This window comes from Urocitellus parryii, chromosome 14 (assembly GCF_045843805.1).
Source record: "Urocitellus parryii isolate mUroPar1 chromosome 14, mUroPar1.hap1, whole genome shotgun sequence".
Classification (NCBI taxonomy): Eukaryota; Metazoa; Chordata; class Mammalia; order Rodentia; family Sciuridae; genus Urocitellus; species Urocitellus parryii.
In genome coordinates this window covers 35900638-36044816 of record NC_135544.1, presented here as the reverse complement: position 1 = coordinate 36044816, position 144179 = coordinate 35900638, and the positions used below count along the sequence as shown (strand labels likewise).

The following is a 144179-nucleotide window of genomic DNA, read 5'->3' as shown; positions in this document are numbered from 1 at the left end:
AGGAAAAGGTCTAAAGTAAGGATTTTCTTTGGTCAACTCAGTCAAACATTTTTTGAGATTTGATATTTCTGTTCAGTGGTGAGACTATTTTACATAAAGAATATAGCCTATTATGTTGGAAGGCAAATTGAAAATAGGCGTTGCATTTATGAGGGAATAAAATTAAATGTAATGCTTATTACCTTGAAATGTAAGTGTCAGCTACCAGTTTCTCAACTTTACAAGATATGTGGAAGAGACACAGATGTTCTATTACCTACTCCAGCTAATTTTTCTTTCCTTAGACTTTTCTTTCATTAGCTGCTTCTCAGAATTACAGTCTGCATCTTGGGAGGGATAAGACAAGCGTAGTCATTTCCATTGAAAGCTTTCCTATTCATTTCCCAAGGTGATGGAAATATTGAGAACATGAGTGTTAAATATTTTAAAGATTTTTTAAAGGATGATTTTATAAAAGTATTAGGAATGTGATGAGAACTTAATGTAATCTGATGAGCACCGAGAGGTTGCTGGTGCTAGTTGTGTGACCTTAGGAATAGTTCTTTTTTTTTTTAACCTTTATTTTATTTATTTTTATGTTGTGCTGAGGATCGAACTCAATGCCTCACACATGCCAGGCAAGCACTCTACCACTGAGTCACATCCCTAGCCCCAGGAATTGTTCTTAAACCATAGGTTTTCAATCTTCTTATCCAAAACTCTGGCAAAATTATACCATCTCATGGCAACATTTAAGTGTGAATGGGCTAATATACAAGTGTACTATGCAAATGACAAAATACTATTCTGTCTTATCGATAATCGTTATTCAAGTATCAACTGTGGGATGGTGATCTCATTCAAATTACTAGATATAAAACTGATAGGGGCTTTTCAGCATTCTCATTTCATAGTTGAGAAAGCAGAGTCCCAAAGATATAGCCTCCTTTCACAGCCCACTGAAAAGCTTGGTTTCATATTCTTCGCACTGCACCAGGCCTAGGCTTGCTCCTATATTGTCTGTTGCTATGAATAGCTTTCAATTTTTGAAGTGGGGGAAAAAAGCATAACACTTCATGATATGTGAAAATGTTTAAAATTCAATTTCTGTGTCTATAAAGTTTTATTAGAACACAGTTGTGCTTATTGTGTGCGGCCTATGTCTGGGCAACAATGAGAGAGTTGAGTAAATGTGGCAGAGACAGTATGTTCTAGAAGCCTAAAATATTTGCTACGTGTCCCTTTACAGAAAAAGTTTGCTGACCCCTACAGTACACCTCTGAGTCTTTATTTTGGTATACCTACCACTCAGGATCACGACCCTGTTAATTTCAAATTTAAAAAAAACTAAGAGAATATTACATGCTTTTAAAGTCTTGTGTTAATCTTTTGAAATAAATGGTAATAATTAAATCTATTTTAGACAAAAACCTGTTTAAATTGTTTTGTTAGAATGAAAACAAAACTACATATGATTCATGATATGTTAATTTATGATGTTTGTTTCTTTCTTGCCCATTTGCTTCAACCATGTTTGTTTCTGTATGTATACACACATACACACACACACACACACACACACACATACACACACATATACAAATCAGCCTTAGCATTATTTGCTGCTGTAATGTATCTAGCCCAACCTGTGCAAAAAAATAAATAAATAAGTAAGTAAATAAAAAAACAAATACAAAAACACACAGAGCAGTGTGTGTGTGGCCTGCCTGTAACATTTTCCCAACGGAAAAGAAAGGGACAGACATAAGATTTTTGAGATGACATTACTAGAGAATGTTAGTTTCTGAAATACTTTTTAGGAATTAGTCAGTTTAATGTGTCCTCAGTGGATACAGATATTCTGCAATTACTTTAAAAAATACTTTCCTTTATACAGTGTTGTGGCATGCGACTGAATCAGTCAGGGTCACTCCAGGTGAACTGGGGTGGCTACTAAATAACCACACAGAGACAGAAAATACCTTTTTTGGGGGGGTTCAGTGATGGTTCCTCGACCTCAGCTCTCACAAAGGGGGCAAGAGAGGCAGGCAAAAGAGAGAGAGAGCATGCTGGAAACCCTCCTATTTATTGGAGGAAAAGACATTTGAGAAAGTTCCACTCAAATAAGGCAAAAGATTGGGCTTCAGGGGGTTGCTTGGTGATGTCTGGTGGTTAGCAGATTGACTGACATCTTGGAAAGCCACACCCATCTCAGGTGCTGTGTGGGGATCATCAGCAGAGCAAGTGAAAAGGACACATACATAGCACAGCCCAGTCAGAGCAGCAACGTCAGTCCAGTCCCCTTGTGTACTCAAATGCCCATGGCTCACACACACAGCCCATGGCTGGCTCTTGACAATACAGTTTCCATGTAAATGACACTTTTGTACAGAACTGAATTAAGTAATGATGCAACTAATTAAGCTCATCGAAATTATTAATACTATGGGGATGATAACTACATGGTTAATTTTTAAAGACAGTGTTTGCCATAAATTATTGTTTCCAACTTTACCTAAATCATAACATCATAGAGATTCTGACAAAATTTTATCTGTAAAATCTGTGTTCTTAAATATCTTTAACAATGGGCTGAAATAAGGAAATGAATATCACTAACATCATGGGTGCTTTCTGATGGCAGATTATTAGAATTTAATGTAACTGGCATTTTTGTCTTTGTACCAGGGATTGAACCTGAGCTGCATCCCCAGTCTTGTTTATCTTTTATTTTGAGACAAGGTCTTGCTAAGTTGCTTTAGGTCTTACTAATTTGCTGAGGCTGGCCTTGGAATTTCCATCCTCAGCCACAGGCTCCAGAGGCCCTGGGATTACAGACTGTTAATGAGGGCCACTATTAGTCATACTGCTGTTAAATATGTTGCTCTCCCCCATATCCACTCTTACCAAAATAAATTCTTTAGTTTATTCTGTTTTTGTCCTGAAATAAAATAATAGAGTTTTGTACCTAAGGACATTAGACAATTAATTTTAATTCATTAAATTGTTCCAAATGTGAAGTCCTTTTTTCTCAAATTTTGGTAACAGAAAAATGTACCATAATATCTCAAGAGTATATAAAGAAATACAAATAACTAAAATGTTAAGAAATAATTAACTAAATGTTAAGAAATACTTAACTAAAATGCCTCATTTTGAAATTATTTCTGTGGGTTTAGAAACTTAAAGAGGTTGATAAACACTGGCTCGTATACATATAATTGTTTGACATGATTTTCATGAAAAGAATCAAACCAGATTCAAGCAAACATTGAGAGAGTTCATGTTCTAGATACAGGTAAACTTCCTAGATTGAATATTTGGAGAAATTGTTCCAAGTTTGTTTAAAAGTTTTAAAGGATTTTCTAGAAATTTGAAAGTGCTTTGTTTACTGGTAATCTTGAAGAGAATGTAGGTAAGGATTTTGGGTATGAGAACTGTAAGGATACTGCAAAGGTCTTGCCTCTACAAAACCTTAAATTTTTTTTTCTTAGAAATTATTTCTTTAACTAGACAAAAATAATTTTCCAAGACCTTTTAAATGATTGGCTTTTAGTAAAATATAAACTCAAAAATTAAGATGTAAAGTTGAGCTGCTTACTCATTTTGGATTTCAAGAACCAATTCTGGGTTTCCAGAGTAGAATCTCTACTCTTGGTGTCCGCCTGCAGATGAAGTTGTATTCTGTTCAATCCTGACATTAGAAGTTGACTTCTCTTTCCTCCAAAAGAAATTTTTTTCTGGGACCACATGAATAGTCATAGCCATTTTTCTGTTGGCTTGAAAAAAATGAGAAAGTTAAAATATACTCATGGAGAAGTGACAGGCAAATTAACAACCAGATTTAATGACTGCTGCTGCTGATAGGCAGTTCCTGAGGGAACTGAACACTTCCTGAACAGTTCTCAGCTGTCGAGGAGGAGTTCAGGGAAAGAGTGGGGAGCAGTGTGTGGCCTGCCCGTAACACCAGTAGTATGAATGGAACTGGTGTCAAAAGTACTTAACATAAGTGTCCTTAGAGTTTATCAAAAATTCTTTAGCAGCAGATAAATAATTCTCAAAGCAAGCTCGGGGTAATATCTTCCTGTAATGACCCATCAAGGCTTTTGGGTTTTGTCACTTCTTTGGGTCTTAACTCCCTTATGAGGACTCCCATGTCATGTTAAACTTAAATATTTAAGTACCGATAAAAATGAACTGCTCTGTCTCCTGGAGTATGTCAATGTTTTCAAAGATAACACTTTAAAGAGATTATTCTTAGTATAGAAATTGTCACAATTTAATTGAAGTTAGAGCCAGGAAGGGAAATTGCCTAAGTTAAGAAAGCTTTTTGAAAATCCAGATTTGGAAAAAAGAATGATTTAAAACTATGTTTTTTTTTTTTTTTTCTTTCGAAGGATTTTCTCTTCTAAGTGGATAAAGCTGAATAAGACAACTCTCTCCTATCGGGGAAATAGAATTTCCCAAATTACACTTAGTGAAGTATCTGAAATTGGTGCTATAGATTAGCTTTTCTTTAGTAAAGATGGTTGGCATTCAAATTGATGTTCCAAAAGAACAACAAAAGTTAAAATAACAATCCACTTAGAAGAACGGTATTAAAATTAAGGCAATATGTCACAGTAAAACCAAACAGAACCACCAGAAGTTAGAAGTGGAGGGTAGCACAATATGCCTCCCCAAACATATCACTTTCACAAAAAGGTTATTTTTAGCTAAAGGCACTTGCAAAAGTGAAGCAAGAATGGCATGATAATCTCCCCTTTTCTTCCTACAAATAGGAGACAAAATCTTCCATGTGAAGCATCCCTCGCTACCCCAGGAGGAAAGAAACATTCTTCAGCCGGGAGTTACAGCTGAGGGAATTTTGTATAAACACATCTTTTAAATATAATTCTTATTTTCTTTACCTCCTCTCCCTAAACCTTAATTACAATTTTACAATGACTTCTCTTTGTTCCATGTCAGGCAACATGTAAATTTGTATGATTTCCCCCTTCCCACCCGTGCATATGGGGAATAATACCAATAGTTTTATATTCTTCACCCTGTTACATATCAAATAAGAAAATATACTCCTCCTTCTCCTTCCTCAACTCCACCCCAGCCTATGGATTTTGACAGGGTTTCAATAGTAAAATGGTAATATTTTCACCCTAGCTCAATTCCAAATCTAGTAGACATCTCTCTCTCTCTCTCTCTCTCTCATACCTCTACAAAGTAGTCCCATTCTCCCAAGGGCCTCCCACTTGCTCTCCTGTATGTCATCTGACTCTCCTGCTCCTCTTAGTGATTGTGTGAGTCACTGATGGCATCCACAGGAAGTCGTGATTGATACAGCGCCTGGGTGGATGTGATTCTATGGAACTCCTTTGCATTCATAAGCCCAAACTTCAAAAGAGCCTTACCATCACGGCACCAACATCTCCACATGTGCACTTCACATTATTTCGAAATGAACACGTTCCAAACTCAATTCCCTGATTTCTACATGCAATCCTGCTTACCTATATCCTTCCTCCACCTAGTAAATGGCAACTCCATCCTTCAATTGTCCAAGACAAAACACGTTCCAAACTCAATTCCCTGATTTCTACATGCAATCCTGCTTACCTATATCCTTCCTCCACCTAGTAAATGGCAACTCCATCCTTCAATTGTCCAAGACAAAGCTTTGGATTCATTCTTTAATTTTCCCTTTCTGTGATATCCCATCCTTCTAAAAAATCATGTGATATCCCATCCTCCTAAAAAATCTGCTTACAAAACCAGAATGCTTCTTACCACCTCTACTGCTGGAACCTCAAAAAGAAACAATCATTTCTCATCTTGGTTTGAGTTTTGCCAAAGAATGGAGAAGCCTCCTGCTATTACTATTACTATTACTATTATTATTATTATTATTATTATTATTAATGCTGAGGATTAAACCCAGAGGTGTTTTACCACTGGTCTATCTCCCCAGCCCTTTTTATTTATTATTTTGGGATAAGGTCCTGCTAAATTGCCTAGATTGGCAGCAAAATTGCAATCCTCTTGCCTTCACCTCTGTAGTCACTTGGATTACAGGATTGGACTACAGCGTCAGGCAGCTGCCTGCTTTTAAATTACTTTCTTGTGGTTTATTCTCCATAGAACAACCAATGTCCATGTTTAAAATAACATTCAGGTCCTGACACTAATTTACTTAAAACCACCCATTAATTTTCTGTGTTATTCAGTCCTGGACTTACCTTAACTTGTGAAAGGCCTTACACATTGGGACTACCTGCTGCTTGACTTACCTTGTCTCTCTTTGTGTTTCTGCCACATGGGCCCATTTGCTGTCTCTCAGGCAGGCTGTGCACACTTCTATTAGATCACTTGCACTTGACCTGTTTGTTGCCTGGAATACTGTGCCTTTAGTTCGGCTTGATCTTTTGCTTCCTTCAGACCTACTCAAATGCCGTATTAAAACAGTTACTTATTGCCACAATAATGCTGCATACAAAGCAGTGACAAAACATCAGTTCCATTCCAACCATTAATACTGATTTATCTCATTAGTTTCAGCTAATCTGGGTTGGGCTTGACTGATCCTACGTGGGCTCACCCATGTGTCTGTCTTCAGCTTCAGGTCAGCTAGCCATTTCTTTCTGATCTTGGATGGAGGCAGCTGCTATTAGCTGATCTAGTATGGCCTCAGCTGGGATAATTGGAGCTACCACGGCTTTCAACCTTCAAGTAGCCCTGTCAAACCTTTATGGCTATGGCCAAATAAAAAGAGGCACGTGAAACTCTGACAGGTCTTTCACAAGTTTCTGCTTTAACCTTTGTTCTTATTCTACTGGCCTCTGAAAGTCACGGTCCGTCAGCTTCAATGGTTGGGAAAACAGATCTTGCATTTTAGTGAAAGGTACTGTAAAGTCTCATGGTAAAAAGCCCTGGATAAAGGAGGAATGAAGGATTAGCCCAATGATGCAATCCATCAAACAGAACATCTTATCAGTGAGTCTCTCCTGACCACCCCACATAACATAGCAACATCTTTCCCTGGCTCACACTCTCTATCACTCCATCCGGCTTTGTTTTTGTATCCGTATCTGGCATCCTGTATGTATCAGTCATGGTTTAATCTGAGAAACAGAACCTTTAGGAGACATGTTTTACAAAGAATTACATGATTGTGGAAGCTGATTAGGCAAATCAGAAATCCACAGGACTGGCTACCAGAAAGGACAGGCTGAAACTCTCAGTCTGCAGTCTACAGGTGGAATTTCTTTTTTCTTAAGAGAGAGTCAGTTCTGCTCTTTAGGCCTTTGGAATGATTGAATCGGTTCCAGACAGATTACTCAGAATAACGTTCCCTAACTCAGTTAATGACTATGAACTTTAATCCACCTAAGAAATACCTTGACCTAAAATTAATGTTTAAATTAAAAGTGGGGGAACTATAGGCTAGCAAAGTAGACACATAAAACCAACCATCACACTGTACATTTAATATTGCATGTGTCTCCCAACATGAAAGATAACTCTACGTGAGTTTGGACTTTTCCTCTTGTTCCTTGGAGAAAGTCACCTATAAAGAAATATTTGTAAAATTGTACCTAGTCGAGTTTGTGAACAATAAGCCTAAGCTGCTATTTCTTTTGAAAGTTGGATCTTTTGTTGATTTTCTGCCGTGGAGCATGATACAGTCTCTTAGGCCTTTTCTCTCCACTGCATATTATATTTACATTTTATGCCCACCCATAATCTCATTTTAGTAATGAAACAGTTTATGTTTAATGAATATTCCTCTTTCACATTATTCTGAGTCTATAAATACTCTTCATAGCAGAGACCTGCAATGTACAGTGATTACATTTCAGTCTAGGATATAAATTTTTTTCTCCTATAACTAATTGTCTACTTGTTAAGTTTTGAAAATACATATCTCAAACCTTCTACAAATACTTTAAATTATACATTTCTCCCAAATATGATCATATATATTCAGTGAGGTATCGGACTCATATTTTGTTCCCTCTTCTTCCATTTTATTAGCTTTCAGGTCTCTGCATCTTTATCATTCTGGGACTCTATATCTCACTATCATCTTTTTTACTCTTCTGGATTTAATATCTGAGCTCCTGAATTCCAATTTTTTTTCTTGGTTTATTCCCTCACATTTTAAAAATCATATCATTTTTGTGAATTATAGCCTTAAACATTAAAATATATACGTTCTCATTTGTCTTTCATAAGTTATCCTCCTCAATACTTGCTATCTTTCATCTTTTTCACAATAGCCATACCAGCTGGTGTCTCATTGTGGTTCTGATTCGAAGTTCCCTGAGATTAGTTATGTTGTAGATTTTTATTACCTGTTGACTAGATGAGCGTCTTCTTTGAAAAAAAAATGTTTATTCAGGTTTTTTGCCCATTTTAAAATAATTTTTTTGGTGTGTGTCACTATTCATACACACACATATATGATATTAACCAGTTATATTTATGTATGGTTAGGGTTAGGGAGATCCCTCTGAAGGTTTCTTTACTTTCTCGCCTTCATGTTGAAGTGATCCACTGTATTATCTATGTATTATATTTACATTCATTGAAAAGTCAATCAGATAATGTTACAGGTTTTGCTTTCTATCTTCATATACATTTTAAGGAACTTAAAAAGAGAAAAATAGTCTTACATGATTGCAGATATTTACCATTTTCGTGGCTCTCTCTCGCCATTCTTGCCAGTAGTCTGCATGTTTTTGTCCCTCTAAAATTTATATATTGAAACACAATGACAAATGCTTTAGTATTAGTAGTTATTTAAAAGTTGACAAGCTTATGAGGTTAGAATCCTCATTAATGAGTGTCGTCATATAAGAGTCCCCAGAGAGCTGCCCTGTCCCTTCTTCCAGGTGAGGTTACAGTGAGAAGACATCTGTGCACCAGAAATTGAGCCTTTCTCTGCAGCTGAGAATGTCAACATCTTGATCCTGGACTTTCCAGCCTCCAGAACTGGTGAGAAATAAATTTTTGTTGTTTATAAGCCACTCAGTCTATGATAGTTTGTGATAGCAACCCAGACACACTGAAGCAATCTGGGAAGTCTGAGTTTTCCTTTGCTATCATTTTTGTATGTCTGGAAAAAACCTCCTTTATCATTTCTTTGATAGCAGTTCTGTTGGTGGTAATTTCTAGGTGTTTCTTCATCTGAGAATATCTGAAGGATATTTTTTCTTAATTTTAGGATATCAGACCTACCCTTCTATTTGTTCAGTCTTCAGAAATGTTATTTTCTTTGCATGTTTGTCTTCTTAGCTATTGCAGATTGGAATGGCTGGCGAGATGTAAGATCTTCTAAAAAAGTGAAACTATTGGAAGAAAGCTTAAAACTTAGAAGAAAACTTGCCACATTTGTCTCTTGTCCTTTTCTCTGTGTAGAACTCATGTTAGAGCATTAACTTCAGCAGAAAATCAGTGACTTTAGGGCTGGAAGGGCGACACAGAAAGAGCCTGGGCTGTGGATGATTATTTTGCATTCTGTGACAGCTTTGTCAAGACTACTTCTGAACTACTTTTACATGAGATTGCAAACTGCATTTTGGTGTCTTATTATGTGCTGAAATGAATATGTAATAGTGGTAGGAATCACGGCTCATCTTTGTCTTCTTCCCTGGAGGAATCTCCTTATTACAGAATAAATTCTCCATGTATGTTTACTCTTTAAACGGAATACATTCTTTATATACATTTTAAATTTTGTTAGTGTGGGTGGCAAGGTGGAAGAAATTCTCCTGTATAGAGATAGCTCCCTCCTCTTTAATTTCATGAGATGTGTATTACATATCACCACATGACTTGTAGATACTCAAAAAGCTTCTTTCTAACTTGCATTATTTATATTTTCATATACGGTAGTCTTCTCTTCTCCATGGCGTGGCTTTCCAGTTTCACTTCTTTGTAGTCAATCTAATTTCAAAAATATTAAATGAAAATTCCAGGAATAAACAATTCATAAGTTTTAAATTGCACACTGTCCTGAATGATGTGATGAAATCTTGTGCAGTTCACCCAATCCAGCATGGGACAGGAATCTTTCCTCTGTTCAACATGTCTATATTATGAATACTACCTGCCCTTTAGTCACTTAGTACCCATTTCATTTGTCAGATCAACTGTCACAGTTTTCTGTGTTTGTATTCCCAAGCACAAGAGTAGTGATGCTGGCAATTCAGATGCAGGTAATTCTCTGTGAGAGAGTAATGATGTGCATATTTATTCTACTTAAATTGGCTCATTTAAAAAAAATATCTCTTCTATTATTCTGGATAAGGTTTGACTCAGTTGCCCAAGGATTCTTATGTTGAAATTTAGTATCTACTGTGAGGTATTAGATAAAACAGAGGAAACTTATCCAGCTACACAGTGTTTAGAGGTGGGACTTTAGGGAGGTCATTGTGATTAGATAAAGTCATCAGGGTGGAGTCTCTGTGACTGAATGAATACCAGTGGTCCTACAAGAAAAATGAGAGACACCAAGAGACATATATGCCTGCACTCCGTTCCTTGCCATATGATGCCCTGCATAGTCTTAGGACTCCACCAACAAGAAAGTCATCACCAGATGTGGGCCTTCCACCTTGAGCTATGAGCCAAAGTAAACCTTCCTTTATAAATCAGGTATTTCATCATCATCGTTACAAAAAATGGACTAATACAGTCCCTCTATTGCTACTTTGTTTCAGGCAAAGTATTTGATTACCTCCACTATGTTTTCTAACAGGCCTCATAGCTAGGTTAAACCATTACTAATACTTTTTTTTTAAGAATTATCTTTCCAGATGTAGATGTGATCATCCTTATTTCATACTTACATCCTTTTAATGACCTCATTGTTCCAATGACAAAAATTCATACCTTATCCATGCTATGGTTTAGACCTGGTTTCAGTGTCCTCCAAGACTTGGTATGCTGAAATTTAATCCTTTTCCTGAGATATTGAGACAGTGGAAGTTTAATCTGACTGTGACTTTCAGGTGTGGGGGCTTTGGGAAATGATTAGGATTAGGTAAATTCATTAGGTTTGGGTACTGGTGGCTTTAAAGATAGAGGAAGAGAGACCAGAAGACACATACCTACACCTAAGTGCTTCCTGTGTCTTGTTATGTGATGTTCTGTGTGCCTCAGGACTCTGCAAGCAAGAAGGCCATCACCAAGGGAAGTGTCTAGAATTTGCATGTCCAGAATCATGATCCAAAATAAGCATCTTTTCTTTATAAAGAAGCCTGCCTCAGATATTTTATTATAGTAATCAGGAATGGACTAATACACCCTATATAACATTCAAGACTGATTGATATGGATCTCATAATACTACTACAGTATTTTTTTATCACCCTTCACCCTAATTCTGCCTACCTAAAGTACATACACACACATAGTTTGATTCATATCAAACTACTTTTAGTTTTACAACCTCTTTTTAAATTTAAATTAATTTTATACACAAAACATAAAAATTATACAATGGGGTATCATGTGACTTTATAATACATGTATAGATTGTGTAATGTTTAAATAAGTTTAAATATATCCATTTCCTCAAACATTGAACTTTTCTTTTTGGTGAAACATCCAAAACCATTTCTTCTGGCTTTTTGAAATACATGGTACATAATTATTATCTACAGTTGTCCTACTATGCAATAATACATGAGCACTTCCTGCTCCATGCTAACTATTAATTTAGTACCCATTTACTCCTAGCTCCCTTTACTCTCCCCAGCCTCTGGTAACCAATTTTCTACTCTCAACTTCTATGAGATCTAAATATGAATGGGATCATGTGGTGCTTATCATTTTGTGCCTGGATTGTCTCACTTAACACAAATATCTTCAGTCCCAACCATGTTACTGCAAAGGACAGAATTTAATTCTTTTTATAGCTAAATAGTGTGTATGCATCACATTTTCTTTATCCATTTATTAGTTGATTGACACTTATGTCATTTCCATTTCTTGGCTATTGTGAATAATTCTGCAATAAACTTGCAATTGCAGATGTCTATTCAAAATACAAATTTCATTTCCTTTGGAAATACACCACTAGTGGGATTGCTGGATGATATGGGAGTTCTACTTTTAATATTTTGAAAAATAGTCATACTATTTCCATATAGTTACATTAATTGACCTTCTTACCAACAGTGTTCAAGAGATCACTCTTCTCCACATCCTCACCAACACTTTTTAACTTAAATCTCTATCATAGTAGCCATTCTTACCGGAGTTAGGTGATGCCTCACTGTGGTTTCAATTTGCATTTTCCTCAAGCATTTTTTCATATACCTGTTGGTCAATTGTATGTCTTCTTTGGAGAAAAGTCTATTTAGGTCTACTGTCCATATTTAGGTTATTTGGTCCTTTGCCATTTAGTTTTTGGAGTTACCTATATACTTCAGATATTAACCCCTTGTCAGATTTATAATTTGCAAATATCTTCCCCCATTCAGTAGGCTGTATATTTTCTTTGATGATTGTTTCATTTAAATATTTGATCCATTTGAGTTGCTTTTTGTAATAGTTGAGAGGAATCTAGTTTCAATCTTCTGCATGTGAAAACCTGATTTTCCCAACACTGTTTATTGAAGACTGTCTTTTCACCAATTCATGTTCTTAGCATCTTTGTTGAAAGTTGGTCATTTGTAGATGTAGGTTTACTTCTACATTTTCTAATACGTTTCATTGGTCTATGTATCTGCTTTTATCCCAATACCATGCTATTTTTATTACTACAGCTTTGTAGTATGTTTTGAAGTCAGGTAGTATAATATCTCTTGCTTTGTTCTTTTTGCTCTTTGAATTTGGTTCTTTGAGTTTTGGTTTTATGCATTTTGTTGTTGCTGTTGTTTCAGTTCCATACAAATGGCATGACTTTTTTTTTCTAGTTCTATGAAAATTATTATTGGTATTTTGATGAGAATTACATTGAATCTTTAGGTTGTTTTGGGTAATATGTGCATTTAAACAATATAGGTTCTTTCGACCCATGAACATGAGATGTTTCATGTGTGTGTGCATGTTCTTCAATTTTCCCCCTCAGTGTTTTATAGTTTCCATTGTAGAAATCTTTCACCATTTTAGAAAATTTATCCCTAGGGATTTTTGTCTTTTATTTTTTGATCTATTATAAATGAGTTTGTTTTCTTGTAGATAATTTATATTGGCATGTAACTATTCTACTGATTATTGTGTTGATTTTTGTCTCCTACAGCTCTGTTAAATTTAGTTATTAATTCTAATACTATTTTGATGGAGTTTTTGGGAGATTTATATTTATAAGATCGTGTGATCTGCAAATAGTCATCCTGGACTTTCTCTTTTTCAATTTGGATGCCCTTCATTTCTTTCTCTTAGCTGATGGTTCTGGCTAGGACTTAATAGTAAGTTGAATAAATGTGGTGAAAGTGGGAGTCCTTGTCCCAAATCTCATAAAGCTTTCAACTTTTCTCCATTTAGTATAACATTAGATATTGGCTTATTTCATATTACCCTTATTATGTTAAAGTATGTTCTTTCTATATCTAATTTATTTAGAATTTTTATCATGAAGGGATGTTGAATTTTATCAACTAAATTTTATTACTTGAGATTTTAATTTCATCAAACACAAACACATACAATTCTACCTATAGTTATGTCAAACTACTTTTAGCTCTGTGTTCTCTCTTAGCCTTAATCCTTATCTTATGCATCATTTACCCATAGAATACTCTGCTCCCTTCTCCCACATACCCACTGATTTCCTTTGAACAGGGACAGATAACTTGTTTCTTTTATCAGAATTATCCATTAAATAAAGCCTACATTCCCTTCCTCAGAATCTTACTTTATCTACACATAGTAAAGTCTAGGTTGTTTGAAAGCTGAATTCTACCTTGTTTACTATTAGAGCCACAACACTTAGCAGGAAGACTGTTTGATGACTATATAATCAACACTAGAAGCTTCTCATTACAGATGGGTTTATAATATTCATATAATCTTGTGCAAACCAAGCGAAGTCTATGTGTGTGTAGCAGGGTGGTGGTTGAACATGTAATGTACGTTAATTTTCAGTAGATAAGTGTCCTAATTTTCATGCAGTCTGCTGTGTATCAGGATTACTTGAGGACCTGGCACAGGAACTGTTGTCTTGCTCCTGAGTTGCTCCTGTTATTCCAACTAACAGCAGTGATTATGTTTGAAGTCTGTCTCATATTGTTGCACTTCTGTTTATATTTAATAAAACAGAGAACAGCTTGCAAAAAGCAGTACTCATCCCTGCTGAGAAAAAAAAGGGAAACAAGTGAATCCTCTGCTAAGCAATTTTAAATGTTTCTGCTGTAACCTTAATAGTGTAATTTTAACTTCTTGGCACTCAGTGAGGTCAACATTGGTATACTTTGTACTTACGCATTATACTGGAAAATTGGATCCAGAGGTAAATTGGAGTTTCCTTTTCTCAAAAGTTGTCTGGCCAAGATATACAATCCATGAACAAGAGTACTTTGGTGAGAACACTAGCGAAGTGTATACCTGGACAATAACTTGTTTTCTCCTGTCCTAAAATGCCAAAAGTTTACTTACTTTAAGTTCCCATTTATATTTACTACCGTTTTAATTTCATATTATTTTTGTGTAATTTAAATTGCAGACAAGTCTGGTTTACTTTATTGTAGAATATTTAAAAATGTGGGAAACACCACTGGAAACTAGTATTTCTTGCATGAATAAACTTTTTTTTTAATTGCTTTTGGGAGGAAATATTGGTGCATTTAAAACTTCCACCATTTGAAAGATACTTTGAATTTCTAGTTTTTAGAAAATCATGCCAACTTTTTCCTTTTTAACACTTAGAGATTCTCTGAAAGTCATTAAATTGTTTGCTAATAATTGCATTGGCATTCTGATAACCTTGTGGGATGCAACCAAGGAAAAAACAGTTCCATGAGAGTTATTAATTATACTACCAGCAATTTAGGCAAATTAATGAGTAATATTACATTGGTAAAATGGCAATTACTTTACAATTATTTAACAAGAGCTAATTCCTAACCAAGACGTGTGTGTGTATGTGTGTGTGTGTGTGTGTGTGTGTTTAAAGAAAAATGGGATAGAAGAATGAATGATATAGAGATGGCAGCAAAGAGTTTTCAACTGAAATCTGAATATTAGTAATGGCCTATTTTGAAAGTTCTTTATTTGGGTAAAGGCCAATAATTTAGTATTATTTTTCTTCTGAGTATTATCCAACACATCTCAATCTCTCTGGTATGCAACCTGAGCTGGAAATCTCTCAAGGACCAGCTCTCTTAGGTCTTCCTGGTGTTTCCTGCATGAGTCAAATGGAAACATCCCTAACAGGTTCTGTTTCAGGAGACTTAGCCTTTGCGTCTACAAATTATAGAGAACCAAGAGACAAAAGAAGTAGCAACAGGGAAAAGCAGTCAAGCCATGCTTTTGATTTTTCATGTCTCATTTAAACTAAAGATTTATAGATTATGGACCTTGACTAGCCATATATTTAAAAAACTGTATTTAAAAACCTTTATTGCTTACTAATTTAACACATCATGGACTATAATTCCATTACAAAGTGCTCCAGCCAAGTTTTTGAAGATAACGTCAGATCTGGAGGTTCTTTAGCAGAACAAAGATGGCATAGCATCTTGACTATAAACCTGTGATAAGAAGATGAAGAGCAGCTGGGTGTGCTGGGAAATACTGAGCATCAGGAGACAGGAGACTACTATCTAGGTCTAGATAGTAACTTCTGGTACATCTGGGGCAAGATATTTCACCCTTCAGGGTGGTGAATTTGATCAGAGTGTTTCATACTTTTAATTTTTCTCCTTTGTTTTTTATTTTTTTAAGCAGTGATTCTTTATTCAGTTTTACAAATAATCTAAGATTTTAACAAATATGCATTATTTCATCATTCAACAAATATTTATTGATCACCAACTCCATTCTGGGCACTGTTCAAGGGGTTGGTGTATGAAATATGAATACACTGCAGTAGATGATGATGTGATTGAGGAATAGGAATCCTGTCCTCTTGGACTATACCCTGAAACTGAGAGTTTTAGGGGGAATACAGTTAGAAAGTCACTGAGATCTCCCTTATCTTTCTTATAACCCATGTTCTACCAATAAAGAGTATGTGTGAAATAATTAGCCATTGTAGCTGCCATCACAAATGTACTCAAGATTGTCAAGTTTAGGTTCCTGGTACACAGTATCATCCTATCACACAGATGTTTATTTGCTTTTTAGTTAGTACTATAAGAAGAAATAGGCAAATGCATCACATTCTTTACTTGTGAGGTCTTTGTCTTTCTTGTTTTCAATTTTTCTTCTCTGTGTTCAGGTTCATTTTTATCTCACTAGGGAGGACAACTGCTGCCCCAAGATGCGTTTTTATTTTGCACAATTGTCTAAGGAACTATTATTTGTTCTAATTTTATTTGATAAGTAATGTTGTTAAGTGAAGTAAACATTGCACAATCTATCTGATATCTGAACAAGTTAAGGTAGAACTGAAATAAATTCGAATTCATCTGGGCATGGAAAGTGAGAGAGACACAGAATTCGAGAAAGGTGTGGAGAGAAGAGCAGTTGCCATTCAAGATTTACAAGGAATACTTAGGCTGTGCAGTTAAATTATATAACCACTGATCTTCACTGCCAAAGAAAATTTCCTCTGGTTCCGTGTATTTGAATTCACCAAATAATGTACCAGGTGTTTTGTTTCTCTTTTAAGAAAAAAGATAGTCTCTGAAATTATATGAAGTTTAAATGATTTAAATCCTGTTTAGAAAATTTACCTTGAATCTAATGGTTATCATCGCCTTATATTTCAATAATATTTCATTTCCCACACCTGCCTTCCAGAGCAGTTTCAATCATGAATAACAGTGGGGGAGAAAAACGATAAACATTATGTGTGCAGCAAAGGTCTTGCAGTTTTGAGCCAAGTTGGAAAAGGAGAACAACTATTACTACAGGGCTGAGCCCTACGGGGAGTCTGGAGCTTTGCCCCGACAATACCAAACTCTGCAACTTTATTCTCTTTGTGGTTTTAAAAAGACTTGATCTTTCTAATATTACATTCTGAAAGCCAACTTAATAGATACTCTATTTCTGGAGAGCTTTGTAGGCAGAATTATGGAAAATTCTTGTGGTTGTTGTCATGTTTTTTGATGAAGGAGCAGAGTGCAGAATAAATTTGCCTGATTTGCATGAAGTTTGAATATTCACTGACAGTGATTCCTGAACTGAGTCTTCTTTATGCTGTAGGAGAGGAGAAGCATTACTTCAAGCAGCTGGAAAGTTAGCTTGGGGATTTAAGATATGTTAGGGCTTTGCCAATATGCTTGGCATGAACCTGGGTAAGATGCTATAGAGGGTGGGTAAATGAGATAGGCAGGGTGAGTACGCCCTATTTGGAAAAAGGAGCTGTTGACCTGTTTGATGTGATTTGAGAAGGGGTAACAAGGCCTTTACAGTCAAATACCTCACTTGCAGTGCCTGTCACATTGTAATCTTTCCTCAGAGATAAGATCTTCTGTGCTCCTGTTGAAACAAAAATCTGGAAGGCATATTAGCCATTGCTACCTTAACCATATTCAGGTCACCAGAGAAATATGGAGAAAGCAGAAACCTGTACAAATGGTACTCACAGAGGGCAGTTTTGGTTGAGAAAACAAGGATGGGCAGGATGCAGAGTAAGTGGAAAGATCCAGTGGAGCTAACCATGGGGCCACATGGGAGGACCCAGTGCATGACAGTAGGGTGGATTCAGCATTGACTCAGTTCCTGCTTCCACCATGAAGTCATGAGTGTACAAAAGCATCTTATCATTGGCATATTTCTTATGAAAACTCCCCAGATACCAGACACATCCTGTTTCCCTTGATTTTCTTCCAGTAGATGCACAAAAATTTGAGGGGTGCTAAGTTCGTGATCTCTACATCTTTAATGTTCCTTCATCCAAACTTAATTCTCCTCACTTTATTTTGCAGAAAATTTTAACTTTCTACCTTGTACTTGGTTCCATTGCTACCTTTGTTTTCTGAAGATTCACAAATGGTGTATGCAAAATAATTCACTGTCAGTGGTTAGGCCCACGGGTTAGAGATAAGGAAGGAGAAGGACTTGAAGGTTCAGGGTTTTTTTTCCTAGTTTCTTTTCCCACATGTTTCAGATAGGAGCTGAGAGGAATATAGATACTTAGGAATTTCCCCTCTTAAGCAACCCCTCCAAATCCAACCAGCAGTTTCTGTGTGCTTGGTATCAATATCTCCTCGGTACATAAGTATATTCTTTAATATGATTCAGTTAATCAAAAATCAAACCATCGTGTATTTCTAAATGTCTATTGGTAAGGATCTGTGTTGGATAAGTGTTCTCTCAGGTCATCTTCCTGCCTGACTTTACATTGTACCCAGAAAGGCTAGGGAGTCCTGCAGAATCAGGAAAATACATGTCCTTAAATGTCCTCAAGCATTGAAGGCTACATGTTGAGACTATATAAGCTTTGCTTTCCCAGTGTACTGTACTGTTTTCTACTTCAGAGCTTTTATTGTGATTGTAATGAAAGCAATTGGTTGGATTTTATTTGTTTAACATGTTGCCTTCATTTTATTTTCTTTCATTTTCCCTCTTACATTCCTTGGGAGCAGGGTCCTTGCTGGATTTTGCCTACCAGTGTCCTCCCTCCCCCGACTCGCCCGGAGGAAGGAAGTGAATCCAGAAGTTCAGGGAAGGGAGCAATAGCTGTCATATGTGAGGATTGCCAACGTGCTTCAGGGTCCAGCAGCTGGAAAGTCCAAAGATTATTTTGGATTAGTCATGTCACTCTAAACCTCCGTCTACACCACAAGACTGTAATGACATATTTTATTATCTGGGAATCCCCAGACTGTTAGAATCAGGAAGTAGTGAATGCCTCATATCCCAATGTGGCTTGGATATACTGCCAATATAATCTGGCTTGACCTGTTCCTATGTGTGGCCCAGATTAAATTCAACACAGAATCATTTTTGGCTTCTGTGGGTTTGGCCTTGATGGTAGCCTGGACTCGCAAGCAGCCCCCAAATCCCAGTTGTTATTGTTGTTTAAATAAAGGGCATGGACACTTTGACAGGCATTCCATGCAGCACCTCCTTTCTGGAACCCCTTACTGTCTTCAATGTAATAGGTTTTTGTCTTTCATTCTTGCTTCCAACTCTCCTAGGAGTCAAAAGAATTCAAAAACAGAAAATGGCAACCAACTTTTCTTGGGATCTGTAACTGCATGTGCAATGAGAATGGGAAGAAATCTTTCAAACACAAACAGATAATTTTTTTTTTTTTTTTTAGTTGTAGGTGGACACAATACCTTTATTTTATTTATTTATTTTTATGTGGTGCTGAGGATTGAACCTAGTGCCTCACATGTGCTGGGCAAGTGCTCTATGCTGAGCCACAGCCCCCAGCTGATTTTTTTTTTTTTTTTGTTTTTAACCATCCCTGTTGCTCCTGGTAAAGAAAGGCAGGCAGCTGGTAGAACATTTCTGTGCTGTTCTCAATTAACTTTCCCTTGTTCCCCTCAGTGAGAAGAGAATGAGCCTCCTCCACCCAACTGTGCTGTGACTGGAGTGCATTAAGATGCACAAATAGCAGCCTCACTCAGTGAGTCTTTCTTTTCATATTTTTGTAGACAGCTTCAGTCCAAATAAGGTTCTTACTCCTCCTGAGATAATTCCTAACATTGCTAAACGGGTTTCAAATTCCCCACCAATTCCCTTATCAGTAATGAGCACCACATTTCACAAATGGGCCAGTTAGTGGTACAGATGTATATTTGTAACTGTATTTGGTTTCATTTGACATGTTTTTAAGAACTCTGGAAAAGAAATTAATTAGTATTCATGGGGTGGGGGTGGTAAATACAATCTTATAATTATTATGTGAATATGGAGGATTGAGAAAAATGAAAATCAAAACACCACAACTACCAATCCTAGAAGTATTTAATATTCCTCTCTGCCTTGGAATATGGTGCATTTTATTGCATCTGGGTGATTTTGAAATCCATCTTAAAAATCACTTTCATATTCTTGAATATTTTTGGTGGTGACAGAAGTTTATTCTTTGAGGGTAGGCTTGAAACTTAAAAGAATTGCTCACAGGACAGAAAAAGCCATTGAATAAAGGCTATAGTCATGGCAGGTGATATCAATTTAGTTTAAAAAATAAAGGGAAATGGAAAAGATTTTTCCCTGTGAATCTTTGTGGCCTCTGTGGGCTAATACTGTAACCTCACAAAATGACTCTTTTAAGAGATTAGATTGGCATGTCTTTTCTCTTCTCCTACAGGTTCTATGTAATGTGTTCTTATTTATGCTCTAGTTTTCCTGGAATCAAGTGCCTAAATATTGCAGCTCTTGCTGGGTCTCTCAAGCTTCCTGGAATTTTAGTCCATTCCCAACAAGTGCTTAATTACATCACATTCCATTGAGATAATTAAATTATGCTTTTGCCTTTGCAGAATGCTAAAAGCAAAATAGCTTCTGTATTAACAAATTAAACCTTTAAAATACTTTTGGAAATGTTAAATTATCTTCAGGTGGCAAAATGGATTTTAATAAATTCAATCCCAGGTTGTACCTTAGTTTTTTATTTTTGTTTTTTGGGGTCTCTATCCTAGAGTATGTATTAAATTAAAGTTACCCGACAGTGAAAAAAAAAAATCAGCATATTCTAAACAGGTAGGTAAAGCTTTCCTCCAACCGCTTTGCTGCTTCTTGGCCTTCACCATTGCTATTTTTTTTTTTTTTTGCTTTTTTTTTTTTCAGAGTTCACACTTAAGGCACATCTTAATGCTTGTGTGAGCACCACCTATTTCCTGTTATTGTGTTTCTTATTATAGGCTGCCCTCCTTAGAATTCTTATCTTTTCATCATCTTTTCAGTTCTTTTAGTTGAGGTGACTTTGCCAGAGGCAGGGAACACTAAGTTGAGTCTGTTCATGTTTGAATGGGAACCACACCATAATCTATTAAAATAGAGGATGAATGTCCAGTATGCTTACCACTTTTGTTGTGGTTTTGCTGTTGCTGTTTTAACTGCAAGCCAGAATGGAACTTTCTGAATTTTCAAAATACTTGTATTTTTTTTCTTTTCTTTCTTTCTTTCTTTTTTTAAATCTAAGTTTGGGACTTAATGTGTCTACAGATCTTTTTTACATTATTTTTGGCTAAAACGAGAAACAAATTGTGTTGAAAAATATTATGAGAACACCTCTCCTTCTAAGATTTCTAGCTCAATATAGTAAACTCCAGTGGTTTGGATTATTCAGATAAGACTTAAGAAAATATCCACTGTTTTAGATTATCTGCTTAGCCAAATCCCAGTGCTGAGCTGCTAGAGGTTTTCTTATCTAGGATGAATAAGTACATGTTACAGAGCAACCTGAAGGAATAGCTTAATGAGCTACTACTTCAATATGAAGGAAATCCAAAACGCCATGGTTGTGCTTTTAATAGCATGGCTAAGGAAAATCAAGTGTATGTACATTTTTCAGGCCAGTAGATATGTTGCAGGATGCCTGTCTCTAACATGCTCAAACTATGAAATATGTGTGGGAATTAACACAATTATTCCACAATATAAAGAAAACATTTTAAAGATCAAAACTCTAGTCATTTTAAGGTTAATTATTAAAAAAAAAACCTGATTTTACTGATAAAATGGTGGATTCTTAAGTTTGACAGGAATACCACTTTTAAATTTTCTTAGCTTATGAACACTGGTGGCAATTAATTAACTTAATAAAAACTTCCTGAAAAAATCTTCTCTGTATTGGGTATGATGAAAAATATTGGTGACAATGAAAGAAAAAGAAAATAATTGTTCTCAGAGTTCTAATTAAAGAGACAGTCAGGTAAACACACATTTTCAATTTAACTGTGCTCTGAGCTTTAATACAATTATGTAGAAGTTTCTGTGGGAATAAAGAGGTTGGCACATCTAATGTTACAGGTGATACTGGAGAGAAACTTTATAGTGGTTGTCAGATGTGCACCAAATCCTGAATGAAGAGTGTGAGTTTCCTCAAAGATAGAAGGGTCAAAGGAAGTAGAAGCAATGAATTTTAGGAACTGCTCTATGTTCTAGATGATGTTAGAAAGCTGGGAGCTGTCATTTTATATAACTTAACATGATATTGTACCTCTGTTGTTGCTCTACCATGCACCATAAGTTCCCAGTGTTGTTCTTTCTTTTCCTTGTGTAAGTTTGGGATAGTGATGGGTTTTCCTGAGGATTAAATATATTAACAAACAAGAATAGTTAGAACAGTGCTCAGAATACAGTAAACTAATAATACATTTTAACCATTATATTAGCCATTATTTTCACATCTATCCATTCCCCCTGATAACATTCCAAGAAAAATCACAGGGTAGCTGATCAATTCATTTATTTATTCACAAATATTTATTAAGCACTTAGGATGTGCCAGACACTAGAAATTCAAAAATAAAATGGTCAAGTATCAGCCTTCATGGACCTGAAAATATCAGGCTTAGCTAAAAGAAAAACAAGTAAATCATCAAACAAACAACAAATGACATTAAATTCAAAGACTCATACGCACTGGAATAGCATGGATATGCTTGGGAGTGGGGCAGGAGACATTTCACATCTTGTTACTCCTGGAAGATGTAACTGAAGGCTAACATGGAGCCAGCCCTGTAAAGGCCTGAGGTAGAAATAAGTTTGGCACGTTCCAGAAACAATCAGAAGGACTTAGGGTTTGGAACATGTAGTAAGAAGAAAACTAGGAGGGGTGAGATCACATAGGGCTAAGTAATGATGGTAAGAATCTTGACATTTATCCCATGGGTAATAGAAAGTCTCTTTGGAATGAGTAAAGAACTAAGGGCCACAATCAGCCAGGCCTCCAAACACTCCTTCACCTCACCTCATTGTGTCACCAACTCTACTCAGTATAGCTCTTCTGAAAACCATTGAGTCCTTGATGCTCAACAATTCCCCTTCTAAGGACAAAGCCATCTTGCTACTAGAAGCCATGAGGAATTTGTCTTTATTCTTCTTTCCCACCTGGTCTACCTTTGCCTTGATCACATCGTTTTAATATTTTTTTTCCTATTAATTTTTAATACTATCACCTTTTTTCTCAAAAGCACTGTGTGTGAAACTCATTTTCTGTCCTAGGCACTGAATTAGGTTCCTTGGCTAAAAGGGTAAAAAAAGACACAATTGTTGCTTCAGGAACCTCATCATCAAGAGGAGCAAACTGTCATAGTAAGAGACAAGAAGCCATGAACAGTGATCGTGGTGACAAACAAGCACAGAGAGGGTACAGGCAAGAACCACATTACGTGGGGGACACTGACCTAGGCCTTCTAAAGGCAGTGATGAGTGTAAATTAACAGGCAAAGGGCTTGAAAGAAAGTGCCAAGGTGAAGGAGTTTTTCTCAGGCAGGGTGAATAATCCTGAGGAAGAGGCCAGAGGCCAGAGAACACATTGCTTTCCTGAGAAGGAAAGGATAAGTGTGACCTGAGTTGGAACCACGCTTCTTAATTTAATTTAAATACTTCCATTGCTTCTACTACTTCAACCTTCTCTTAGTCATCTTCCCTTGGGACCCACACTTCTTTAATTGGTCATTACCACCATTGTTGTGAATCAAGTCTTTAATAACCCTGTGACTTTTAACAACATACTGACCCTGAATATTGGTTTCCCAATTACAAAATTGGGGTGAAAATTAGTATGTCAAGATAAGCTCATGAAAACTGCTCCTTGTGTTGTGGGATGGATATAGCGAGAAGAGCTGCTGGTATCTGGAAAGAAATCAACAAATATTAGTCTAGTTCTATTCCTCCATTATTTTTAAGAGAATCTATTTATTGCTTAAATTCCTGACAATGCTAATATTGCTTTTTATTTTATTACTTTCCAAAGAGCTCATGATTTCTCAGTTTTCTTTAAGCTCTCTCTACTCAACCATATTACTATTCTCATCCATACCTTGTCTGTCCCTCTTCCATCAAAATTGATTCATTGGCTCCTGTTTGAAAACACCCTCCTTCTATATTTAAGTCTTCTCTCAGGCTTACAAAATCTATTTCGCCATATTTGCAAAGTCCCTTTCTTCCTTCACTGTCCTTCACAGGTAGTTTTCTATGATATATCATGGGAAGAGAAATTATGACTTCTCCCAGCTTCTTTCAATATGACACTTCATAAATCAACTCTGATAAGCCTTTTCTGAAAAAAAAGATATTGAGATACATTTGTATTTTTTCCTTTTTTCTCTATTAAAATGATTAATAGTCCTAGAGAATTTTCCCTGTTCCCATTCATTTTCCATCAAATTATTGAGAAAATAAAAAACAGAATGGGGCTAGCTTGTGTCTAAATTTACTCAATTAACTATGAGTGACTCTTATGTTAACACCCTGTTCTTTGTGGTTGAGGGCTTAGTGTTGAATTTCCTGACTTTTGCAAAGCTTGAGGCAGATGTGGTACAAACTATAGGTGAGGATCATCAGAGCACCAACTAGCTGGCTTCTGTATCATAAATTTAAGCTAAGGTTTTAATCAGTTTAATAACACACCCCCAGCAAGTTCTATGCTAATGACCTCATTTTGCCAGCAAATCTGTCCCTCTATCCTCTTGGACAAAAGGATTTTTTTAAAGACTCATTTTGTTCCAAAACTTAAAGAATAACTGCTGGCAGAAAGTCTCTCATTATAGAACTCTCTTGGCCAGTTGAAAGAGTTGTTCATTGTTGAGCTGTTTTACTGCAAATGTGAATGGAAGATATTTGAATTTACATGTAAATGGCACATAGTCTTTTCCTGTATTTTACTTTCGGAAGGAGAATCTATTATCAAACAAGAGGAGAAAATTAACATACTGTCAGAGGTACTGGTGAATCATTTAGCAGTAGCACACATTATATCTTACCCCTTTTGGTTCTTTGGTATCTAAAGTTTCATTTTTACCTCATTTTAGGGAGCTGGTTTGGATTAAAGTCACATACAAACTGAACTGTCTCCAACATCTACATCAGGAAGTAACTCTAGCTCAAGATAAAGGTCACTGGTGGGACAACAGGTTTGTATTGCTTATTCTGGCTTCTCTTTTCCTGTCCTGGAGATCATTTGGAAGAACTACCAATTACTGATCCTTAAGCCTTAAATGTTGAAATAAAAGCTATTGCATGTTGATTAACACTTCCCTTGATGAAGTATTCAAGTGTGGTGTAAAACAAAGTGATTCTGCGGTTCATGATGGATTGGAATGGACATTCTCTTAAAGTGTTTTAACCAAGCCCACAATGCTTTGGCTCCAGTAGCTCATGGAAACTTCTAATTGGTTGTTTCATAACACTTGCCAATGGCTCTCAAGAAGAGTTCTTGGAGGTAGCAGTTAGATGGGTTTATGTATTTCCAATGCTGATATTGGCTAAAACTCTGAGGTTACTCATTGAATTACTTGGAAACATTATAGATTGTTTAATGGGAAATTACTATATTTGAAGAGCTACTAGCGTTATATAAAAATCTAAGTAATTCGTTTTTTTACAAAATGATTATTTTTTAAAAATGATGTGCCTTTTGACAGACATTAGAATGCAATATTAATACAAAGTATATTTTTCAGACTTAGTATGTATAACTGTCTTAAGTGAATTACAAAATATATATGTTGACATTTATACTGATTTGAAGCTAAATTGGTGAAAAGTTTTAAAGCAGAGCAATTTCCGTAGGTATCAAAACCCTAATGATAATTATCTTCATATCTTGTATGGTAATATTTTCAATTAGCCACATTTTGAAGGATAAAAATAGACAAAAGGGTTTACATTGGCCAAAGATATAAGAAATACTAATTTTCAGTTTATTATGATTTTTAAAGCTTAGTTCAACTGGCCATGTCTTCCTGAAATCTCAAAGAAGTAATTTAAAAGTTTTCTGTGTTTTCGTGGCTTGGTAGCTTAGCAATGCTATTTAATAAATGTTCATGAGAACTTAAAAATACCAATTATTGTGAGAGACCAATCTGACTAAATTCTTCCCGGTTTAAACTAAATCAGAGGTTTTATTTTTTGGGGGTAACACCAAGTAATTCTATATAATATTTTCTAAAACTTATTTAAGTAGTAACATTCTGTATTTTTTATCATATTTATAAACAAAATATGACATATAAATTGCTGAATGAAAAGTTGAAGATATTTCAGTTTTCAAAGTACTCCAAATGTGTTTATGAATGAAGAACAAAGAAATAATTATAGCAAATGAGAAAATACACTTTTCATGTCTTTATCTATATCCATTCACTGACTAAATCAATTTTTAAATAGGAAACACACATAGGAATGTAAACCAACAGTTAAAAGGCAATCCAGAAAAACTCACAAATGTTTGATCTATTGTTCTCAAATTCAAGTTTGCTTTAAAAGCTAATTTAATGTTTTTTTCTTAGAATTTATATCATAGAAATTTTAAACAATACATGTAAAGAAGAAAATATCAGTACCTTTTACCACTGTCAACATTATGGCATGTAGATTTTCAGTCTTTAGACCTAGCTTTTGTCTTTAAGTGTTCTTTGCTGTAGCTTAAAAGTTATTTCTTAGCCTTTCCTTGTTTAATTGGGTCTGGTCTGTTATATGATTACCTGATTATGCATCATTTGTAATTTTAAGGTTGTGTACTTTGAAACTTTTGTCTTTCCATCTACAAATTTAAACTCCTTTAGAGTTTGGACTGTATTGTTTTGTTCATTTTATTCACAGTATCTTCCAAAATATTTCACATAGATATGTTTTGATTATGTTTTCTGTATGAATTATCAAGCTCTTTAAATTGGAATTATTAATGCCCCCCCCTGCAAAAAAAAAAAAAAAAACCTCCTCAGTTTGCTATTTGACTGATGCTGACTTACAATTCCAGAGGTGTGGGGATAGGAGAAAGAATGTGCATTTTCATACTACTGAGTATTTTCATTCATAAACTTGATCTTTTTATAAAATTTTAATTTACTCAATGGCTTTTTTGGAGGAGTCTCTCTATAAAGTTATTATTCTTCACCTAAGTTCTACACATTTATACTTAGTATTTCTTGTTTCTTGTTGCTACTTGCTATGATCTCAATATTTGCAATTGCAATGTTGAATTGTAATCTCCCATGTGTTAGTATTTAGAGGTGAGGCTTTGGGAGGTGGGTACGTCATGAGTGCAGAGGCTTGTGAATGGGATTAGTACCCTTATCAAAGAGGTCTGAGTTGCTTGTATGTCCTTTACACCTTCCATAGGAGGTGCCATATATGAGGAACAGACCCCTTACCAAACTGAATCTACTGCACCTTGAACTTGGACTTCCCAGTCTCTAGAACTATAAGAAATGAATTTCTGGTGTTTTTAAATTACCCTAAGGTATTTTCTTATAGCAGTCCATGGACTAACACTACTTTTATGGGGATCCTGTTATGTTTTGCAAACATTTTTTTTTCTGAAAATTAGCATTAAACTACTCACTTCATTGTCATTTTAAAACATCTTTGTTATGATTTACATGAGATGTCCCCCAAACCTCTTGTGTGAGCAATGCAAGAATTTTCAGAGGTGGAATGATTAGGTTATAAGAACTTTAACCATCAATGGATTAATCCACTAATATGGATGAACTGTGCAGTTATAAACAAAATTTGGCATTTCTGATAAGATTTTGCTTCAAAATTTTAAAGTTAATGGAAGTTAAGCACACTAACGACACAGTTGCAGTTAACAGTTCAAATTGTTAATTCCTACACTTGACCTTAAATGATAAAGTTGATGCTAGAAACTACACATTCTAAATGACTCTTTTTTTTTTACCATTACTATTTCTGAAGTTGTAAATGGGCATCTTTGTTCATAAATCTTTAATACTACAAAGATTATCTCTATTTTTAATTTTTTTAAATTTTTTATTTGTTTTAATTAGTTACAGATGACAGTCCAATGACCTTGACATATCATACATTTGAATCAGATGGGATATAATTTCTCATTTTTCTGAGTGAAAATTTTATAAAATAGATCAATATCAAGTTGTATTATTAATCTATGTTTTATTGCATTTTTGACACAAATTTTTAGGTATATCGACTGCTAACTTCTGATTTTATTGCCATCAACCAGTGTTCTTATTTCTTTTATAATTTTTTTTCTAAAAGTTATAATTACAGTCAGCAGTATGGTCATACTCATTTTTAATAGAGATGTGCATTGCAACCAAACTACATTTTAGTTTGATAAATGACATACAAGATAGTAGAAAAATTTTTTTTGTAACTATCACTTGGAAAAATAGAGTTAAAAACCTAAAATCTTGCCTTACTAAAAGTAAGAACTATCAGAAATTTCCAGAAGTAAAATCACCAAATGTCGGTATGTATTCACCCACATACATACAAAAATCTAGATCAATGTATTTCCATATTCAATTTTAATTCAATTTTGTTTTTCAATTTTTGTTGAAGTGAAATTTTTTATTTTTCTTTAAATACTTTTGAAATCTAACAAGTGTCACATATAGAAATAAACTAATGTTTTGAAAGATATATAAAAAGATTTACAAACTTTGGGTTTCCTATGATGAAAGACTCTGCTTAATTCTCTTCTATGAACAATTTGCTCATTTGTTCCCTAATTGCACTTATTTGGAAAATCAGGCCCAAGAAATACCCTGTATCTCCTACCTCTCCTTCTATAGCAATGATCTTATAAATATAGTATCTTTTCTAAATGCTTATATGTTCATTCTTTTTTTTTTTTTTTTTTTTTTTTTTTTTTTTACTTAGTGTGATTTAATACTTTTGAGCTCTGGGAAATTTGACCTTTCTCTGGCACTTTACATTTTCAAAGGTTTGGGATTGAGGCTTCACAAAAACCTGAATACATAGACTCTTTTATTATTTCCTGATCAAAGCGTCATCTCAGAATTAACTACCATTGCCCAAAAGGAAGTAGAAAACTAAAGAGGACTTTACAAAGCAGGCATAATTAAAAATTAAGTTCTGTATTCTCTATTCTGCCTAGTAATTACTCTTTTGGCAATGTACCTTCTACTGTTTATTTTAGCATATGAGGTTCTCTCTCTTAAGAGTTATTTTTTTTCCTAATTCATTTTTTTCCTTGTCATACATGGCTTAGATTCTTCAGCTGCTTCCCTCTCTTTATCCCAGTGCCTTTCTGTACCGCACAATAATGAACTTGGATAATTTATAAATCACAACATAGAAGAAAGGCATCAAATGTGAATCTTTTATGTGATGATTTATTTTATAACACTCTCTCATCCAGCCTCCTGTTTTACCTACATGACTTATTCCCGTACATGAGTCACATTACTTTTACTGAACTCTACTGCTTCAGGATAGATTAATCATACACTTTATTACAAAAAATATTTCCATTTAGGATGCACCTGTACAAATGTGAGCAAATATTCCTGCATTCCACAGTTCATTAGTGTTTTGATTCATTTAGGTGCTAAAATTTTAATCCACATGAAGTATTTCTAAGTAATCAGTTCCAAAATGTTAATTTTGATTTGTTTCTTTCTACCCAATTTAACTGAAATAGAGAGGACCAAACAGTAAATCCTACTGAATCCATCAGCAATGGAAAGGACAGTAGGGTCTTGGTTACATTTATGCTGTCATGTTGATGGATTAGCTTATGTTATACATGGGTTATGTGCCAAATGATGTCTTTTGATTCAGATTCAAGGAAAACAGCAGGAATCTTGAGTGCTGAAAGTCCTAAAGGAGTTGTTATTTTTGGCCCTTTTGATGGAAGTAAAGCAAGACTCCTAGCTAAAGAAGATCAAAGAGTCAAAAGCAACTTCAAGTAGACTTTACCCATCTGATGAGACAAAACATGAGGCGTTAATACTAGAAAGAAGCAGTGGAGTTTGATAAAGGTTCTCTCTGCCCAATTAGCTAAAAGCCATCTTTGCCCATATCCTAGGTACTTAGATGTCTATGCAGTCAGGACGGCAGGCAGCTTCACAGAGTCTCCAGCACCTTCCTGTGGCATTGGGAAAACCATTCCTGAGCACCCACAGAAGTGTACAGAAGTAGCTGAGGAGGCACACAGAAGTACTGACACAGAGGCTGGCGCAGGACCTAAAAACTTAGGGAAGTCAATATCAGCAGAAGATTTAGTAAGACAGGGGCCAGTGTTCAAGGCCAGAGGGATAGGTCTGCAGAGGCCAGGAAGACCAGTAGTGAGCATACAAGACCATCTCCTATTCTTTTGTAACAAGGCAATATATGAACCACATCAGCAACCTAGACTATACTCAGGGAGAAGAGAATTAAAAATATGATGTGGGAGGCATCCTGCATTAACAGAATAGACACCCTGGAGTGTCAAATCAGAGTTGATTGAATTACCCTGAGTGTCTAAGAGCAAAGCATTTCATTACCAAGCAGTGATGAAGTCTTATGGGCTAAGTTTAAGTATAGAGAATTAAAAGTGCATTTTTACACACTTTGGTATGTGGACAATGTAAAATGTCCATGTTCTACTTCACAGTGTGCTATTCCATATAGAAGACAGAGTATGCAACCTGTATTTTTCCGATTCCGTGGAAATGGTGGAAATTATTCCTATTATAAACTACAAACAGGCTGTAAGTTTATAGTGAGAAATGATTTTTGTACTCTGATGTTTTTTAAAGAAAAGTATAGCATTTATAACACAACCCTTCTCTGTTGATATACTCAATCTGTGGTCTTTTAGCTAGATTTGCCTGAAAGCAAAATAAGTTAGGTCTCAAAGAACGTGTTAACTCTACATTTTTGAGTATTTTCTTTCTCAGTGTAATTCTAACTTTCATTAGTGATATTAACATGAAGGTCAGATTTACTGAGAGGTAACATCCAGCCTTTGAAGCCTCATCCCAATGTGTATGTAAGAGCTTTGTCCACTAATGAGCATTCTTTCATGTTACTGGTTTTGTAAAGCCTTGTGCTGTGAATGGACCGTCAATCAACTCACAGCTGCACTGAGGCCTTCAGATGGCTGTATCCATGGCAACATGCCAAAAATGGCGACACAAATTAATCCATTTGTGTGGAATTCTCAGTGAGAGTCCACTTTCATCTTTCAGAGACTACTGTTAGGAAGTCTGATGATAATGTAAAATACTGAGCAACAGCAAAATAGTGACAGACTAGCCCCAGGATCTTCTCCCTGTAAACAGTGGGGCTTCTTTTCCTTTTTATCTGTTAAAGATGACAGGAAAGAGGTGGGGATTTTCTAATGCCACCGAAATGTTCTCTTAATAAAAAAAAAGTTACATTAATTTAATGCTCTCATATAGGCTCCTGTTCACCTTCACTCACCAATACCATCTGATCAGTCTTGAAAATGAGTGCAAGGGTTTACACAGCATTACAAATCTGAAAAATAATTTTTATCTTGATGCTTTATCATTAATGATATTCATATAACATATAGCATGAGAGATACTTCCACCATCACAGTGAGAGTTAGGTAGCATACTCTGTTACATGAACAGATGAAGCTAATTCCTTGTCTCTTAGAAAAGAACAATCCTTGAATGTGTTTTTGTTAGAATCTTACATTAGTCCTGCATCTAAACAAGTCTGCTCTTCAATGACTATACTCTAAAACAACAAATTCTGTGTTGGATTTAGATGAATTTATTTAATACCAAATTGCAAATTGGATTGTCATAATATTTTGATGATTATGAAAGCAAACTAAACATGAAGGACAGATACTGCCTTATAATTTATAATTTACAGTCATCATTCAAAGATATTCAAATGAAAGGAAATGTGATGTATTTTATGTCTTTTTCTTACCCCTATCTTGAGGATTTCATTTGTTTTTTTAACATACAGAAATTTTTCTATCATGTAGTTCTTAGCTTTCTCAAGGCATGAAAATTTTGAGAATCTAACAAAAGCTCTAGACACCCGTGAAAATACAGATAAATATGCTGCCAAAATACACATGTATTTTTGGTTAATTATGAATCACAGGTTAAAAAGATGGAGTTTGACAAAGGTTCTCCCTGCCCAATTAGATAAAAGCCATCTTTGCCCATATCTCAGGTGCTTAGATGTCTATGCAGTCAGGATGACAGAGCTTCACAGAGTCTCCCGCACCTTCCTGTGGCACTGGGAAAACCACCCACAGAAGTGCACAGAAGTAGCTGAGGAGATGCACAGAAGTGCTGACACAGAGGCTGGTGCAGGACCTAAAAACTTAGGGAAGTCGATATCAGCAGAAGATATTGGTTAAATTGATATTTTAAATTTCCTTTTAAACATTTGATGGAGATTTCTGGTTTCAGTCTTGACATTTAAAGAGGGTTGAAAGCCATAACTCCCAAACTTGCAATATGAAAGAGGTGAACAAAATGAAAATTAATGACCTTTTTCAGACCTCTTGAGAACTCAGTTTTCAGGGCAAACTTCCATTCTGAAATCCAGGTAGGTGTATATAGAGTCAGAACAGAGATCTATTTACCTGGAACAGGAGTGCTTAGGACCACTGAAATGGTACAAATGTCTTGCTAGAGGCTGAGAATAGGCTAGCTTGAGAATGAGAATCTTTTGGGACTGCAGTCTTAGGAGAATCCTAAACTTTCATGGGTTTACTTCTAGAAACTTCATGAGGTTCTCATGGAGAAGAATAAAGTTCTTTTCATTGTTTGGCAAAGGAGAGGAGTAGTAATCATTGTGAATACCATTGTAGCATTTTGTATAACAAAGACCCATTTTGTATGGGATAAGACTTAATAGAGCCACCTCCCAGTTGGGGAAGCATGTTTCCCCTACACTAAATGCTCCCCTGCCCACATGAACTTCTTGTACATCTAAGGTGGGAAAAGAGGGGTGTCACTGGAAAAATAGTTGTGAAGGTCACAGCACAGAGGTATATACAGTAGACTAAAACACTGAGACTTGGTCATAAGACTCTAGGACTCTAACCTCCCACACCTGACCTCTACCTCAACATAATGTAATAACAGTGAAAAATAACAGTGAACTGCAGCTGAAAGAGTTGTAAGACACAAGTTGTCTTTGAGGAACAGTTTTTAAAGCAGCAGAAAGCCAAGAAGAGAGATAAAAACAAGGATAACAGCTATACCTCTGGCTCCTACAAGTCCAGCAAAGATTAAAACAACTCCTAACCAGATTACAATAAATCCTCACGTGAAAGGATGGCTGACCTTAGTTATTTTTTTATTATTATTTTTCTAAAAATATTTTTGTTTTTATTAATAGACTTTTATTTTTTTTATTTATTTTTCTTTAATTTTTATTGTTGGTTGTTCAAAACATTACATAGTTCTTGACATATCATATTTCACACTTTGATTCAAGTGGGTTATGAACTCCCATTTTTACCCCGTATACAGATTGCAGCATGATATCGGTTACACATCCACTGTTTTACATATTGCTATACTAGTGTCTGTTGTATTCTGCTGCCTTTCCTATCCTCTACTATCCCCCATCCCCTCCCCTCCCATCTTCTCTCTCTACCCTATCTACTGTAATTAATTTCTCCCCCTTGTTTTTTTTCCCTTTCCCCTCACTTCCTCTTGTATGTAATTTTGTATAACCATGAGGGTCACCTTCCATTTCCATGCAATTTCCCTTATCTTTCCTTTTCCCTCCCACCTCTCACCCCTGTTAAATGTTAATCTTCTTCTCATGCTCTTCCTCCCAACTCTTTTCTTAGTTACTCTCCTTATATCAAATAAAACATTTGGCATTTGTTTTTTAGGGATTGGCTAGCTTCACTTAGTATAATCTGCTCTAATGCCATCCATTTCCCTGCAAATTCTATGATTTTGTCATTTTTTAATGCAGGGTAATACTCCATTGTGTATAAATGCCACATTTTTTTTTTATTCATTCGTCTATTGAAGGGCATCTAGGTTGGTTCCACAGTCTTGCTATTGTGAATTGTGCTGGTATAGTGAATTGTGCTACATTGATGTAGCAGTGTCCTTGTAGCATGCTCTTTTTAGGTCTTTAGGGAATAGACCAAGAAGGGGAATAGCTGGGTCAAATGGTGGTTCCATTCCCAGCTTTCCAAGAAATCTCCATACTGCTTTCCAAATTGGCTGCACCAATTTGCAGTCCCACCAGCAATGTACAAGTGTACCCTTTTCCCCACATCCTCGCCAGCACTTGTTGTTGTTTGACTTCATAATGGCTGCCAATCTTACTGGAGTGAGATGGTATCTTAGGGTGGTTTTGATTTGCATTTCTCTGACTGCTAGAGATGGTGAGCATTTTTTCATGTACTTGTTGATTGATTGTATGTCCTCCTCTGAGAAGCGTCTGTTCAGGTCCTTGGCCCATTTGTTGATTGGGTTATTCGTTTTCTTATTGTTTAATTTTTTGTGTTCTTTGTATACTCTGGATATTAGGGCTGTATCTGAAGTGTGAGGAGTAAAGATTTGTTCCCAGGATGTAGGCTCCCTGTTTATCTCTCTTATTGTTTCTCTTGCTGAGAAAAAACTTTTTAGTTTGAGTAAGTCCCATTTGTTAATTCTTGTTATTAACTCTTGTGCTATGGGTGTCCTATTGAGGAATTTGGAGCCCGACCCCACAGTATGTAGATCGTAGCCAACTTTTTCTTGTATCAGATGCCGTGTCTCTGATTTGATATCCAGCTCCTTGATCCATTTTGAGTTAACTTTTGTGCATGGCGAGAGAAAGGGATTCAGTTTCATTTTGTTGCATATGGATTTCCAGTTTTCCCAGCACCATTTGTTGAAGATGCTATCCTTTCTCCATTTCATGCTTTTAGCCACTTTATCAAATATAAGATAGTTGTAGTTTTGTGGATTAGTTTCTGTGTCCTCTATTCTGTACCATTGGTCCACCCGCCTGTTTTGATACCAGTACCATGCTGTTTTTGTTACTATTGCTCTGTAGTATAGTTTGAAGTCTGGTATTGCTATACTGCCTGATTCACAATTCCTGCTTAGAGTTGTTTTTGCTATTCTGGGTCTTTTATTTTTCCATAAGAATTTCATGATTGCTTTATCTATTTCTACAAGAAATGCCATTGGGATTTTGATTGGGATTGCATTAAACCTATAGAGAACTTTTGGTAGTATCACCATTTTGATGATGTTAGTTCTGCCTATCCATGAACAGGGTATATTTTTCCATCTTCTAAGATCTTCTTCTATTTCTCTCTAGGGTTCTGTAGTTTTCATTGTATAAGTCTTTCACCTCTTTTGTTAGGTTGATTCCCAAGTATTTTTTTTTTTTTTGAGGATATTGTGAATGGAGTGGTTGTCCTCATTTCCATTTCAGAGGATTTGTTGCTGATATACAGGAATGCCTTTGATTTATGTGTGTTGATTTTATATCCTGCCACTTTGCTGAATTCATTTATTAGCTCTAATAGTTTCTTTGTAGACCCTTTTGGGTCTGCTAGGTATAGAATCATGTCACCTGCAAATAGTGATAATTTAAGTTCTTCTTTTCCTATTTTTGTGCCTTTAATTTCTTTCTAGACCTTTATTTTTAAGCAGTGCTGAGAATCAAATCCAGTGCCTCACACATGCCAGGCAAGTGTGCTACCACTGAGCCACAGCCCCAGTCCCTGACCTTAGTTATGATCACCCCAAATAACAAATTATTAGCACAATAAAAGAAAGGAAGATACACTCTGAAGAAGTCAGATTCAGAAAGAGCCCAGGTGTTAGAATTATCAGGCAAGAATTTTTATATGACTATAGTTAATAAGTTAAGAAAAAGCATACAATAATCAAGATCAACTAGATAATGTAAGAAGAGGTGAAAATTAATAATGAAAGTGAAGGAAATACTAGAAATAAAAAGTCACTAAGAATTGAAGAATATCTTCAATAGGTTAATTGGTATGTTGGACACAGCAGAGGAAAGAATTTGAAGAATCAATAGATGACAGATTAAGAGAAACTGATCTGTCTCTAAACTGAAATGAAAAGTGAAAAATAATTTAAAACAATGGAGGAGAACTCTGAGACAACTAAAAAACCTGTAATACAGATATAAATAGAATACTGGAAGGGGAAGAAAAAAATTAGCAGCAAAAATATTTAAAATAATGATGGCTAAGAATTTTCCAAAATTAATGACAGACATCAAGCTATGGATCCAGGAAGCTAAGAGCACAAAGGATAAAAAACAAAAAGGAATGAATTACACCTAGACATATCATATCCAAACTGTGAAAAAACAGAGGTTGGGGGGTTGGGGGGAGTGGGGAGGGAGGGAAGGAGAACATCTTAAGCCAGATACAAGGGGAAAAATTCACCTTATCTCTTTAGAAATAAATATAACATTTACAGGGAAATTCTTATCAGAAACCATGCAAGGAAGAGGAGAGTGAAGAGAAAGTGTTGAAAGAATAAACTCACTAAACTAAAATTCAGTTTCTAATGAACATGTCCTTCAAAAGTAGAGGAGAATAAAGACTTTCTTAGACAAACCTGAGAAACTTCATCAGCAGAGTCACCCTGAAAGAAATGTTAAAAGAATGTCTTCAGAAAAAGGATATGTCAGAAGCCCAGGCCTACATGAAGAGCAATAGAGAAGTAAAAATCAAGATAGAATAAAATATTTCATTGTTCTTAATTATTAATTAGTTTAAAAGGAAATGTTTATGTAATATAATGGTAACAATGTAATGCATGTTTGTGACTTATGGACAAACCAAATAAATGACAGAAATGTAATAAGGCACAGGGTGAAAGAATTGGAAATATTTTGTTATGTGACTAGCCCTATAATTGAAGCGGTGTATGGTTATTTTTTTGAAGGATGACAGTTTCAAAAATATATTGGAAACTGCACAATAACCACTAAAATTATTTAACAAAAGAAAAATAATTGATATGATAAGAGATGATGTAAAATGAAATCTTATGAAATATTCCATTAAAATCCCAGAAAGCAGAATAAAAAGGAACAAAGAAAATGCAAGGAATAAGAAATATAAGAAATAGTTAAAAACATGGAAAATATTAAGCCAACATTTTAATTATCACTTTCAATGGGAATGATACAAATATGCCAATTAAAAGACTGAGATTGCAGAGGGAATTAAAAGCAAAACAAAACAAAAACAAGACCCAAGTATTTGTTGTCTACTGAAAACCCACTTGTTGTACAATGACTCAGAGAGGTTAAAAGGTAAGATAAAAAAATATATACCATGCTAACATTAATTGAAAGAAAAATGAAGTCATTATATTAATTTCTGACAAAATGGGCTTTAAAAGAGGAAATACTGTCAAGGGATAAAGAGGAGCATTATATGGTGGTAGAGGGGTTAAATTTCCCTAAAGACATAATCAGTACTTAAAAGTGTATTCCTGTAACAATAGAGTATCAAGAGACATAAGAAAAAAACTGATAGAAATGAAAGAATAAAAGAAAAATCCATGTTTGTGGTTGGAGACTTCAACACCCTCCTTTCAGGAATTAATTCATCAAGGGAAAATTTAGTGAGGACATAGCTGCCCTCAACTTCTATGTGACTAGCATTTCCTTAACATCAAAAACAGATAAAGAAATATGAGAAAGGACAAATAAAGACATATAACTGGTAAACACAGATGCAAACACTTCAACAAACTATCAGCAAAACAAATCTATCGATGCATAATAATAGTTATATACTGAAACCAAGTAGGATTTATTGCAGGTATGCAAGGCTCATTCAAAATTTGAGATCAATCATATAACCAACCAACCATACCAACAGGCTAAAGAAGAAAAAGTGTATGATTATGTCTCACAAAGTAGAAAATACATTTGAAAAATTCCAGCATTCATTCATTTAAAATCTCTCAGAAAACTAGAAAGAGAGAACTTTATCAATATCTATAAAACATCTACAACTACTTATGTTGAAAATTACTCTCCACTGAGGTTAGAAATAAGATAATGCTACCTATTTTTCTCACTAGTTATGATAAAAATCATACTGGTAGATCCAGCTAATGCAATAAAACAAGGAAAGGAAATTTAGGTAGATTCAAAATCAGGAATGAAGCTGTTTTTATTCATAGATGATATAATTTTCTTTGTAGGCAATCCTAAAGAATTGATAAATAAAAATATATGGAAATCAACTCTTTTCATATATACCAATAGTGAACAATTGGTATTTGAAATTAAATTGGTATTTAAAAACTTAAAGATTTTAATTGGTATAAAAAAGTCAAACACACTTTAAAATAGCACTTTCCAACCTGAACTACTTGGAAATAAATCTGGCAAAATCTATGTAGCATCTATTGGAAAACTATAAAAGATTGATAAAAGAAATCAAAGAACATCTAAATAAATAGAATTACATCTTTAGACATTAAGAGTAAAATTGTTAGCATGCAGATCTCCTTCAATTAAAGATATTCAATGCACTCCCAAATACAGTCCCAGCAGATGATTTTATAGCTATTGACAAATTAATTCTAAACTTCATACAAAAAGTCAATAGACCTAGAATACCCAACACAATTCTGAAGAAAAAAAAAAGTTGGAAGACTGACATTACACAATTTCAAGACCTAATATAAAGTAACAGTAATCAAGAAAGTGTAGTACAATCCAAAGTTCCTTCATTCTTCCCTACCCACCCACCCCTCCATGGATCAGCATCTGCTTATCAGAGAAAACATTCAGCCTTTAGTTTTGAGGGATTGGCTTATTTCACTTAGCATGATGTTCTCTGGTTCCACCCATTTACCTACAAATGCCAAATTTTCATTTTTCTTTAAGGCTGAGTAATATTCCATTGTGAATAAAGGAATTTTGGATTGTGCAGATGGAAATGGGGGAGAGTTGGAGATGTGGGGATGGAAAGGACAGTAGAATGAGACATACTGTATATTACCCTATATACACTATGACTACATTACTGGAGTGTCTCTGCAACATATACAGCCAAAAAAATGAGAAGTTGTGCTCCATTTGTGTACAATTTGTCAAAATGCATTCTACTGTCATATATAACTAATTAGAACTACTTAAAACAGAAACATAGAAGGGAGACCAGTAGAATAGAAGGGGATCAGGGGGAGGGAGGGAAGGGAAAGGGGAGGTATGGGGAATGAAATTAATCAAATTATACTATTTTATTGTGTGTACGTATGAATGTATTCTAACAAATCCCACTGTTAGGTATCATTATAATGTGCCAATTAAAAAAAAGAATTGCAGTGAAATAATAATTGATAAATAAAACAGAACCAATGATCTCTGACCAATGGGCAAAGGCAATTCAATGGAGAATAGAATTTTCAACAAATGGTGTGGGAAAAATTGATTGTTCAACAAAAAATAAACATAGTTGTAAATCATACATATTTTCTGAAAATATATCTTAATGTAAAACACAAGACTACAAAATTCCTATAATAAAACATAGGAAAAATTTTATGTGACATTGATTCTGGTGATAAATTTTAGACATGGCACCAAAAATATGATACATGAAAGAAAAATTGTTGTGTTGAATTTCATTAAAATTAAAAACAAATCAAAAAACTATTTCTCTGTGAAAGAAACTGTGAAGAGGATAAAAAGACAAGCCAGAGATTGGGAGAAAATATTTGCAAAACACATATTTGATAAAGGACTTGCATCCAAAATATACAAAGAACTCTTAAAACTGAACAAAAAGAAAATAAACAACCCAATTAATAAATGGGCAAAGCATCTGAAACGACACCTCATCAAAAAAGTATAGATGGAAAATAAGCATCTAAAAAGACGCTAAACATCATTTCTCAATAGAGAATTATAAATGGAAACAATGAGCTACTACATATTATTAGTAGGGCTGAAATTAAAACAACAACAACAACAACAAAACCCAAAAAATAACCAACTGCTGTAAGAGTGTGAAACAGCAAAAAATTATTATTCATTGTTGGTAGAAATGTAAAGTGGTACAAAGTCTCTGAAAGCCAGGTAATTATAATCTTACCATATATCCGTAGATCATATTGTTAGGTATTTGTCCAACAGATGTGAAATGCATCTTCTTAAAAAATCTGCATGCAGGGTGTGTATAACAGCTTAATTCATAACTGCTCAAAACTGGGAACCAACATATCCCTTAAAAAGTGAACAAATTTTGGCACACTCCTATAAAAGAATATTAATCATTAATAAAATAAATGAACTTATGACTCATAAAAAGACATGAATAAGTCTTAAGTGCACATTAGTAAGTGGAAGAAGCCAATCTGAAAATGTTACATGTTATATGACTAATTATATGACATTGTGCAAAAGGCAAAACTATGAAACTATAGAGATGTTAAATAATCAGAGGTTGCTAGAGGTTCATGGGGAGGGTTGTTCCTTTTTAAATGGTAAAAATTCTGATACTTTAATTGTGGGTGCATGACACTAGGTATTTTTCAGAACTCATAAAACCTTACAATACATAAAATGAACTTTAGTGTATACATTTTTAAAAAAATCCTTTTGAAGTTGGTGAAAATTCAGAATGAAATGCAGAGTATGACAAAACAATCTGACAGTATTACAAATGTGTGAAACAATGAAAACTGTAGTAGCACAACCTTACTGAAGTGATGGTGGTAGAAGTGCTGACCTATGTAACTTTGGAAATGAGTCTATAAAATCAAAGGCAAAGCAACACCATATAAACACTTCACTCTAGTAGATAAAGTTTTTTCCCATGAGAAAGGGTAGCAATGCTGACACTGAGATACATATGTTCTGGGAATGAACAATTAAGTAAAATAATGGAGAATGATGGAAAACAGATTTCTCACTTTTGGAGTGGAAAGTTACAGATAAGCAAGAAAAGCAGGCTAGAATGATCCACCTGTGAATGGGTTAGTAATTGTGATGATCGATCTTGATTGTCAACTTGATTGGATTGAGAGATGACTAGGAAATTAATAAAGCACGTTCTGGGTATGTCTGAGAGCCTGTTTCCAGACATGATCAGCCCGTGGCATGAAAAACTGATAGGGGAAGACCCTCCCAGAATATGTAGGCTCATTTAATAGGCTCAGGGAAGCAGAAAGAGAAATCTTGCCAGTATATGTAAGCTCAATTCTTCTTGAGCAGGTGTGTCCATTGTTGCTGCCATTGCCCTTGGACATCAAGCTCTAACTTCTTTTGTCTTCAACGTGGACTTTTATCAAGAAACTCTCCAGAGGGCTTCTATGTCTTCAGCCTTGGGCTGGTGCTGCATCATTGGTCCCTCTTGTTATTAGGCTGCAGCTTCTTGGACTGAGCAGCTCCTAGTTCCTCTAGCTCTCCAGTGTGCAGATGGCCATTGTGGGACCATCCAACTTCCGATCCTGTAAGGTAATCTAATAAATCTCCTTTTATAAACAAACAAACAAACAAACAAATAATTGTGTTCCTCTAGAGAATCTTGAATAATATAGCATTGTAGAAGTCATCAGAAACTCATTTTTAACTTAATATGGATTCAGAAATTTAACTATAGAAATATTATTTAGCTATGTAAACACATAAATCAGTATCCATGCAAATATTTGTTTGCTCTTTAAATTGACAGGGCCTAGAAACAATGAAAACTGTAGTAGCACAAACACATCTATTACCTAGATCTTTTTTTGATTTATTGATTCTAATTTTTTATACATGACACTAAAATGCATTTCAATTCATAGTATACATATAGATCACAGTTTTTCATGTCTCTGATTGTACACAAAGTAGAGTCACACCATTCATGTCTTCACACATATACTTAGAGTAATGATGTCCATCTCATTCCACCATCTTTTCTACCCCCATTCCCCTTTCCTTCACCTCCCTCCCCTTTCCCCCATCTAAAGTTCCTCCATTCCTTCCATGGTTTCCCCCAACCCCATATGGATCAGCATCCACATATCAGAGTAAACATTTGACATTTGGTTTTTGGGGATTGGCTTATTTCACTTAGCATTATATTCTCCAATTCCATCCATTTACTGCAAGTGCCATGATTTTATTCTCTTTTAATGCTGAGTAATATTCTATTGTGTATATATACCACATTTTCTTTATACATTCATCTACTGAAGGGCATCTAGGTTGGTTCTACAGTTTAGCTATTGTGAATTGTGTTGCTATAAGTATTGATGTGGCTGTGTCCTTGTAGTGTGCTATTTTTAAGTCCTTTGAGTATAAACTAAGAAGTGGGTTAGCTGGATCAAATGGCAGTTCCATTTCCAGTTTTCCAAGGAATCTCCATACTGCTTTCCATATTGGTTGCATCAATTTGTAGTCCTACCAGAAATGTATGAGTGTGCCTTTTCCCCCACATCCTCCTTAACACATATTATTGTTTGTATTATTAATAGCTGCCATTTTGAGGGGAGTGAGATGAAATCTTAGAGTAGTTTTGATTTGAATCTCTCTAATTGCTAGAGATGTTGAACATTTTTTCATATATTTGTTGATTGATTGTATATCACCTCTGAGAATTGTCTGTTCAGTTCCTTGGCCCATTTATGGATTGGTTATTTGTTTTTTTTTTTGGTGTTAAGATTGTTGAGTTCTTTATATATCCTGGAGATTAGTGTTCTATCTGATGTGCATGTGGTAAAAATTTTCTGCCATTCTGTAGGCTCTCTGTTCACCTCACAGATTGTTTCTTTTGCTGAGAAGAAACTTTTTGGTTTGAATCCATCCCATTTATTGATTCTTGATTTTATTTCTTGTGCTATACAAATCTTATTAAGGAAGTCAGGGTCTAATTCTACATGATGAAGATTTGGGCCTACTTTTTCTTCTATTAGGTACAGGGTCTCTGGTTTAATTCCAAGGTCCTTGATCCACTTTGAGTTGAGTTTTGTGCATAGTGAGAGATAGGGGTTTAATTTAATTTTACCGCATATGGATTTCCAGTTTTCCTAGCACCATTTGTTGAAGAGGCCATCTTTTCTCCCATGTTATGTTTTTGGTGTCTTTGTCTAAGATAAAGGATTTGTCTATGTGTCTTCTATTCTATACCATTGTCTACAAGTCTATTTTGGTGCCAATTCCATGCTATTTTTGTTACTATTGCTCTGTAGTGTAGTTTAAGGTCTGGTATTGTGATGCTAATAGCTTCACTCTTCTTGCTAGGGATTGCTTTGGCTATTCTGGGTCTCTCATTTTTTTCAGATGAATTTCATGATTGCTTTTTCTATTTCTATAAAGATTGTCATTGGGATTTTGATTAGAATTGTATTAAATATGTATAGTACTTTTGGTAGTATGATCATTTTGACAATATTAATTCTGCCTGTCCAAGAGCAAGGAAGATCTTTCCATCTTCTAAGGTCTTCTTTAATTTCTTTCTTTAGCATTCTGTAGTTTTTATTGTAGAGGTCTTTCACCTTTTTTGTTAAGTTGATTTGATTCCCAAGGTGTTTTTTCTTTTTTTTTTTTTTTTTTTTGAGGCTAATGTAAATGGTGTAGTTTCCCTAATTTCTCTTTCAGAGGATTTGTCACTGATGTACAGAAATGCCTTTGATTTATGGGTGTTGATTTTATATCCTACTGCTTTGCTGAATTCATTTAGTAGTTCTAGAAGTTTTCTGGTGGAAGTTTTTGGATCATCTAGGTATAGAATCATGTTGTTGGCAAATAGTGATAGTTCTGAGTTCTTCTTTTCCTATCTGTATCCCTTTAATTTTTTTCATCTGTGTAGTTGCTATGGCTAGAGTTTCAAGAACTATGTTAGATAGAAGTGTTGAAAGACAGCATCCATGTCTTGTTCCAGTTTTTAGAGTGAATGCTTTCAATTTTTCTCCATTTAAATGATGTTAACCTGGGGCTTAGCATTGATAGCTTTTATAATGTTAGGATATGTTCCTGTTAGTTTTTCTAGTATTTTGAACATGAAGGTGTGCTGTGTTTTGTCAAATGCTTTTTCTGTATCTACTGAGGTGATCATATGATTCTTATCTTTAAGTCTCTTGATGTGATGAATTATCTTTATTGATTTCCATATGTTGAACCAACCTTACATCCCTGGGGTGAACCTCACTTGATTGTGGTGCAGTGTCTTTTTGATATGTTTTTGCATTCGATTTGCCAGAATTTTATTGAGAATTTTTGCATCTATGTTTATTAGATTTGTTGGTCTGAAGTTTACTTTCTTTGATGTGTCTTTGTTTAGTTGTGGAATCAGGGTGATATTGGCCTCATAGAATGAGTTTGGAAGTATTTCCTCTTTTTCTATTTCATGAAATAATTTGAAGAGTATCGGTAATGGTAATAGTTATTCTTTGAAGGTCTTGTAGAACTCAGCTGTGTATCCATCTGGTAGTGACTTTTCTTGGTTGGTAGGCTTCTGATGGTGTCTTTTCTTTCGTTGCTTGAAATTGATCTGTTTAACTTGTGTATATCATTCTGATTTGGTCTGAGCAAATCATTTGACTCTAGAAATTTGTTGATGCCTTCAATATTTTCTATTTTATTGGAGTACAAATTTATTTCTAACATTTTTCTCTAGAAAGAACCAGAATTTCTTGTAAAATGGCTGATTCTAGGGCTGTGGCTCAGTGATTGAGAGCTTGCCTCACATGTGTGAGACACTGGGTTTGATCCTCAGCATCACATATAAATAAGTGAATACGTTAAAGGTCCATCAACAACTAAAAATACGTTAAAAATGGCTGATTCTAGAACTGAGGTAGGAAATAGATATGATGAGCCTGGAGCATATTGTAGTACCAAAAAGTAAGGACAAACTTAAAACTCACAAAAAATAAAACATACAATGATGTAGTATGTCTAAGGGCCAAAGAGATAAGACCTAATGGCAATGAGGAACAGCAAATCAATAAATTAGTGTTGAATTATAAACCAATATAAAATAAATATTCACAAATCTATACTGGTATAAATGATTAAGTAAATGCATAAATGGTGGAGAATGGATAATTATCTTTTGCAGAGGAATTTTTGTAGTTACCCAACCATCTGAAAAGTGGAATATAAGTTCATACTCTTTTATTCTTGGATTAAAAAGAGTGACTTCCATTGAAATATTACAGTGTAGAAATGGGGGAGAAATCTGACAAACACTGCCACAGTCAAGTGACCTTGGTTCCCATTGGAAGTGGTAAGTTATGTTGATAAGTATGTACCATTGACATGAGCTGTTGAAAATGACACCTTGGTTCTAGTGTCTTCCTAACACCCATAATCCTGCCTAATCATGAGAAAGATTTCAAACAAATCCTAGTTGAGGAGCATTCCACAAAATACCTTATCAGTACTCCTCAAACTGTCAAGATCATCAGAAACAAGGAAAGATAGGAAACTGGCACGACCCAGTTATCTATGACATAACAACTAAATGTCCTGTGGTTTCTTCAATGAGCTCATTTAATAGAAAAAGAAGATTAGGTAAAAGCTAAGGAAGTGTGAATTTAGTTAATTAAAATTTCAATGGTAAAGTGCTTCTCTCTACATGCAATAATTTCTTTTTGGAGTTCCCAATAATTCCTTCACATCCTAGAGGGTTCATGAAAATTAGATATGGGAGCTTTGTAGGTTAAAGCTGTGCTCTTCATAAATATGAATAAATATGGCTGTGTAATGTTCTTAATACTTGTCCAGACAAGATTTAATTAATTGAGCATTTTCATAATTCCTAAAAATGTGCTAGGTTACTTCTGGATTTCTGTGAGTTGCAACTGAAAGAGCAGGGGCTGTTTGACTGCCAGAGTGGAGCAAGGCCTAAATCAGGAACGTGTTTCTTCAAGTTCCTTTTTTTCAGATAGTGATTCTGACTGTGAAATTAAAAAACAAAAACAAACAAACAAACAAAAAAACCAGAAAGCTGTACTAAATTGAGAGGGCAAACGAAGGCAAAGTGTAAAAGTTTCCGCCCTAAGTTCAAAGTCTTACGACTAAGTAGCTGTGAAGGATCTGGTAATGTGGTTTTGGTTTCCATATCTTATGGGAAGACATAACAACTATATATTTTTTAGTGGCATTTGCTTAAAGATATTGGAATACAAAAACACTTCAGTATGTTTCATCTTAAAACAAAACAAAAATCACGTCTCAAGATTTCAAATTCCTTTCTGTTCTCTTCCTCTTTCCTCTGTACCTTCTTGTATTCATACAGCAAAGAGTTGTCTACAGATGTTGATGTTCTTATAATTAATTTATTCACCAAATTTCATCCATCTTACTTTTACTCACATCACTTATTCAAAATCACTGTTGTTAAAGGGCAAAAGTAATAGTCACACTTTAAACTGTGAATTTATTCTGTTTTGATTTTGCTCATCTTTGTCAACCATAAAGTAAAATTTTTCCCACTTTCTCTTGATAATACTTTATGCTATGCTGGCTACTCCTTAGCCTTGTTTTCCTAGCAACTCCTCTCTGGCCTCATATTTAACTTCAGTTAGTATTTAATCCTTGGGATTTCTTCCTTTCTTCTCTCCCTGGATGATTTTATTTGCTTGATAAATTTATAGTGTATCTTATGCTATTGATCTCCAAGTCAAGTTCAGATTAGTATTTTTGCCTGCCCACTTGATCTTCCCTTTGGTATTTTACAAACTTCAGACTAAACTTACCTCAAGCTGAAAGCTTTTCTGTCATCTCAGTCTTCTCTGTTTCCAGTGAATGGCACTGTCTACCAAAAAGTCCCATCAGGAAGAGAGGGAATTTTTAAGTTGAATAATTTTAAAAGTTGCTAATGAAATTATCTAGTGATAAATTTTAAGTATGAGTAGCTAAGATTTTTGAGAAAATTTATAATTATTTATTACAAATTATCATACACATAAGATTTATGAGACGAGAACTATCTAAGTTCCAAGTTTTTTAGTTTGAATTATATAAGTATGAATTTTTATTTAAAAGTAAATGACTTTAGTATATCATTTTATAAGAATTTGTTTAAATATTTATTTGTTTTGATGTTATGGCATCTTTCCTCAATAAACTTAGGTGATTTGTATTACTTTTTAGATGACAAAACCAAAACACAAAACTCTCCTTAAAATAGCACAGCTGGGCTCAGTGGTGCATGCCTGTAATCCCAGTGGCTTGGAGAATGAAGCAGGAGGATTGTGAGTTCAAAGCCAGCCTCAGCAAAAGTAAGGCACTAAACAACTCAGTGAGACTCTGTCTCCAAATGAAATAAATACAAAATAGGGCTAGGAATGTGGCTAGCAGTTGAGTACTCCTGGGTTCAATCCCTGGTACCAAAAAGGGAAAAAAAAAAAAAAAAAGCACAGCTGAGATGTATCAGAGCCAGAAGTCAAAACAAAAAATGGGGTTCTAGAACTTTTCTGTCAGCAATGACTTACATAATTGAATGTTCTGAAAACTCCAGGAACATTATCTTCTTGGTTTTTAAATAAATCTTGTGGTTTGTATTACTCGTATGTATTTGTTAACTAGGTGATTCTTCCCAAGTAAATTAAATAGAATATGAGAAAACTCATTGTGAAAAGTATACCATCTATATGATATTTACTGTAACTTTTAGGAATGAAGATAAACAACAGTGTTATTAATTAGCAACACCTTAGTTTTATAAAGCAATGAAGAATTATTATGTTTTCAAAATTAGTTTTACTTTCAGTTATCTGATAAACAAGTCCTGGGGAACCAATACTCACACACATACACACACACTCACACACACATACTTACACACACACACACACTCACACACACACAACATGATCATTGTAGTTAATGATTCTGTATTGTTTATTCAAAATCTGATGAGAGAAGATTTATTTTAAGTGTCCTTACCACACATTCATACACACATAGATGTGTACAAAAACACATACACACACACACAAGGCACCTATGGGTAGTGATTTGGTGTGTTAATTTGATTGTGGTAATCATTACACAATGCATACATATATCAAATCCTCACATTTGTATGTATACCTACAATGTATACATACGACGTTTTAGTAACATTTCAACAAAGATATAGGAATGGAGAAAATAAAAAATAAAAGTAGTTTAAAAGTCATCAAACAGCATAGTCTGAGTACTAAACAGCTTTTTAAATGGTTCTTAACTGCAAGAGCAATCCATTATTAACTGTCCTTTTACCCCTACCAACAGTGGTCTGCAGCGTGACATTTCACATGACAAGTCACTTGAGTATAAATCATTCCTCAGTGTTTTTGCCGGATTTAGTAAAATGTGTTTTTCCCTTATTTAATAACAAAAGCTTTAGGTTTTGAGTTACTTCATGTTTTGACTCTGGTCATGGTATAGAATTTGAGCCTGGGATGATTGCCAGGGAACATACTCTGGTTCATGCAACATCAATGCTATTTTTACTACTCTGGCCCACATAGTGATAATCTTTGGCTTTTGAGGTCATGCATGACATTCTTCTTGCCTGCTATATTTATAACATTTTGGAATTCACTTTCAAGAAAGAATGTTCATTAACAAAGCATCTGTCATGATCTGGTAGGACCACTTTATGATGAATTCTCAAATGCCTGGAAATGAAACCAAACAACTAGGCAATTAGAGAGAATTAAATACATTTCTATTCATTTATTTATTTTCTTATTTGATCTTTTGCCAAATTTAATGCTACAGTTATGAAGGTTGCTTTGCATTAAATTATAAATACTTAAATAATTTTAATTTAAAGATAGAGTACATGTTCACCAAGCCTCTGATGATATGGATCAGAAAGAGAAAAAGTCATTATTCCTCGGGGTCAAATTTAAAAACTGTAGTTTTTATTTATTTTATTTTTTATTTTTTTAGCTTTTATGCATTCTTCTATCCCTTGCTCCCATTGCTAAGCAGATTTGTTCTCTATTAAGAAAACTCAGCAACTGATGAAAAATCAGTGGAGACATCAGGTTTTGATATTGGAGGAAGCCATAACAGGTTATTCGTGTTTAGGGAGTGATTAATACAGCACTTTTTAAATTTCCATGAGGGTTATCAGGAGAAACTACCTCATGGCTGGAATATGTATGGAAATCAATCATGTAAATTGCATCTAAAATTTCTATGCAATTATAGATGTTGGAATATTGATGTATGTTTCACTTAAGGAATTTTCTTAAAATTGACTGAATATGGTGGATTAGATGACATCTAATTCTCACCCAGTAAGATGTCCAGCTTACCTTAATAAATTTAGAAGTCCTTAATGAGAATTTAAAGAAATTAGAATAATATTCCTTACTAGATGAAAAATACAACATAATAAAATAAATTTCATGTATCTAGAAATTATAGAATAGGAATGTTTACATTTTTATATTGCTGTGATTTTACTTTTTATGTTTCCTGAATACACAGGAGAAATAAAAATAACATTACTGTTCATTTTTTAAAAAAGCTTTCATAAAGCATTATAGGAAGCATAGATTTAAACTTAGTTGCCTATATTTCCTACATATAGCTTGTCTGTAAGGATTTTCAATGCATTATATGCCATTTAATAGTTTTGAGTGTCTACTGTTTTCTAGACACTTCCCTTCTAGGTTAAAAAGGAAGGGGTCAGGGGATCTGTCCTCCCTGCTGTGTAGTGACACAGACAGATGATGCACAGGCCCACTGGTAAGTGCCATAGGAGACAGAAAGAACTGCAAGATGTGGAAGCAAAGAGGACATAATCAGAGGAAATCAGGACAAACTCACAGTGAACTTACATTGTGAGCTTCTGAATGTGTTGGGTACCTGTGTAAAGTGTAGTAATGGAAAGAAGGATTTTTTAAATGTTACTTTACACTTTCAATGAATGACCTTGAGAAGAGAAGGACTCTCAATCTTAAAAGATTTGATGTGCTTGGGAACGATGATAGGAACTTTTCTGTAATCAGAGAAGAAAATGATCAAAGACTGGGGCAGAAAATAATAATAATCCTGGAAGCCTAACTGGGTGCTGGGCTGTCATGCGAAGAGACAATAAAAAGAATCTTTTTTCTTTTTAAATCTGCTATTCAATTTTAATAAACATCAACATATTTGCCTTAGTTATTTGCACATTACAGATAGATTTGAAGATCCTGTGTGCCTATGCCTCATCCATTTCTGGAGGTAACCATGGCATTGGATTAAGTGTTTATCATCTCCATTTTCCCCTCCCTTTGGGATTTATTTATTTATTTTAATTTTTAAAATATTTTAATTTGTTATATATGACAACAGAATGTTGAATTCAGCTGTTTTCAAAGTTTGTCACAGGGTTGTTGTTGTTTTTTTTAACTTTTTGAGGACTGGTCGGTCCTCTAATAACCCAGGAGCAGTTGTGGAAAATATTTTATTGTCTTCTAACTGTTCTTCAATGATATTTTTCAAAATTCAGGGATTATGAATTTAGACGTCTGTAAGGAACAGACACATAATGAAAATGGGTGGAATAGGCCAAGCGAAATATGCAGTCTTTTTCTTTGGTGTAAGAGAAAATTGCACGTAGCTCTAATGTCCTTTCTGTGTAGCCAGTACTGCTTCACTTGCTCCAAAGAGCCAGCAGCGACTCAATTCTGCCAGTCCTGCTCTGTGGGACTGTGCCTCCAAGTCACCAGGTCTCCTGTTTTTGAGTTGTGAGAGAAACCAGAAATTAGGATATTTTGAAATGTCTCCCAATTTTTAAATGTTGTTAAATTCTTCCCATTAAAAAATACTTTGTGTGCCAAGTTTACGGCATGGCCATACTAAATAAGCTGGAGTCCTGGTCAGGCTGTGGGCTACCCCTTACCATCGCTGTTTTCCTTTGTTAAGATCATACAATATACTCAACATCCTGCTTTATTCCGTTAAGTTTAAAGCACAATGGAATTGTTATAAATTCAACATCCCCTCTTTTTTTCAGTATGAGAATTTAAAAATACACAAAAATGAAAGAATATATATATATATATATATATATATATATATATATATATATAAAATTAACCACCCATATACAGCAATTGTGAGTCTCTTGCTTGTTTTAAATCTTTCAAAAATAATCCTTAGCTAACACCTTAGATAAATAAAATTTTCTTTGCTCTCCTCTTTAATTACATTTTAATCTCTTCCTCATCAGAAATTACTATTCTGAAGCTAATACTCTTTGTATTTACGTTTTAGTATTGTTAATACCTTATATTCACAAGCAAGAACTATTTGTAGATTTTTAAAAAATTAAATAAGGAATATTACCCTATATTTTATGTATCATGTTGTCATTTTTTACTCAATAATACTCTGTGAGATTTAGCCAATTTTATTTGTAAAAATCAGTGTTTTAATTTTTGTAACTATAGAGAGCAGTAATATATATATATATATATATATATATATATATATATATATATATTTTTTTTTTTTTTTTTTTTCATGGGCATTTATCCATATTCTTGTTGATGGGTATTTAATTTTTCCTTTTAAATTATGCTATAAGGAACATTTTCATATGTGTTTACTTGGGCACATATACCTAAGTTTCTCCAGAGTATATATTAGTGGGTTTCTGTGTCTATGTCACAATTCATTCCACTTTTATATGTAACTAGAATGTATGAATCAATCCATAAAAAAACATAAGGAAGAGAAGAGAAGGTGGTGAGAGGGAGGACGGGAGTGAAAGAAGAAGAACTGAGGATTGAAATGGAGAAAGTGATATTACATGCATATAGGAATATGTCAAAATGAACTCTACTACTCTGTATAACTGTAATGCACTAAAAGTTTTAAAAATTAGAAATTAGTTAAGGGGAAAAACATTATCTATCTTAGCTTAGCATTTTGTTCAATTAGGAAATGTTGCAATGCAGTTATCTTTATTTTTCCAAATTCTAATGATGCCAGTACTCTTCATTCCATTTTAGGGTTTTTTTTTCTCTCTTTCTCAATGATTTGTAAATTACTGTCTGCTCCATCTACTTCTGGTCAATCAATACCCTGATGACCCTTGTCTTTCATCCTTTCAGAGAAATGATAGAGCTCAGACTAGTCTTTCTCATCTGAATTATTTTCTCATTTTCCAGTTATTAAAGCACATATAAAGCCAATTGAACTCTGCTCAACTGAACTTAGATTCTCATTTCCAATTAGCATTAAGTAGATGTGTCCATTCTTCTGTGTTTTAATCATTTGATCAATAAACTGAAAATGCTTAAATGTTTTAATTATCTCTTCCCCCAAGTATGTGTAATGTCAGTCTGTGCTTCTCAAAACTCACATTAACAACTTTACTGTGGTCTTAACAAAATATATAATGAACAAGAAAACTGCATGCAATCTGCATAGAGGCAGAAAAAGTGTTGACATCCATCCACTATTAAAACACTCAGCAGGAGAGATATAGAAAGAACTTACCTCAATACAATGAAGACCACACATGATAAACCCATAGTTAGCATAATGCCTAATGGGAAAAATGGAAAACTTTTGGATATGACAACAGAGGCAAAAACAGACAAATGGAATTGCATCATACCAAAGAGCTTTTGCACAGCAAAGAAATAAGAGAATTAAAAGGTGACCTATGGAATGGGTAAAAAGTTTTGCAAACTACACATCTAATACTGGGTTAATATGTAAAGTATGCAAGAAATTCCTGCAACTCTGTAATAAAAAACAAATAGCCCCATTTAACAAAAATTAAATTTAGCAATTTAGCATAAGTCAAAGAAGACATACCAATGGCCAACAGCTATATGAAAAGTTCCTCAATTTCACTAATCATCAGTGAAATGAAAATCAGTACCAGAGTGAGATATGCTCACACCTGTTAGGATGTTTATTGTCTGAAAGACAAAAGGTAACAAGTGTGATCAAGGATGTGAAAGAAAAAGGAGACCTTTTATGCTGTTGGTAAAATATAAGCCCTTATAGCCATTATGAAAAGCAATAAGAAACTAAAAACTATTCTTTAAAAATAGAACTAAAAGAACTACACATGATCCACTCCCTTCTGAGTATATGTACAATGGAAATGAAATCTGTATCTTAAAAAGATATCTGCATTCCCATGTTCAGTTCAGCACTATTTATAATACAAAATATGGAAACAAGCTACATGCATGTCAATAGATGAAGCAGAAATTATGGCATTATGCCACAAAATATTCTATGGAATATCATTCAACCCTAAAAAGGAAAGAATTTTTATTATTTGAGATAGCTTGGATGAACTAACGGGCCTTATGCTGAATGAAATAAGCAAGACATAGAGAGATATGTACTGCAAGGTCTCAAATGTGAAATCTGAAAATGTCAAACTCATAGAAAAAGAGTAGAACGGTAGTTATTGGTGTCTGCTGGAAGGTGGTATGGGGCAATGTTAGCCAAAGAGTAGAAAATGTTAATAATGGAAGATAAATAAGCTCTGGAGGTCCAATGTTCAACAATGTGCCTAGTTAATAATATTGTATACTTTAAATTTGCTGAGGGTTGGGCTGGGGATGTGGCTCAAGCGGTAGTGCACTTGCCTGGCATGCGTGCGGCCCGGATTCGATCCTCAGCACCACATACCAACAAAGATGTTGTGTCCGCGAACTAAAAAATAAATATTAAAAATTCTCTCTCTCACTCTCTCTTTAAAAAAAAATTGCTGAGGGTAGATTTTAAGTGTTCACTCACACAGAGTTGATTATAACAGGTGTTAGGTAGGTTAATTAGCTTGATTGTGTCAACCATATATACAATATATACACATATCAAACCAAACTTATGCAATTTTTTGTGTGTGGGGGTACTGGGGATTATGCCAAGAAGTACTTCACCACAAATCTATATCCCCAGACCTTTAAAAATTTTTTATTTTTAGAAAGGATTTCACTAAGTTTCTGAGGGTCCCACTAAGTTGCAAAGGTTGGCCTCTGATTTTTGATCCTCCTGTCTCAGCCTCCTTAGTTTCTAGGATTACAGATGTGTGCCATTGAGCCCAGTTATATACCAATTTTTAATTGACAACTGTATCTCCATACAGTTAGTGAGGAAAGAGAATTAGTCTCTTCATTGTTTTTGCTTCTCTCCTGAAGTTCTCTTCTCACTTCCTTCAGGCAACAGCCTGGAACATTTTCAAGAAACACTTTCCCACGAGAGGTGACAAAGATATTTTGGCATCCTTTCTTTCCACGGTCTGCTCTGCTTCTCTAAGCAATAAGTTTCAGAGCAATAGACACTGAGTAAACTTGCAGCATTTGGAGGGGTATATGCCATTCAGGAAACTGATCAGATTTCCTGCATTTGGAGCAGGAGACCTCAACAAAGAGATGGGAGGAGATATGGAGAGCAAAGTTGCCCTGGGCTTTAGTCTGGCTCCTGTGCTTTCACTCTGGCTCCTTACTGAAGTGCATTCTGCTGCAGTACAACTTTGTATCTGTCCTCCTGTGGTGGCTCCTTATGTAGACTGAGACCTGCCTGGATGCTTTTAATTCTGAAGCCATGTAAAGTTTTGATCTTGGCAAGTGATTATAGCTTATGAGATCTTTGTCCATAGGAGAGTGGCTGTTTTCGCAGACACAGGACTACAGAAACCAGACCATCAGGGAACAGAGGCTTAGTGAGGTTTTTGTTTTCAATATCTAGTGCCAGGCGTAGGTAAGCAGTGCCAGATTTGCTGTAATAGGATCCATTCTGCATGCAGGGTCAGTGAGGGGGCTGTGAAGAAGAAAACATTAGCCTCTCGTGGCTGTACAGTAGCTGTAGAGTACGGCCTCATGGTGTGCTCTCAAGTTAAATATGGAGGGTGAACTGCATTTTAAGGAGCAATCATTCCTAAAACAGCTTTCTTAGACCTGAGCAATAACAGCAAGAGGCAGTGAAGGCAGCAGCTCTAGTATGCATCTGGAAAATTTTGCAATGAGTGTGGTGTGGGGTTGCTAATACCATTGGGGTGCCTGGAACATTGGACTCTGAAGGAAATAGAAATTAAGCCATGTTTAATGTTATGGATTGAAAAAGCAAAGCGCCACAGATGAGAACTGGTGACTAGACCGCCTCCTTTGGGAACTTCTAAACTTTCAACATGGCAATAATGCCTTCCTTCTCTCTGGGAGGGAAGGTAGTAAGTCGATGCAGATTTTTCACCTGGGAAATAGTAAAAGTACACTGCCAAAATCTGCCTCTTTCTCAGAGTCTTCCTAATAAAATGGGAAGTTCATACATCATGGATTCTGGGCAGCTGACTTTGAAGGATGGCTTCCTGGAAAAACAAAAACTGAAAGTTTTCTCCATATACTTTCCTCTAGGCAGGTCCCAAAGAAAAGTCTTGGCCCCAACCTTGGGATACTGCTATGATGCTTACGAACACAATATCCTGGGTTCTGGGAAGATGATTTTGCTTTGGATAATTATTTATGAGGTTGATTTTCTAAATTTTTTGGATGCAAGGTGATGGTCACAATAATTTTATGGATAGAATCATGTGAATCCTGATAAACCTGGAGTTCTTTACAAGTGGGCCTCGGGTGAGGCTTGGGAATACACTAACTCCATGGCTTGTGAAGCCCTGAAGGAAGACAGTTTATGCCAAGAAGAGGCTGCCCCGGCTCTACAAATAGTTGATGTTGTTCTCTTACATTTCCATTTCAATCTCCTTTTTTTTTCTTTTAAGTTGTGAATTCTTTTTTTAAAAATTTATATATGACAGTGGAATGCATTACAATTCTTATTACATATATAGAGCACTCCTTTCGGATTACTTTGAGTTGAAATTTTCTATTTCTTCTTTTAATTCTTCAATATTAAAAAAACTATTTTCACAAATACATTCACTTTAGCTGGACTTTAAAATTCACTGATGTTTAGTTATACGCAATAACTTTCTAAAGTTCTAAAAATACTATTACATGTTATTAATTATTTCATTGTATTTTGCATCTTTCCCCTTGTTTTGTTTAACTGTTTTGCTAGACATTTATTTATCTTCTTAATGTTTTTAAAGATCAAGCTCTTTGTTTTGCCAAAATTTTTAGGTTCTTTCAATCTCATTCCTTATTGCTCTCTCTTCCTCCCTTTCCTTCCTTCTTGAAACCTCAGTGGAAGGAGTTAATCTTGTGTCTCACGTCAATACTCGTGTGAGCATTGAGCTTCACAAGTCTCTTTAGCTTGTCTACCTGTCTTTGTCAGTTTCCACAAAAAACAGGGACTGAGGAAAAAGTATTTTCACAGAAATGTCATTAGGGTATGCAATCTCAGGGAACACAAGAGAGAATAAAGGAAAATTGAACAGAGGAACAAGAAAAGCCAATATGAGGTATTTGAACTTGTAGAATGTATATTTAATTATTTCTCAGGACATCCTATTCTAAGGAGAAAAGAAAGAATATCTGCTAGTCTACATTTTCCACTGGTTAAAGGTTTATCCCTTGTGGTGGTAAACTCTTGCTTGGGTTTTGTGCCATTTTGTATAAATATGTGTTAAGGAGTTGAGCTCCATCAGGTTGTATCCATGTGAAACACTTTTCCTCTATTAATTAGGATGCTTACTGAAATTTTGGGTTTGCATCATTTATCAGTCTCTGTGGCAGAATAGACTTGATGATAGCTAATCTAAAGTGAAGGTTCAGTGTAACATACAGCTTGGATATTGCATAATCAGGAATAAGTCACAAGTAGGAAACATCTAATCATTCTGCAGTACTGTCTGGTGGAACAACATAGTGGTGCTGCCTGCCACTCTGGACCCATATCTTTGGGGAACACATGCTCTGACCTCTGATCCAACTTCCCCTGAAGAACCGGATCTTCATTACCATAAGAGAGATTCCCTACTATTCTACCTGCAAGTCTCATATATGTCTGGATGGCAAAAGTCAGGTTCCACACAGGATCCTTCCCATAGAAGACATAACTTTTAGCCCTATGACCCTAAGGAGGTAGAATTTAAGAATTCGACTGGAAAGGCTTTGAATGGGTGCTAACAGAGCCAATTTACTACTGGTTTAGCTGCAACAAGTCTAGAATTGTCCATTTAAGCAAGTTCATTTTATTATTCTTAATTTGTTAGTGTTTTAAAATTTTTAAATGCCTACAGAAACTTTTCAAATAAATTTTATGCACCACAGCCTTAAGATTTATTGTATGATTTTATTATTTGCCAAGGCTTCCTGCAAGAGAAATAAGTATGGGTACACATAAGAAGAGGTTGGACCATGGCCCATAAGCCTCAGTTTAGGTCCCAAAGAGAGGGAAATGATGAGGTCATTCACTTTCTATATGATATGTAAGTCACAAATTAAGTTAACCAGAATAAAATACTTAAGAATGTTGAAATATTCTATCATGGTAATATGGTTAATCTCTAATATTATGAGTTATATTGAATGAGTATTTCTAATGCTAAGGCATCTTTACACTCTCAGGACAAACTACTTAATCATTATGCATTATTTGGGTGAGTGTATTTTTAAATTCATTATCTTCTTCATTGTTTTTTTCAGATATGTTATTGTCTAGTTCTTTGCATATTTTAATGAAATCTTCATAAACAACATTTTCAATAGTTACGCTGTGATTATTTTAATTTTTTGCTTTTATAAGTAATCAATGTATTTTTTTTTAATTCTAATGACTCATCTTTATTGATAAAATGGGCTTCTATCCACTATATGCTCTCAGACACAAATTTAAGGTTCTTAAAAATAAGACAATGGAAAACCCATTAGAAATAAAGTAAATGTCTTTCAACACCTAACACCTTAAAATTATATCCAAGCAAAAAGAACAAGAATAAATTAACTCAGTGTTATTTGTTTATAAAAATATTTGTCAAGTAATATTTAATAATTAGACTGCCTAATGAATTGCTTCAGATATTATTTCAAATGGGTAGCTTATTTTCTTTCTTTAATTCTTCCTTGGAATAAAAACTATTGTTTTTTTGGAGTGGGGGGAACCAGGGATTGAACTCAAGAGCACTACTTAATGTTATGGAGCCACATCCCTAGCCCTATTTTGTATTTTATTAGAGACAGGGTCTCACTGAGTTGCTTAGGGCCTCACTAAATTGCTTAGACTGGCTTTGAACTCATGATCCTCCTGCCTCAGCCTCTGGAGCTGATGGGATTACAGGTATGCTCTAACTTGCCCAACCAGATAAAAACTATTTGAATGAATAAATGCACCTGTTGAGAGCCACAACCAAGTCAAGATGGCATCTGGCATTTTGCCAAAAGGAGTGGTTGAGGGGGTAGTGCCAGCGAGCCATTAAGATGATGATAATTAAGTTAAGCTGTATATAATTATTAAAATAATGACTGATTGCTGTAACTGGATGATGCTAAATTGAAACAAGCTGTGTATTCAGTTGTGTATATGGACCTCTGCTGTCCCGCAATAGGGCGGCTCCTGCTACCTCGGGTGCCTGCTACTTTTGAGTTCTCGAGGAGTTCCCATTAAGTTCTGATTGAGTTCCCGTGAAGTTCTCGAATAAAGTAGTTCCTGTTTGAACCTACAAGTAGCTCCTGACCCTCCGGTTATTTGTGCCCAGCCAGACTTCGGCATGCACCATTGAATTAAGAGCTATTTTCCTAAAAACCAACAGAAAAGTTTAAAAATAAAAAGCTGCCATTTACTCATAAAATATCAATTAAGATCTCTGAATGACAAAAGGAAACTATTTGATGTTTTGGGCCATTAGTCCTTTTCTAATAAATCAGCCCTATCTATCCTTCTCACCTCAAACTTAAGATAGAACATTTCTGAAGTGAAAAGTAGTTTTGAATTTTAGCAATATATGAAATTATAAAGATCACCACATGTAAAGATCTTTGACAAATATACCTAAAGGTAGAATTTGCTACTTGTGGAAATTTTAATATATAAATGAATATTATAAATTTAGTCATATTTGATACCATTATTTTATTTTATAATCACAAAAAATAAGAAAAAAACAGTTTTTAATTATTGTTAAAGCAAATTTCTGTATTGGTGGCCTTTAAAAATATTTATATACTATTTGATTTTTTTAACCCCATTTAAAAATGGAAGGTGATAAGAAAAATGTCACAGGTTATGAGAAAAGATGGAATTTTAAAATAGATACAGAATTTTTTCTTTGAAATTTGAACCTACTTTTCTCTAAATCAAGAGCAATTATTTAAAAAATGGCTACATGAGCCAGAGGAATTCTGAATTTACTTTGAAATTACTATATCTATCTTAATACATCAAGCATTTCAACTCTGTCATTTAAACGAACTATAAAATGTCCTTCAGTATCAACCAGAAAAAGAAAACTCTTGTTTTCATTATTTACTGAAAACCAAAAGCTATTCTTTCAGAGGAGTAGTTTAACCTTAATAAGATCTTCCTTAGAAAGTAACATTCCTATTCTTTTATTGCTGAAATGACATTTCATACACTTTAGCATATTATGGACAATTTTTAGCTAAGTATCAGTTATGGTACATTAGCTATAAAATTAAATTGCCTCTTTTATTAGTGATGCATGCCAAACATCTACAGCATTTAAAATTGAATTTTCTTTGACAAAAATATCAATTAATGGGAAAGGAGACAATCAATAAAGCTGAAGACTCATGGTCCATAAGCTATTTGCTAACTGTGACACCAAACAACAAGGACAAAATTTAGAATGAGGATCTTCCATTCATAAAACCATGTTAAAATCTTAAATTTTTAAATTGGTATAATTCTATGAATTCCCAAACATTTTCAGGTAATATTCAAATTTAAGTACATTCAGAAAGCCAACAGCCTGGCTGAATGCCCTTGATCTATTAAGAAGTCACTGTGAAAACCCTTCCTCTGTTCACCAATTAACAATGGTGTTTTGGAATAGAGTTTATGACCATTACCTATACATTTTTTTTTCTGTTGTTGTTATTGCTTTGAGAGTTGAACTGTACATATTTTAGAGGGGAAAAACAAGGTTGGCTGAATTGAGTCTTCTTTAATTGACTAGTTTTGATGACCATTTGAAGCCATGCATAAAGTTCCCAGACTTGGAAGCCCTTTAGCTCTTCCTTAGACTCAGTTCAGTATTGATCACTAATGCTGACAAAGACATACTTTCTGAAGCACTGCCCTATGAGTCATAAGTGATTTTCAAATTATTCCAAGAATCTCTCTCAATCCTTTGTTTTCTTGTTCAAGTTGGAATATTCTTTCCTGTTCTTTGCAGCCCTGTTGCTCACCCATTTCAATGGCCCTCCTCATTCCTGTTGCCTTTTCAGTGATCCGATCAGCATGTGCTTCTAACACATTCTGATGTGCTTCCAAGTGCCTCCCCTCCAGTCCATGTTGAGATGCTTCCAGGATGTGTTGAGATGCATCAAGGAAGAATCCTTTGGCTTTATTATGATGTACCATGTCAGTCTTGGAGTGTTGCTCCTTTAACTTCATTATCATAGCTGGATCATCTTTTTTTGGTAGCCATGAGCAATCTAAACATTTTTTTCTTAGTTGCTCATTGTAAGTTCCAAGACAGACTCATGTTCTTCGGGGATGTATGCAATTTTTTGTTCTCTTGTTGCAATTCTCGGATTTGTTTGTTTTCTTGCTGAATTCCCATAACCAATGTGGACTGTAGCTGATGTCTTGGGACTTAAGTTCTTGAACTTCTTCCTGTCACTGTGCCCTTGCTTCTACTTGTTGAGAACTGTGGTTTGCTCAGGATATCATTTTGATCTCTCAATCTTCCAACAAGGGCTCTAGTGTCAGCCTTGTTGGTGCAACTCAGTTCTAGAATACTTAGCTCTTAGTCTCTCCAGTCATCAGCTGTGTCAACTAACTAGGTTACAAAGATTCTGCCAACCCTAACTTAAGCACCCAAGGCAAGAGCCCTTGTTCTGCCTCTTCAGCTAGAAGACGAAGAACCTGACAGAGAGAGCCGGGGCAGCTGGAGAACCCAGGGGCTCAGACTGGGAGGCAATTTGCATGAGAGATAGTGGTCTAAAAGTAACCAAAGTATATTTTTGTAGCAGAATTAAAATTGTTGAGTGACAAGTTTTGTTTTTTTTTTTTTTTTAAGAGTTATATCAAACTGCTTTCACCAGAAAGTGGGAGTGTGACTGTTGGGCTGCTCCCCTCTAGCAGCATTGAATATTCTCATTAAAAAAAATTAAAATTCTTGGGCCACATAAAAAAATAAAATAAAGGTGTTGTGTCCATCAAAGACTAAAAAATAAGTATTAAAAAATTCTCTCTCTCTCTCTCTCAAAAAAATTCTTGCTCATTAAAATGCAAGAAAAGTTGTCTGTTCATTTTGATTACTGATAAAAGATATTTTCTTCCCTTCAAATTTTAGCATACCTGCATCATTTCTTCTTCTTTTTTTCTTATAAGAAATTTTTGATTAAAATTTTTATTAAATTCCATCACACATTCAGAGAAATACTGTAAGACATGGTAGAACTCGGCACCTAACAAAAGCAGAGTGAATATTCTTCTTGATTGCACATAAAGCATTTTGTCAGTATTATTATGTAGACAATAAACGTTTCCAAAAATTTTTCAGAGATTAAAATATGAAGTATATTCTGACTACAATGGAATGAAATTAGAAATCTTTCAGAGAAAGAAATTTAGTAAATTAAAAAATTGTGGAAATTAAACAATACACTCCTAAATAATTAGCAGTGTCAAAGAAGAAGTCATAATGCTAATTAGAAATGCTTTCATATAAAAAACTAGAAACACAAAATATCAAAACTTATAGAACTCAGCGAAAGCAGTATTTAAAGAAATATTGATATGTGTGAATAGCTGTATATAGTTGTTACATAGCTGTATTATTATAATCCGGAATCAGAAAGGGGACATTATTACTGATTTTACAGAAACAAAAAGGAATTACTATAAACAAAAGTGTAGATATGCCAAAAGTTTAGATAATTCAAATGACATGGATAAATTCTTTTAGAAATACACAAACTCCCCAAACTGATTCAAGAACAAAGGTATGAACTGGCATCCCTTATGAATATCAAGATAATCATCCTTCTCAAAATACTATCAATTTGATTCCAAAAACAACACAAAGTATTATATACCATGACCAAGTGGCTTTTATCCCAGGAATGCAATCTTGGATCATCATATGAGAATCAATCAATGTAACACACCACTATCTGTAGACTAAAGGACAAAAACCACAAATAATAAAATTATTTGACAGAAGTTAACACTTTTCATGCTAAAAGCACTCAGCAAACTAGGAATAAAAGGGAATTTCCTCAAACTAAAGAATGTTAAAGGGATAAAGGACGTCTAAAATAAATCTATAGGAAACATCATATTTAATGGTAAAGGACAAAATGCTTTCCTCCTAAGACCAGGGAAATGACAAAGATGTCCATTCTGATCACATATTCAACATTATGCTGGAGCTCCTATTCAGGAAATTTAGCAAGGAAAAGAACATAAAATGCATTCATATTGGACATAAAATTGGTAAAGTTTTCTCTATTTTGGATGACAGTATTTTGTACAATCCTGAGGAATTTACATAAAATCCGAAATATATGAGTTTTCAGTAAGGTTGCAGGATACAAGATCAATCTAAAAAATAACGTGTATCTCTGTTCTCTTTCAGTGAAAAGTCCAAAAATAAAATGAGGCAAACTTTTCTCTTTGTGACACTACCAAAAAGGAAAATAAGAACAAATGTAGCAAAAGAAGTGCAAGATTTATACACTGAAACATACAAAGCCTCCTTGAAAGCAATTAAAGCCCTAAATAAATAGGAGACATTCTGTGTTCATTGATCACAAGATTTGATATTGTTAGAAGAGTAACATTTTCCACATTGATTTCATATTCAGTATAATCCATATCAAGATTCCAGCTGCCTTCTATGCATGAATTGACAAACTGTTTCTAAACTTCATATCAGAATGCATCTATAATTGCTAAGGCAATTTGAAAAAGGAAGCACAAAGTTGGGGGGATTACCCTTCTTGATTTGAAACTGACTACCAGACCAAATAAATCAATTGGAACATGACATGCATCAGTACAAATTATTCTTTAAATAGATGAATAACATTGCATTGTGTAATTATACCACATATTGTTGATCACTAAAAAGTTATGCTACCACTTATAAATAGGCCCATCTTTTCTTTTTTTCTTTTTAGTTGCATTTTGGGGTTGTACCACAGCCCTTTGCATTTGTTAGGCAAATGCTCTACCACTGAGCTACATTCCTAGCCCCATGGGTACCATTTTTAAGAAGTTGACACTGTTTAATTTTGTCAGGTGGCAAAAAAGTCATTGCTATTTTAGGAAAACAAATATATATTTGAACTTTCTCTGATCTTCTAGTTTTTTATTTATTTATTTTTGATTTTGAAGTGGAATCATCTGTTCTTTTTAACCTTTAATCATCATTTCATTTTAACCTTTCATCAAATGAACAAGTATCTAAGATTGAAGACATTTAAGGAATATTTTGTGACTCTTCAGAGAAGCAAAACTATGGAGTTTTATGTTTAGGAAATGAAACTTGTATCATTTATTCTTTAAAATTGATTTTCTTCACTACCACTAGCACACTTATTTGTGCTATGAAAGCAAATTCTGTTCTACTGCAAAATTACCTTTTATCTGATTTTAAAAGCAAAATTCCAGGGCTGGGGTTGTAGCTCAATGGTAGAGCGCTTGCATGGCATGTGTGAGGCACTGGGTTCGATCCTTAGTACCACATATAAATAAATAAAGAACAAAAGTTAAAAAAAAAGCAAAGTTTCAGTTTAATGACAATATCCTCTAGCTTAGAATACTAAAATTCAGCTTGGTTCTTTGAAAATAATTTTATTAATTTATTTTTGGTTATGAGCAATCAGGAGCCATTTTAAATGCTATTTATTCATTAGCATAATTGCTTGTCAATGAAGTAAGACCAAATGTGCATTCTGAGAACTGTATTATTATAATATTTGGGAATTGTTTAGGAAACATCCTTGTCTTATATCCTGAGTGTCTGTGAATGTCATCCAGTTTAGAAGGCACACCTAAAACCAAGAAACAATCAAATGACTGACTTTTCCCCCCATGCACTGTGACTAAGAGGGAGGGTTTTCATCTTCACAATAAGAGGAAATCTCATTTCTTTGCAACGGATTTCCAACATTATCTCTACTCTCGTCCTTGCTTAAGGAGAAACTATAATAGCAAATTTTGTTTTAAAAATAAGTGATGATTTGATGTTATGAAGAATCGCCGCGCATGGATGTTTTCCTTTTCTTTTCGTTTTAGACCAGTGTTTGTTAGTCAGTGTTAAAGGGAAATTTATTTTAAATAGCAATGTGACCAGCAAAGCTTTAAAAGTTCTCAGCAGTGTGTCCATGGGGTGTTTGGAAAGGCCATTTCAGGTCTCATCTTCATGCCCCATTACAGAGTTAAAATTTGTAGCTAATTACTTTCACTAACCTCTGAATCTACTGACATGGCTTTCTTTTTCTTTTATGAAACTCAAAGTGATTTGTTTACTTTTGTCTTTGTCCAGACTTGAAAGAAAAAAATTTGTTCAGATGTTGGATGTTTTATAAGCAGGATGTGTTCTTATAATGAAGAGAATTAATAGGTTGAGGAAACACAAGGGAAGCAATTTTTTCAGTTGGACGACTATTATGTCAGAGTGATAATGCCTGACAGTTCCTTCTGAGTAGTATGATTGCTTTTCACCACAGATCATAGACAGACATTAAATATGGGCACGTTTTATTCACAAATAAATATTTTTACTTGATTTGGCCCCAGCAAAACTTTTGAAATAGAAGCCATTCTATTTATTGTTATAAATAGAATTATATTGGGGAGGAATAATTTAAAACAGAAAGACAATGTATGTAGCTAAGTAAAGATAAAGTAAGCCTCAGAGAGAATAACAAAATCAAAGAAGGAATTTAACATTTTAAAGTAAAGACAGCTTATTATGTGTATGTGCAGAGAAATATAAATTTCAGAGGTTATATTAAAAATAACATTCAGACGATTTATTTGTGTTCTATTAATGACATAATTGAAACATTCATTTCATCAATTTGTGTTAACACTGTACAATATAGAAAGCCTCCTGTGCTTGACTGGTAAAGGAAATGGGCACAAGTAAATTTACAAATATATTCTATTTTCTCTTCATTGTTAAATCCTTTCCCTTTTCATTTTAGTTTTCTTGCTTCATGAGTATCACACATAAAAGGGGAGATGTCAAAAGGATGTGAATCTCAGGAACATAGAAGAAAGAGAAAGAGGAACGAAGAATGTAATCCTTATAAAGGATTTCCTAAATTACTAAATTTAAGTCTTTAATTTTTTTTTTTGCAAAGTTCTTTTGTTTTTTCCCCCCCTACAAAGAGAGTTAGGAATGTCATACTTGGTAACAATGTAATCTGCCTCTTGGGATTCTTTTCCCCCAATGATAAAACCTGCTGAAACCAATGTATTTTTTTATTGGTAAAGGCTCAGAAGTTCAATTAACTTTTGTTTGCTAGATAATTATTTATGTAAATGCTACATAAAAGGCAGCACAGGTTTAATGAGGAAATGAGAAATGAGAAAATCTGAGTTTTGAGCTATTCCTTTGGTATATGATAGAATTTCCAAGATGCCTGTCTTGAGTTTTCCTTTGTACATCTAAGTGGAGGTAATATGGCCAGACTGACTGACCCTACAGGGTTATTAATGGGGCAAAATTAGATAATATCTGTTTGGACATGTGCTCAAAAAAAAACTAAAAGAAATCATTAAAAGGCAGAGTTAATATTACTGATAAACAAAAATTCTGAAAATCTGTTATTTTAAGTTTTCCAAGTTGTCCTTTCTTCTTTTTTTGCAGACTGCTCAATACTGATATCATGTTTAGTTATGTGTATGAATTATTGTCAAGTCCAGTGAGACAGAACTTTAATTTAAAAAAGTATCCAAAAGCATAAAAGCAACAGAAAATACTAACTCTTCAGCAAAATGTTATACCATGTTTTGCCTTCCTTCTATCCATTCAGCTGAATATATTTGCTGTGAAATATTAAAATTTAAATTAAAATAATTAAAATTATTTTTTGTCACTCAATACTTTATGTGCCAGATATTTTCTGTGGACCTTACATGTATATCTTATGTAATTCTCACACTAGTCCCATGAGGTCATTACTCTTTATGATCCTAGAATGTCATGAGCTGTATTATTTTAATCTGGAATCATCTCTGCCAAAAAAAAAAATCAAAAAACAAAACCTTACTTCCTTGAGCATGCTACAAATCCAATTTATGAAACAACAGGCATGGTTGTTGTTTATATTTTTTGGCAATTACAGAATACTATTAGTTTACTTGACAGAGCTAGTTTACTAAGGATATTCCCCCAATAGGAAATAACAATTAGTAAGTGTGGGAAGTTAAAAATGCAATTTTAAATTATGTTTATAGAACCAGAACTTTCAGATGGTAATCCTATATTCCAACTAACATAACTAAAGTAATGTAATGTAAAAGACAATTAGTCAAACACCATCAATGGTTTTAAAATTTAGAAGCAGATACATTTGCTAATTTTTTCCCCCTTCTGAAAGTGGTATCAGAAATGAATCCAATATAGTTGGGATCTAATAACACTGAATTCTTTAAACCTAAAGTTAAAATTTCCTCAAGAAAATTGATATATTAGTATTTTTATTTTATGAACTGCTTTATTGATGTATCTTGAAATACACAGACCTTCACATACTTTTTTTTTAAAGAGAGAGAGAATTTTTTAATATTTATTTATTAGTTTTCGGTGGACACAACATCTTTATTATTTTATTTTATTTTTTATGTGGTGCTGAGGATCGAACCCAGCGCCCCGCGCATACCAGGCGAGCGCACTACCGCTTGAGCCACACCCCCAGCCCAACCTTCACATACTTAATGTGTGACAATTGATGAGTTTGAACACATGCAGAAGTCATGATACCATCAGAAAAATTGAGATAATAGACATATCCAACACTTCCAAAAGTTTCCTTGTGTCTCCCTGTTTTTTTGCATGTGTGTGATAACCCCACATGAGATTTACCCTCTCAACCAGTTTTGCAGTGCACAATACTATCTTGTTCACTATAAGCAATATGTTGTTTGGCAGATCTCTAGAACTTATTCATCTAGTTTAACTGCAACTTTATACCCATTGAGTAGCTTCTCATTTTTCCCACCCACTATCAGTCCCTGGCAACCATTATCATATTCGCTGCCTCTATGAGTTTGATACCTCATGTAAATGGAACCATCCAGTCTTTGTCCTTCTGCAACTGGCTTATTTCAGTTGGTTTAATGTCTTCCAGCTTCATCCATGTTGTTACAAATGGCAGGATTTCCTTCTTTCGTAAGGACAAGTAATATTTCATTGTATATATGTACAATATATTCTTTATTCATTCATCTATCCACAGACATTTAGGTTGTTTTCATACCTTATCTATTATGAATAGTGCTGCAATGAATGCTGGAGTGCAGATATCTTTTTGAGATACTGATTTCAATGATTTTGGATATATACTCAGAAGTGGGATTGCTGGATCATGTGGTAGTTTTATTTTTAAAATATTGAGGAACCTCCATACTGTTTTCCAAAACTGTTACACCATTTTACATTTCTATCAGCAGGGTACAAAGGCACAAGTTTTTCCAGATCCTCACCAACACTTACCTTTAAAACTTTTTAAAACAATAATCATCCTAACAGTCATGATATGATTAGATCTCATTGTAGTTTTGTTTTGCATTTCCCTAATAATTAAAGATGTTGAAGTGTTTCTATATAACTTTTAGCCATTTGTGCAACTTTTGGGGGGAAACATTTGTTCAAGTCCTTTACCACACACAAAAATCAACTGAAAGTAGAATAAAAACTTAAATAAAAAACCCAAATCTGTCAAACTTCTGGAAGAAAAAGTAAGGGAAATGCTTCTTGACACTGGCCTTGACAATGCTTTCTTGGCTATGGCACTAAACACAGGCAACGAAAGCAAAAATAGAAAAGTAGAATTATTTCAAATCAAAAAATATTTGCACAACAGAGGAAACAATCAACAGAATGAAAAACAGCCTATGGAATGGGGGAACATGATTGCAAATCATGTTATCTGGTAAGGGGTTGTTTTTCAAAAATTATATAAGGAACTCCAGAATCTCAATTCCTCTAGTTCTTTTGAAACTTGACATTTTGCTAGTGGACAGATGAAAATGATGTGCATGATTTTGGAGTAACTATTTGGAGTAACAAAACTATTGAGGAAAATGTTTTTCAGGGTCATTAGCATTCACATGAAAATTTATAAATTTATAAATAAAATAAATAGTTCTCTTTAGCCATGGAGTATTCTTACATGGTATTCCATTTACATTATTATAAACTTTGGTTCCAGATATAAGACAATTTTAAATATTTAACTCTACTCCACAACTTTGAAGTACTTTTTTAAAGCTTAAAATATTTTTCACTTCCTGCCAAAGTAGGAAATATAAAGAACTCTTTTAATTTTTTACTTTCTTTGCTTTCCAGCCAATATTCTCTGCAATTGCTCATAGAATATTTATCATAAATCAAGCATTTGTAACATGAGAGATATTGCCATTATGCACAATTATTCTTTTTTTTCCTGGAGAAAATCTGTTTATGGCACCAAATATAGATAAATCACACCATAATATAGTCAGTTATCTTCATCAGTTCTCAGAGGACCAGAAAATGAAGCAACTGAATGTAATTTGGGTTTTAGAATATTATTTATGTTGAAAAAGAGATTTCTGATATTTGGTTGGAACGAGATGGCTCTCCAGATACTGTTATTTCTCACTTATTATAAAAACATTACACAATTTCTTTCATTCTTCAACTTCAATGGAAGGGAAACTGATGTGATACAGCAATTTGTATACGGGGTAAAAGGGGGAGTTCATAATCCACGTGAATCAAACTGTGTAATATGATGTATTAAGAACTATGTAATGTTATGAACGACCAATTAAAAAAAAAAATAGATTGTTCAGAAGGACTCACAATTTAGGGTGCAAAGCAATGATGAGCACTTTCGTTGCCATCTATAGATGAACTGAGGCAGGGAGTAATACACTGTTTAGCACATTGGAAGGATATTTATATAGGAGTCAGACCATAGATTCTAAGTATTTGAAATGAAAGGACTTGGTATATCATCATTTGTCATGCTAAGCAGAAATAAATCTTTTTTTAAAAAACTCTTATGGTATAAAGATTGCTGCTTATCTGAGAGATTGTCCATTAAAATTTGACCAAATTTTGAGATTATGACACAAATATCTACCTCTAGATATACCAGGAGTGTCTCTTTAAGTCAGAACATTATAAAGGTAGAAAGACCTGATAGAGGGGATTCTAGTCCTAGCTATGGTACAAATTACCTTTGTGCTTTACATAAATTACTTGGACTTTTAGTTTAGCTTCTCTTTTCATGAGACCTTATTCCTATGAGCAAAAATGATGCACTTGGTTCTACCATTTGATGAAATCCACTGCATGCCTCTAGAGGCCATTGAATAGCATTAGAGAATTGAATTATGGAAAGGAATGGGCCTGGTAATCTCTCATGTATGGGTTTTAGTCCATGTTCCACAGCTAGCTGTGGAAAGTTGGGCTTATATTCTAGGTCTTGATTCTCTTTAATAGTTTAACTAAACACTATGGAAACTTGAAAGGCAACTAAGACACATTTCATTAATCTGTAAAATGATGTGATCAGACAGGCTGGTATCTGATTCCTCTCTCCTTTCTAAAATGCCTATGCTACTTTATCATCTTCTGAATCTCATATAACACCCATTAGAATTACAACAAGAGTCTTTAAATATTTTTTTTTTGAGATGTCAGGAAGCTAGACATATACTTATTTGTGGAATAGAACCAGATGGGAATGTTTTATTCTTGAAATTTGAAAATCATACCTTCCACCCATCATAAAGAACAAGCAAAGCTATGGTCTTTAATTAAGGAGGGCCTCTTGCAAAACTTTGGTTCATGGGGACCTTGGGAGAAAGGCAGTTACTTTATAGTGAGAAGGTAGGTTAGATATTCTATATCCTTCTTCAATAGACGCCCATCTGTTAGACCTCAGGATGGAGAAAAAATAAATAAACACAGTTCCCAATGAATGGGATATTTGAGGAACAATCCATTAGTGCCAGAGGCTGTGAAACAACCATCATCATGGTGAAGACAAAGGTGGATTGATAACTCTCTGGTCCCTTGCTCCTGCAACAGCAGGCATTCATTGGCCAAGTTTCTTCTGTTTTTGATATTGCATGATTAGATAGTAATACCACAGAGGAGTCATCTTTTGAAAGTATTACTTCCAAAAGCACATGGTATAGCATTTGCTATCTTAATTCCATAGTTTCAAATTCTAGTTTTAAAGTAGAGTTTGCCAAAATATTTCATCCTTCTTTGGGATTTTTGATGCATTCATTTTTTAATATATTATTTCTTGTGAATAGCAGAATGAATTAAGTATGGGTGAGTTGGCCTAGTTGGTAAGGACATGGTACTAAGAAGACCCTCCGGGTTTGGCCTTTACCTCCAATCTGGCAATAGATGGCATTTATTGTTCCATAACCATAGGCTATCATAGGCCCATATGAATGGTTACCTTCCAGATTCTTTGGCCCACAAGTGATGAGGTGAGAAAGTGTGGACTAATTATGAAACTCCATTATCACTCTTGCAAAAGCAGTCAGAATTCCTAGTAGGGGTCAAGACATGTGTAGGAATAAACAATGCATTTGAAATTCCAAAACTGGGGGTACTGTAAGTTCACAGTATTCAAAGTTGCTGATGGAGTCCAGAGTCTGTTAGAACATAAAAAGCATGTGGTTTTTATTTTAAAGATGTAAGACAGTCTGCATATTTGAACATTTTTTTTTTTTTTCCCCCTCAGATATTTTCCCTGTTTCGGGACGTTTGACACGGTATAACAGCATGTGCAGGAAAGGTACATGCGGAACTTTATTGTTTTGAATTAGTTGTCACAAAAGCATGCAGTTTTCTTGAGGTTCCTTCCAAGTTTGAGGTCTGAAAAAGGATAGATTAGCATGAAGACTTCCATCACCTTATCTAACCCAGTCCAGTAAAAAAAAAACTCAGTAACTTTGGCATTTAATAGTTTAACTAGACTATTAACTATGGAAACTTGAAAGGCAACTAAGAGGTATTTCATGATTTCCAGATATTTATATTGTAGTGAAAGAGGTGGATATGAATGAACTAAAGGTAATAGAGTGTAGACTCTGAAAACAATGCAAATTTAGGTACAATAGCAATTGAGTTAATGCCAAAGAGACCAAATGATCAATTTCAACTGAGGAAACCACAGAGGTTTCCTGGTGAAGTTATGAAGCTTTTCAAAGCTGGGAGAACTTAAATATGCTAAGTTACTATATTTTTAAATTTATTTTGTTATTTGTACATTCCTCCACTAGCTAAATAAAAATACTTTGGAATTTTCACTATGTACCAGTTACCTTGGCAAGTTTTACATTAATGTATCATGCAGTCTTATGGTACAGAAATATTTACAATAAATGATCAATTATCACATGACTTAATACAAACTGATGTGTGTTCTCAGGGGTAAAACAGTATAGTGGTTCAAGGAATAAAACTTGACCTGATGTCTAAAAAATGACTAGATATTGACTAGTGATAAAAAAGGATGAGACACATATTTCAGGTAAGGAAAATAACAGAAATATTGATGACTCCAGTATGCAAACTAATGGGAATAATGTAGAGAGAGAATATACTTGTTAGAAGCACTATTTTTGTTTGGATATGAGGTGTCTCCAATAGCTCTTGTGCTATGTTCAGAGATAAAATGATTACATTATGGGAACTGCAATATAATCAGTAGATTGATCCATTTGATGGATCAATAATTTAAAGGGACTATTGTACTGGATGGTAACTGTAGGCAGGTGGTGTGTGACTAGAGGGAGGTCTCTGATGGCTTACCCTTGGGGATGTCTCCAGGGCCTCTCTCCCTCTCTGTTCACCAGGCATCTTGAGCAGAGAAGCTTTCCTCAGCCTCACTCTTACACCATGATTTTCTGCTTCATCTCAGGTCCAGAGCAATGGAATAGGACAATTAAAGACTCTGAAACCATAAACCCAAATAAATTTTCCTTCTCTAAGTTATTCTTGTCAGGTATGTTGGTTATGGCAATGAAAACCTAATTAACTAACACAAGCACATACTGGGGAACCAGATTGCTTGCATTCAAACCCCAACTCTATCACTAACCAGCTGTGTGAATTTGACTACTTATTTTATTTCTCCAGTCTTGTTTTCTTTACCATATATAGGACCTACCTCGGAGTGTTATTTATGGCTAATGTATGTGAAGCAAATGTGAAGATTATCAGAATCAAAACGGAATTGTTTGTGTCCAACATAACAAAAAATAAAATAAGTAAAGCCAGGAAGTTATGAAGAAAGGGATTCTTATGTATGTTGTCTGGTAGTAATAATCATAAAAGACTTACTCAAAACCACAAGATAACACAGGGGCCACTGCAACCTTACACAAAAAGCATAAGGATATTATATAAGGATTTCTGTTGAGCAACCCATCTACAAGGTTATCTGCCCAGCAACTGCTTGTGCAACCTTGGACTGATCTCCCTATCATTATTAGTCATTTTAGCCTAATAATATGGTTTCAAAATATCTGATGTAATCCTTTCATTTTTCTCTTTATAAATATCCTCTTGCCTCAACCTCTTTGAATATGTATATAGAATCAAAATAGTGGATTTGTTTTCTTATTTTTTAAATATTCATTTTTAAATATTTATTCATTTATTTGTGTGTTTTTTTTGTAGTTGTAGATGGACAACATGACTTTATTTTATTTGTTTACTTTTATGTGGTGCTGAGGATCGAACTCAGTACCTCACACATGTGAGGCAAGCACTCTGCCACTGAGCTATGGCCCCAGCCTCCGTTTTCCTATATTGCTCAATACTTTTTAAGGACTAAGTAGGTTTGCCCATCCTCAACTACTAAGTTGTACTACAACATTATATCTGAATGAAATAATAAAATTTTGGGGATAGCAGATTATGTATTTCAAATGAAACCCAGTTATGTGAATTTTGAAAATGGTTTAAATGATTTACAAAGATATATCATGGCGAGATGCTTCACTTTTATAGCAGTTAAGTTTATTAAATGATTATCCTTATAAAAATTTGCCATTTGAAATTATCAGCCTGCCACAGCATTTTCTCAACAGAAAAATGGGCAATATTCTTCATTTCTAAAACCATTACCAGAAGATAAACAACAGAGATTAAAAACTGTCAACCCAACCATTTGGTTTCTTAGTAACTCAGTCTAACAGTTTACTGAAAATTCCTACCAGGAAATCCTAAATGACATCTCTTGAATGTCATTATGAAACTGATGTAGTGATATTATGGTATATACATTTACTTGTCCATCTACATCTCCAGTTGATAAAAAGACTAAATTTAACACGTGAAAAAAATCACTTTACTTTCAAAGAGGCTTAGATTATGCTATAAAATCTAGTTTATGCAACACCATATTTCCAGGTACCAAACTCCTGTTAGTTAAAACCACATGAAATAAAATTTAATAAAAATTGAGTATTGTTGTTTTAGTCAGCTTTTTCATCACTGTGACTAAAAGCTGTGACAGAACAATTTTAGAGAAGAAAAAGTTTATTTGGGGGCTCATGGTTTCAGAGGTCTCAGTCCATAGATGTCTGGCTTCATTTCTTGGGACTTAAGGTGAAGCCGAACATCATGGCAGAAGAGTATGATGGAGGGAAGCGGTTCACATGATGATCAGGAAGCAGAGAGAGACTTCACCCATCAGATTCAAAATATACCTTCCAAAGACATGTCTCCAATGACCCACTTGCTCCAGCCACACCTTCCCTACCCACCTTCAATCAACACTCAGTTATTCCCCACCAGGGAATTAATTCACTGATTAAGTTAAGGATCTCATACCTCAATCATTTCTCCTCTAAACCTTGCATTGTCTCACACATGAGCTTTTGGGGGACACCTAATATATAAATAGTTGTTTGGTTTCCAATTCAGGTGTATGCTAGTACTTTTACCCAACATATTTCTACTTCTTCACTACTTCCACTTCAATTCTTTTCATATATATATATATATATATATATATATATATATATATATATATATATATATCTTTTTACATACATAGAGTGAAACTTCCCATTTTTGTGGTTGTACATAATGTGGAGTTACGTTGGTTGTGTATTCATATATGAACACAGGAAAGTTATGCCTGATTCATTTTACTATCTTTCCCAATCCAATCTCCCCTCCTTCCCTACCCCCTGCCTATTTTGAGTCAGCTTCTGCATATCAGAAGAACATTCAGCCTTTGAATTTGGGGGATTGGCTTATTTCACTTAGCATGATAGTCTCTAGTTCTATTCATTTAGTGGCAAATGCCATAATTTCGTTCTTATTTATGACTGTCCACTTTTACTCTTTTCTTTCTTAGGAAATACATTTTCTCCTTGGTAAAATCCATGCAACTTTTGAGTGAGGGCAAAAATCAGTCCCACAGTAAAAGGAGCCTGACACAGTATGGGGGTTTGAAGTGTTTTGCATGCTTGGAAGAGATAAAAATGTTAAGAATTGTCAGTGAGGAAAAAAAAAGGTATATATGTCATAGTAAAAAAGTCAGACTTTATCTTGTAGGTAATTGGGAGCCAAAGAGAAGTAGAAGTAATTGCATAACTTTAAAATTATTTGATAATGTGTGAATTATTTAAATGTACACATTATAGCTATATGCTTGATGTATCAGTTTTGGTTTTCTAGAACACTTATAAAACTAGGTAACATTTAAATTCTTTTTTTAGGCTATGTTTCTCCCTTTCTCTCTTTTTTGAAAAAATCAGCGAAGATTAAATTCTTTTCCCTTGCAACTTATAAGAAAACATTTTTTGAAAAAAGCATCATGGTGTGTTGAGGTATGCCATGATATAAACCACTGTCTGTCTAAATAAGATGAAACCCCCAAACTTTTGTCTTTCTAAAACCTGGAACGGCACAGAAATTTGGAGCAGGATGTAGCTAGCAAGTGAGCACAGTGAAAACATTAATACTTACTATCTTGCTTCAGTAATCTGTTTTGCCAGGTGTTGTGGTAGGTAAATAAAGGAACTTTTCTTTGATCATGTCAGCAAGACAAATGATACAATGACTATTTCTCACCAGATTCATTTTATTTCAAAATGAGATAATAGATTATTGAATCAAAGCCAGAAAGTCAAACAGGCTAATCTCAATACCAGACCTGAAACAATTAAATGTCTCCATTGTACGGGAGCTCATATTTGGCTGATGAATTAATTTTAATCATTTTCATACTTTATTTATATTAAGGCCTTGATTATGACTACCTTGACAGTAAGAAATGACTTCATTATACAAGTAGCTAATTAAATAACTGCCTAGATACCAATAAACAGCTGAACATAGAAACCAAAGATGTTTAACAGAACTTAAAATAAAGGTACAATTGAACATCATTCTTTCTAGTTTCTTGCCAAGTATTAATTACCTCTTTTACATAAACAACTGAGATTCAGCCCTTTTAAGATTGGGGGGAAATTAACAGAAGTGTCAAATGGTAAACCTATTGGTGCAGTGATCAGAGGTGACTGGCATTTTTACAGAATCTCCATCCCCAAATCATCTTCTGACATTCTCCTTTAACTAGATGGATATCTCACTGTTTGTTATTAACCCATAAACTTGCAATTGTATCCATTGGGCTTGAGTTACCAACATGTTATTTACTATGTTATTAAGAAATGGGATGCCTTGAAAATATATTTTCCTATTAAAACTTTTATTTTTTCCCCCATAAACTCTTTTTCACTAGTTACTTCTGTCTCTGTTTAGTTTCAAGGCTAAATTCTTCGTTTGGTTTCTGCCTCAAGTAGGATGCACATTTATTAATTAATTTAATTACTCAGTCATTAAGTAAATTAACTCATCAATTAATGTATTGAAGTGGTAGTGGAAAAGAAGGAAGTGCAGACTAATAAATTCCATGACATCAAAGAGATTCAAATTTGTGAGAAGCCATTAAAGAGTGAAAATGCAGCATAAGTACAATGTAGGACATAAGTGCTTAAACTCAAATTATATGTGTAAACCTAGTTTAATAGTATTTTCAGGTCTATGTCAGTAAAAAAAAATAGTATCTGAGATTCATTTTGATAGGCATTAATAATCAAACTCTATGAAAGGTTGTAGGTGAGGAAGTTGTTTCTGATATTTGGAGAAGTAATAAGAAATCAGATAATAATAGGATCTTCATGTCTTTTGTGATTTTGTCCTTAAATAGTGAGGAAATTGAAAAGAGTAGTGATCTTTAAAGACTTTTCAATAATGGCAGGATCTAGCTTGAATTTTAGAATGATTTGAAGACCTGTTAAATGAAAATTAATTCTAAGGTTAATTGATTGATTGATTGATCTGACCACTTACTGGTTCCCTGGAGCATGTGTCTGACATTATGATTAGCTGAGTCTCGACAAGCCTCATCAAGGATCCTCTCTGCCAGACTCAACACATCTGTTTCTAGGTCATTACGTTAAGGACCTGAATCCTTGTGATTCTTTTTAATTTCACGAGGATCTATACTTTGTTGATGAAACACATTTTTCACATCCTTCCCTACTCTGATGCTCTCACTTCTCTCCTTGTCCGGTGTTTTTAACATGATCCAGCTGTTCCCTCCCCACTGCTCCATTTGAAGTAATTCCAAACCCGCTTAAGTCCACCTCTCTTGCATCCTGGCTGTTGAAGGAAAACATGCAACTTCACGTTGATGATTCTTTGAGGCGGACTGGCAATTCTACTTCACTTCCTTCCTACTCTACCGCAAAAATAAAAGCAACCAGAAAAGAATGTCTATGGTCCTTTCCATGTCTACCCACCCACTTGCCTGTGCAGCCACCTGCCTGCATTCACTTCTGTTTTGATGGATGAGTTTCTCCTCCTATTTGTGGCCAAGCCCCTTCCTTGCTCACTTCATTCCATCACTTTGTTCATGATCAAATCCATTGCCCCAGAAAATTTTCACGCCCTCTCTACCTAATTATGTTTTCTGTCTGCAGGATCATTTCCTTCAGCTTACAAACATCTCATACTATCCCTCATGTTAAAAAAAAAAAAAAATCTTTGTTAATCTCACATTCAACTCTACCCATTTTCCCATGTTTTATTCTGCTTTGCTGAAAATCATGCCACACACCACCCCCCAAAACAAAACAAAACTGTATTGCCATGTCCCATGGCTCTCCTCCTATTCTCTCTTGGACATATTCCAATTAAAGTTTTATCACCCTCTATGCTATTGAAATAGCTCTTGTCAGGGATCTCTAAATTATCATATCCAATGGTCATTTTTTTTCATCCTTATCCACTCACACCAGATACCTGATTTGGAAGAATTTATCACATCTTCCTGAAATACTTTCATTAGTGGAGAGTTTGGGTGAGAACTGGGAGAGGATGTAATACTGGGGAAATAAGGGCATTACTTTTAAAAAATATTTTAATTAGTTAAAAAATTTTATCATTTTAGAGAAGCTTATTTATTTTAAAGTTACCCAAAGACAACAAGATGCATTCTTGTCTAATCAAAGAGAAAATTTTTACTTCTCTTTTGACCACTTGTATGGATAAGGTAAAGACCTTTGGTGTCTTTGATTTCACTCCTTCCAAATTTTGTGCCTTTTTAAAAAAGGTATTTTAATGGTAGGTGTTGAAAAACCTTTCAACATATTATAATTGTTATTTTGTACAGCAATATTCAGTTACTCGCCACATAATTTTTTCTTACATTGCTCTCTTTTCTTCCAAGTGTTCCTTCTGGAGGGGTTCATGTGAATTGTGCTTTGGTTCTCCAATTCTAGCTTTGACTAATCTTCTATTGAACTCACCTATTGCCTCCTTAATTTTGCTCTCATAGGTCCTTTTTCAATTCTGCTTTATCTTCTTTTATATGTTTTCATTTCTGCCCAACTTTCCAATTCTGTCTTTTATTTGCTGGAACATAAGAAATATGACTGTTTTTAGTTTGGTGCCATAAACCCTATAATTCTGTTAATATTCTCATTTAATTACATTTCTTTAAGAAAAGTTGTCTTCTCAGGAGTCAGGATATTTTTTATTTGTACAAAATGTTATTAAACATTGTAGCATTAAATTGAGAGTCGTCCTAAAAATTGAAAAGATTCCTCAAGGAGCTTCAACATCATTCTCAGAGGGTACTTCATTAGGATGCTGAAATAAACACATAAGGTTTTACTGTGCTTTCATTCTCCTTTGTAGGGCATGGACTTTCAGCATGTGTTTTACCTAAAAATTCTAAGAATTCTTTTATTGAGCTTCCCAACCTTTTAGTCAGATTCCTTAGTATCATCACATATTCCTGGGGTAAAACAAGTCTCAGCTCCTGAAGCCATCATTTGGGATTTTTGTCTCTTCGAGAATCATGGCTCATTCATTTCTTTTACTCCCTTCCTTCCTTCCTTCCTTCCTTCCTTCCTTCCTTCCTTCCTTCCTTCCTTCCTTCCTTCCTTCCTGATTTAAACACTGAGAATTAAAAAGAAGAATACAACTAGGCTCCAAATATAGATTCATATTAAACTGTTATGCTTTACTTTTTAGCTCTCTGATGTCTTCAAAAAGGTAGCTTTTACTTTTTGTCTGACTTTGATAGCTTTTCTCAGCGTTGAGGTTGGTCTGATTTATATATTTCGCCTGCCACCTCTGAATGGTAAGTCCTTGCGGGGGTTTCTTTTGGATACCATAGCAGCCCTTCTACTTTTTGAAGGCTCTTACCTCACCCCACCTGTCCTCTCCCTCCCTGATTCTCCTTGTCTTTGTAGCTTAAGAATACTGATGGGGCCTAAGCTCAGCCCTCATCCTTTTCCTTCTCTATTGCCCTCATTTTTTTTTTTTTTTTTAGTGGAAGGGCAGAATACCAGGGATTGAACCCAGGAGGTGCTTAACCACCCAGCTATATCCCCAGCCCTTTTTATTTTTTATTTAGAGACAGGGTCTCACTTAGTTGCTGAGGCTGGCTTTGAACCTGTGATCCTCCTACCTCAGCATCTGAAGCCATGGGGATAACAGGTATGCGCCAAGGTGTGGGGCTGTATCACACTCACTGTCAGAGGTGTTCACATCTTGCTTTATGGCTTCAGAGAGCTTCTTCATGCTGAATTACAAACCAAATTGACTATTTAGATGTCAAATTAACATTTATACTTAATACATACCAGAATGAGTTTCTACTTCTCTATCTTCAACTAGTCACTTTCCCAGCTGTTTACTGTCACAGGAAGTGGCAACTCCATCCTTATCAAGTGGGTTAAAGAACTTGGTGCCTGTTTTGCCTTCTCAATTTTCTCTTAAACCCCACATACAGACCATCTGTGATGTTCTTGGTGTCATCTTCAAAACAAATAACAAATTTTTCTGAACCTCTTTAATAATATTTTGGTCCAAAATCTTGGATTATTAAAAAAAAAACCATGTCACTGTTTTCCCTATTTCTGCAATTGCAATTACCTGTCCTCTCCACTGTCTACTCAACGTTCAGCAGTAATAATGATCATCTTGAATCCATAAAATGACAAAATTTTATGTAGTACTTACCAGAACTCTTCTAGATTCTTTAAATATATGGACTTTTTTAAATCTCACAGAATCCTATCAAGTAGTACCGTTAAATATCCTTGTGACACATACGAGGAAATGGAGGCACAGAGAGCTACTTAATATAACTTCCCAGACATATACAACTGGAAGTGGCAGAGCTAGGTTTTGAACCTTATGCTTAGACTTTCCATGTCAGAGGAAATTTTAAGAGTAAATTACCATCATCTATCTCTATGGCTCTATAAGATCTGCTGTCTGATCCTTTTCAATCCCCTTATCTACCACTGACTTCCTGGATCACTGTGTTCCAGCCATAAGGATCTCCTTGGATCTCCTTGCTGAATTCTCTGAGCACGCCCTCATCTCAGGGCCTTCCTACTTGCTCTTCCCTATGCCTGCAATCTTTTTCTCCAGACATCCAGATGGATTGCCTTTTGATATTTCTGCTCAAATATTATATCATGACAGAAGCCTTCCCTGACCACTTGGCAGAGTCACAATCCCTTCGTGATTTCTAATCTGATTCTGCAGATTAAAATTTCTCTACAGCACTGTTCATCACTTAGTTTATATGTCTTCGAGGATGGCAGAGACTTACTGTGGAGTGTTCAATCCTCTCCCTCTGAATCCTACAACAGTATCTGTTATGAAGAAAATGTTCAACTAGTTGTTGAGTGCATGGATGAATGGAGAACAAAATTACTTAGATACTTAGTGATGAATTTCTTGTGCAGCCTAGAGTGGGTGATGAAGCATCTTTTTACTGACTACTCTGTAGTGGAGTAAGTGGGAGCAAGGGCAGGTGAACAGAGCATTGCGAAGAGATAAGGTTCATCCTTAGCTTTGTCATCAGTGATGTCAACTTTGTTAATTGAATTCATCTTGGAGCTCCATTCCCTTTTCTGTAGAACCATGTATTGAAAGCAATATTTACTTAAGGGCTTAATAAACCCTATAATATATCAGAATTGGTATGATTATAGACACCCTTAGTAGAAAAATCAACTTGTCATATGGAAGTGAGGTCTCAACCAGACGTGATTTGGGGTGCCATTTCCACTCCTGCCAGCAAACTTTCAGTAATGCCTGGGGACATTTTTGATTGACACAGCTCTGAGTGGGGGCACTACTGGCCTCTAGTTGGTACAGGACAGAAATGCTGCTGAACTTCCAACAGCACATACTACCCCCAGCAAAGAATTATTGACTCAAAATGTCCACAATTCTGGGGTTGAGAAGCCATTGTATATAACAAGTGAAGATGGTCATATTTTAGGATGTGACTGAAGGGGAAAATCCCAAGTAAAACAGACGGGGGCCACCATATAAATGTCATATTTTTGTACTGGAACAAAGACTATCCTCAGGAACACTGATAACAGGAATATCAACACAGTGATGGGTGGCATCTTGTGTGAACTTGGAAGACAATGACCACAGATGGACGGCAGCTTATCTCAGCTGGCCTCACACTAGTTTCCCTGGGGTGTTTTGTGATTACGCACATCCCGGCCCATTTGTCACTGATTGCAGTGAGTATCATGCTGTGAGTTATATCACCGAGGTGAAATATCATCAAGTTTTAGAGGAAACAAATCTACAAGATGCTCCATAAAAGTAATCTCTACGGTTTTGGCACCCACGTCTAGCAAGCATTGATGAGGCAAGCAGGAAACTTAATGAAAATAATACAAGGAAATCTTTTCATCAACACCCATCCCTAATGTCTCAGCTCTCAGGTCATTGTTTTTGCTTCTCTAGGTGAAGTCTGTATCTTCAGCCAACATAGGAAGCTCAGATTTTAAACAAGGCAGGCAGTAATTCTTAGCACATGGCCCCATCAGTTAAATGGTGTCAACTCTGACTCAATTAAGATGTAGTGATTTTTAAATGTGTTTATGTTATAACCTCTCTCTCCCTCATGCACAAGCAGATAGACACATACTCATAGAAAATGAGTATTTAGTGTTTGTGATGTATCTACTTTTCTTCCATAGAAACATGTACTGAATAATTACATGTGATTAAAAATCTTTGTTTTATTGTCCAGGACAGCAAAGGAATTAATTTAGTGTTTTGCATTGACTTCCTTTTTCTTTTGACTTGAATAAAAATGGCAATTTTGCAACATTATAATTATTTTATGTGTAAAGAGAGCAAAAGATAAAAATAATTTTCTACCATGTTCCCTAAATGGTTCTGGTAAAGAAGTTAATAGAACCTTAGGGAAAGGATGAGCCTCAGGAACATAAATCCCACTAGGGTGTATTTATCGAGGTAAGCATTTGCGTGATGGGTGTGTGAAGGCAGGGCTGGGGATAGGGTAGGGCAGGATATCCTCTTCATCAAACATTATACATTGCTTTCCTCATTATTAATGTAGCAGAGTCACACAAAATGTCCTGGCTCAAACTCTTACAGGACCATAAACTGAACCCACCCTTCAATTAGGTTCAAAGTAAAGTGATCATACAAGGAAACTTGTAATGTCCTGTCTAGAGAATGTGGCCAGATAATGAGGATTAAAAAATGGCCTGGTGGCATTGTGAAGAGGTCAAAGTCCTTCTGCAAGGTGCAAAGGAAACATAAATGACCCAAACACTGGAAGAAAACATAGCTTAGTAGCAGAATTGTTTCTATTAGAATAGGCTCATTCTTCTCTAACTCTTAAGTAGTATTTCCTTCTGATTCCTTGAGTAAAAAAGCAAGAGTAGGCAGCAATGATCTCAAAATATGAGCAGGCATTTTACTAGAGCTTAGGTGCTTGGTAAGAGTACAGTAAATAGTTGCTTTTTAAAAATCACCTGGTAGAAGGCTGGGGGCATAACTCAGTGGTAGAGTGCTTGTCTAGCCTGTGTTAGGCTCTGGGTTAAATCCTCAGTATTGCAATAAAAATGAGAATCACTTAGCAAGCACCAAATATATAGCAGGCACTGGAGATACAAAAATACAAAGAAAATGAAGATATGCCATTTGAACTCCAGGAATTTAAAATGGAATTAGAGGTGATAGATAATGCTAATTATGAGTAACAAATGCTTGGCAAATTGTTGCTCATGAAGCAAATCTGGCTCACTACTTGCTTTTGTAATCAAAGTTTTATTGGATTACAGCTGTGCTCATTCATTCTCCTATTGTCTATGCTGCTTTCACACCACCACAGCAGGTTTAATAGTCACAACAGAGATTGTTGGTGGGCAAATCTGAAATATTTACTACCCATATTCCACACAAAAAGTTGGCTAAGCCATAGTTTGCAATGATATCATACACATGGAAGTAAACACTGTATAAACAATTTTGCAACTAATTCTCATTGTTCATTGAGGTAATATATTATTATTCATAGTTTGTAGTTAGAAATGTAACTTAAAAATACCAAATTCTTTAGCTTCTCTATGTCACGTGGGCAGTAAACTGATCTTGATTTTGAAACCAGCCATTCTGATCTTATAGGTCATGCTCTTGGCTTATATACTCTATAGACAGGAGCTAAAATTATTTAATAGGGACAGATATGTCTTTCTTAATATCCAAGTATCCAAGAAACAAGTTTAACTTATTTTCCTATAGCTGAATTAAATTTATCACTTGTGTTTCTTTTTTATTGGTTCTTTTTAGTTATACATAACATTATGATTCATTTTGATATAATTATAGAAATATGGAATATAAAATTTTCTCTAATTCAGTTCTCAGTCTTCTCTCATTCCTTCCCTTCTCCCATTCTTGTTCCCTTCCCTCTACTCTACTATTTATTTATTAGATCTTTCTGCTATTATAGATTTTTTTTATAGTTAGTGTCATGTGGATGTACATGATCGTGAGATTCACTGTGCTGTGTTCATATATGTACATTGGTAAGTTAGGTCAGATTCATTCTGCTGTTATTCCCTTATTCTGTGCCTTCTTCCTCCTCCTCTGTCCCCTTCATCTAGTCCACCAATCTTTCTTCTATTCTGATGGAATCTCCCATCTTTTCCCTTTCTCTCTTTTTTTACCCCTTATTTTAGACTAGCTTCTGCAAATCAGAGAAAACTTTTGACCTTTGGCTTTCTGAGTCTTATTTGGCTTATTTCATTTAGCATGATAGACTCCAGTTCCATCCATTTACCAGCAAATGTCATCCTTCTTTATGAATGAGTAATACTCCATTGCAATACTCCATTGTGTATGTATATATTATACATTCATCAGTTGAAGGGCATATATTGGCTATTGTGGATTGTGCTGCTATAAGTATTGATGAGGCAACATCCCTATAGTATGCTGATTTTAGATCTTTTGTATATATATCATGCGGTGGTTCTATTCCTAGTCTTTTGAGTATTTTTTTTCCTTGTTGGCAGAATTATATTCAAATTTAGACCAATAGCCACTTTAAAGTTTTCCATTTTTCTTTAACTGTTTGATTTTGGTTCTCAGGGCTATGATAGATTAATAGTAATAATGGTTATAATTCTTCACTCTTTATATATTCATGCCCTCCACCATGTAGCTATGCAGTGTATTTCCAACTGTGATGGGGTGCCCTTCTCCCCTTACTTAGTCATGTGACTTGTTTGATCTACAGAGTATTCATATTAGACATCACAGTGAGAGAGAAATACAAAGTCCTCAAGTATCTCTGCTACTGATGAGAGAACATGGCTGGGATAAGCTACTTGGAGATGAGACACACGTAAAACAGAGCCAAGTCATCTCGGTGCTTTCATCTGACAACCAGTTGATTTCCAGACAAGAAGAAACTCCGGGAAAACATGCACATTTCTGTCTATTATTGTATCCCACTGTGATGGTTAATCAGGATTGTTGATTGGATTGAGAGATACCTAGGATTAAGAAACTTCTGGGGGTGTTGATGAGAATGTTTCCAGAGGTGACTGGCATGTGGGACAGCACACAGAAGGTGGGGAGACTCACCCTAAAAGTTGGCAGCATTGTCTAATAGGTTAGGATCCAGGATAGGAAGAAAGGAGTAAGATGAAGGAAATCCTGGGACATAAAATCAATGCTTTTTGAGTAGTCAGCATCTAGCTGCTGCCTTCTCCCAAGGACATTGGATTACAGCTTCTTCACTCTTCCCATGTGAATTCTCACTAGGGTTTCTCCAGGCCACTTCCAGGCCTTCAGCCTTGGACTGGGGTTGCATCATTTGTACCTCCTATGCTAAGGCTCCAGCATCTTGAAATGAGCAGCTACCGGTTCCCGCAGCTCTGCTGTGTGCAACTGGCTATTGTCATACTATCTACTTTGCATTAGAGATTGTTAGAGAAGTTGAACATTCTTCATATATTTGTTGATCATTAGTATGTCTTCTTGTGTGAAGTGCCTGTTCAGACCTTTTGCGCATTTATTAATTGGGTTATTTGTTTTTTTGCTGTTACTTTCTTGAGTTGTTTACATGCCCTGGAGATTAATGCTGTATCTGAGGTGCATGTAGTAAAGATTTTCTCTGATTCTGTAGGCTCTTTCTTCATGCTCTTGATTGTTTCCTTTGCTGTGAAGAAGCTTTTTAGTTTGATACCATTCCATTTATTGATTCTTGATTTTACTTCTGGTGCTTTAGAAGTCTTGTTGAGAAAGTCTTTTCCTAAGCTGACATGATGGAGTCTACTGTTTCTTCTAGTAGGTGGAAAGTTTATGATCCACTTTGAGTTGAGTTTTGTGCAGGGTGAGAGATAAGGGTTAAATTTCATTCTACTACATATGTATTTCCAATTTTCCTTGCACCGTTTGTTGAAGAGGCTCTCTTTTCTTCATTGTGTAGTTTTGATGCCTTTGTGTGTTATGAGATAACTGTATTTAGGTGAATTTGTCTCTGTCTTCTATTTTATTCCATTGGTCTTCCTGCCCGTTTTGGTGCAAATATCATGCTGTTTTGTTCCTATATCTCTGTAGTATAATTTAAGATCTGGCCTCGTGATGTCTCCTGTTTTGCTTTTTCTCACTAAGTATTGCTTTGGCTATTCTGAGCCTCTTATTTTTCCAAATGAATCATGACTATTTTTAATATTGCTATGAAGAATGTCATTGGAAGCTTAATAGGAAGTGCATTAGAATTGTACAGCACTTTTGGTAGTATGACCATTTTTAAAAAATATTTTTTTAGTTGTAGTTGGACACAATGTCTTTATTTATTTATTTATTTATTTATTTATTTATTTATTTATTTATTTTTATGTGGTGCTGAGGATCAAACCCAGTGCCTCACATGTGCGAGGTGGACACTCTACCAATGAGCTACAGCCCCAGCCCAGTATGGCCATTTTGATAATATTAATTCTGCTTATTCAAGAAGATGGAAAATATCTCCAACTTCTAAGGTCTTCTTCAATTTCTTTCATTAGTGTTCTATAATTTTTCTTTTAGAAATCTTTCACCTCTCTTGTTAGATTGATTCCCATGTATGTATTTTTTTAGGTTGTGGTGGATTGGATAGTTTTCCTTATTTCTCTTTCAACTGATTCATCCTTGGTGTATAAGAATGCAATTGATTTATTGGATGTTAATTTTGTATCCTATTTTGCTGAATTTATTTATGAGTTCTAGAAGTTTTCTCGTGTAGTTTTTTGGTCTTCTAAATGTAGGATCATGTCATTGGCAAACAGAATTTGAGCTATTCTTTTCCTATTTGAATCAATTTAATTTCCTTCTTTTGCTTAGTTGCTCTGGTTAGAGTTTCAAGAACTGTGTTGAATAGAAATTGTGAAAGAAGTCATCCATTGCTTGTTCCAGTTTTTAGAGTAAATGATTTCAGTTATTCTTCATTTAAAATGATGTTGGCCTTGGGTTTGTCATATATAGCTTTTACAATGTTGGGGTATGTTCCTACTATCTCTAAGTTTTTCTAGTGTTTCAAACATGAAGGGATGTTGTATTTTGTCAAATGATTTTTCTGCATCTATTGAGGTGATCATGTGATTCTTGTCTATAAGAGCTTTTATGTAGTAAATTACATCTATTGATTTCTGTATGTTGAACCAAACTTGAATCCCTGGAATTAAACCCATACATAAAATATTTCAATCATCAATGACTGAATACACATTTTTCTCAATAGTATGTTTCTAAAATAGACCATATTTTAGGCCACAAAGCAACTCTTGGCAAACACACACACACACACACACACACACACACACAAAAATAGAACTAATACCTTGCATTCTGTCAGATCATAATGGAATGAAATTAAAAAGCAAAGATAAAATTTAAAAAAAAGCAGAAGCTACTCTAACACTTAGAGATTAAATTCTATGCTATGGAATGATGAAGAGATAGCAGGAGAAATCAGAGGTGAAATAAAAAAGTATTTAGAGGTAAATGAGAATAGTGATATATCAGATCTCTGGGACACTATGAAGATAGTTCTAAGAGGAAAGTTTATATCGCTGAGATCGTAAATTAAAAGAAAGACATCAAACAGGTAACATTACATCTCAAGGCCCCAGGAAAAGAAGAATAAAACACTGAAATCAGTAGAAGACAGGAAATAATGAAAATCATAGCCAAGGACCAATGAAATTGAAGATGCTGTCAAAAGCCTACCAGCAAAGAAAAGCCCAGGGCCACATGGATACACAGCTGAATTCTACAAGACCTATAATGAAGAACTAATACCTATACTCTACAAATTATTTTGTGAAATAAAAAAAGAGGGAACACTTCCAAACTCATTCTCTGAGGCCAATATCACCCTGATACCAAAACCAGACAAAGACATATCAAGGAAAGAAAACTTCAGACCAATAACCCTGATGAACACAGATGCAAAAATTCTTAAAACTGGCTGGCAAATTGCATACAAAAACACATTAAAAAGATAGTGCACCATGATCAAGTGGATTTCAATAATCCTCTTTCATGAAATGAAAAGAAAACCAAGAGGGATATAAAAGACAAACAATTCTATCAAATAATTTGATATGTGATATTTGTAGAACAACTCCCTCAACAACAGCAGAATACATCTTCTTTTCAGATTTACATGTTAAATTGACCAACTCTTCATAGTTTTACATTTTAAACATCATAGAATGTGTTCTCTGACCATGGCAAAATTAAATTAGAAATTAATAATATACACTAGTGAAATTCTAAAATCTTTGAAAATTAAGCAACATATTCTTATATGACCACAGACTCAACTAATAATAAGGGAAATCAGCAAATACTTTGAAGTGAATCAACATAAAGATAAGTATGACAAAATTTGAGGGCTTCAGCTAAAATACTGCTTAAAAGGAAATATACAGTTTTAAAAGTGTATTTTAGAAAAGAAGAAATTGCTAACATCACATCAATGATACTATATTCCACATTAAGAAGTGAAATAAACTGGGCATGGTGGCACATACCTGTAATCTTAGCCTCTCAGTAGGTTGAGGCAAGAGAATGGCAAGTTCAAAACCAGCCTCAGCAACTTAGTGAGACCCTCAGCAACTTAGAAAGATCCTGTCTCAAAATACAAATTAAAATAAAAAAGAGCTGGGTATGTGGGTCAATGATTAAATGTCCCTGGGTTCAATCCTAGCAAAACAAACAAAAAACAATCTCATTGGTTTGAACATTATGAAAACCAAAATTAACTACTTTTTCAAAGTTCCACACTACTTGAATTATAACGGATATCTAACATTCTAGATATTTACCCATTGAGCATTGTGATGTGTACCATCTCAACAGTGAGATCAGTTTAGCCAGTGAGGTTACAGGTCCAAATTTTGTATTTTTCACCACATATTTAGTCATTTCTTATCTGCTACCAAGGATATGACATAGGAACTCTCCTCTTGACAGTGCTTGAGTTTAAACAGTCTTCATCTAATGATGAAATATATCTGTAGTAATATATTGCTATATGACAGTAACAGTATATTAAGATATAATTCCTTCAAAACAATTCCATAAGAAAATTTTGAGGATAAAATGTCAAACTGTAAATGCAACTGAAATGAAGAACAAAACAGACAGAATTCAATTGTTATAGTCAGAAGACTTAGTTCTCTGCAGCATTAAATTTATGTGAGTTGATTATTAAATTAATTGCAAAGACATTATTGCACTGGGAGCTGGGGTTGTCTTAACTTCGTGTTCTCATCATGATGGAGGCTAAAATTATTCTTTTATTAACATGAGTGTGATAGCAAAGGGCTTCTCTCAGTATCCCCAGAGAATTAGTCATTATCATATAATATTCATGACTATTATAGTTTAATTACATTATTTCAACAAGATATTTTTTTTAACCTGTTGGGAGAGAGTTAAGATAAGCTGAATTTCTGACTTTGCTTTCTCTACTCTATGTAGAATGATTTGTTAATATTCATATTAACATTTATTTAACTGCTGGCTTTGATTTTCATTAAGAGCATGTTGCTTTAATTGCCTAATGCCTTACATAATCGTAAGCTCATAGGTTGATCAGACACGGGCAGAAGTGGGATGTATTCCATCCTGCCTCCTGACAGGGTTCCTATCAGCCCAGTCAGTGCCTGAGTCCTGCATTAGATACACCTAATGAACTAAGATATTACCCTCAGAAGACCAGGCAAATAGCAAATGTAGAAATTAGACTTAGCCAGTGGGTACAGAGATGCACACCTAAAATCCCAGCAGTTTGAGAGGCTGAGGCAGGATGATCACAAGTTCAAAGCCAGCCTCAGCAAAAACAAGGCACTAAGCAACTCAGTGAGACCCTGTCTCTGAATAATATAAAATAGGTCTGGGGGATGTGGCTCAGTGGTCAAGTGCCCCTGAGTTCAATCCTGGTACTTAAAAAAAAAAAATAGACTTAGAACTCATTAAGCAGTTCTGCCTCATAATTTTCTTGGAGAAGAAAGGAGGGAATGGTTGCACCCACTTGTGATCTGTGGATCCCTGCAAGGTCAGGTGGTTTTGTGCAGGTAAGCATAGGTATTTACAGAGAGAAACTCGAGGGAGGAAAGGGATGATGAAAGTCAAGAGGTATACTGATATCAGGGATTTTCTACACTTACAAATTGGCTGACACCTGAAATTGTATCTTTCTTTCTTTTTCTTTTCTTTCTTTCTTTCTTTTTTTTTTTTTTTTTTTTTTTTTGGTACTGGGGATTGAACCCAGGGGCACTCTATATTTCCAGTTCTTATATTTTTCATTTTGAAACAAGGTCTACCTAAGTTGCCTACGGCTGGCCTTGAACTGAGCAAAATTCAGAATTTGATGCTAAATTCATTTTAAAGAAGATAAAGTCCATTTCCATATTCCTTTCTGAAAACTTATGAAGTTTACATTTTCCAAAAAGACTTCAGGGATTAGAGCTCTGACCACTTTGTTTTCAACAATGCTTATGAACTTGATTCTCCATGGTTTGAGTATCTTTCTGGGAATTGTTTGTATCTAAAGGTTGGCTCTCAACTGGATTAGGAAGTCTCTGAGTGCATCAGTCAAGTTACCTCTTAATGAATTCTCAGCATCTATTATGAATTCTACATACAAGCACAAAATGTTAAATACAATACCTAGATTAATCACTAGCAAATTCCCTTTGATCATTACCATATTTTCTCTTCTTCTCATTAAAACATCATATATTTTCCTTCACCTTCCTTCTAGTCACCTGCTCACTACCTTCTCTTTTTGAGTGTGGAAGACAGTATTTGCAGGGTTTTGTCCTTCATCCTGCTGCTTCTTTATTCCTTGTATTTATCCACAAGGCTATAACTGGCACATTTCCAGTACTTTTTCTCCATATAAGACATAGAAAAATGATGTAAAGCAGGATTATCCTAATAGTATAAGCAACAGGAAGGAGTGAACTGTAATAAAACCCGTTCAATCATGAAGACTAAGGGTTGAACAGAGTCTTCCTGTGAGTGTGTGTGTGTGTGTGCATGTGTGTGTGTGTACTTGTGTGTACTCTAAATTAGCCTCAGGCAGAGGTCTCCTATTACACACAGTTAATTCCAGGGAGTCTTCCATAAATCCCGGTGATAAACTTTCTCCTTCAGGTTCATATAGCTAGTTTAGCATCACTAATGAGATCCCTTATAGGTATAAAGGGCTAATATCACAAAACCTATATGAACTCCATTTTTCACTTTCCTCATCATGTCAGATAGGATAAAGCACTAAAAATAAAACAGTAACTGTTCATGCATGGGCGTTTTGTTTTTGGATAAAAGAAGGAAAGGCCAAGATGAGGCAAAATGGAAACTTCCTGCCTGTTTTGCAGTGGTCTCTCCCACCTTCCTGTCTTCTAGCCCTTCAGTATTTATAGTCTTCATAGTCCCCTGGTTGCCCTTTTGAGTTTTTCTATAGTTCTGAGTTGATTCTATCTTCTTATCCTTCCTATAAAAAAGATTTCCGTTTTGTCTCAAAGTTTACAGAGATACAAAATTTGACAGAAACCATTGCTTGTTAATCTTTAAATCTTGGAGAACTATGCTTTAAGTCAGTTTTGGGGGAAATATATAAGTAAAAAGGTACCCTTTCACACTAATTTGAGAATAAGGTGCCTTGATTTACCATTTTCTCATTTCTCCTCTTGGAAGCTGAAAACAGGCCATCTTCAGGTCACCCTGTGCCTTTAATATTGGACTTGGGGAAGATACAACAGGGAAAAGATTATTGTACCATACATACTCAATGCCTGCTTTGTCTTGATGCTAGCAATCAAGATTAAATGCTTTTGTCTTTCTGGTGTTGAGCACCTCCATCTTCCATAAGGGACAACTCCATTTAGCAGTTAGGAGAAAATTGTCCCCGGCTCTCCTGTGTTTCTGCACATCTTGTGAGAAGAAGTGTTGAGAGCCACAGCCAAAGGGGGCCCCAGCAAACTTCCAGCTGCCAGCAAACTTCCAGCTGCCAGCTGATGATTGGCTCAAAGCGGCCCCAGCAAACTTCTAGCTGCCAGCTGATTGGCTCCTCTGCGGTTATGTTCATTGGGCTGTTTCCCCGCCCTTTCAGACCACGGAGCTGCTCATTGGGGGGCTTTTTTGGCTCCGCCCACACAACCCAGCCAATCAGCCTCAAGAGCAGGAGGAGGGGGGGGTGAGAGGGTTGTGGGAAGCGGGTGGTGGCAGTTGGGCTCTGAGGGAATTCCTGAAGAGCTTGTGTGGTATGGCGTGTGTTCTAAAAATAAAGTTCATTTCTCCTTGATCAGTGGCTCCTGAATTGTGCCCAGCCAGACTGCGGCAAAGAAGCACAAATGGCTTTTGGTTTTGGACTTTCATTCCCAATTATTTGTATGTCTTGGAAGATCAAGATGGTGTCTCCCTCTAGAACACAGAGATTTGTATGCTGACCAAGATAATACAGAGAGTGTCTTCCTGCAGGGCAGAAGATGGGCATATTTTCCTGCACTCTATTCTGAAAGACTGAATTTCCTAAACTCAGGATTTTGAAGCACTCTTTTGCCCCCATGGGATTTGTAGGCATAAGGAACTAGTGCCAACATTAAGGTTATACTACGTGTTCTGTTACATAAGTAATAAGTTCTTGCTTCAACCCAGGAGTTTCTAGTCTTCTGCAAGAATCCATGAAGCTGTAGCAGGCTAGGTTGAGTAAAACTTCAGATATTTCACAATTCTTGATGTCATACAATTGCCTTTAGAGGCTTTTTCAAATGGTAACCAGGAACAACACACTCCATTACCAAACTCTAAGGAATGTAAGGTTCAAGTTTACTCAAGTATTTACTCCATGACAGGACAATTATATAGGCTCATGCAGAAGAGAAAAGTTGGGCCCTTACCTCACAATGTGTACAGAATAATTTCAAAATGTATCCAATACCTAAATGTAAGAACAAAATGGTAAGAAAACAGAGGTCAATCTTGGCAAATATACAGTAGGACAAAGTATTTGCAAGCTATGTATCTAAAAAGGAACTTATATCCAGAATATAAAAATGACACTTAACTGCTCAATAGTAAAAGGATAACTCAGGTGAAAAAATCAGAGTAGATTTTTCAAAGAACATGAACAGACTTTTTCAAATAGGAAACATAAATGGACAATTGGCACATCAACATAAATTAGTCTTCAGGAGAATTCAAATCAAAATTAGATACAACTGTATACCCACTAGGATGGCTATCAATAGAAATTCAGATAACCACAAGTACTGGTTAGGATGTAGAGAAATTAGAACCCTCCTACATTGCTGGTGGGAATGTGAAATGGCACAGCCACTTTGGAAAACCCTGTGGGAGCTACTCAGAAAATTAAACAGACTTACAATATGACCTAGAAAAGGATCCAGTCCTAAGTGTGTACCCAAAATTATAGAAAACAGATATTCAAATATATAATTGTAAAATTAAGTAATAGTACCTATCCTAAAGGCAGGGTATAAATTATGTAACATTTTTTTTTGCTTTTTAATAAAATGTTGTAGATGTCTAACACTCTTTATAAGACTATGCATGCACTCGACACTTGTTATCTTCAGCTATATAATTCTAAGAAACAAAGTCTTGTTCAATATCTTGAGCATCAATATTTCAGAGATCTTGTTTTCTCAGCTTGATATTTCAGTTAAAACCAGACATACTTCAGCAATAGCCACATTATTCAACATTTTTAAACTATGATTTTATGCATAAACTTGTTATTATAGAATTTCACATAATCCTGTTTATTTGCCAAAAAAATACTTAAAGCTTATTTCATCTTTCCTATGATTATTTCTTTTACTTTGCAGTCTGCATAATATATCAACCATAGGAACTCAGCATGAATTCCATATTTTAATATCACTGTAAGAATGATGGTTGATAAGAGGAATTCCCTTAATGCTCTGACAAGAGATTTAATGAAAAAATAGAAGCATTTTCTGTTTCCTCTATTTTACAAACAAACTAATTTTTAGGAACCTTACTTATACTTTTCTGCATGAATGTTCTTGCCACAGAAAATAGAAAATTATGTTGTCCATTATTATGATGCTATGATTTTATCATTCCAAATCCAGACAGGTCACAAAATAAAATTTATAGTACTGTCAAGAAAACTATATCAATATTAAATATTTTATAACTTCAAGTACCTTCTTTCTCATGCTCCAAAATTTAATTGGTTGATATAAAGTCATTTCTCCAACAATGGCCCTTGATAATACGGGGGTAAAGAAAACAAGAGTGAAAAAAATAAATATTCTCCTCTTCATCGATATTGTAATTCAGAGAAGAAAAATAAGGAATAAAAAGAGTATCACCATTGTATTGTTATAAATACAATAAATGCATTGATGGCAAAATATGTAATAGTAAAATTTAAATTACTTTTGTCGAAGGCAGTGTGTAGGAAGATAGAAAATATTTTATCAGAGGATACTTAATTTCACATTTTTGGTTAATTTATGGCAATAGTCTTATTTGAATTTTCTCTTACTTAAAATGATTGTTTTTATAATTTTGTTGCTCAGAATAATTTTGGCCATCTTGCATGTTGGAGAATTTAGTGGACTCTGTAAAACGTTTCTTTTCAATTCATTGATATGTTCAGGTGCCATTTCCTGAGGATATTTTTTACTTTATCTGTAGGCATTCATGTGTCTACCGGAATATGAAAGAGTCTCATTCCCATCATGTTATACTTAAGTTGGGGAGTCATAAAGTTTACAGTTGAACCTATCAACTTCCATTCCATGTGGATATATGCATAAAAATAATTTAGACAACAACATTGCTGAAATTTATTGATCACTGACTACATTCCAGGAACAAATCTTTAAATACTAGCCCATTTTATTACCCCAATAATCATGAGATGGTCACAACTATTATTTCATTCTATAGATGTGGAGAGTAAGGTAGCAAGATGTTAAATAAATTTCTTAAGGTCACTCAAATTGGGAAAGTTTTCACCTTGTAACTTCAGCCATTGTTGTTCCAAAGTCTACACTTATAACTATTCTACTGAACAGCTTCAGAGAAATTATGGGCAGACAGGCATGGTGACACATGCCTGTAATCCCAGTGGTTTAGGAAGTGAGGCCAGAGAATTGCAGGTTCAAGGCCAACATCAGCAACTTTGTGAGACCCTAAGCAACTTAGTGAGATGCTATCTCAAAATAAAAAATAAAAAAGGGATGGGGATGTAGTTAAGTGGTTAAATGCCCCTGATACCAAAAACAAACAAACAAACAAACAAGTAAAGAAAAGAAAAGAAAAGAAAAAAGAATAATGGGCAGATTGGCTCACTTGCAAATTAAATTTAGTTATCATGTTTTCAAAATTTAATTATCATGTTTTCTTTATAGGTCCTCAACTTTTGTAGTATGTTGCCATTTTAACAAAAGTCTGGTTCTCTGAATGAAAAGGCATTAAAAGTAAAGTAAAGCATATGGCATTAAAAGTAAAGTAAACAGGGGCTGGGGATGTGGCTCAAGCGGTAGCGCGCTCGCCTGTTCGATCCTCAGCACCACATACCAACAAAGATGTTGTGTCCGCCGAGAACTAAAAAATAAATATTAAAAAAAAAAGTAAAGTAAACAGGAAAATATAGTGAAAACAATTTATAGTGCTTTCTAATTTTTTTAAAAACAAAGTCATTATTTAATCTCTGTTCCTTAAATATACATCAGGACTAAAAGAAAGTAAGTTACAGAGCAGCAACATGGAAATATCCATGTTCAGGTTATTTTCCTTGAAATACTATTTTATGTTGTGGTGAGTAAAAGTGAAATAAGATAATGAACTGGATCAACTCAAAATCTTCCCTGAAGATCCCTAGATCCTTCCTAGCCATGTTCCCTCAGTCTAGTTTTCATTGCATCTGATGAACCTCAGCTTGTGTCTCCAATGATTGTCATGAGGTGAACAGCTTTTCAGCATTTGTATTGTCATAATTATTACTTAATGTTTATTAGGTTTCTGAGCTTCCAGTGTGCTGTTGATAACACATTTTTTTGTAGCTTTTTTTAAAATTTTTATCCAGTATGGAGTATTATACAGAGTCTTGCTTACTTTTCTGCACTTGGTTTACTATTTCTGCTTTTCTCATTCAGGGTAGACTCCCTGAGGCTTGACAGGAAAGAACTGCAGTGTATCTTGAAATATTCCCACTATTTTTTTAAAGGTGGTTCTCATAGACAATTTTCAAATTTTATGGGTTATATGTGCATGATGGTGTACCCTTTAGAATAAGTTGATTAAAACTGGCAGAAAATTAACAAATATGATTTATGTATAGAGTTTTTCTTACAGCATTATTTGCAATAGCAAAATATAAGGAATATCTCAAATATCCCTATTAGGAGACTCATTGAATGAGTTTTGATGTATCCAGATAGTAGTGCACTATCCAGTTATACAATAGAATAAAGAGTATCTTTATATACTGCTATATATATATATATAATTTCAGGATGCATTAAGTAAAAAATATCAGATTGTATTGTGTTTACAATACAATCAATTTGAGTATGTCTACATACACACAATTTGTGTGTGCATGTGTGCACTTGTTTATATTGTCGGGGAAGAAACAACAGAAGGCTATTCCAAAAGCTAATATAAATACGTATATGGAGCGTGAGAAGACAGGAGAAAAAAGGCAGGACAGGCAGCTGGTATTCTCAAACACTTGTATTTTTTGCTTTGGAGCTACGCATTATCTCACAAACTAATAAGAACAAAAGGAAAAGAAAAATAAACAAAGCTATCTTCCATCCCAAGAAAAAATCTAAAACGAACCAAAATAAATGTTAGCTGATTGCAAACAAATCTGAATAATAATATGGCAATAAAGTGCTAACCAGTGCAGACAGTTAGATAGATGAGACAATTTATTTTTATTGGGAAGTATTATCAAGGAGAAAAAATGTTAGCCTTTTCTCTATGTGTCATTAGATTTTAAATCAATTACTGAGCTTTTGATATTTGCCATGAACGTGATCTAATATTACAAAATGTTTTTGCATCCTCTGGGTATAAGAGAAGCTAAACAGCATATGAAACATGCACCCAAATATTTCCAGAATGATCAAAGTGGAGGAGGGAATGATCCTGGCTCCCATTTGCCTTGCCTCTACTGACTTCTCAAGTTCCTTGCTTGTCAGGGTTATATAATCTGTCATGTTATCAGATTTCGTGGGTTTATAACAAGGATGACCCCAGCAAGTTTCCCCTTTGTCTGATGGCTCATACATTCATCCATGGCTGTCAAACACAAGTAGGTGGAGGTTCCTGCTCACTTCCAGATGTTGTGATAAATATTGCTTGGCTTGCTGATCTTCTTGGGCTTTGAAGAGTTATTCCTGATGGCCCCAAATTTTATTCCAGACTTTTACCTACCTTATAAAAATAATTGTTAGGACTAACATTTTAAAAAGGTTTTGTCCTTTTCTACACTACAAATTGTTCCATTGAGTGACAAAATATAAATGGAGATGAGTCGAAACATTTACTCAAAGCAGAACAAAGGGCAATTACTGTATCACAAATGATAATTTATGGAGTATAATTGATAAACACCTGAGGAATTGCTGGTAATTTAGAAAAGTTTAATTACTCTGAAGACAGTTGAATCAAAAACGAGCATGGTGTGTAAATCGATCTGCCAGTAGTTTGCAACTTGGAGAATCAATCACCTTTGTGGATAAACCCAGCTTCTTTGTACTTGTTTCAACAAATTGAAAAGAAGCACTACAAAAATTCTTTGAAGATTTCTGAATGAAATTAACTGAAAAATGGATTGTTCATTATGAAAATAAAGCTTTTGCCATAAATTTTTACTTGATTTCTCCCCTAGATACACAGCGATTGTTCTCAGCATTTTATCTTCTCCATAGTGAAAGAACTTTGATTCTAGTTGTGCTTAGAAAATAGCCACAAAAGATAAAATATGGTATTATTTCTTTTCCAAAACCATGGAAACACATAAATTTTTCTTATTTTGTCAACAGTGACAGAGTTGCTGGTTTGAATAATTTTCTTTGATTTAAAAAATATTTGGAACCAAAAGGATATGGACAGTATTTGTTATTTCAAAATATTTCCAAAACATCTCTGCAAAAAGATTTTAAAGTTTGAAAATATGTGGAATCTGCCAAAATGTTTGCAAATTTTATTATCACAATGTAGATTAGTAGGTATTATCTTATACATTTAGAGTTAAACTTGATTTCCCAAAATATCTAACTTCGTTTTTCAATATAATACAGGTAATTCTGTGCATATTGTTGATGATAGCCTTTTTATGAGCAATAGTTCAAAAACTTTTTACATCATGTTATTACTTCTTGTATAAATTATCTTCTTTTGGATGTGTGGACTTATAATCTTATCACTTTTCCTGAACCTCCAAAACCAGTTATAATCCTGAGGATTTATCCATAAGAACTAAATAGCAATTTGGTAAATATTTTATCCCTCTTATCATCTAAATGAAATGGGCTAAGATATCAGCAGTATGCATTCTTAGAGTGCTTAATACAGTGGGAGCGGATGCTTTAATCCTTTGTTAATTTTTTATTATCACTGAACAGAAGACACACACACACACACACACACACACACACAAGTCAGCTGAAAGAGTTAGATGCTGGCAACCTTAGCAAATATAAAAAGAATGTAAACCAAAAGGACCAAGTAGGAGTCAACTGCTGTGTACCAAGTGGCACCAATACAGTCAGTGACAGGGCTGACTTTGCACAGTCATATAAAGAACAGGTATTTGTGCCCAAAACTCAGAGAAGGATGAATTGTTTCACTGGAACTCAAATAATCATAGTAACAATAATAATGATCAGAAGAAGTAGTTGTAATACTGGACTCTCTTAGCATTGTAGTTCTGTTGGCAGAATAACCAGAGAGTAAGATTGTGGGCTCTGAGCCTGCCTAGATGGATTCTATGACTGGGTCAAGTGCACTAGCTGCTCAATTTCATGTTTTCCTCTTCTGTAAACTAGTCTATAATTATAGCACCTGTTTGAGAGGTATTATTGTGAAAATTAAGGATTTCAATTATCTATGCCCTTAAAAAGTGCCTGGGACATAGTAAACTCTCAATAAGCTCTCAATAAACTCTCAATAAACTCTTCTTCCTTGGGAAAGGGAACAGTAATGTGGCACTTTGCCAAAACTATAAAATGTAACATAGGTGTGAGACAAACACAGTCCTTTTATCTATTTTTAAACACGTTTCAAGAAAGGATGACGACAGACTTGGTAATATTCTGCAAGAATTATATGTAAAGAAACGTTACTATATTTCTATTGATGACAATTGAAAATATAACTCTTAGTTTAAAGTCTCATAAAAATATCAAATCTTTACAGAAAATATCAAAAGGGACCAAGTTAGATTTTAGGGAGATGTTCTCAGGGAAGGGGTGTCAATCTAAGATAACTTTAGCAAATGGGAGGAGCTTAGGCAGCAGTCAGTATTGATGCTCCTATCCAGCCTGGGGGCATTCACCTTCTTGAGCCAGGCTATAGCCTTCCTACTAGTCCCAGGAGACTCTCTGCCTAAGGGCTTTTCCTGGCCTGCCTAGGTCTGAGAAGCTCCTGGGGCAGAGGGCCCTGGAACAGATCCCAGGCAATGGTGAACAAGAGTTTTGGGGTAAATGAACCAGCTTCTTTACCTCTGGGGCAGAAGCACTTCAGTACATTTCTATCCTGTCTCCCCAAAGTCCCAAGCTGTGACCTGCTCATAACACACCCCATATCAGCATCTTTCTCTTTCCTGTCTCACCTCTCCATGTCTTACCATTCCTTCCTTAGGCCACCCCCTAAAGTCAACAAACCTCCAAACTAAGACATTATCCTCTAAAAAAATTATAGATAATGAGGCTTTTAAAGAAATTTGAGGAGTATTTTCTCAGAAGCAGAGCGATAAGTTATGTGACATTTCTATTTTATTTTAAGCTATGTCTTTCTATTTTCATTGGATAACAATATATTTTTACATGCATTGTAATGAGAATTTACGTCTCCTATTAGATCTGTCTTCAAGAAAAGAGAAAATAGACATATGCCTGGAATCTCAAGACCCTGAATTCTCCATCAGCCACGTGCTGTTGTTCTAGGTACATACTGATATGGAAGAGAGATACTATAAAGGATCAGTTAATTTTAAATTAATTAATTAATTAATTTTAATTAGGTATATGTGACAGAAGAATGCATTTTGATTCATTGTACACGATTGCAGCACAACTTTTCCTTTCTCAGATTGTACACCATGTAGTGTCGCACCATACGTGCAGTCACATGTACCTAGGGTAATGATGTCCATCTCATTCCACCATCTTTCCTTCCCCCATGCCCCCTCCCCACCCTTACTCCCCTTTTCCCCATCAAATCTCCTCCATTTTTTCCATATCCCCCCTATTCCCCTATTATGGATATTTGGTTTTTGGGGTTGGCTTACTTTGCTTAGCATGATATTCTCCAACTCCAATCATTTGCCTGAAAATGCCATAATTTTATTATGTTTTTAAAATTTATTTATTCTGATTTGTTATACATGATGACAGAATTAAATTCATTTCATATTACACATATAGACACTGTACACAAAGTGTTTTCACACCATTAGTATCTTACACATGCACTTAGGGTAATGATGTCTAATTCATTCCACCATCATTCCTACCCACTTGCCCCCTCCTTTCCCCTCCCTCCCCTTTGCCCTGTCTAAAGTTCCTCCATTCCTCTCATGCTCCCTGTCCCAATTGCCAATATGAGTCTGCATCCTCATATCAAAGGAAACATTTGGCCTTTGGTTTTTTGGGAATGGCTTGCTTCACTTAGCATTATTTTCTCCAACTTCATCCATTTACCTGCAAATGCCATGATTTTATTCTCTTTTAATGCTGAGTAATGTTCCATTATGTATATATACCACAGTTTCTTTATCCATTCATCTATTGAAGGGCATCTAGGTTGCTTACATGGTTTAACTAATGTGAATTGAGCTGCTATAAACATTGATGTGGCTGTGTCACTGTAGTATGCTGATTTTAAATCCTTTGGGTATAGACCAAGGAGTGGGATAGCTGGGTCAAATGGTGGTTCCATTCCAAGTTTTCTAAGGAATCTCCATACTGCTTTCCAGATTGGTTGTACCAATTGTCAGTCCTACCAGCAATGTATGAGTGTGCCTTTCCCCCACATCCTCACCAACATTTATTGTTTGTATTCTTAATAACTGCCATTCTGATTGGCGTGAGATGAAATCTTAGAGTAGTTTTGATTTGCAATTCTCTAATTACTAGAGATGTTGAACATTTTTTTCATATATTTGTTGATCAATTGTATATCATCTTCTGAGAAGTGTCTGTTCAGCTCCTTGACCCATTTATTGATTAGGGTTTTTTTTTTTTTGGTGTTAAGTTTTTTGAGTTATTTATATATCCTGGAGGTTAGTGCTCTAATAATTTTGAGTCTTTACCCTCAAAACCTCAGAATGGAGAAGTGACACTTAGCTGAATGGTGCTGAGTTCTGGGAGAGGGAAACTTGTCCTTTTCTCCACCTCTTTTTCCTCAGGAGAGTAGGTAAGATTTTGAATTGTTCAGATTCCAAGGTACAATGAATGCCCCTTTGCTGAGGGTGGAGATTTCAACTTGAAGAAAACATTCTCTCTCCATTTTGATTTGGTAGATAGAACTTTGCATTTCATGGTTAGGTGGGTTCTGAGATACCATTTTGTACTTTGGAGGGAAATGAGCAGGCATTATAGCTTCCTTGATTCAAATTTAGATCTAACATTGTAGGAAAAATAAAAATACTTCCACCTGACTCAACCTAACCCACCGGAGTTCTGCTTTGGCACAAAATGTAGCTAGTAAGTAGTATTAAATTTCCTCCCCTGACACAAGTGTGCATGTGTCAAGGGCCTTTGAGAAGGAAGTATATCTGGTCAAGGCAGGAATCAGGGAATTTGGGTTTTCATAAAGTTCTGCCTTAATAGGCTTCCTGTACATGATCAACTTTTTATTTGCTGAAAACATGGGAGCCAGGGTAACTTCATTTGTATAGACTAGGCAGAGTAAGGGCATATCGCCTAAAAGTTAATTTATTTACTCTTTTTTTTTTAAATCCACATCCAAATTTTGACTACTAAGAGAAGGCAGAAAAAAGAGTAAATCTAACAAAAATTTTATCAAGGCATAATTATCTTAGATAATATACTAAGAGCATTTTATATAAAATCAAGAGAATAGCAGATGTCCTAGTGTGGTCCATCTCTATACATTGATTTCTAGTTTCTACCGGGAAGGTTTTTCAAGTAGTAGACTTTGTCATTCATCCTACATCCATATTTAGTGAGTACAGGCAACACCAGGAACACACAGTGAAAAAAACTGTAAAGCCATGTAACTAATGGGGTTTATGCAAACCTAGCTGCATGGTAGTATAAAGTCTAGAGAGAAAACACAGAAAAATTCGTGCTGCAAAGTGTTGATTCAAATACAAAAGAGACTTTTAAAGTAGGACCCACAATTGTGAATGCATATCAAAGTATTTAACACATTTAATGCATATTAAAGTATTTATTATACCAGGAAAGTCTGCTACAAGCTTCTGCTCAAGTTCCTCCTAGCATTTACTGCAACTGGTATCCTTCCTACAGCATTAAGGTGAAATACTCTTTGGAAAAATCTAAAACTGTGCAAACTAGAAAGAAGAAACAGAAATAATCTGAGACTTGTTTGGCATTCCTGGTTTGTGGGGTTAAATGACCCATAAGCCTGTATTGTCCAGGGATTTCCTTTTGTATAAAATTATGTGAACCATATTGTAGGGGTTCCTGTTTCTTCCAGATGCACCTATCTTAATCAACTATAAACTAGTATTAGGAGTAGTTGCAATCAAAAGCCCCAGGGAACTGGAAGGTATATGAAAGGTTATTTGGTCATCTGGGGTTGAAGGCAGGTGACATCCAAATAGTATCATCATATGGGACTGTGGCTGTCCAGGACATGGGGTAGTGAGCAACTAAATGAAATAATTTGAGGTATCCATCAAAGTACAGTTTGACAGATTCAGTTGCCTTTGCCAAGGAATACATAAAGGTCCTGGGCCGAGCCGCTACTCTATTGTCACTGAATAAATTAAAGGAAGAAAGCAATGAGCTCAATTTTTAAAATTCTTCACTCAGAGTATAGACTGAATCCCTGGAGTTTCCTATGACTTCTAAATGAATCTCTAATCTTTACAGTTGCAGAACTGAAATAGCTAAAAAGCAAAAATATTTTATTTTCTGTTGCTCGTAGATTTCCACATTCAGTGATATTATGACCTTAGCAAAAATCTTATGGGAAAGTAGGGTAATGATTGGTAATAATGGAACTTCTAGCTAGAAGTGAAATGTGGTTATTTATTACTAAAAGTAATCCAGGTATCTATCCCCAATGAACTTCCCATATCAACTGAAGGAATGAACCCTTTCTACTTTAGAGGATCTTGTGTTTTGCCTTAAAATCTCAGAATGACACTGACTGGATAGGATTACATTTCAGTGGGGTGCAGTTAACCCCATCACATTGCATCACATTCAAATCTGCTACTAAATTAGATCCTGTCACACCTGTGAGTAAGGGTGGAGTGGGGAAGATTACAAAATCAAGACTAACCAAGTATGACTTGCCCACCTGCATCATTTTTTCTAATTCATATCAACAAAGTCTGGGTAATTTATGTGGGCTGTCTAAAGAAAAAGCAAAAAATATAATTTCAGATTGGGGAAAATTTATCCATGATTGTCAGAATTCTGGATTCAATATGACTTCAATAGATGGAAGTATTGGTAATTGTTTGGTTCAGTGGCTTAAATATGGTCTCAGGTGGCTCTTGCTAAATCAAATTGAGAAGATAGAAACTTTTTTTTTAAAAAAAATTATATCAGTAAAGGAACCCAAGGCTACTAGGAGGTAAAATATTTTGAAGTAAATTTATTATGTGTGGCTCACTTCTCCCCACCTCACTTTGACCCAGGAAGACTATGAAGACAGAATATGCATCAATGCCTCAGTAACTGTGCTGCTGAGAGCAGTATTATCATGGCAGATCTTTCTTGTTTGATTGTGGCTAGAGCTACTGAAGGAAGATGTTGCACTTGAAATGGCTCTCCGATTTCAAGGGTTAGAGGAAGTTCCTGGGGTGACAGAAACCAAGTGGTCACACTCAGTCACCAAAAGCAAGATGGATGTGATTCCCATAGTTGGCCTTAAGCACTGTGGGGTAATCAAAATGGTCTGATGTGTAAGATCATCAGTAGTGGCTAGAGAACTTGGGATTCCTAGGGTGAATACAGATGGCAAGCCCATTAATGTCCTACTGGATTTGTATATTGAGAAAACACAGGTCAGGTGAACAAAGTCTACCTTGGACACAATAACACTGTACCCTCTTGTTTAGTTCCCTGGGCCTTTTGAGAGAAGGAATGTGCAAGAATTAGAAAACAAATGGCAGCAAAACCCAATAACATTCTATGAATCTTCCAATTAGCAGTCCTCAAAGACTCTATGGTTATTTTTTAAGATTAACTGAAGGAAGAGAGACACACAGGTCATTATGGTCAAAAGAGTAGTTTTAACATGCCTAGACTTCCTCTCAGACTAGCCTACTGCAAACCTCTATGGAAATAACTATAGCCATATATTTATAACAGTCAAAGCTGGTTCAGTATGAAGGCCATGAACTTCGCTCCAGTTTCTAGACTCCAGTCCCTGATGACACCAGGGAGGAACTTGGAGACTGGGATTCTGGTTTGTTATTCTATGGTAACTACAGGATTTGAGCCCTATCCATTGATCATGCCAGAAGAGGGATTGGCACTTTTCTAATGATGAACTTTAAAGGTTCCAAAACCTAAAGGCTGGGTTAACTCTCTCAGAGTCAGAGGTTGGGTCTTATTATATTCATTTGTGCTATTCCAGAATTCAAAGGACCACAGAGGATCACACACTGGCTTTTGTCTCTGTGACTTTTCTAGTAAATGCTGTCTTAGACCTAGTGCGTATGCTGGTAGATTTTCTGCCCTTATTTGTTTGACAATGATATTACCTAATATTTGCTCTTAACTGATTCCTGAGGCATAGAATACCAGTGACTACAGGTCTACCAAAAGTGAAGCCAGTGAGGGTCAAATGATGGTAGAATTTTGAGTAAAGACCACAATCCAACTCATGCTTTTATCCCTCAGTTACTGAATTCAAAATTTAAAAATAAAGTTGATATATTCATATTTGCAAATTCTCTTGCTTGTTAGAATTTACTTTTAATGTGAAAATTCATACTGGTGGTATTTTTGCAGCCATCCATGAACTTTTACAACAGCAAGTAATTTACCCATCACAACATGTTTCCAGCCAAGACCCAAGAGAGAATTTTATGGTTTAGATGTGAGTTGTCACCCAAAAGCTCATGTATGAGACAATGCAAGAAAATTGACACTTGAAATGAATGAGTGATGAGACTCAGCCTAACCAGTGATTAATCCCTGAAGGGATTAACTGGATGGTAATCCTAGGCAAGTAGGATGTAGCTGGAGGAGGTGGGCCCATGGAGGTGTGCCTTTGGGGTTTATATTTTGTCCATGCTGAGGGAAGCTGTCCCTCTGTGCTTCTTGGTGTCCGCATCATGAGCTGGTTTCTTCCACCACACATTTCTGCCATGATATTCTGCCTCACCTTGGCCCCAGAGCAATGGAGTTAGCCATCTATGGAATGAGACCTTTGAGATCTCAAAATACACTTTTCCTCCTTTAGATTTTCTTGACAGGTCTTTTGGACACAGCATTGAAAAAGCTGATTCAAACAGAGATGGTTGGCCTCCTTGTTTTCACCTCTGTGTGTCCAAGAAACCAAAGAAGCCTCCAACTCAGACTCAAGTTCTTTCGCTACACATTCACAACACAGATCACTTATCGACACTCATGGTGGGGGGGTTTTCCCCGCACACCAAGAGAGCAAGCAATTGTGCAGTGAACATCAGCTGAATGTTTCCTAATCCAGTTCAGCTCTGACAGTTATCTACCTGGGAATAGCATCAGATCTCATAGGTTGAAATCTCAGTCTGTAAGACTGCTTCCCCCACCCCTTGAAGGTGTCTGCTTCAAGCCCCAGGTAGTTTTATCTCTGCTTCTGACTATCAATTACAATTTGGGATCACCACAACCAACTCCTTGTGTTCAATTAATTTGCTCCAGCAGCAAGAACTTAGGAAAATACTTGTGGTTACTGGTTTATTACAAAGGATATTACAAGGGATTCAGAGGAGGGATGCATAGGGGAGTCGTTGTGGAGTTTCTGTGCCTCTGGTGCATCATCCCCAAGAAACCACCATATAAACAATCGTTACCTGCAAGCTGTCCAAACCCTGTATTTTTTTCACACTTGTATTATCACATTATAGCAGTACATAACAGTTGGGTTCTCTTTGACATAGGCATCCATGCATGGGATTTAATTTGCTCCACATCAGTCTCTTTCCTCCTTCCTCTCTCTCCTGCCTCCCTTTGTTCTCCATCCTCTACTCTGCTGGTCTTCTTACTATTTATTTATTGTTTTCTTAATTGCTTCTTTTTAGATATACAAAAAGGTGAAATTTACTGAGGTGTCTTTATAAACATATATAGCATAATTTTGTCATTTCATTACGCATTTCCTCCTTTTCCCCCATCTCTTTTCCCTCCCTTCAACCTTCTTCCTCTCCTCCCTGATCTTCTCTCAGTCCTTCTGAAATTCTGACTCCTCCCTTTTCTCTCCCTTTTGCTCTAGATTCCACTTTTAAGGGAAAACCTTTGACCCTTGATTTTTCTGAACCTGGCTTAGCATGTTCTCTAGTTCCATCCATTTACCAGAAAATGCCATAATTTCATTCTTCTTTATTTCTGAGTAAAACTCCAATGTGTATATACATATACCACATTTGAAAAATGCCTTCATCTATTGATTGCCACCTGGGCTGATTCCATATCTTGGCTATTGTGAATTGTGCTGCTATAAACATAAATGTGCCTGTATCACTATAGTATGCTGATTTTAGGTCTTTTGAATAAGTAACAAGGAGTAGGATAGCTGGGTCGTATGGTGGTTCCTTTCCTAGTCTTTGGAGAAATGTTCATACTGCTTTCCAAAGTGGTTGTAGTAACTTGCAGTCCCACCAACAATGTATGAGTGTACCTTTTACCCCACATCCTCGCCAACATTTCTTGTTACTTGTATTTTTGATGATTGCCATCGAACTGAAGTGAGATGAAACCTCAGTGTAGTTTTGATTTGCATTTCCCTGGTTTCCAAGGATGTTGAATATTTTTTCATAGATTTATTGGTCATCTGTATTTCTTCCTTTGAGAAATGTCTGTTTATAGCCATTTGCCCATTAATTGATTGGGTTATTTTTTTTCTGGTATTAAGTTTTTTTTTGTGTGTTCTTCATATATTCTAGATATGAATTCCCTGTCAGAGGAGTAGCTGGCAAAGGTTTTCTCCCATTCTTCAGTCTCTATTTTCATGCTCTTAATCATTTCCTATGCTGTGCAGAAGCTTTTTAATTTGATGCCATTTCATTTTTGATTCTTGATTTTATTTATTGAGCTTTAGGGGTCTTGTCAAGGATGTCAGTACTGTGCCAATGTGTTGCAATGTTGACTGTATGTTTTCTTCTAGCAATTACAAAGTTTCTGGTTTTATTCCTAAGTCTTTGATCCACTTTGACTTGACTTTTGTGCAGGGTGAGAAGTAGATATAGTTTCATTCTTTTACAAGTAGATATCCAATTTTCCTAGAACCATTTACTAAAAAGGCTCTCTATTTTTGGCATCTTTGTCAGGAATCAGATGACTGTAATCATGTGTCAATTCCTTCCTTTTTAAGACTCTATGGAGACTTCCTTGCATAGACATGATTGCTAATAGACCAGATCAGATGGGAAAACCTCATGGGGCCTGTCTATTCAGATTCTTCTTGGCTTCTCTGTGCAGCATTATTTACTCTCAGGTATGGGTCAGAGCCGCTTTGGAATGAGGAGGGAGGGTCCTTTGTCCTACCATCAGATACAGGTAGATCAGGCAATTTTTTTTAAATCCTGTTCTTTTTAGATATACATGACACTAGAGTATATTTGACATACTATACATAAATGGAGTTCATCTTATTTTAATTAGGATCCCATTCTTGTGGTTGTACATGATATTGTGATTCATTGTGGTGCATTCATATATGAATATAAGGAAAATTATGTCCAGTTCATTCCATTCTATTTCCTATTTCTATCCCTGCCCTTCCCTTCATTCCCATTTGTTTAATCCATTGAACTTTTATTCTTCCCTTTGTTGTATGTTAATATCCACAGATCAGAGAGAACATTTGAACTTTGGTTTTATGGGATTAACTTATTTTACCTAGCATGATAATCCCCAATTCCATCCATTTATCAGCAAAAACCATGAAGTCATTCTTTTTATGGCTGAGTAATACTCCAGTGTGTATATACATACCACATTTTCTTTATCCATTCATATGTTGAAGACACCTAGGTTAGTTCCATAGCTTAACTCTTCTGAGTTGAGCTGCTATAAACATTGATGTACTTGCATCACTGTAGTGTGCTGATTTTCACTCCTTTGGATATATACCAAGGATTGGGATAGCTGTGTCATACTGTGGTTCCATTCCTAGTCTTTTGAGGAGTCTTCATACTGCTTTCTAGGGTGGTTATACCAATTTGTAGTCCCACCAACAATGTATGAGTGTGCACTTTACCCCACATTCTCACCAATATTTATTGTTACTTGTATTCTTGATTGTTCCTGTTCTGACTAGAGCATTTTGTTTCCTGTCCCTGCACTTCTGATATCTTCAAAGTATGGCAATTATTTCTGAAAGAAGAACCAGGTATCTATAAAGACCAATAAAGAAGTTCTTTATTGGCACCTTGATGGTGTTAAGCTGCCAGATAATACTATCTACCTTATAGGGATGATGTAAGGTTATATAAGTAAATGTTGTATTTGTGCTCAACATAATGCAGTATAAAAACATATAAATTTATTATACTCTTAGTATTCTTAGGAATGGCAAAGCAGAAGCTTCTGAAAAAAACCTCATAGCTGGTGAAATCACAAATATTCATAACATCAGTAAAGACTTGAAATATGGAGTGGAGATTTCCATTCCTTTTATAGTTAACTGTCTGAGTTGGCTAATAAAAATGACAAACTGATCATGAAGAATGAACATAGATGATCAGAAATTTAACCAAGAGGGAATTCAAATTACAATTTTGTATTAGATGTAATCTCTTCATTGGAAGAAATCAATGTAACCTTGGTAAGTGTCCACTGATTTTACAAATGCTTTTTTTCCCCTCTATCCTCCAAAGCTGGAAATAGCAGAAACTTACCTGTCACATAATAGAAATCAATAGTGCATCTTCACTATCTTCTACAAGGTCATATCAACTCTCAGTTCTGAGTCCTATGTCATTCTGTAGGGAGTTATAACTACCTCGTGAACACTCAGGAGATCACACTGATGACACTATGTAGCATAGCAGGATTCTGATTACCTTCATAAGATACAAGAGTACTACCGTCTTGGAAATAAATGACCCCAAAGTGTAGGAACCTGACACTTTCATGAAATTTATAAGGGTCTTATGTCTAAGGTATCTTCTCTCCAAAATTAAAAGGAAAGAGAGAGAAAGAAAGAGCTTTGTTGGTTTTGAAAAAAAAAAAAAACATAAGTCACGTATCTGTGAGCTGTACTGCCCTGTATAAATTATGAGTTTGACACAAAGAAAACTAATGCTGTCCTCTGGGTGCAGACTGTAATGGAAGCAACTCTTACAGTGAGCCTAATGGTTTACTGGATCCTATGGATGCTCAGAAGATCCTGTGCTGAGAGAAATAGATGAGGCTCTGATGATTTTGAAGGACAATCATATCTTTGTCTCAAAGCTCAATAGCTCATGACTTGCAGTTGGGCTGTAGCAAACAATGAATGCCTGCATAAAATATCTCATAGCCATGAGAAATCAGTGGCCCCATATCAACTGAATATTATCTGACTCATTATGTTATAAATTTTTATACCTGTAGTGGTTGAGATTTTCATTAAATAAAAATGTGGATTTGTGTAGGTTTCCTCTCTGTGTTTTGGTTTCCACATTAATGATAATGATTAAATGGATTAACATGTGTACAGCACTTACAATAGTGTCTGGCAGACAGTGAGGGTTTATTTGGCTGTTGGGGTTATTGTTCTTCTTTCAAAAATAATTGCCGTACTTTGAAGATGTCAGAAGTGCAGTAACAGGAAACAAAATGCTCTAGTGGTTCATTAGGAATTTGGGTGGTTCACTCTGTTTCTACTGCACAAGATTCATGTATTATTTATATTGGGGGCCACAGCAATGTATAAAGTTTCCTAAATCTTAGTACACATTGCTTCATGGAAGAGGGAATCCATCCTCACAGAGTGTGGTCTTGAACTGGTGTTTTACCTGTGCCTTCTATTATTTCTTCCAGTGCTTGGAGAGAACCTTCCTGACTTAGGGTCCATTCATCTCATGGATGGGCCAGAGCAGTCTCTTAGGTATGGAATATATTGTCTCCAGAACCCAAAGAGGACTGCCAAGATTTAGGCTTTCCTCCATGAGGATAGGAAACTTGAGATGGAACAAACAGTATGTCTGCACTGGGAAGGAAATGTGCCAGCATGTCCTTGACTACTTGGCTATAAAATCTTTACAAAAGTGGCAGGTGTCTGATTCTTCCCCTAATCTGTCTCTTATCCTCTGGAGCATTGCACCTTCAAAAGGTCTTCATGCTCATCCTGCCAAATTAACATGATGCCATTGACAAAGTAGATCAAAATGATGTTTTGTAACATGACCAGACAGGGTAGATCTCTTCAGATTTTCTTATAACAGAGAGTGAGATAATGAAGAAAGCTCTGGAACAAAACTGAATGTGTATTGATTCTATTTCCAAGTGAAAACTAATAATTTCTGATTATCTTTTTCAATTAGGAAAGAAAAATATACATTAAGCAGTGATTAACACTGTGGGATGCCTGTACCTGAGGCCATATATCTCCTTTCTACTAATGATCCCACTTCCATTATGGCAGCAGATCAAACTCTTTTTTGAAGTACTTCATAATAACCCTTCAATACCCATGCTTTTCTTGCAGGGACCAGAGTGGCAGATACAGTGGAGCTATAATAGACATATAAGAGCTGCGGTAGACACCACTCCCCTCCATTTTTTTTTAAAGCTCTTTAAGGTTGCCATGAATCTCGATCATCTTTTCTGACATGACATATTTTCCATTTACTTTCTAAACTTAAAGAAGGCAATTACCAAACAGGTCAAGAACCCATTATGAATGTTGCTCCAAGTTGCTCAACTTTTCATCACAAAATACCTAAGGCAGGATACTTTTAAAGAAAGAAGGTTTATTTAGCTCACAGGAAGTTCAAGGGCATGTCACACACTGGTACTGGCTCAGTTCTGGTGAGGACTCTCTCAGCTAAGGCATGTCATGGCAGATGATAATGACAAGGGCACATTTGGAAGTAGGCCATTAATCACATTTGATATAGAAAGTATCTGGGTGGGGCCAAGCTCAGTCTTTTTAAGCCTGTCATGAGAACTACCAAGAGATTGTGTTAGAGCTACCTTAGTACCTTGTGAGGGCACACACTCAGTGATCTAAAGAGCGCCCAGTAGCCTCTGCTTCTTAATGTCCCACTTTACAAATTCCCACACTAGAGACCATGCTCCCAGTACATGGAGGACAAAATACAGTCTAACCCATCGCCCTTCAATTTTCAAATCAGTTATTGTTATACATTTTGGGACTTTGAAAAAGACAAGTGGATGTGACAACTGAACCTTCAGTCCCACTGTAAGCTGGCTTGATATGAGATGTTCCCCAAAAGTTCACATGTGCGATAATGCAAGAATGTTCACAGGCGAAATAATTAGATTGAAAGAGCTTTAACCTAATCAGCGGATTAATCCATAGGTATGGGTTAACTTGGAGGTAAATATAGGCTGATGGTGTGTGGCTGCACTTGCTACCTTCTCATGATAGCAGAGTAGGTTGTGTGTAGGGTAGAGAGAGGGACAGACATGGCAACTTTGTACCTACAATTCAATTTGCTGTGAGTGTAAAATTGCTCTAAAATGTAGTTTATTTTTAAAAGAGTCTAGGACATCAAAATCTTAAGGGGTATCCACCCAAAAATCCTCATCTCATGTACAAAAGTCTCAGGTTTTTCAATTGAGGACCACAGCTTAGTAAAATAGACCTGCTTTGTCTGAGCTTCCAATGGTCTTTGAAGATTAGTTAATATAATTCTAATACTCAATTTTATTTTGAAATTTAGCTGCTTTCCCCAAGAGAGGAAAGGGGACTCTTTTAGGCTACCAAGGAAGCCCTCTGAGGTTCAATTCTTATTTAATAAACTGAATTTTCATTAAGAAAATTGGGCCTTGGTATCACTTAATGACAGCAGTCTCTTTCCACTGTCTTTCTCTGCACCTCTCTAATCACCACCAGTGAATGATCACCAATTGGGCTGCCTCATTATGCCAAGGACTGACTATATGGTTGGCATACCATGTGGAATGGTGCTCTCATTATTATTTGTGTGGTTAGTGATGGAGTCCTGAAAACTGCATTTTTCCTGTTTGATTTCTTGAACTACTCTTTGTGTGTCAGTTGAAACAGACACTAGGCTGGAGATAAGACTGAATGCATTCTTTTTTTTTTTTTTGTAGAGGGAAAAAAAGGGACATAAACAGAACAATGCAGAAGGAGCCATTAGGCTATGATGCAGATCTGACATGATCTCTGCTAGTGCAATGGGAAGCAAGGTCTACCTATTCAAAATGCCCAGAATTGGGATGTTTTATGATTTAAATATGAAGTGTATAACAAAAGCTCATGCATGAGACAATGCAAGAATGTTCAGAGGTAAAACAATTAGATTGAGAGCTGTAGCATAATCAGTGGGTCAATCTATGACATGGATTACCTGGGTGGTAATTATAGGCAGGTAACATGTCATGACATGGATTAACTGGGTGGTAATTATAGGCAGGTAACATGTGGCTGGAGGAAATAAGTGTTTGGTACATGATTTAGGGGTTTATATTTTATCCCTGGTGAAGGAGATCTCTCTCTCTCTCCCCCCATTTCCTTCTCCATCTTTCTTTCTCTGATTCCTGGCTGTCACAGCGTCATATCCTCAGCTGCTTTCCTCTACCACAAGCTTCTTCCATAATGTTTACCCTCACTTTGGGCTCAGAGCAATGCAGTTTGACAACTGAGGACTGAACCTTTGAAACCATGAACCAAAATTAACTTTTCCCCCTCTAAGTTGTTCTTGTTAGGTCTTTTAGTCACAGCAATGCAAAGCTGACTAATAACACAAGTTGGTACTAAGAAGTGAAGTAAGTGCTATGAATAACCTGACCATGAGATTCTGAAGCATTTGGAACTGATTCATGGGAGGAGTTTGGAAAAGTTTGGAGATGTGGGCTGGAGAAGCCTTATATGGCTTACGTACAGTTTAATGGTTGATTCTGTGGGATCTCAGAAGACCTGAATGCTGATAGAATTATGAAAATTAAAGGGTACATGAGGTTTCACAAGGGAAGAAGGACTCTATTGGAAGTTGGACTACAGGACATACATGTTACATCTGGCAAATAAGTTGTCTACATTTTGCCCATGTCCTGAGACTGCTGAAGTTAAAGGTGATGGGCTAATTTCAAGGCAGCACAGCAATCAGTGCCATGGAGATTACTGATGACTTTTAACTAAGTTTACTGTGAAAATTAGTGACACAAATAACACTGGGAGGAGTTTAAAAACTTGCAATTTGGTCACGTACAACTGGGGCCAATGAAGTTGTAGTTGTTGAAGAGATTAAAACCATTAAAGTGATGCTAAGTACCTTGCCCAGACACATAGAAAAGATGGCTTGAAGTCATCCTAGGAATTGGCAAGACCACACCCAATGCAAACTCAAGAGTTAAAAGTAAAAATCCTTTAAAAAGAGACCCTGGTGCACCCTTCTTGCACAAAGGGACCTAGAAAGCTGTTTCACCATGCTCAGCTACCCAGGCACTCAGGAGCCGCTTCAGCCATGGCCCCAGGAGGTCTGGGCTCTGCTCAAGATGGCCACAGTACTTGACCTCATCCACTGGTTCTGGTTCTGCAGAAATGCTGCAGGCTGAAGTTAGGGTTCTTGGATGCCAGCAAGATTTTAAAGGGAAGTCTGAGAGGCCAGGCAAAGTGGACCAGAGTTTGGAATTCCTGTAGGCATCCCCTGAGGGGGCAATGTGTGAAAATGTGAGAAGGAAGCCTAAGCTTCAGTGGCAAACCCTGAGACCAAGAGATTCCAGGAACCTGGAATATCTGCTGAGGAAAGCTGCAGACATCAAGCAAAAACAAGTCCAGAGAGTGGTCATGTGGACTGTAGCTCAAAGGCCATCGTAGTTGAGCCATCCAAGTCCTTTGGAGTATATCATGATTCCATGTGCCCCAGATGCTGACAGTGGAGCTACAGACCTTGATCAGTTAGATATTGGTCTTATTTTCACCCCATTGTTTTCTTTCTCTGCCCCTATTTCTCCCTTTTGGAATGGAAATCTTTATTCTGTGTCTTTATATATTGGATATATGTAACTTGCTTTTGAGTTTTTTGAGGAAAATCATCCCTGAAAAGAGTTTTTCTGGAATCTCAGAGGACAATTTGGACTTGGATTCAATTTTGGGCAATGCTGAAACTTTTGACTATGCGACTCTTGGAAATAGACTAAATTTATTTTTCATTGAGAGATGGGCATGGGATTTTGCAGGCCAGGGGTGGAAAATCATGGTTTACATAGGAGGTGTCCACCAAAAGCTCATGTGTAAGACAATGAAAGAATATTAAGAAGCTAAATTAATAGATTATGATAGGTGTAACCTAATCAGTGGATTAATCTACTGATATGGATTAACTTGTTGGTAACTATAGGCAGGTAGGGTGTGGCTGGAGGAAATAGGTTACTGAGGGCTTGCATTTGAGATTCATATTTTGTTCCTGAAAAGTGGAGCTCTCTATCTGTGCTTCTTCACTATCATGTCCTGAGCTGCTTTCCTATTCTATGCCCTTTCACTATGATTTCCCTTACCTCAGGCCCAGAGTAATGGCTGACCATGGACTGAACTTCTGGAACCTTGAACCAACATAAACATTTCTCCGTCTAGGTTGTACTTGTCAGGTCTTTCATTTCCAGCAACACAACGCTGATTAAAATATGAATAATCAGTGAAGACTCTGAATCTCAGTTTTGTTCAGTCCTCAGCTGAGATCACTCTGAAAAGAACATGACCTTGGCTCAGAAGCTGTCAGCTAATCAAGCTCCTCAAATTGAATCTGTTATCAAAAAGGATCTGAGAATGCTCAGAAAAAAGAATGATGCTGGAGGCATCACAATACCTGATCTCAAATTATACTACAGAGCTAACAAAACCAGAATGGTATCGGCACCAAAACAGACATGAAGGTCAATGAGCTAGAATAGAGGAAACAAACAAATAAACAACAACAACAACGACAAAATCCCACACAGATGCAGCCACAATAGCCTTGACTATTGTGCCAAAAACATACATTGGAGGAAATTTAACAAATGGTTCTGGGAAAACTGGATATTTATACATAGGAGAATGAAGCTAGATCCTGACTTTTCACCCCGCACAAAAGTCAAATCAAAGTGGATCAAAGAACCAGGAATTAGACCAGAACATTACAACTGCTAGAATAAAACAGGTTCAACACTCCAACATTGGAGCAGGCACTGACTTCATTAACAAGACCCTTAAAGTTCAACAGATGAAACCAAGAATCAGTAAGTGTGATGAAATAAAATTTAAAACCTTCTGCACAGTTAAGGAAATGATTAGAAGCATGAAAAGAGAGCCTAAAGAATGGGAACAAATCTTTGTCAGCTACTGCTCTAAAAGGGGAGTATATTCAGAATATATAGATAACTTAAAACAAAAACTTAACACACACACACACACACACACACACACACACGCAAAAACGTCACCAAAGAGCCCAATCAATAAATGGTCAAAACAGCTATAAACAGAAATTTCTCAAAAGAAAAACTACAGATTACAAACAAATCTATGAAAAAATATTCAATATCCTTGGAAACCAGGGAAACTCAAATCAAGACTACACTGAGATTTCATCTCACTCCAGTCACAAAGGCAATCATCAAGAATACAAGTAACACTTAATGTCAGCAAGGATGTGGGGGAAAATACCTTCATATATTGTTGGTGGGACTGCAAATTAGTACAATTTGCAAAGCAGTATGGATATTCTTCAAAAGACTAAGAATGGAAACACCATATGACCCAGCTATCCCATTCCTTGGTATTTATTCAAAAGTACTAAAATCAGCATACTATAGTGATAAAGGCATATTCATATTTATAGCAATACAATTCACAACAGCCAAGACATAGAACCAGCCCAGATACCTGTCAACTGGTGAATGGATAATGAAAATGTAGAATATATACACAATGGAGTTTTACTCAGCCATAAAATAGAATGAAATTATGACTTTTGCTGGTAAATGGATGGACCTGGAGAATATCATGCTAAGTGAGGTTAGCCAGATGCAGAAAGTCAAAAGTTTTGTTTTTTTTCCTTTCTCATATGCAAAAGTTAGAGTGAAAAAAAGGGAGCAAAGGTGGAGGAGAGATCCCATGAAAATAGAAGGAAGATCAGTAGAGTAGAGGAAGGGGAGGAGGGAAAAGGGATGGGGAAAGGGAGAAACTGTGGACTAAAGTTGAACAAATTTTGCTATGCACATATATGCATATACCAGAGTGAATTCCACCTTCATGTATATCTATAAGGCTTCAATTAAAAATTATAATAAATAAAAGGAAGACAGGTAGAGTAGAAGGGAAATGTGGAGGGGAGCAGGGAGGGAAAAGAGAAGTACTAGGGATTGAAATGGAGCAAATTATATTTTGTGCATATATGAATATGTCAAAATGAACTCTCCTACTATGTGTGAATATGATGCACTAATAAAACCATTAAAAAAAGAGATCTGAAAGATTGAGCTCGTCTTCTACCACACAATTTTCACCAACAAATTCAGTTAGTTACATACAGTGATAGGAAAGATCTGCCATTTGTAATAATGGAGAGGTTTATTTCTTCCCCAGTAGAAAAATATTTGTATATACAATTTTTATACCTTGCCTTTTAACAAACTTAAAACCATCCCAGAAAACATCCAAGGTCCATAATTCCACATTTTTCATTATAATAACTTTAAATGACTGTATTATATTATACCTAATGTTTTATTCATTGTTCATTTGGAAAGTTTTTAAATGAATCTAATGGTAGGCATTTGGGAGTATACAAAGTAAAAATGACATTTTGCAATAATCCAAATGTTCTTCCTTTCTTTGGAAAAGGGACCAAAAACATGGGGTTAAAAAAAATCATTTCTCATGTAGTTCTTCCCTGTGAGACTTTAGCATTCTCATTGACCTTTGAGTCTGAATGCAAAAATAGAAGACTTTATCATAGCTGTGGCCTGTAGAGCTATTTTTAGATGTACAGCGTCATGACCTAAACGTAATAAAAATCAAACACAAAGAGATGAAAGTGGGAAACCTTCTTTTCAGAAATTCCTTTAGGGCTATATCCTGCCTTCATTTTACATGAAGAATTCCCACAGAAATCAATAGAAGATTAAAATAAATATCAATGACAGGATACAGTCCAAATTATGAACGCAAAGCCTTAAACTTACCGGCTAATTGTTTTTCAGAGGACTGGACTTGGGACAATATTTTCAAGAGGGAAAAAACCAACATTTTGGCTTTAGATAAACTAGTGTACAGCATTTTTGTATAGTCGGGCCTTACCTATAGACGGTATGTCCATCATTTATTTATTTAAAGATATTGGTTAAAGGAAAGGCAAAGTTCCAGAACAAACATCATGATTTTCCACTAGTGGGTTGGGCCACCACCCTGCCTTTATTTTAACTAGAATTAACATTATATACAGTGAAACCCATTCATTTCTAATGCCCCTTGTTTACCCACCATAGTCAAAAAAAAGTATTAAGAAATAAAATCTAAAAATATCACAAGTAAATGATTCAAAGTTAAAATTGAGTCATAACAGTGACTTTGAGGCCCATTTCCTACAAAATATTACACCTGGTAACTTTGACAACATAGTGTTCATGTTGTCAAAGTTACCATTTTAGAACACTGTAAATAGAGGTCTGTATAAAAGTCAAACTGCATTTGTGATTAAGCTTTGCCACCATGCTGCAAAACCAACACACGACCTTGGGCACGTAAGCTTCTCTGAGTCACTTTCTCTTTTGTTTATAAAAGAAGGTAGGATTCCCTCTGGGTAATAGGGACATAATTCAAGAAAGAGCAGCAGACATATTTAAGAGTTCAGTTTTCTAACAAAACTGCAAACCAGGAACCATGAGCAATGTTTAGCCCTCCAGTGAAAACTGTGCTGGCTGGCCTGAGAGTTTGTCTCCTTTCCTTCCCACTGCAAGATGTCTGCCACTACTCCAGGTGTCGGATCTTTGTTCTAGGCTCCTGATGTGTTAAAGGGAATGGCGTCATCGAGGCCTGCCCCTTTCATTGGAAAATGTTTTCTGATTTCTCCTTTGCATGTATCAACTTCTGTTTTCTAGAACTGTGCATTATCATCAATCCTAGCCACAAAGGAGATCAGGAGATAGGGGGAACATTTATGGTAGAAGCAAATTAGGTTGCATAGCCCTTGATATCATTTATTTTAATTAGTTAAATGTAATTACAAATTTGCAATGAAATTTTAGGAAAAAATGGGCACAGAGTAGAAGTTCAATAACTGCTGTTTGTTTCTATACCTGTACTGATAGGGCACCGGCCGTATAATAGTACCAGTGTGGCACAGTGACTGGCACATGATATGCTGCCAAGAAATGTGTCTGAATCACTAGTATTCATTTCAATTAACATTAAATTAGTTCTTACTATGTTTGAACTATGTCATAGGAGATATGAGAAATGGAATAATTCTAGGAATGACCACAAGCCTCAGGGGATTATAATCTGATGTGCAAAAAAAGTTGAATCCAATCAACTGTAATTCCAGGTCAGATGTATTAGAAACACAATTAGACATTTAAATCAAGTATTCAAAAATATACAGTGATGGCAATTATTTTCCACTGGGAGATTGAAGAAGAGCATTGGGGAAAATCGAAAAGGAAAGGATCCATTTCTACCGTGGTAAAAGATTAAAACGACAAGGACAACATTTCACAAAGGATCTCATATTTTCTTAGAATGAAGGAAAAAAACAAGTGTATGAATCTATGGGGAGTGATAAGGGTGCTGGGTTTTCAGTATTTAACCATTAAAATGAACGTAAATATAAAAAGAATTCTTTTACAAAGTTAAATGATCCTGAATGAAGATGGGGGAAATACTAAAATTACAATAAGATGTCAAGTACACAGGCGGAAAGAACAGTTGGATGAAATAAAAAATAAAAGCAAAAAAAAAAAATCCTGATCTTAAAGGACTCAAGATCTTGAAGTGAAAATAGTAAAAAATAATTTTTAAAAGTACTAGTGCAAAAAATGATAGTGCCTCTGATTAACTTTAAACGTGAGCACAGGTTGAATTTGTTACCAGGAAAGCTGTTCAAAAAGCTCCAAATAAATCAATATGCTTCTAAATTTACCTTAGATTGAAAATGGTCTGATCCAAAAAACTTTCCTCACGCTGTGGGGTATGAAAGCCTGGATCTGAAGCACGTTATGTTAGTGTTACTACATTAGTTTCTTTAATACTGATCTCGGCTAATATTTTAAGATGATTGAGGCATGAAAATCTGTCTGAGATTAAAAACCTGCTGTGTAGCCCAAAGAATGTAATGGTAAATAAAATGTGAGGAAGAATTCAATATACATGTTTGAGCTTGTAGAATAGCTATGTTCAATGGAAATTAAACTGAGAAAAAAATTCTGTTTTAAAATAACCAACACATGGACCAAACTAGACAATTTATAAAACCTTTCATTGGGTGTCCACATTAGAAACTCTGACCACAGGAATATGCATTTCCTTTCTCTGATGATGAGCTAATGCTTATTGAGCAGCTACTTTGCTAGTGACAGTACATATTTTCTCACTTAATTTTCCAGTAACCCAAATGAGGCAGAAAGGACTCAGTAATGGGAAAAACTGAGAAGTTGCTGTCCACTTTTGGTCACACAGTTAGTAAGTGGAAAGGTAAGACTGGACCCAGGATTCTTTCTCTTTCTCGCCCTTGCTCCACAAACCATCCACTATTCCTGTTTTTTGATCACTAAATGTTTCTGAAAAAAAAAATACAACTTGGAAGATTGGCATACTCTCGATATTAGTATTCTTGACTATATCTCTTTTTTAACTAAAAATTATTTTTAATTAAAATTCTTGTTAACTGACACATAAAACACAAAATTTTTCCATATTGATGATGCACCATGTAGCATTTCAGTAAATTTCTGCATCCTGCCATCAGATTAAACATCTCTACCTCTTCAAATATTTACCACTTCCTTGTGGCTAAAACATTCAAAATTCTTCCTTTAGCTTTCTGAGATACATGTACACATCTCTAACTATATTCACCCTACTGTGCAATACTACACCTCACTTCTTACTCCTCCCTAACTATATTACTCATTGATCATTATTTTCCCATCCCTCTCTCTCCTGAAAACTCTCCAGTCTCTGCTAACCACTATTCTACTCCTTATTTGAATGAGATCAACTTTTTTATATTTCACAAAAGAGTGAAATAATGTGGTACATGTCTTTCTATGCCAGGCTTATTTCACATAACGTAGTGATTGATATTCAGTCCCCACCACATTGTCACAAATGACAAGGTTTCATCCTTTTATATGACAGAAGAGTATTCCATTGTGTGTATATACTGTTTTTTTCTTCATCTATTAATCAACTGATGGGCATTTAGGTTTGGCCATCTCTTGATTATTGGGCATAGTGCTGCAATAAACATGAGAGTGACTGTATCTGATTTGACCTATTAAATGAAATTAAAATTAAAGCGCCACTTGTTAAGGTTTGGATTTTGAATGTCTCCCAAAAGTTCATACATTCAAGGTTTGGTACTCAATGAAGCAATGTTCAGGGGTGGGGCTTTTGGGAAGTGATTTTATCATGAGGGTTTTAACCTCATTGACAGGTTAATCCATTGATGGATTCATAGTTGAATGGACTATTAGAAGGTGGTGGAAACTCTAGGAGGTGGTACCTAGTTGAAGGGAGCAGGTCTTTGTGAACTGTATCTTGTCCCCAGTCTCTCTCCTTTTCTTTTTCTCTTTGCTTCCGGGCTTCCATGAAGTGAGTACCTCTATCATCACCCACCATGTTCTGCCTCACCAAAGACCTAAAGGGACAGGGTTAAGTCACCATGAGTTGAAACATCTAAAGCCACAATTCAAAACAAATATTTCTTCATTTTAAAGTTTCTTTTCTCAGGTGTTTTGTCACAGTAATGAATAGCTGAATAACACACCAGTATTCTTCACTCCTTTTTTTTTTAAATTCTTGTTTTTAATCTTCCCTTAAACATTTGACATAGCCTTGTTCTTGCAAAGGTAGTTCTTACCAATGAGTAACGTTATCACTTGTGTTTAGAGTTTGAAAGGAATTTACTTCTTTTGCTAGAGAAACATAAAATCTGTTCTGTGATAAAGTGATAAAGTGGATTAAGGTTATCATACGCAGGTGTACTTCCTTTTATGTATTCTGTTCAAGGTTTAATTAGGAAATGTTTTGTTTGATTTTCCTTCTTTGAATCAGGAATATTCATTTCCTGAATTTTAAAGTTATTGTTACATTCCATATATTGTTAAATTCCATATAACAATATTCCATATAATAATGGCTTTTGAATTTAAAAAGACGCAAACACAAATAAGTTTCATATTGCACGTCATTTTTGAATGGTATTATACTAACATTATTGATATAAATACAAATTTCTTCCATTAAACCAATTGTGTGGTTTTTACAAGTAACAATTTGTCTACATGGACTTTGGTCCTGGGGAACTAAGTAAAAAGAACTAGTCTTGGGAGTTATTTGTGTTGCCTGAAGACTCAGGGCCCAGAACATAGGAGATGAAGACCTAAGGGAAGGAGTCTAGCCTGGAAGCTAGGAAATATCTAAAAATTTGAGTCTCTAACATCAGATAGTACAAACCCAGGAACCCAAGTAAAGTTTCTTACAGAGCAACTGTGAGCCGGTGTGAAAAGTTGAGCTCACAGGAATTCCCTTGGGCACAAGATATGGAGTAAGGATTACTTTATAGCTTGGCAGCAGTATATCCAAACGCTGGGATCCATTTAAACACTTAAAGTTATTAAAGTTTTGCTTTCAAAATCAGATCTCCCCATGGAGGACAGTCCAGCTAATAGGATAATTGAACCAAGAAAGAATATCTAAATAAAATTCCTTAAGGACTGATATAGGAAACTTTCTTCTAAGGCAACAAATCCAGAATTTATTAAATTGTACCATGGACATTCTATAAGCAAATCTAATATTAAAAATATTGAAAGATTTTTTTATAGCAATATCCATGGGGACTTTTTATTCCTTGACCTTGTTTTGCTCCTAGATCCGAAATCCATACAAATTAAGTGGTGAAAGCTGACAAAATGTTTGAATGAGCTTAAAATGGCACTTTATGAATTTAAAGTAGATGGAGAGAGGATGACCTGACATTTGCCTAGAGTAACATACCCACTAATTGTCAGCTAAATAAAAAAAAATTGTTCGTGAGAGTAAAAATATCTTAAGGAAATGATAGCTTCAAGAAATTTATAGTGTAAAAATCCTCTGGGTAAAAAAAAAATGGTGTGAGAATTGGCACCTAATGAATTATTATACAGTAAGATAAAATAGACTTTAGGATCTGATAGAAATAGCTCCGTATGAATTGGGCGTCCGCTGATGTTAGGCACTGAACTTGACATTGCATTTGTTACCTCATTTATCCACACACTAACCCTCCAGAGTAGCTGCCACTCCTCATTATGCAGATAAAATGAAGAAGCAATTGAAGAAATAGGCTTCAATGAGGTTGAATGATTTGCCAAACCTGGGATCAGAAGCTATATTTTGCCTGACTCCAAAGCTCAATTTTTTTGAGCATGGGAAAGACACTTTCTTAAATTCTATCTCTTCCCATGTTATTTGTTATGACATAAACAAGGAAAATGTATATTTGGAGAGGCATCCTGTTAACACTGGAATCACTTATCACCTTGATCATGATAAAAATATAGAATTAAAAACAAATTTTGTATCACTACCTTTAAACATTTCCAGCCAAATCCTTTTGGCTACTTAAATTTTGATACAAATGTGAGTTTTCCTGAGGAAATAAAACACCATACTTTTTGGGGGTAGGGGGCTCAAAACAAATTGAGAAATGAGATGGAAAGTAAAGTATATGAAAAATCAAAGTATTTTTTCTTTCTTTTTTTCATTTTGTTTTAACTGATAAAAACTAAGTTTAAGGGCCAAATACTCTTGGGAAACAAACCATAGCATTAGTGAAGACCACCTACCCAGTCAAGATATTATGGGCCACTGGTGTTGGGAAGAGCCTGCTCCCAGGAGCAAGAGTGAAAATCTGTACTGGAGGCTAAGAGTTCTCAAGAGGAAAAATGGTACCGAATTCTTTCTTTTGAAATTTGTTCATTAGATGAATCACTACACCTGCTGAGAGCAGAGTTGAGGGGCAGAGAAAGGGTAGTTCTTGCAGTAATAATACCATCTTCAAAAATCCCAGAATTCCTCTCATTTCTCCTACCTCACTGGGCTGAGCTTCTAAAACTGACCTTAGGTCTCCCTCACTGGGAAATCAGCAGCCTAGAATGATCTGGGCACCAGTGTCCAAGACAATTCTTTACCAGTGGCTCAAAGAAGAATCACTGCCCCTTTAAGCATCTTCTTGGGACCAGTCATGGGAAAGACACATTCTACCCCGAGAAAGCTCTAAAATAAGGGTCCATTACTTAAATCTACTGCATAGCTATTCTGTTTGAGGTTGAAAATGTCCTCTCTCTTCTCTCCCCCTTCCCCAAGTATGTCCAATTTTGTTATTATTTTTCTTTCTTTCTCCACTTTATTTTTCAACGCAACATATCACTAGTTCTGTAAGGAAATTTAATGCTATTATTAGGAAATCTAATAACATATAGAAATACTACAATAATAAACGCCAGAAAACTTCAATAGAAGCCCCCTTTTGCTTTCAAATTCACAGGGAGAAGTTAAAAGCTATATCTATTGAGCTTCAAAAGAATTAATGTTGAAAATCTAATATTTTTGACAATATGTATGCAAAGTTAGAAATGAAAAGAATGAAAAGAAACTCTCCTTTTTTGTTATACTCAATCTATGTGAGAGGTTTTTTTTTTTCAATTATTTGGATTCATGAGAATAGGTAGTGTTTCTCTGGTACCTCATACATTCTATTATTGTAACACATGAAGCGTTATGTCTTTCCTTTAAGAATTCAAAAAGATAACAGGGCACACAAGATTATAACCACACTGTCCCCCACATATACTAACTTTTTAAGAAAACTGGAAATTCCTCAGATTTTAACAAGTATTTCCAGGTGAATATTTTTGAGTCATTATTTAACATCAGCTAAACCTATAATAAAGTCTCAGTTATTTCTAAGTGAAAGAAGAAATGGTAATTATCTATGGCTGTGAGATGGATCAACCCAAATTTTGGCAGCTTAAAACAACAGACATGCATTATCTCACAGTTTCTGTTTTGGGCATCTGGGAATACTTTTTTTCTGGTTAGTTCTGTCTGGCTCAGAGTCTCTCCTGTGGTTGTAGTCCAGTGTCCTCCAGGGCTGTAGCGACCTAAAGCCTGGAAGATTCATTTCCAAACTTTATTCATATAGTAGGCTGTCCATTTTATTATCTATCTATCTATCTATCTATCTATCTATCTATCTATCTATCTATCTATCTATTGCTGTTGGCCAAAGATTTTTCTACAGGCTACATGTGTGTCCTTATGACCCAGCAAATAACTTCCCTGAGGGTGGTGCTCTGAGAGTAACATCACGTTGTCGCTATGTCCTAATTTCTGAGTCACACACCATTGCTCTGTCATATTCCATTTATTGTGAATGAGTCACTGGGTCCAGTAACATTTGCAATGAAGAGTATTACACAGGGATCCAAATACCAAGACACAGGTCACTGTGGGGCATCTTGGAGACTGGCTTCCAAAAAGGACGATGGGAGAAAGTTTCTTAATTTTTCACTTTTACCAGGATGCCACAACTTAGCCCAAATTAATCAGAATTTGTTTACTTAAATTTAATAGAGGGAAATCTTCAACAAAAGAATCAATACAATCCACCTACCATCTCTGGGAGCAGAAGCTTCCCATGCATAGCTTTTTAATTTCCATTTGTTCTGTGAGTTCTGGGTTCTTGACACTTTAGTGCTATGTAGACAATGAGCTATTTGATCATCTATTTACCATGTATAAAGTTATGTAGTTATTTTGCAGAAAGACATTTTAAACCTGTGCCATCTGGCTAATACCATGTCATAGAATTGCTTAGGTCTAAGAAGTCTGTTTTTTTTACTTATGGCTTTCATCTTGCCATCATATTTATTTCAACCAAAAAAGCATTTACAACACATTCCTGAGACAGAACTGGTGTGGAAGCTTCTGGAGCCTGTGTCCCCCAGGGCTACCATGAGGCCAAGGTCTCTTCCATATGCTCCTCACTGTCTCTCCTCCACTTGTGGATTCTATAAACTCAGGTTTCCTCATAATATAGGAAACGATCAAAAGTGCCCTGTAATAATAACATCACCTTGAAACTCATCAAGTATTTCTTCATATAGTTTATACTTAAGCCCAAGGATAAGCTTTATAAGGCTACTACCCTTTCCTTGGCTCTGAATAGAATAGTTTGAGGCAGCTAATTATTGATCTTTTGCTGCCTACCAAAGCTTGGTGTGAACAATTTAAAGACAGAATGTCAGAAGCACTCCATGGCACACATGAAACATAGCTTCCCTGCAGTTTAAAAGCAATTATACCAAGGTCTACAGATTTACAGAGAAACTCCAGGTTCTCTCTAAAATTGAATCGTTGTCTCAGCTGCTCTTAAGCATTAAGATCTCTGCAGCCACTGGCACCTGTGACGGGTTTCACTGTCCACATTTCCTATGCAAGTGTGTTTCGAAGTCAAGAAGCAACAATCTCTGATCTGCCTGAGCCCACCGAAGGCTTTCTCAGTGTTCAGCATCTTTGTTGAGACCCTTCTAGACTTACCTCCATGATAAGTTTGCTTTCTCATAGAGCCACACATCATAATTTGCATTGGTACACCCACATTAGAATGTCACATGTCCTGAGTCTTAAAGATGCTAGCTTCTGCCACGTCAGTTAAGAGCTGATTGGATATAAGCCATTATAGACCTCAACATATCTTGCTACAAAAACACATGATATAGTCCTAGAGATTCTCTATGTGTTTGATATTTTTCTCTCCAGTTTTTCTACTCACATCTTATTTCTCAATGTTTCCAACAAACACATCAAATGTTGGTATCTTTGAAGTTATCCCTCAAAGGACAGAATCCCCCAAAATGATGAGATGCCTGCCTGGACAGGCATGATTGCATTCTTTCTGCCAAGAGGCTGGTTCCCAAAGAAATAAATAGAAATTAACCAAGCTGAGCATGTCCAGCTTATCTTTCCAAATTTACCACCTAGAAAAGACTTACTAAGATTGTGTGTGAGTTAGCAAATAGGCAGACATCAGCTACAAGTGGATTACACTGATTGAATAAAGAAACACAAAGAAACACAACCACAGTGAAGAGAAATCTCACTCTTTTTCCTCTGTGATTGAGAAGTTCTCTTAGATGTAATAGAGACTTAAAGGAGTCAGAAATCTTTTATCTTAGGAGAATGTGAATGTTGACCATTGTTTTGAAAGTGTGTTTGTGGCCACTAGAAAATGTCTACTGTGGTATTTGGGAAGAGATGAACACATTGGCCAGGAAAGAATCAATTTTGTCAGAGAAATGTACTCTTCTTCCTCACCTGCCCTTTATGCCGCACAGCATAGTGATCTGGTTTCAAACCCCCTTTTCTTTTTCTGAACCATCTTTCTTAAAGGTCAGCAACAGTCTCCTGAAAGCCAAATCCAACAAACATTTCTCAGTTCTTTTCCAATATGATCTCTCTTTGATATTTGAAACTTTGCTTGTTGAAATGGTCTTTTCGTTTCCCCCAATATTTCTTTTTCAAAGTTCTCTTCTGCCTTAGCTTCCTTAACCCTGCATTCTCCAGGTTCTTTGGTCATGTGTCTTCAGGTTCCTTCTCCTTCTCCTGCTCAGGGACATCCTTAGGTGTCTGCCCCCATCTCCATTGTCTTCTACCCATCAACTGTCTACCTGCGTAGGGGGCTCTTCGTCTGGTTTCTGCAACAATCTCCCTGAGAGTAATTGAGTGTGCTACATTTTTAGTCTCAAACTGAACTCCCAACTTTCTACTGGACATAGAACTATACATATATTTTCCATATTCAGAGTAAATCTTTTTCTTTTTTTTTCTACCCTACCCTACTCTCTCTTCTGGAACCTGCTTACCTGCTTTTCTTCCTGTAGTCCTTACCTTCACGGATCAGCTCCTCACTCTTCCTGTCACTCAGGCTAGAAACAACACAGTCATCTTTAGTTGCCTCATTTTCCATGGTCATCTGGGCAGGTTGGAGACTGTTTATCTTAGGGATTTCTTATGCACTGGAATTAGCTAGACCTGGGTTCTGTCCCAGCTCTATAATTACTAGGGAGGACTCTAGCAACTTAAACTTCTCTAATCTTCAATTCCTTCATCTGTGAAACAGGCTTAGTGAATAGAATGTACCTCAAAGGCATATTATGAGATTTAATGAAATAAATGTGCAAGGATTCCTTAATACAGTGACGGATACAGAGGCGTAAGGCCGCACACATTTAGCTACTTGTTCATCTAATTCTGGATTGTCTTCCCCTCTTAATTTCCGCTGCTACTGTCTTGGTGATTTCCTTTTCTCATGCACATTCCTGACTGGTCTCTTTTTCTATAGTTTCTCTCACTTTAAACCCATCATTTAGACTGTCACAAGCTTTATCTTACTAAAGCCCAGGCCCATCATGCCACACTCTGCTGCTTCAATGACCCAGTGGCTCCCTTAGTTTAGAAAATAGTGTTCAGTCCGTAGCACAGCATCTGGGCTCTCAGTAATCTGCTCACCACTTGCTTCCCTCCTCACACATGCAGGCTGGAGGGACACTGGTCTTGTCTCTGAATGTACTTTCATAAACCCATGGCTTTTTTCCCCGCTTCAAAAGAATGATCTCTCAGCCTGAAATTCTTAAACTTTTCAAGCTTCAAATATGGGCTAAATTCCTTTCCCTTCTGCTTAATTAGCAAAATTTCTTCTTATTGTCCTCATATTTTTTTTAGCCTCATCCTGGTGGTTTATATGTTCATCTCTGCAACCTCATTAAGTTCCTTAAGAGCAGGGACTATATCTAATTCTTTGAACTCAGTCATCATATATCACATGGCCCAGCCAGGTGATTAGAAGACACAGAAATGAATTTATAACTCTAATAAGCATTCTAAGTTAGGATTCTGCTCCAAACAACAATTCATGGTTGTGATCTCTATTTGCCTCTATACATCAATGGTACTGAGCGAGCAATGCATGGCCTGTTATGGGCAGCCTATTATGGGCAGCCTGCCACATGGGCACAGAGAAAAAATGGGAGGCCTGTTTGCCGCCATGGCATAGTTAAAATGTAAAACATGAAATCCGAGATATAACTGCTAGTTATAATAAGTAAACAAAACTACATAAAATTTTTAATTAAAATAGCAAGGATCCAGATGGACATACTTTTCAGAAATTATTGAAGGTTTCTCACACCCTGAGAATCATCAGTTCTAACTTTACTTAGAAACAGGTATGGTTTGAAGAAACTACTTAGTATCACATAATCAACAGATCTCTTTTCTGTGTTCATGCAGTTTTATTTCACAGTCTTATTTGTTTCTTGGTTTTATTGAAGTTCTGGGCCAATGTGAACCCTGTTGAGTTAATGAACAAAAGCATCCTTTGCTAGCTCTGCTGAAACTTGACTATAGGCTATTTCACAGTGAACACACCTCAGATTCTTAAGCCAGGTGCCAATATGCTCTGCATTATTCATAGAGAGAATTAAGAAAGGCATCTCACTGTGATGGATTGGAAATGTTCCAAGTTCTTCAATGCCTGATAAAGTAATATTTTCATTTTCAAAATAAATGAAACCTCCATTCACTGGATTGAAGCACAATTTGTCCATTTAAGTCTCTGCTCCTGAGTGGCTAATGCATCCATAATTTCTCCTGTGCTTCTAATGTCCTAATTGCAAGACCCACACACAAATATAAATCTAATAAACAAAAGAAACTTTTGACTTCAATGTAAGTTAAATTATAATGATTTTCAAAATCTAAAGTCCATGCTTATATAAGAACAGGAAAATATGAAAAAGAGAGGAAACCTGATTTTATTATCCAAATGTATCTACCCTGTGTATTATTATATTTTAGGTGTCTCCTTATGCATTTTACAACCTTTAGTTATAATTTGATAAATGAGTAGAATCTTATAGAATCATATCATTTAGTCATTCATTTTAAACATTTTATATTAATAAAACTTTTCATACATAAAATTTAACAGTTTCAAAATAGTTCATCATATAACTGTATCATCATATGACCAGTCCCTATGGTTGGGTATCTGGGAGCCTCTTAAGGTTTTCACCATTATAAATAATCATGCACTAAATAGTTTCATGATGTAAAACTTTTATCCCACATCATACAAACAGAAACCCATTTCCTGAGGGGAATCTACTTTATTACCTTGTTGAACTTGATATCCTCCATACAGTTGAGCACACAGGAGCATGGCCTTAAACACCACTTCATTTTTGTGGAATTGTCTTTGGTACAAGAAAATCGTATCACCTGGGGTAAGACAATCTTTGCCACACCATTTTTTCTGGACTTTTCATTTAGGCTGCTAAGCTAGTAAATAACTTTGTTCATTGAGGGAATCCGCTTCAAATGACAGAGAAAAAGAGTTTTGGATACCTCATTTAATTTTTGCCTTGCTTGAAATGTGTCCTATGCCACTCTTTTCAGGTATCTTAAACTATTTAAGTAGTTATTAAATTATTTTACCTTAGGCTAGTTTCAGTGTGAATAAAATTATAAGCCTGAAGTAATTCTGACTAATGAAAATGAAACTTCCTTGGGATGTTCACAAGACTGCTGAATATTAAACCCCAGACTCCCCTTCTTCCCATGAGGAAAATGATAACACACAGACCAAGCCTCTGCAAAAAATCCAGGAACAAGCTAAGAGCTTCCTGCAGAAAAGTGCAACACTAGTTTCATTAAGGCTGGTGGAAAACTTCATGACACCTTCATGCGCTCCTCCTGCCCCAACACCAGGAGGTACATCAAATGCATGGATACCAATACAAAGTTATAAGAAACACAAAGAACAGAATACACGACCCAATCAAATAAAACAAAATTTTTCAAAACTTTACCTAAAGAAACTGAGCTATGTGAATTACCTGACAAAGAATTTAAAATAACTTTTATAAAGAAATGAGAAAATGAAACTTTTGTCTGATAGTTTAAAACTATGATCTGATAGAATAAATAAATATTTATTCAAATGTCTTTAAGCAAATAATAACAAGCCAAATCCAACAGCACATTTAAAAAGATTATAAACCACAACCAAGTGACCAGGATTTATTTTGGGAGTCAAGAATGGTTCAATACATTAAACTAATAAATGCCATACTACATTGACAGAATGAAGGATAAAAATCACAAGATCATTTAAATATATGCAGAAAAAGCATTTGATGAAATTCAACACCCTTTCATGTTAAAAACATTTGTTGAACCAAGAATAGAAGGAAATGGAAGGAACATAATAAAGGCAATGTATGAAAAGTCCACAATTAACCTCATGATCAATCAATGGTGAAAAACTGAAGTATTTTGCTGTAAGACCAGGAAGAAGACATGGATGGTCATTTTTGCCTCTTAGATTCAAAATAGTGCTAGAAGTTCTAGTCAGAGCCATTAGTCAATAAAAAGAAAATTCTATATTGGGAAAGAAGAAGTAAAATTATTATTATTAAGGTTCTGGTTTCCTGTCTTGTGCTATATTTTTCCTTCTCGTGTACTTTTTCACCATTATGACACCCATCCACCAAGAGTTCTTCTCAAGGTAAAGCTGTTGCCATGTTTTTGAAACTTCTCAACTGTGAATGAAGTAAGCCTTTTAATCATAAAGTACCCAGCTTCAAGTAATTCACTGTAGCAATGAAAAACTGACCAATGCACAATCTGTGAACATGAACTATCTTTCCACTTATTGTCTTTAATTTATTTTAGTTGTGTTTTGTAGTTCTTATTGTGTAAGGATTTCACTTCCTTAGTTAAGGATTTTATTATTTGGATGTTATCATAAACTCAATTGTTACATTTTTTTTATTAGCCCATAGAAAGGTACAATTGTATGTTGTTGGTGGGATTGCAGAATAATACAACAACTCTGGGAAGCAGTATGGAGATTCCTCAAAAAACTAAAGATAGAACTACCATACAACCCAGCTATATAGGACTCTATGGCTCAAATGTTTTCAAACATTGCTTATCTGGTACATAAATAGCTCCCCATTGTTCCCTTTGTGTGTAGAGTGTGGGTTGGGGTGGAGAGAGGAGAAGAAGAATGTGGCTCTTAAAGAAGCAATTAATTATAGAAATTCCTACTGTCTTAAACTCAAAACTCTATAAACCCTCAAATCAGAGGCTTAGTCATGGACCTCTGTTCTAATTTTTTTCTTCCTGCCATTGATGGAGATAGACATCCTAAGAAACAACATGTATTTGAAAAATATGGTTGTTTAACTCATATTTTCAGGAAGGGTACACTGTTGATCTATCATTGAACAGTGCTCTAACAAAGCCAGAATGTGGGGAACAAGTCCACAGTGCTGAGATTTTATTACTTGCATTCCTGGTAGGCTTGCTCTTCAGAGAAATTTGTAGTATATTGATGAGTCCCTTGTTTCTTGCAAACAACCTTAGTTTTCTAACCTTGCTGTTTTTTAAATCCTTGTGTCTTGAAGATAGAGATTGCCATTCCTCATTCATTTATCCACAAACAAATATGGCTAGTTCAGGGTCTGCTGGTTAGTGTCTTTTCCCCCTGTAGGGTCTTTCCATTTTGAAATATTCTTTTACTTTTCTATATATTCCTAATATTTTATCCATTGTCTCAGTGTTTATCACTTTCTATATTGTGTCCTGGTACTTCAAGTAAATCTTTATTTATTATTTGCACAAAAGAAGAATTTTTATCTGATTCCTATTCATAGTCCTTATAGTCTTTCTCAACATAGGTTTCAGTAAAACTTGAAAGAAATTGATATCTCTAATAAGAAACAAATGTTAAGGAAAAAGACTTTTGAAAATTGTTAAAACCAGGACTTTATAAATATTGGTTGTTATATTTTGCTTATGAAAACCTATGCAAAGATGTTAAAAGTTTTTTTTTAGTTTTTGTTCTGTTTTAATAAAGTTATTTTATGGTTTGAATATGAGGTGTTCCCCAAAAGCTCATGTGTGAGACAATGCAAGAAGGTTCAGAGGAGAAATAATTGCATTGTGAATGTCTTAACCCAAATGGTTAATTAATCCCTGGTGGGATTAATTGAGTGGTAACTGGAAGCAGGTGGAATGTGGCTGGAAAAAGTGATTAATTAGGGGCATGACTGGGGGAGTATATATTTTGTCTCTGAAGAGTAGAGTCTGCTCTCTCTGCTTCTTGATCACCATGATGTGAGCTGCTTCCCTCTGTCACACACTCTGCCATGATGTTCAGCCTTACCTTGAGCCCTGAGAAACAGAGCCAGCCATCTGTGGACTAAGACCTCTGAAACTGTGAGCCCTCAAATAAATTTTCCTCCTCTAGAATTGTTCTGGTCAGATCTTTCTGTCACAGCAGTGAAAAAGCAGACTAAAACAGTTATTTAGCATCAATACAACAAGAAAATATTATATGGGTCATACAAATGCAGTATCTAAATGTGAATATATAAAAGTAATATGTATTTGATGGAGTGACAGGTACCATATGAGTCATCCTGCCATAATAAACTCTAAAACTGGGAAACATAGGAAGCAAATGTTTTCCTCACAGTGGCCAACAGTAGTGTAAGATTACACAGTGACAGGAGGGAATTTCTCATCATGCTTCCATGATTGTCTAGTTCTCAGCCTGGGCGCAAAATTACTGACAATGGCACAAAGAGCATAAGAGGGAAGGGAGAATAAAGGTTTTCAGAACAACTGAGAAGACAGAGCTCAGAGCTCAGGGCAAGTTAAGATGCTTAAATCTATGGATTAAGGAATGAGAGATAAGAGGATGTGCAGGGAGGTGATTCCAAAAGACTGTGCAAAGCAATGCCATCAGCCCATGGGTAGGGCTTGGGATGTGCATATATAGGGAAAGACCACATGATGCACACTGGGTTCAAGGTATTATGAGATTAATTGTGCAACAGATGTACTATAAAATGGGCAGTACTGGAGAAAAGCAGTCCTAGTGATATTCTGGAATAATTTCATTATCTACCTCCTTAATACTTGTAGCACTCAGCAAAAAAACCAAAACCAACAACAAACAAAAAACCCACCATAAAACAAAAACCTGGTACCAGCTCAACACACAAAAGACACACTAAATTCAAGGACAAATGTCTCAATAATATCCACTATCATCCTGCCCTTACATACTCTAAAATCAAGACCTAAGAAAGATGTGAAAAAGAAAAAAAAGAGTTTGGAGATTGAGTTCTGCCAAATTACAGGGATTAAGGGACCACTTTGGGATTTATGCACAGCCACAATAACAGCAAAATCTTGTCTTTAAATATCAACATAATCAATGTGAAATTGAACTACCTCCTAAAGCAAGAAAGAATACTTCTCTGAAGAAGATATTTAAAATCCAGAGTTTTTACAATGTATTATTCAAAAAGTTCAGTATTTTATTTTTAAAAACCACAAAGCATTTAAGGAAATGGGATAATTTGATCCATACTCAAGAATAGAGTGATCACTATGAATCAACTTTGAAATGGCTCAGTTGTTGAATTTAAGAAAGACCTTAAAGCAACCAATACAAATTACTCTTAAAAAATGGCAAATGTAGACTTTACAAGTGAGAAGATGGGGCATCTCCGCATAAAAGTGGTAACTACAAAAGTAGAATCAACTGGGAATGCTTGAATGGAAAAGTACAATAACAGAAATGAAAATGTTACCAACAGATGAACTTAAGAGATGATTCAAGATAGAAAAAATATGTTAAGAAACTTGATGACAGGCAAAGAAAACTATTTGATTTCAGTAACAGAAAAAAAATTGAAGGAAAAAAAGTTTTTCTTTGGTAAACAAAGTGTTATGGGTATATGGGACTTTATATAGTAGTGTAACTTATGTTTGGATTAAGTTCCAGAGGAGGAGAAGAAAATAGAAAAAGAAAAAGAAAAAGAAAAAGAAAGAAAGATAGATAGATAGATAGATTAGAAGAACTAACTACTAAGAACTTTTCAATTTTGAGAAAAATGCCAACATAAATGCAGAAAGCTCAGCAAACCTCAAGCAGGATAGATATAAAATAATCATAACTAAGAACATGACAGACTGTTGGAAATCCAGAGAAAGACATGTGTGTGTGTGTGTGTGTGTGTGTGTGTGTGTGTGTGTGTGTGTGTGTCTGTGTGTGTCTTTGGTACTAGGGAATGAACAGACCAAGGGATTCTTTACAACTGAGCTACATCCCCAGCCATTTTTATTTATTTATTTATTTTTAGACAGGGTCTTGCTAAGTTTCTTAGGGCCTTTGGCCCAGACTTTCAATCTTCTTGCCTCAGCCTCCTAAATTGCTGGAATTACAGGCATGTACCCCTGTACCTGGCAGAAAGATGAAGTCTTGAGAGCAGCCACAGAAAAAGTAAAAGTATGTTCAAAGGAATTGGGATAATAATAATTGGAATGTTTAAAATGGTTTATAAAAAAGAGTTACCCTAAATTTTATATCTAATGAAAACATCCTCAAAAAAAAAAAGAATAAAACAAAACCATTTTCGGACAAAAATGGATAGACCTCATGACCAACAGACTTGAACTACAAAACATTTTAAAATATGTACATGAGATTGAAATAAAATGATATCAACTAGAAAACTGAAGTCTGTGGAGAGGATTAAAAAGAACTAAAAATAACAAATTAATGGGCAAATGTAGATGACTATTTTTCTTTGCATAATTTACTTTAAATTAAAAATAACACTGTAATTCAGATTTAAAACACATAAAAATGCAAAAGAACAGTGCTGAATAGAAGGTACAGGCATCAAGTAGAATTATGCTGTTGTAAGATCATTATATCTGTGAAGTGTAAAGCAGGAAGTGGGAAGTAGAAGCAGGAAACAGGAAATGGGGAATTTGTGCTATTATAAAGGACAACGAAGAAGCAGGAACTGAAAAGTTTGAAGTGTGAATTGTGAAAAGACATAATACTAACTCTAAAGTGAGCATTGTTAATTTTATAGCAATAATTGAAATGATACATACTGTTAATTCTCAAACAACAGCTAAAAGATAGTAGGTGTAGCTAAGAAGCCTGTAGACAAAACAAAATGCTAAAAATATTTTATAACTCAAAAGAGGAGTGGAAAAATCCCCAAAGGGCAATGGGAAATAAATATTAAAATTATAAGCATAAACAGTAACTAAAAACTCTTATGTAGGGACATTGATAAGAGTCATAGTTCATGGTATCCCTGAATTAGAAGCAGCTCAGTGATCCACCAACAGATGAATGGATAAAAGATTGTTGAATAGGCATGTTCTCATCAATAAAAAAGAAGAAACACAACATGGTTGTTTTTAAAATATTATGTTGAGCAAAGGAGCCAGGATAAAAAGTGACCATATTTTATGATTCCATTTTCCTGATGTCCTAGAACCAGCAAAAGTGATCTATACAAATGAGATTAGAGGTTTCCTAGGTCTGAGGATATTGTATATTCATTGTAAAGCAGTATCAGAAAACTTTTGGTAATGACACAAATGTTCTATATCTTGAAAGCAGAAGTAGTTATATAGTCAAAACTTACCAAATTGCATTATTGAGTTGCATGTAGATTTTACAGCATATAATTTATAGTTTAATAACATTTATTTTAAAATGTTTTTAAATTCTTGTATGTGTTGTAAAATTGTGTTAAACTTACAAAATGTGATTTAGTTTAAAAATTTTAATGATGTCAAAGAAGGTGTGAACTGTTCTTGAAAGGGTTGTGATTCAAAAGGTTAAAAAGCAATGTGTTAAATGAAGGAAATTTGAGAGATGTCTTGTTTTGTTCATTTTGGTATACCACTAACCCCAGCATGGTGGCCAATTGGAAGTTTTGCTTGATACATTTTTTTTTTGATCATGGTATCTCCCCTACCAGGTAAGTATGCTTGATACATTTTTACTGAATTTTTTATGTTAATTTTCAGAAAATTTAATTACCTTGTCAGAGCAAATAATTATCTTTCATATTTGAATATATTCTTATTCATCTCTAAATTGAAAGCCTAGTTTACTAAATTAAAGATTTTTATTTTATTTTCATTAAGTATTGGCCAATATCTTAAGTAGATTGGTGTTTTCCTAAATTCTCAAGTTTATGATGGTTGACTATCTTTTTTTTTAACCCACATATTATTAGGAAATTGATTCCAAACTGTATCATGTGAGATATGGATAAGAATAATTTTCTATCAGAGAGAGATGCTCAACATTGTGATTGTCTGTGAAAGGTTATATTTTATCATACTTTAATGTCTTCTTTAAGTGGACATATTAATTTCTGCTCAGATAATTGCTCTCTAAAATATGAGCAAATGAGAAATTTAAGTTTACATGAGGAACTTTTTGGTTCAAATTAGGCTAAAACATACCATTATGATACTGTGCACTTGGAAACTGTCAAGCTTGTGTATTGCTAAATACTCTGGAATCAGGAGCTGTAGACAGATTTTGAATCTGAGCCTAAAATTGCTGACATATTAATAGAAAAGCAAGTTTCCTTAAAGTATATACATTTTTTTCACCCTCTAGTATCACAGATAGTTGTTAATTTTAAGTGTATCTTATCCTAAAACTCTGTCTTAAAGTTTGGCTCTTCTGGTTTTTTTCTTGGGAATACATTCTTGGAACTCATTATGTGCCTGCATGATTTATCCTGGATTTAAAAAAAATGCAAGCACATTTAGTTTTGATTATAAAGCTGTTTGGGACTATTTGCCTCAACATAATTTGATTGTTTTGTTGCTTTTCATCCTCTTTGACAGATACTTATATTTTTAATTGAAAATAAATGAATAATGATACTACTCTGGAGGAGAAGTTTAGTAATAGAGGTTATTTTGTGCTGAAAACTATTTAACGAAAGTATAAAAAAGTTCCTAAATTTATTATTAATTGCTATAAATTTATCCTATATAAATAATTCTCTAAAAAGCTCAAATTATTACCAGGTAGTTCTTAGTGAAACCTATAATATACTGCTAGTGTATATACTATGTCTCTATACTGCTAATTTGCCTATAACAATAGATTATAAAATAGCATTAGTAAAGTAATAAATCATGATTTGATTAAGGTCCTTCATCTATCAACTGAAAACTCAAGAGCTTACCAGTAGAACATCACTGATTTATCTATCCTGAATTGTTCTCATTTGATCTTTCTTCTGAGCTCCTTCCTCTTTTATATTTAAATAAAATAACAGTAAAACCCTAAAAGAGGCAGCCCTTCTGAAAACCAGTTTGAATTCAGAGCTCCTGAGAACTCTATATCAAGTATTATTAAAACCTAAACCCTCTCAAATATTGCTTATGTTTTTAAGATTACTTGGGATGACTAAAACAATATGGCTATTGGAATCCAGGGTATTGGAATCCAGGGCAGGTCTTGGGAAAGGAGAATGGGGTGTTCACTGAGTTGAGAGCTCATGTAGACAAATGTGTGACACATTTTCATCCAGTGCTAACCTGGACACACAGTTTGACAGTAGATAATACTGGTACACCAGATATTAGAAACTTATAGGACATTCAAATCACACAAACAAATACTGTGTAACCTTGAATCCAAGTGGAATTTCAAGTAGCATGTACTTTTTGAAAAAGTAAGTGAAAATGTCATGGGGATACTAAGTTTTGGTGTGTGGTGAGGGCCAAAGGAAGGCACTTAATAGTCTACATGTTTAAAAGATATCAATATGTGTCTTTTTAATCCTTGGACTTTTACTCTTTAGTTGCTTTTCAACTGTTGAATCGTGATTCTCTTTTTCAACTGTATGACTGGTGCACTTTGTATTCAAGGAACTAACCTTTTTCAAATTTCCTTTTATATATTGTATTTTTTTCCCAAAGTGACTACAATCAAAGAGCACTAAAGATACACTAAAAACCTTTTATCCTAGCTACTTTTATAGGATACACTTTCTTAATGCTAACATTTTCTTTATGCTTTCCTTTAATGACATCAGAAGAATAATAAAAAATGTGAAAATGCTAGACATTCATCATAAGTACTAACTTTACCTTTTCTTGGTTCAAGTTGATTAGTAGTGATAAAATTAAGTTCCATGGTGATTGTTCAGCATAGGTACTTGCAAATTCCACTGGTGGTGATAGCATGATTTTTTTTGTACTACTAAAAAATTATATGGAAAACATATCTTTATTTCAGATGGCTTTATTTTGTGGTTATAGGGTGAAAGTGTATCTTTAAAAAATAAAATATCAAGTCCATATGTTTTTGCTGTAGTAAATCCAATTCTAAAATTAAGAAGGTGGTAATAATTTTATCCTTGGCAAAATAGAAGGTGCAAACAGCTATATTTTTCTTTTCTGCTGATTTGAATTTCCCCTGTTAAGAGAGGAAGTGGAATAGATGTGTGTTTTTAAAATTTTCTCTCAGTTAATACTATGATTCCCATAATAAATCAAATATCTGGCTAGTCTAAACAGCTATTGGACATCATTTTCTTATATGGTTAGTGTTTGATAGTGGTTAGTGTTTATTAGTGATTACTTTTCCTAGTCAGAGTTTTCATGGTACTTTGCAATAAAGAATTATGTAGAATGTTTTACTTTGTACCAATTCATAACAATTATGACTTCAATTTCATAAGCATTTTAGGTTTATTTCACAAACATCATGAACTTATGATGGGGAAGGTGCTCTACTGGGCTTGTCACTTTGGGGTCCATCAAGCCCTTGAATGATTGCTCTTCATTTTGGAGTTATTTCTTGCCCTAAGAAACACCAAAGAATTCTGAAGCTTCCTATAACTACTGGGAAATGACAAATAGTATTTGATATATTTTCTTATCCCCAAATAGCAACAGTTCTGCACACACTTGCTATCTATCTATGAAGGAAAACAAAATAAAGCATCTCAAAGAATCTCAGATGACTATTTATACTAATCTGAAGAGATTTATAGCTGCCGTCTGTACATTCTGTACCAATCCACACACACATTTTTATTTATGTCAAATACATATCCTTTTTTTAAAAAGTAAGAGTAGATTAAGAAATCAAAACTGTTCTCAAATAACAGAAGTTAAGGCCAGATTAGGATATTGGTATTTCACTATTGAAACTAATATCAAACTATTTATGTTCTTCAAACTATTACTTTAGAATGCTTTCATCCAATGCATATGTCTGGATGAATAAGTGCATGGATCAGGTAACGTGTTTATAAACACTTATTGATTCCTTCTCCTCTGGGCCACATACTAAACTATAAAGTGAATAAGGCGTCCTTTCTCCAAGGGCTTACCTCTTGGTTGATAGACATATAAGCAAACAGATGCGCTTCAACAGCCTGTGTGCTGTGATAGATGCAGACCACAGTGGAAAGCATGGGAACAGATGTGGCCATTTGAGAAATACAAGGTCAAGGATTTGTTATATGGTATTTAAACAAGCACACCAGGTGATTTTGAGAATATTTATTGAAAATATGCTTTTTATGAAAGCAACACGAATCTTCATATTTTTTCTTGACGAATAGAAGACTTTTCTCTGCATAATTCTCAAACCATTGTATTTCTCAAATGGCCACATCTATTGGTAGTTCTGAGAGTAAGATTCTGGACTCCCATTGGTAATAAACTCCCCAGGTGATCATAATTTCCACAGAAGGTTGGGGATCAAGGCCCCTTACAGTTGAAATGTGTGGAATACTAGTTTTTGTGGACTTTAAAGTATATTTCTGTACTTCAAGAATATTTGATTGCTAAAGTGGAAATTTTCTCCTGATTAATTCAGCTATAAGAACACACAGCCATACGAGGTTATAACCAAGCCCACCCATTGACTATGGGGTACCAGTTTATGCTGATTGAGGGGGAACTTTCTATCTAGAGCAGTGCTTCTGGAAGTAGAGACCTGTACACAATGAGCAGCAGTCTCAGTACCCTTGCTCTCTGTTAGCATTCAATCTACCTGTTCTCCACATGAAATATTCCAATCAGGAAATGCTGGATTTGCTTTTAGTTGAGCTCGTATCAGCTCTTTTCAAATATATCAACAGACAAAAAGTTAAACAGAAGGATGGCTTCATGGCTGTGGCACTCAAGAGCAAGCTGCATGCTCTCTTTAAATTCTGTCCAGGCACATAGCTAAATGCTTAGGAGAGGTTTGGCCATTGCCCCTGGTGAATAGCATTTGGTTAGGCATTTTTCTTTTCTTTTCTTTCTTTCTTTTTTTTTTGGCTATTTTGTTATATTTTTTAATGATGTTAAGTAAAGAAATTGTTGTCTTGGTTCAACAGTTATATGAGGATTGCCACTGTGATGTTGAAATGTAAAATTCTAAAGAGTGAGAAATGAGATAAAATGCATGGCTTCCAATCTGTGCTTCCAGAATTCCCACTGCCCTCTCTCATCCTCTTCCCTGCTTCCTTCAGGCTGTGGCTCAGTTACCCTTCTTTTTCCATCTTTCTCTTTGCCTTCTGTTCATAAAGGCAGCAGCAGGGCAAATGAGACTAGGATTCTCTTTGGTGTCACTTTTTCAGTTTTGTGATGTGGTTTATTTCCCAGTATTTTTTTTTATTAAATATGGTTGAAAGTTTCATCTTTATAGTCTAATTATTAAAGTACAATATTTCTATAGCTTTTATGTTAAACTTTCAGTTACATAATTAAAAGGTAATCATTGATGTTTAATGTGTAAGGATATGCATTTTGTAATTTGCATGTTAAGAAAGTAATTAGCAAGAAAATGATCATTTGTCCTCTCTGATTTTTTTTCTTTTTTCTTTTTCACATTTTAAGATGCCAGATTTGGCCAATGGGGAAAAGGAAGACAAATTACCTTTATACTGTTCTTACCTCAGTTACTGATGACACTGGGCAACTTTCTTGCACGGGGATTCTTCAGACACATCACAAATTCCAATGAATTTCAATCTATTCAACTACAAAGTTTAAAGACAAAATAGATGTGAGGATTGTGTGTGTGTTTGTGTGTGTGTGTACGTGCACATGTGCACATACATGCAGGCATATTCCTGTAATTTTATGGTTATTCAGTCTAATAGTATTTGAAACAGATCAGAAGTTCTTTAACTCAATATGAGACTAGAACACACTAGATGGTGCTGTTATCCCAACAGCAATCGAGTTCTGGAAACAGTGCTTGTGTAGAGCAGAGGAAGAGCAAAGGGAATCATGCCCAGAGTGCATGTTTGATTTTGCCTTACGCCAGAGGATATGCTAATATCAGATTACAGAGTTCACTGTCACCGTTTGCATCTTACTCAGAGATGATTTGCTGAAGTTCTATGCTAGAGCAACATTGTTTTAATAAATGTGTGCATGTGAGTACATGAATGCATGTGTAGGTGTGGGGTGGAGCAGGCATCCTGCTTTTATCTAATTTCTCTCTGACTTTATCTACCAATGCTTTCTTAAAAGACCACTATATTCCAATCAGAATTTCTAGAAATATCTTACATCTTCCTATACCCTTACTTGTCTCCTGCATTTTTCCTCCAACTGGTATTTTACCACCATACTTTGTATTTGTCCCTTAAGACCAATCTCAAACACTATGCCCTTTGTGAAGTCCTTCCTGATGGCCTCAAACATTTCTTTCTTTATACTTAATTCCCATATTCTTCTACATATTATATTCTGTCTGGCATTATTTGCATACAACTCTTCTTATTCTGGTAAGGTCCTTGAGAACATAGTTTCTCATGACATTTTTCTGTCTTCCTCTTACCTTGTAAGCACTGCTTCTTGAAAGTAACGGATGCTTACAAATGCAGTGAAGAAATGAAAGAATGAGCCCATGAATTCTTAATAAGATGAATTTTCTAATTGTTCTGGATACCCCTATTTGCTCTCCAAGTTTTTACCACATTGCTCTGAATCCTGAGAAGCTGACCTCTGTGAATAGCATCAGCCATTCTTGCCCTCTGGTCTCGAAGTGGCATGGCCAATGAGAAGGACTTCAAGAAATATGAAGTCAGGGGAAGAGAAGAGTAAAGGTATTTATTGTCTTATCACCTGAGCCATGCCATGAATTGGCCATGGTTGCATTCGTCCCCATAAAGCCACAGGAATCTAGCTCCAATATTTTGCCCTTTCAAGTCAAGGTAGCTCTGGATACTTCACTATCCCTTGTTGCTTACATTAATTTTGTCCCTTTATTAAACTCTCTGAAATCATCACTTTGGGTTTGTAAACTACGATCCACATACAAACTATGTCCACAAAAGACAAATAATTACAAAAATGAATTGGTTCTTTCAAGAAATCATTCTTTCTGATAATATGACCAAGGGTCAAGATTTTAAAGGATTATTCATATAACCGAGGTTTGATTTTACCTTTATCCTGAGTCAAAACACAGCTAAATCTGACACACACACCAACACTTACTCTGAGTTGTGGAACTGTTCAAAATAAGCATATTAAATACTTAAGAACAGTTATTAATTTCCTGAAAAGGGAATTATCTACAGTGATATTAATGATTGCTTTCCTTGGGCATGGCCTATGTGCCATCTACACATTATCCCATTTTAAAACATTCCATCAGTTCTTTTTCTGCTAACACAGAATTACTGACTCATAGAACTAAAACTATGGTTTTCAAACCTTCTCTAGCTGACCTAGGAGTTTCAACTTAAATTTTATCTTTAACAAGAAAATGCATTTGACTGCCTGAGCTTTCAGTGAATAACTGATCAAGATGAGCATGCAGCTTTTGGAAATTATCCTAAAAATGACAATATTAAACACTTCATTATATAAGATTCAAATGAAAATGATTTTTATACTCACACAAAAAATAAAGAAAAGATTTATAATGGTTGAGAAGTCTTTTCATTGATTCTCTTCCAATGTAGACAAGAGCAATGAGAACCTTCTGCGTTTCACTTTTTCAGCTATAAAATTGCAATAATTTATCTAGCTCGCTTAGGTTTTATGATGATTAACCGGTGCCATCATAACATCTGCTGGGGGCTGGCAAAGAGTGCTCTGTTCATCTTGTTTTTCTTCTTTTCAGCAGTCACACAGTCATTTATTGGGCAGTCCCATCTAAAGCCCAGGTCCCCAGACTTCAAGTGCACAACTAGTTCCACCTTGCTAGTCTTCAGGTATATTATTTCTTTTTCAATTGTACTTTTCTTTTTTGGTTGATACGTAGAATTTAACATATCAGGAAAATATAGGCTAAAATACGAACTTTAATGGCCTCTGGGTAGACAGGTTGGAGAAAGTCAGAATAGGAGAAGAACAGAGAGATCAGTCTGTTTCTGTACTTCTCTCAATTTCCTTCGGTTTAAAATATGGAGTATGTTGTGTTAGTTAGCTTTTGTCTTTGTGACCAAAATACCCGAAAAGAACAACTTAGAAGAAGAAAACTTTGGGATTCAAAGTTTCAGAGGTTCAGTCCAAGATTAGTGGATTATGCCATTTTTCTGTCTTCCTCTTACCTTATAAACCTTTACATGAAGAACTGCTTCTTGAAAGTAACTGATGCCTACAAATGCAATGAAGGAATAACAGAGTGAGCCAATGA

The 144179-nt window shown here is 35.3% G+C and overlaps 1 pseudogene; it reads right to left on the bottom strand.

Annotated features, from left to right (window-relative positions):
* Positions 1-60013: 60013 nt before the first annotated feature.
* LOC113176638 (FGFR1 oncogene partner 2 pseudogene) lies at positions 60014-117640 on the bottom strand (annotated as a pseudogene).
* Positions 117641-144179: the final 26539 nt, after the last annotated feature.